Source organism: Somniosus microcephalus, chromosome 24 (genome assembly GCF_052327205.1).
Source record: "Somniosus microcephalus isolate GS21.2 chromosome 24, FLI_Smic_1.0, whole genome shotgun sequence".
NCBI lineage: Eukaryota > Metazoa > Chordata > Chondrichthyes > Squaliformes > Somniosidae > Somniosus > Somniosus microcephalus.
In genome coordinates, this window is record NC_141010.1 from 26,016,216 (window position 1) to 26,160,394 (window position 144,179).

The 144,179-nt window shown below is 44.3% G+C and overlaps 3 protein-coding genes across 7 annotated transcripts; 1 reads left to right on the top strand and 2 right to left on the bottom strand.

The window, feature by feature from the left end:
- Positions 1–6,122: 6,122 nt before the first annotated feature.
- On the top strand, positions 6,123–38,276 carry tmem101 (transmembrane protein 101). Its single transcript, XM_085966344.1, has 4 exons — positions 6,123–6,525; positions 27,670–27,850; positions 29,773–29,919; positions 31,221–38,276. Exons 1-4 carry the CDS (start codon positions 6,395–6,397, stop codon positions 31,527–31,529), a joined length of 768 nt encoding a protein of 255 aa, XP_085822470.1. The 5' UTR covers positions 6,123–6,394; the 3' UTR covers positions 31,530–38,276.
- Positions 16,997–19,061, bottom strand: LOC147101141 (syncytin-2-like). The gene has a single exon (XM_085966343.1). It carries the CDS (start codon positions 19,044–19,046, stop codon positions 17,649–17,651), a length of 1,398 nt encoding a protein of 465 aa, XP_085822469.1. The 5' UTR covers positions 19,047–19,061; the 3' UTR covers positions 16,997–17,648.
- Positions 38,277–58,380: 20,104 nt separating the features above from the next.
- nags (N-acetylglutamate synthase) lies at positions 58,381–107,469 on the bottom strand. Of its 5 annotated transcripts, XR_015073451.1 has the most exons (10): positions 106,965–107,469; positions 99,514–99,788; positions 97,715–97,928; positions 93,372–93,464; positions 88,553–88,609; positions 85,390–85,570; positions 66,039–66,210; positions 64,527–64,709; positions 61,981–62,064; positions 58,381–58,554 (listed from the first exon to the last, which is right to left on the bottom strand). XR_015073451.1 is itself a non-coding variant. In XM_085966345.1 (9 exons), exons 1-9 carry the CDS (start codon positions 107,316–107,318, stop codon positions 58,395–58,397), a joined length of 1,689 nt encoding a protein of 562 aa, XP_085822471.1. In that variant the 5' UTR covers positions 107,319–107,467; the 3' UTR covers positions 58,381–58,394. The 5 variants fall into 5 exon arrangements, 4 of the variants coding, with proteins under 4 accessions (XP_085822471.1, XP_085822472.1, XP_085822473.1 ...); XM_085966345.1 differs by lacking the exon at positions 61,981–62,064 and having other exon boundaries at positions 106,965–107,467; XM_085966346.1 differs by lacking the exons at positions 61,981–62,064; positions 88,553–88,609 and having other exon boundaries at positions 106,965–107,466.
- Between the last annotated feature and the right edge of the window lie 36,710 nt (positions 107,470–144,179).

Below are 144,179 nucleotides of genomic sequence, written 5' to 3' on the forward strand. Positions count from 1 at the left end.
CAGCTGGATGTTCCAGATGTGTTTGCTGCTGAAGAGGAAAGTCTTATATTTACATTTGGTTTCATCATGTTTCTCAGCACTTCGCACACAATGAATTAACTGGAAGTGTAATCGCTATTGTTATGAAGGTAATTTCTGCAGCCCTTTTGTGCATAGCATGATCCCACAAACAGCAATGCGATGAATGACCAGTTAATCTGTTTTTGGTGGTGTTGGTGAGGAAGCAATATTGGCCAGGACACTGGAAGAACTCTCTGCTCTTCATATGGAATCTTTTACTTCTGTCAGTACTGCAGTGATATATCAACCTAGATTATGTACTGAATTTATGGAATAGAGCCACAGTCTTCCTACTCAGAGTGCTATCAACTGAACCAACAAAGAAAGCCCGCAATATGGCAATAATTCCCCATTTAGTGCAGGATTTGGGATTTGGTTTCTTCTGCTTTATTCACCCTCCCCAATTGTCCTGATCTGAAATACATTCTTCTGCTGCATAATGGGTACAGTTGTAGCATGATAACTAATTTCATTATTTAACTTCTATGTATGGGTTTATGTACGGCTACTGCAAAGATATCATGTGCTGTATTTGAACACCTCAAAATGTAGTTTAAATCTGAACTGACTGAACCACTGACTGTGCGTATTGCAACTTGCCTGATCAGATCCTTGTGAAATCTGCAAAGTATTTCCTTCCAACTCTGTTATATTGTTATCCCCAGGCTCCGCCACTGCACATAAAATGTTATCTGTGCAATAGTGGCTTATCTGAAATTCAAAATGAATTCACAATTGCCTTTGTTCACAAATGAATGCCATGGTGTCGCTGAACTTTCACTAGATGACAGCTTGAGTTACGTAATCTGATTCCCACTGACTCGCACAGTAAAAGGGCTCCAAATATTTATGAATCTTATTGAGAATTGATTCTCTTTGCACATCCTTGACAGGTTATGATAAGCGCCCAAGGACATAGTCTCTAACACAACTGAATATGAACTAGAATTTAAACCACATTAACTCTTCGAAGACTGCATTAGCAACACAAATTAAAATATTGGGCTGCGTGAAGAAGTGCTGAACGGGGGCATGGCACCACATAGGAATTGGTAAGGAAAATCAGAGGGCAAGTCAGTTAAGACCACCCAGAAGAACTTTCCAATGATTAGTTACAGAGTGACATCCGCAGAGATTTAGGAATGAACTCTGGGCAAAAGAATAGTGGGTGCATGGGGAAAGGGGATCCAAAAGGAAGGGAAAAAAGTAATTTAACAAAGGGAGAGCCGAATGCATAAGTTCTATGAATAATTCTAAAATACATTAATATAGATTTGCTGTGGCCTTGATTAGGAGTAGTGCGGGGCTACACTGTAGCCTAAACCTGACTGGAGTTCACCCATTGCTGCAATACAATTCATTTACTGAGGCAATATATCACATGGCTGACTCAAGATAAAAACAGTGTACCTTATTGATACTGAAAGAGAATGGCATCACATATATTTGTAATACTAATAATCTACAACTTTCGATATATTTTAATACTAATAACCTACCACTTTACAAAACTTGCTCAAGATCTGTATATCTTTGTTTATTCTTTTCTTCTCAAAGTCTATTCCCAGATATTTATATTCTAAGATATATATTTTTTGCTCTGCCTCCCATGGCGGATTTGTACTATTTACTTAGGATGCAAATACATTATTCATTTTGTCCTCCTCCCTCATCAAAACCTTACTGTTTTTTCTTAGTTGATTATACAAGATTTTTTTTAAATTCTCTTAACTTCGTGAAAATGGCACCTCGCTAGCTGGCTCACCATTGAAATGCATTGAATGGCGTGAAGTTCCTGTACTTGCACGGTAGATACGGAGTAAATTCATCACAGAAAGTTAAGTCTTATCAAAGATTCTTTGAATGACGTGGTAAGTGTTAAATACTGCAGTGAACCTCTCTGGCACCTAACATTAACTATTACAAGTGTGGAGTCGAATTCTTTCAGAATTTAACTGTTGTTGGAGATTTATAAAATGTAAAATTTAAAATTAAAAAAATAAAATTTAAGTTTTTCTTTCTGTCTCTTTTTTTTCTATCTCTTAATCCAATCTTTCTTTCCCTCTCAATTTCTCTGTGTGCCTGATTTGACATTGAATTCATCCATTCCAACTTACACTTACTTCTCAGTCCTTGTGCTGTTAATTTCACAATCTGAGTGGTTAAGGAGATACCCTGTTGGTTGCTGGATTCACTCAGGTCCCTGGTCTCCCTCGCTGTGACGTTATCAGCTCGCACTTTCAGCAACATGCCACGCAAAATTTTTAAAAAGCTAAATGTGTAAGGGCAAGTTTAATTAATGGCAGTCGCCGTTAGATGCCCTGCCACAGCAAATTATGGCCCACAATATTAATATTTACAATGTAATTTCAAGACCTAAGCATATAACATTTTCCTTGTCAAGCCACCATGGAAGTAATATACTTGAAAAACTCCAGCAAGTTAGTTAAGCATAATCTCCTGTTTCTAAATTCCTTCTGGTTATCTTTTATCAAGCTGTGCTTTTCCAATTTTCCCTCCTCGTACATTGGATTCAGCCCAGATTCCTCCAGTACCCCATCTAAGTGAATACACTTTATGTATGAGCCTGGACATTATGAGTAGGCTATTTGACCATGTGGACCATCAAAACCAAGTCTACCCAATGTCATCACTTGTACATTTCCAGCAGAGGTCATTGGAAAGTGAGCAGGAGAAAATTCCAAGTAATTTACCCCTTTCTAGGCTAGGGGCACTGGAATCCATTTTAACACCTCTAGCATTTCCGGGCTAACATAATTAAAAAGATATCAGGCATCAAAACTGGAATCCTCTTGGTCAATATGGTTCAATACCTCACCACCGGGTATATTTACCCCTTGAAGCATCAGAGAGCTCCTTCCCAGTGTTTCAAGTTGAAAGAGATTTTAGGATCAATTTCTAGAAGTAGTAGAGGACTGCAGATGTGCTTTTAATGGAAGACAGTTGTGAGGTGGAGAATGTTTACTTGAATAGAGAGATGAATGGGTGTAAATCACAAGAACATTTTTTCTTTACTTAATAAATTAATAAAATTGGATAGATGAATTTACATCAAGCTGTTCCCAAAGAAATCTGTTAAGTAACAACAGAAAATGCTGGAAAAACTCAGCAGGCCAAGCAACAGCCGTGGAGAGAGAAATAGAGTCAACGTTTCGGGTCAAAACCCTTCTACGGAACTGAGAGAAAAGGCAGGAAATGAAACAAAAGGCAGTTTGGGGGGCTGGGAAATGGGGGAGGGGATGAGCACCACATCTTCCGATTAGGCACTTTACAGCCTTCCAGACTCAATATCGAGTTCAACAATTTCAGATCATAACCTCGGCCTCTATTATATTTTTATATTTTTTATCCACACTTTAGGTTTGTGGCTTTTCCTTTTTTCCTCTCTCTCTCCCACATGGCAGCTGTCTCTCACTCTGCCAGCGCATTTCACACTTCATCTCGAGCCATTGTCTGTGTCTTTACCTGTCCTATTACCATCTCGTCTCCCCTTGAATATCTCGTAATGTCTCTTCTTTCATCCCCTCCCCCATTTCCCAGCCCCCCAAACTGCCTTTTGTTTCATTTCCTGCCTTTTCTCTCAGTTCTGTAGAAGGGTTTCGACCCGAAACGTTGACTCTATTTCTCTCTCCACAGATGCTGCCTGGCCTGCTGAGTTTTTCCAGCATTTTCTGTTGTTATTTCGGATTTCCAGCATCCGCAGTATTTTGCTATCAAATCTGTTAAGTAGTTGGCTTAAGCTAGCGTTTTCTTAATTTGCAAATGATGCCCTCTTGTCCTACAATTCTAATTCATTTTAAATATTCCAGCTTCTAGTTGCATGGAATTTTGTTTTTTTTAAAAAAACAATCTGATTTCACTTATTATAAATATATATTTTTAAATCAGTATCATAAACTCACTAGCCTCCATTTTATTCATACACAATCTTTTCTTCAAAACTCCTCCCCACCCCATTTTAAATGTTATTTTTCTCTCTGTTATCCCCACATGGTTCACACGTCATTTTCTCAGCCACTGGGCTCTAAGCAGCATGCTTTTTTTTTACCAATGTCGATTTGTAACTACTCTCTACACAGGGAGGGAGACAAAGACAGTTTGCGGTAACTGCTTTACAATCTTTGCTCCCTCTTGTTGGGGAAGCACTGAACCTCTGCACAGTCCCTACCTGATGATATGGTTGAGACTGCAGAATTGCAAATGGTGGAGCACTGGAAGAAGTGAGATTTTATTTTGCGGAAAACAGATACACGAATCCCAAACTTCACAGAAATCACAGAATCACAGAAACCCCACAGTGCTGATAGAGGCCATTTCGGCCCATCGAGCCTGCACCGACACATATCCCACCCGATCCCTGTAACCCCTACACCAACACATATCCCACCCTATCCCCGTAACCCCACATATTTAATCCTTGTTGAAAGTGATTCAGTGTGGTGATTCTTGTCAAGGCATGAGTGAATTAGATTAATTGTTTCCATGTATTAATGAAGCAACTGTATATATTAATGTGGTAGTTAAATATTGGTGAGGCCGAGGTGAATTAAAGTGAGTATCCATAGATTATGGAATTTATATACTGTCATGGCATGGTTTATTTAGAGTGAGTATTCATGAAATAAGGTTAAATAATTTGTTTATATCTTTCTTGCTACATATCTACAATTCTGTCTGAGGTTTACACTGAGCAATTCACACCACCCTTGAAGATAGTCACATTACGATGATTATGAATAGAAATAATTGATTCTCTACAAATATAATCCTGGAAAATCATAATGTCATAAACTGCAGATGTCACCCTGCATCTGTTTTATTTATTTGACACAATGTGTTAAACCACACTTGTGATTCACTTTAATTGTACTATGATGTCAAACTTGTATATTTCAATTACAGATGTAAAAGTTAATCAAATTTATTGAATGGTTGAATAAGTATTATAGCTCTTGAAGTATTTGTTGAATTTCTAGGAGTCGCTTCTGTTCTTACAAATGCATAAAACAATTTTTGGGCTGCTCCTGGATTTGGATGTGCCATCGACAGACTAGTGGAAATTGAAGTGGTAACGTGAGGAATGTCCTTTCCTGTCTCATTTCAATGCAAATGCTTGGTCTGCGCTTCATTGATTCATAAGGGGAAGCTAGTTAAGTACATGAGGGAGAAAGGAATAGGAGGATATGTTGATAGGGTGAGAAGGTAAGGTGGGAGAAGGCTCATATGAAGCATAAACACTGGCATAGACCTGTTGGGACAAATGGCCTGTTTCTGTGCTGTAAAATTCTATGTAATTTGTTCATACCCATCTCATGTCTTTTTGTTAGCTTCATTGTGTCTACAGGATACTACCTTCATTAAAAAATAACATATTGCCATTTTGCTAACAAGAATGGCATTGGCTCTTGAGTCATCAGCCTTGGCTCAGTGGTAGTACTCTCAACTCTGAGTTATAAATGGTTGTGGGTTCAAGTCCCACTCCAGAGACTTGAGCCCATTACCTTGGCTGACACTCCTGTACAGTACCGAGGGAGTGCTGCACTGTTGGTGGTACCATTTTTGGATGAGGCATTAAACTGAGGCTCCGTCTTCCCTGTAACGTGGATTTAAAACATTTGGGGGGTTCTCCTGGTGTCCTGGCCAACATTTATCCCTCAATCAACATCACTAAAACAGATTATCTGGTCATTTATGTCATTGCTATTTGTGGGCTCTTGCTCTCTGCTAATTGCCTGCTGTGTTTCCCTATATTACAACAGGTTCTATACTTCAAAAGTGCTTCATTGCCTGCGAAGCACTTTGGGATGTCCTAAGTTTGTGAAAGATGCTATATAAAAGCAAGTCTGTCTGTACTTTCTTAGTGCTCAGTATGCAGCTCTTTTCAAAATAATCCTATTATTTTTTGTCCCTTTTTAATTAGCTACTGACTTGTAGTATATAAATTATATGTTGTTATTTCAAATTATAATTTCATTATTTTGTAAGTTGATTAAATTGAAACCTTCACCAGGTCCTAACAGAAAATCAGGGAACTGTTCGGAGCAAGATTCACAGACTGACCATAAACCCATTTAAACACGTCCGGGTCCCGTTTATTTATGTTTTTTTTAAGGTGACAGACAACAGAATAGATTATATTTAAAAATAAATGGAGGAAGATTTAGTTAGTGAGCCAACAAATATTTCAAAGCTGAGAACGGTGCCGCAGAACCAATGATTGTGCTGCTGGCGAGGGGTGGGTGGGACTCGGACCCGCCGCTCGGAGCTGGGTTTCCGGCCGGAGTTGTGTTGTCGACGGGCGGCTCGCTCAGCAATGGCGCCGGAGCCTCGCAGGCGGCTCTTCAAAGTCCTCATGCGCTTCGGCGCCATCATCCTGACCCGCTTCCCCTTCTGGAACTGCTTCAGCATGTTGATGCTGTTCGCCGAGCGGGCCGACCAGCGCAGGTGAGTGTGGCACAGGGGCGGCTGCGGGGCCAGAGCTCGGGAGAGAGGAGGAGCCCGGAGCCTGAGGCCCAGGGGGGGAATCCGGCTTCCCCATCAACAAACAACAGAGAATGCTGGAAAAACTCAGCAGGCCAGGCAGCATCCGTGGAGAGAGCAATAGAGTCAACGTTTCGGGTCGAAACCCTTCTACAGAACTGAGAGAAAAGGCAGGAAATGAAACAAAAGGCAGTTTGGGGGGCTGGGAAATGGGGGAGGGGATGAAAGAAGAGCCATTAAGAGATATTCAAGGTGAGACGAGATGGTAATAGGATAGCTAAAGAAACAGACAATGGCTCTAAATGAAGTGTGAAATGCGGTGGCAGAGTGAAAGACAGCTGCCATGTGGGAGAGAGAAAAAAGGAAAAGTCACAAAGCAAAAGTGTGGATAAAAAATATAATAGGGGCCGAGGTTATGATCTGAAGTTGTTGAACTCGATATTGAGTCCGGAAGGCTGTAAAGTGCCTAATCGGAAGATGAGGTGCTGTTCCTCGAGTTTACGCTGAGCTTCTGTGGAACAATGCAAGAGGCTGCGGACGGTGAGGTCTGAGTGGGAATGGAACGGTGAATTGAAATGACAGGCGACCGGAAGCTCGGGGTCACCCTTACAGACTGAACAGAGGATGTTCCGCAAAACAAGCGCTTTATTCCGGTTTTCCTTCACGTGTCTCTTTGTCACGAGGACTAAATATATATATTTTTTTTAAAAACTCGCAGAATTGTTAATGCTTCGAGTTGTAGAAACAAATAAAATTACTCGGGAGCTTGACATTCTCCATTTCGAACAGGGAATTTTTGTGAAAGGCAATGGCTTGTTTTCCTCCCGCCCCAAAGATTGTTTAATGAATTTAAAATGAGATTGCACCAAAATGTCCAGCTGCCACATGGAGTTGCCATGGGAACAGTTGGCCGTGCAGCTCCTCATCTGGCATGATCCATTGCCAACTCTTGATTCACCACCAATTAAAAAAAATCCAATTTATTCTTACATTTTACATGTGACATTTCCTGCTCTGCTGATCCCTCAGTGGGTTTGCACAGCAGCAAGTTCACTGTTCATGGGAACGTAGATGTCTTGAACATTAGAAAGACAAAACAGGATGGCACTTAAGGAAGTGGCCCTAGAAATAGTAGATGCATTGCTGATCATCTTCCAACATTCGATGGAATCTGGAACAGTACCCATGGATTGGAGAGTAGCTAATGTTACCCCACTATTCAAAAAAGGTGGTAGAGAGAAAACGGGTAATTACAGACCGGTAAGCCTGACATCGGTAGTGGGGAAAATGCTAGAGTCCATTATAAAAGATGTAATAGCAGATCACTTGGAAAACAGTGATAGGATTGGACAAAGTCAACATGGATTTACGAAAGGTAAATCGTGCTTGACCAATCTACTGGAATTTTTTGAGGATGTAACTAGTAAAATAGATAAGGGAGAACCAGTGGATGTGGTGTATTTGGACTTTCAGAAGGTTTTCGATAATAAGGTCCCATATAAGAGATTAGTGTGTAAAATTAAGGCACTTGGGATTGGGGGCAAGGTATTGACTTGGATAGAGAACTGGTTGGCAGAAAGAAAGCAAATAGTTGGAATAAATGGGTCTTTTTCCGAGTGGCAGGCAGTGACTAGTGGGGTACTGCAGGGGATCGGTCCTTGGACCCCAGCTATACACAATATATATTAATGATCTAGACAAGGGAACTAGATGTAATATCTCCAAATTTGCAGATGACACAAAGCTGGGTGGACGTGTGTGCTGTGAGGAGGATGCCAAAAAACTACAGGATGATTTGGACAGGTTGGGTGATTGGGCAGAAGCATGGCAGATGCAATATAACGTGGATAAATGTGAGGTTATCCACTTTGGTGTCAAAAACAGGAAGGCAGATTATTATCTGAATGGCAATAGATTGGGAGAAGGGGAAGTGCAACGAGACCTGGGTGTCCTTGTGCACCAGTCGCTGAAGGTAAGCATGCAGGTGCAGCAGGCGGTTAAGAAGGCAAATGGTATGTTGGCCTTCATAGCGAGAGGGTTTGAGTACAGGAGCAAGGATGTCTTGCTACAGTTGTACAGGGCCTTGGTGAGACCACATCTTGAGTATTATGTGCAGTTTTGGTCGCCTTATCTGAGGAAGGATATTCTTGCCATGGAAGGAGTTCAGCGAAGATTCACCAGGCTGATACCTGGGATGGCAGGAATGACGTATGAGGAGAGATTGGGTCGATTGGGCTTGTACTTGCTGGAGTTTAGAAAAATGAGGGGGGATCTCATTGAAACTTATAAAATTCTGGCAGGACTGGACAGACTAGATGCAGGGAGGATGTTCCCGATGGTCGGGGAATCCAGAACCAGGGGTCACAGTCTAAGGATAAGAGGTAGGCCTTTTAGTACAGAAATGAGGAGGAATTTCTTCACCCAGAGAGTGGTGAACCTGTGGAATTCTCTACCACAGAAGTCAGTAGAGGCCAATTCATTAAATATATTCAAGAAGGAGTTGGATATATTTCTTAAAGCTAAAGGGATCAAGGGGTATGGGGAGAAAGCAGGTACTGAACTTGGATGATCAGCCATGATCGCATTGAATGGCGGAGCAGGCTAGAGGGGCCGAATGGCCTACTCCTATCTTCTATGTTTCTATGCAAGGAGAAGGGAAATGGGTTTTGGTGCACTGAAGCATGGTTGAAGAGAAGGGATATAAATGCAGGTTATTGCTGACATTGGGTTGAGATTTACAAATCTCTCTTTTTCCCCCCCCCCGCCCCCCCCCATGGTCTCGCCCCTCCCCATCTCTGTAACCTCCTCTAGCCTTGCAACCAATGTTCTGTCTAATTTATTCTTGGGTGTGCAGTCCCTTTAACTGGCTCATTAAAATCTTCACACAGGCGCGGTTTCTTGCATTGAAAAGCCGGTGAGCGGCCTGCGCAGGACCTCCATATCGCTGTGCAGCTGATTACAATCCTCTGAGATCTCTGTGCTCCTCCAATTCTGGCCTCTTGTGCATTCCCGATTTTAGTCATTCCACCATTGGTGGCCGTCCCTTCAACTGCCGAGGACCCAAGCTCTGGAATTCCCTCCCTAAACCTCCCAGCCTCGCTACCTCTCTCTCCTTTAAGACGCTCCTTAAAATCTACCTCTTTGACCAAGCTTGTGATCATCTGCCCTAATATCTCCTTCTGTGGCTCCCTTGTTTGATAACGCACCAGTGAAATGGCTTGGGACGTTTTACTACGTTAAAGGCACTATATAAATAGAAGTTGTTGTTGAAGAAGGAAATTGTCAATCATTCAGATGAGTGTGTGGTTGGATTAGCATCTCGGAGCTCTGTTTCCCGCCCGCAGCCAGCCTGATGGAGAGGCTGCTATGGGAATCCGCATGGGCCCTAGTTATGCCTGCCTGTTCATGGGATATGTGGAACATACTTTGTTTCAGTCCTACTCGGGTCCCCTCCCTCACCTCTTTTTCCAGTACATCGATAACTGTATTGGTGCCGTTTCCTGCTCTCGCCCTGAACTAGATAAGTTCATTCACTTTACTTCCAATTTCCACCCTTCCCTCACCTTCACATGGTCCATCTCCGACTCTTCCCTTCCCTTCCTTGACTTCTCCGTCTCCATTTCTGGCGATCGGCTTTCGACAAACATCCACTACAAGCCCACCGACTCCCACAGCTACCTGGACTACACTTCCTCCCACCCCGCTTCCTGTAAGGACTCTATTCCATTCTCCCAGTTTCTCCATCTCCGCCGCGTCTGTTCTGACGATGCCACCTTCCATACCAGTGCTTCCGACATGTCTTCCTTTTTCCTCAGCCGAGGATTCCCCTCTACTGTGGTTGACACGGCCCTCGACCGTGTCCGTTCTATTTCCCGCACTTCTGCTCTCGCCCCTTCCCCTCCCTCCCAGAACCACGATAGGGTTCCCCTTGTCCTTACCTTTCACCCCACCAGCCTCCACATTCAACGGATCATCTTCCGCCACCTCCAAAGTGAACCCACCACCAAACACATCTTCCCCTCACCTCCCCTTTCAGCATTCCGAAGGGACTGCTCCCTCCGCGACACCCTGGTCCACTCCTCAATCACCCCCAACAGCCCTTCTCCTTCACCTGGCACCTTCCAATGCAAGCGCAGGAGATGCAACACATGCCCTTTTACCTCCTCCCTTCCCACTGTCCAGGGCCCCAAACACCCCTTCCAGGTGAAACAGCGATTTACGTGTACTTCTTGCAATTTAATATACTGTATTCGCTGCTCACGATGCGGTCTCCTCTACATTGGGGAGACCAAACGCAGATTGGGCGACCGCTTTGCGGAACACCTCCGTTCAGTCCGTACGGGTGATCCTGAGCTTCCGGTCGCCTGTCACTTTAATTCACTGCTTCACTCCCACTCTGATCTCTCTGTCCTCGGCCTATTACATTCTTCCAATGAAGCTCAACGTAAGCTCGAGGAACAGCACCTCATCTTTCGATTGGGCACTTTACAGCCTGCTGGACTCAACATCGAGTTCAACAATTTCAGATAATTATCCCTGCCCCCATTTTTCATGCAGTATGATTTTTGCCACTCCCATTTGCAACATTTTATCTTTCCTGCCTCTTACAAAAGTACAGGATGTTCTTTCAATTCCTTCCTCCCCTCCTAACCCCCGCCCCCTGTCTCTGCACCTGCTTAATATCTGTTACATCTCCAGTTCTGATGAAGGGTCCCAGACCTGAAACGTTAACTCTGTTTCTCTCTCCACAGATGCTGCCTGGCCTGCTGAGTATTTCCAGCATTTTCTGTTGTTATTTCAGATGGAGAGGCTGCTTGGCTGTCGGGCGGGAAGGCCTGCAGCACAAGGCCACAGAGAGGAGGGGTGGTTGGGGGCCGGTGGAGGATCGGGCTGGGAAGGCAATTGGGGGCTGTTGTGGGTGGGGGAGGGGCAGCATGTCGTGGGCCGTGGATCGAAGGCCGGAGGGGGGCAGGTGGGGGGGAGGCGGTTGGAGGGTTCAGGGGGGAGGTCGGGGGAGATTGGAGGTCGGGGGAGATCGGAAGGGTCGACGAGGTGTCCCGATTACGGGGGGGTGGATGAGGCAGGGACGCTCGATCCAGCAAGTAAGTGGAAAGGCACTTGCCTCCTGGATCCAGCAGTCCTTGCCTCCCTTTAGCTGGCGGGTTGCCTGAGGCCAGGGATACCCTACCAGCTAAAGTTAAACTTGAAATGGTGGATCACCATGAGGCATGCCAGTCTCATTATAATATTTAAATAGGCGACCCGCCTCCTGTGAATGACTTGGCTGCCCGCCCTCCATCCTGCCTCCCTTAAAACCAGAAGTGGATGGGTTGGAGGCAGGTTGGTATCAGGATTCAGTTTTTAACTCTTTAACCTCCCACCCGACCCCCAACTCACCCATAGTTTTGGGTTAAACTTCCCCCTGTATGTGAGCCAAACTGGCCAGGAAGGCCCTAGTTACTATTGCCAGTCTGTGCTGAGTTAGCTGATTTAAGATGGGGAGGTAGCAGGGGACTCAATGACTCCTTTGTTAGTGGAAGGGAAAATTAACTGGGGTTCCTGCTCCTGATTGTTATTTAGTGACTTTTGCTGGAAAGTTTGTGCATGTTGATGTTGCCTGATGATAGAGGCCGTGCAGCCCCCACTAACAGCCTGTCATACCTTCTGTGCTGTATCATGCTATGATTCTAACTAGGCTCATGTGTGAAGAATTGCTACTCGTGTGATTAGGACTGTCTGCCTATGGAATTGCATCTCGGCATGAGTCACCACAGTCAAGAAAGGATATGAAATTGGAAAATTAAATAAAGCTGCAAAATATTTATAAAATATTATTTTGTCAGTTACTAATATTTGGTAGTTGAGATAGGAATAATAAGAACATAAGAAGTAGGAGCAGGAGTAGGCCATACGGCCCCTCGGGCCTGCTCCGCCATTCAATAGGATCATGGCTGATCCGAATCTAGACTCACGTCCACTTCCCTGCCCGCTCCCCGTAACCCATAATTCCCTTATCTGCTAGGAAACTGTCTATCTCCATTTTAAATTTATTTAATGTTGCAGCTTCCACAGCTCTCTGGGGTAGCAAATTCCATAGATTTACTACCCTCTGAGTGAAGAAGTTTCTCCTCATCTCAGTTTTGAAAGGGCAGCCCCTTATTCTTGGATTATGCCCCCTAGTTCTAGTCTCACCCATCAGTGGAAACATCCTCCCCACATCCACCCGATCAAGCCCCCTCACAATCTTATATATTTCGATAAGATCGCCTCTCATTCTTCTGAACTCCAATGAGTAGAGTCCCAACCTACTCAACCTTTCCTCATACGTCAACCCCCTCATCTCTGGAATCAACCGAGTGAACCTTCTCTGAACCGCCTCGAGAGCAAGTATATCTTTTCTTAAATATGGAAACCAAAACTGCACGCAGTATTCCAGGTGTGGCCTCACCAATACCCTGTATAACTGCAGCAAGACTTCCCTGTTTTTATATTCCATCCCCCTTGCAATAAAAGCCAAGATTCCATTGGCCTTCCTGATCACCTGCTGCACCTGCATGCTAACTTTTTGTATTTCATGCACCAGGACCCCCAGATCCCTTTGTACTGTAGCACTTTGCAGTTTCTCTCCATTTAGATAATAACTTGCTCTTTGATTTTTTCTGCCAAAGTGCATAACCTCACACTTTCCAACATTATATTGCATCTGCCAAATCTCTGCCCACTCACTTAGCCTGTCTATGTCCTTTTGCAGGTTTTTTATGTCCTCCTCACTCATTGCTTTCCCTCCCATCTTTGTATCCTCGGCAAACTTGGATATGTTGCACTCGGTCCCTTCCTCCAAATCGTTAATATAGATTGTAAAGAGTTGGGGTCCCAGCACTGACCCCTGCGGAACACCACTAGTTACTGATTGCCAGCCCGAGAATGAACCATTTATCCCAACTCTTTGTTTTCTGTTAGATAGCCAATCTTCCACCCATGCCAGTATATTACCCCCAATCCTGTGATTTCTTATCTTGATCAGTAATCTTTTGTGTGGCACCTTGTCAAATGCCTTTTGGAAGTCCAAATACACCACATCCACTGGTTCCCCTTTATCCACCCTGTATGTTACATCCTCAAAGAATTCGAGCAAATTTGTCAAACATGACTTTCCCCTTCATAAAACCATGCTGACTCTGTCCTATTAAATTATGTTTATCCAAATGCTCTGTTACTGTTTCCTTAATAATGGACTCCAACATTTTGCCAACCACAGATGTTAGGCTAACTGGTCTATAGCTTCCAGCTTTTTGTCTACTTCCCTTCTTAAATAAGGGTGTTACATTAGCAGTTTTCCAATCTGCCGGGACCTTTCCTGAGTCCAGGGAGTTCTGGAAAATAATCACCAATGCATCCACAATCCCTACCGCCACTTCTCTCAAGACCCTAGGATGTAGGCCATCAGGTCCGGGGGATTTATCCGCCTTAAGTCCCATTATTTTACTGAGTACCATCTTAGTGATTTTAATTGTCTTTAGCTCCCTCCCCCCCCCCCATTGCCCCCTGTTTGTCCAGTGTTGGGATATTTTGAGTGTCCTCTACTGTAAAGACTGATACAAAATATTTGTTCAGCGTCTTTGTCATCTCCATGTTCCCCACCACTAGTTTCCCGGTCCCATCCTCTAAGGGACCAACGTTCACTTTAGCCACCCTTTTTCTTTTTATATAGCTGTAGAAACTCTTGCTATCTGTTTTTATATATTTTGCTAGTTTACTTTCATAATCTATCTTCCCTTTCTTAATTAATCTTTTAGTTATTGTTTGCTGGCTTTTAAATGCTTCCCAATCTTCTATCCTCCCACTAGATTTGGCTACTTTATATGCCCTTGTTTTCAGTCGGATACTATCCTTTATTACTTTACTAAGCCACGGATGGCTGTCTTTTCTTTTACTCCCCTTTTTCCTCAGTGGAATATATTTATCTTGAAAGATGTGAAATATCTCCTTGAATGTAGCCCACTGCTCTTGTACCGTCTTACACTTTAATCTGTTTTCCCAGTCCACTTTAGTCAATTCTACTCTCATACCTTCATAGTCTCCTTTATTTAAGCTCAGTATGCTGGTTTGAGATCCAACTCTCTCGCCCTCAAACTGAATTTGGAATTCAACCATATTATGGTCACTCATTCCAAGGGGATCCTTTACTAGGCCATTTTTTATTAATCCTGTTTCATTACACAGGACCAGATCTAAGATTGCCTGTCCCCTGGTTGGTTCAGTTACATACTGCCCAAGGAACCCGTCCCTAATACACTCTATGAACTCTTCCTCAAGGCTGCCATGCCCAATTTGATTAGTCCAGTCAATATGAAAGTTAAAATCCCCCATGATTATAGCTGTTCCCTTATTACAAGCCCCAACTATTTCCTGATTTATACTCCGACCAACAGAGTTGCAACTGTTAGGAGGCCTATAGACTACGCCCACTAGTGACTTTTTCCCCTTCTTATTCCTTATCTCCACCCAAACTATTTCACTATCCTGATCCTTTGACCCAATATCATTTCTGACACTTGCAGTGATTCCATCTTGATTAACATAGCAACCCCACCTCCCTTTCCTTCCTGTCTGTCCTTCCTAATTGTCAAATACCCTTGTATGTTTAGTTCCCAGTCATGATTATCTTGCAGCCATGTTTCCGTAATGGCCACCAGATCATACCCATGTGTAGTTATTTGTACCGTCAACTCGTCAATTTTGTTACGAATGCTGCGTGCATTCAGATAAAGAACATTCAAATATGTTTTCTGACAATTTATTCCTGCTTTTACCCCTTTTACTACTTTACCTTTATCATTATACATTCTGTCCCTTCCTGACACACTCTGGTTTTTAATTCCCCCACTGCTACCTTGCTCTATTGCCTTCTCCGCTGTCATTTTTATTTTTCGCTCTCTTAAAACCTCCCCCCCACTAATTAGTTTAAAGCCCTCTTTACAGCCCTAGTTATTCGATTCGCCAGGACTCTAGTCCCAGCACTGGCCAAGTGAAGTCCGTCCCAACGGAACAGCTCTCTCCTGTCCCAGTACTGATGCCAGTGTCCCAGGAAGCAAAACCCATTTCTCCCACACCAGGCTTTGAGCCACGCATTTAACTCTAATTTTATTTACCCTAGCCAAATTTGCACGTGGCTCAGGTAGTAATCCAGAGAGTATTACCCTTGTGGTTCTGCTTTTTAATTTGGGCCCTAGCTGCTCAAACTCCCTCAGCAGAACCTCCTTCCTTGTCCTATCTATGTCGTTGGTACCAACATGGACCACGACAACTGGATCCTCCCCCTCCAAGTTTCTCTCCAGCCCAGAGGAGATGTCCTTAACCCTGGCACCGGGCAGGCAACACAGCCTTCGGGACTCTCGCTCTCAGCTGCAAAGAACTCTATCTATACCCCTAACGATACTATCCCCTACCACTACAACATTTCTTTTATCTCCCCCCACTTGAATGGTCCCCCGCTCCACGGTGCTGTGGCCGGGTTGCTCATCCTCCCCGCAGTCCCCATTCCCATCCTCACAGGGAGTAAGAGCCTCAAACCTGTTGGACAAGAGCAAGGGCTGCGGCTCCTCCAACACTACCTCCTGGATCCCCGTACCTGCCTCACTTCTAGTCACACCATCCTGACCCTGGCCACGGACTACATCTGAATTAATTAATCTAATTGGTGTGACTACCTCCTGATACACAGAGTCCAGGTAACTCTCCCCCTCCCTGATGTGTCTCAGTGTTTGAAGCTCGGACTCCAGCTCTTCAACACGGAGCCGGAATTCCTCGAGCAGCCAACACTTACTGCAAATGTGATCACCGTGAGCATCAATGGTGTCCACCAGCTCCCACATATTGCAGCAGCAACACATCACCTGATCTCCCATTCTATGTCATTAATTAAATTTATTAATATTATTCTTAAATACCCTCTGCCCCGATTCTAGATGATGAATATCGCACCTTAGAAACTATAAACCACAGAGTTTAAGCTTCAAAAGAGAGAAATACTCACCAACCAATCACTTACCCGCTTTCTGGTGACGTCACACTTGGATTACTTTTTACCTCTCTCCTTCCCTCTGAGATTGGTAGGCCTTACCTGGGACTCTGAAGCCTTTTTAAGCTTCCCGCTCACGCCTCCGCCGATACCCGCGGTCTGAGGCCTTACCTGGGTCTCTGAAGCTTTTTCAAGCTTCCCGCTCGCGCCTCCGGCCGACACCCGCGGTCTGAGGCCTTACCTGGGTCTCTGAAGCTTTTTCAAGCTTCCCGCTCGCACCTCCCGCTGACACCCGCGGTCTGAGGCCTTACCTGGGTCTCTGAAGCTTTTTCAAGCTTCCCGCTCGCTCCTCCCGCCGAAACCCGCTGTTGGGTGAAAATAAATTCACATCTAATCTGTGGTAAAGTAAAAGGTGCAGTTTATTGAAAACAGAGCTCTGGGAGAAGCGTCTCAGACCCCGCGGTCTGTGCGAGCGCCTGCTCCCCGATCAACAAAATTCACAAGCTTATATACAGTACAAGACTGGAGCACATCGATCGCCTTGATTACATTACTTATTCCTTGGCCAGTCTGGCTTCGTGGCAACAGCCGCCCCCCACCCCAATTATATTCCTTCAAAAACAACTTAATTATAACTTTACATCGTTAGCTAAGCCCCTTCTTTTAGTTCTGTCTTTTATCTAAGTTTGTCCAGTTATCTGGACAGCAGGGTCCTTTCTTCATTGTGGCTTCGGCCGATCAGTGACTCGTGATTGGACATGGCTCAAAGGTTAATCAGCTTCTCATATCTCCACATGCTTAATCACTTTTGTAGTTCAGTCCATTGTGTTTTTAAACTAGTCTCGACTGAAACTAGGTTGTCATGCTGTGTCGCTCGACTGCAACATTCAACCGGTTCAAATCCCAATCCTTCAATCCCTCCTATTGGTCCCGGTACAAATTTAGATTTTGCCCCGGGATACCAACTTCCAATGCCGTTTCTTGCCATCCACCGGGTAGTCATCCTGTATTGAGGGTTGGGCTCAATTGTCCTGAGCTTGTCCTTCGTTGCTCATCATGTGACTCTTTACATGTGAGACTCGTTGTCCTCGTCGTCTTCTCCTGTTGCTTGCAGTTCGTCTGTCGTTGATAGCCAGGGTTTTATCGCATCTCCAGATGCTACTGGAATGCCAGCGAGGGCCAATTTACAACATACTTTCAAAATCGTTGTCATAACACAACATATTGTCATCACTACAACAACAATTATAAATCCATGTATCAAATACGATCCCCATGATCCTCCGAAGAGCCAGTCCAACCAACCTTCCCCTGAGGTTTGGTGTAATTTCTTTACCTCCTTTTGTATATGCTCGGCCAAATTGGTTATATTATCTGAGCTATCTGGTATGTAGGTGCAGCACTCAGCGCCTATCATTGCGCATGTGCCACCTTTAGCTAGGAGATAATCAAGGGCCATCCTATTCTGGAGAGCTATTGTTCTCATAGCCACCATTTCTGCACTTATTTCAGACAGGGCTTCAGCTGTGTCATTAGCTACTTTCTCGAATACCGATGCTACGAGTCGAATTTCCTTTATTGCCCTAGCTGCCCCATACCCGGGGAATAAAATAGCGAAGAACCGCTCTGTTTCTGTAATTGCCCTTTTGGAGCGATAATGGTGATGATCTGCTAGGGAGGGCAAGTGATGGATGTATGGCACCACATATCCCAAATAGCAGGACCCAGTCCAATTTCGTGGAAGCCATGGGTATGCCTTATGTCCGCAAATAAAATAGGTCCCGTTATAGGCAGTTAGGTTCATATTCGTTGTGAATGTGGAAAAGCCAGACTCGCCGTTACTCCCTGTGATTCCGTTCCATTTCCCCCCACTAGTGAGGTTTGTTAAACCAGTTGTGTTAAACCACCAAACTTCTAAGGGTGAACCTTGTTCGAGGGTTGTCCAATTATGTTTACAACGACTGTTTCCTGCTTCCAGATTCCCCTCTTCCCCTCTGCTTACATTCCTTATCCAACACATCGCCCCAACGGGTCTTCCTACCCCAGTTGTGTTTGTGAGGATAAGGTACGGTGGCTTTTCGCTTATATTATACATGGGTTTGTACCATCCTTCAAACATGTTTAAGGGATATCCTGCACTCCTGAACTGTACTCTTTGTTCCTCCTGTTTTCTGCTCTGGGCGTCCTTACCATTAGTACTACTGCTCGTATTGTTTCTACTAACTAACCACTCAGCCATTTGAATTACATTCAATGGTATTGGTCTAAGAGGGATTCCCCCTCTGGAGTGGATTGGGATATGGCTACATACCCAACATGCACTTTCTCCCTTGTCCCTTGCATACACATAACTCATATACAAAAAGGTATTAACATGTAATTCTCGCTTTTCCCATGCCGGGTGGCATGTCACTTTGGTCAATGCCACACATATTCCACAAAACAATACTATAGTCAAATACATTTTAAAGACGCATTAACAATTTTCCAAAGGGTTATTGAGATTGATTGCAGGTATCACCTGTTAGATATACAAATATATATTTTAGTCCTTGTAGACCTTCAGTTGAGTCCAGTGTTTCCACCGCCCCATCCCCTTTATATCTATACATGCGCACGTATCCCCACTAATAAGGACTTGATGCGGTCCTGACCATTTTGGGGCAAAGCCTGGTTTTTCTGGTAAAATTTTAACCATTACTTTAGTTCCCGCTGGAGGGATATGTGGAAGTGCAGTCAATTCCAAATCTTTATCTCTTTCCTCCTGTCTATCCCTAGTTTGCTGTCTCATTTCCTTTAACTGGTTACTTAGTTCCAAGACTTACCTACGGACTCTATCTCTGAGGGCCTATATCCTCTCCTGTTATTATTCCATGGGGGAGTTGCATCGCTCTCCCCGTCATTAATTCGTAAGGGGACAAACCCGTCGTTCGGTTTGGGCTCGCCCTTAACTTCATTAACACGGTTGGTAATACATTTACCCATTGCTGTTGCTTTTCCCCTAACGCCTTGGCTAAGGCTGTTTTCAAAGTCCGGTTCATTCGTTCCACCATTCCCGAACTCTGGGGATGGTAGGGAATATGGAATTTTTGCTTTATTCCCATCCATTCGCATATCTTTTTCATTACTATCCCTGTAAAATGTGTCCCCTGATCTGAATCGATTTGGATTGGTACTCCCCATCGGGGAATTATTTCTTCTGCCATTATTCTTGCCACTGTGGTGGCTGTGCAGTCCCTAGTAGGGAAGGCCTCGACCCATCGAGTAAACTGGTCTATAATTACCAAGCAATATCTCTTCCCCCTGGAACTTGGTAATGGTCCGGTGAAATCTATTTGTATCTTTTCCCAAGGGCCTCTAGGTCTCAGCTGGTGGGCCATTCGTATTTTTACTGGCCGTCCTGGGTTATGCTGGGCGCATGTCAGACACTTTTGACAATACTTTGCTACATCCCTTCCTACACCTGGCCACCACCATTCTTGTCCTACCAGATGGGTCATCGCCCCTCTGCCCGCATGATTTATGCCATGGTGTAACTCCAAGAGTGTTTGTCGAATACAAGCGGGGGCTATTACCTTCCCGTTCTTTTGCCAAACCCCCTGATCATCTGCTCTACCTCCTACCCGATACCATTCCTGCCTTCCTCCCGGCGTGGTATCCTGGTGCAACCTTCCGATGTCTATCTGGTCTACCTGTGTACTTGCTACCGGTAGTTCCTGTTCTAATGCCTGCTGCGCTGCCAAATCCGCGGCCCGATTGCCCTCTTGTTGGCGGGTTTCTACCTTCTGATGGGCTTTAATTTTTACTACTGCTGCCTGCTTTGGTGCCTTTGCAGCTTCCAAGAGGGCCCCTATTCGCTGTTGATGTCTGATAAGATCTCCTCCTGCAGTGACAAATCCCCTTCTTCCCCAAGCTATCATATAATCGTGCACCACTCCAAACGCATATCTACTATCTGTAAATATTTACTGTTTTTCCTTCTGCCAGGGTCAGGGTCTCAGTGAGTGCTACTAATTCTGCCACTTGGGCTGATAATGCCCCGGACAATACTGTTTCTAATTTTTCATTTACGACTGCCCACCCAGTTCGGGGAGACCCGTCAACATATTTTCTGGAGCCGTCCACGTACAGGGTAAGCTGTGGGTCTTCCAGAGGATCTTCCTCCAAAGGGTCTCCGTCTACTTCCTCATCTACTTCTGCACATACGTGGGGTTCCCCTGATCCCAGGATCCCTTCCGCGGGATTCTCCCCCATATCCCTAACAATTACCACTGATTCGTCCTTAGGTATTAGGACCGTCTCCCAACATGCCCTTCGCATGTTAGATACTGACCGTAGCTTATTATTATTTAACATTTCTACTATCGTGTGTCTGGTATGGAGGATAATGTCCCCGGTCATTACTGTGGGCTCGCTAACCTTTACCGCCCACGCTGCGCAATCCAGTGCTGCTACACATCGTGATAATCCAGTGGCTACGGATGACTGTTTAGTGGAGTAATATGCTACCGGCCGTCGCCTGTCCCCCATGTTGTTGGGTTATCACGGCGGCGTAGAACCCCCCTTTGTTTTCACAATGAATGTGGAATGGTTTCCTCATGTCGGGTAGACCGAGGCCAGGGGCCACTATCAGCGCTTGTTTTAAACTCCCATATGCCTGCTCCTGTTCTGGTCCCCACTCTACCGGGGTATTACCGGGACTCCCCCCTTTCACCAATTTCTGGATGGGTTCCGCTATAGCTGCAAAGTTCGCTATAAAATTCCTACTATAATTAAAGAGACCTAAAACCTTCCTGACTCCTCGTACTGAGACCGGTCGGGGCATCTCTTGTATGGCCTTCCGTCGGTCACCTGGCATGGCTCTGGTCCCCTGTGACAATTGTTGTCCCAGGTAAATAACTGTGCTCTGCCCGATTTGAGCTTTCTTAGGGTTTATCTTGAACCCTCCTATTTCCAGGGCTTGTAGGACTTCAGTTAACGCAGCTGCATGTCCATGCTCATCTTCCGAGGCGATTAACAGGTCATCCACGTATTGCAATACAGTGCTGCGGTACGGGTTGAGGTTCACTGTTTCTAACAGTGAACTCATTACCTGGTGGAATACCGCCGGGCTGTTATGGAACCCCTGAGGTAGCCTAGTCCATGTATACTGTCTTTCCCCGACCGTAAAGGCAAACTTATTCTGGGATTCCTGGTCTAAAGGTAAAGACCAGAATCCATTAGCTATGTCCAAAACTGTAAAAATCTTGTGCTCCAAGTTCAAGGCATTTAAGATTGTGGATGGGCTGGCCACTATTGGGTGCAATTCGGGCGTTACCTTGTTTAATTCCGTATAATCAATAGTCAGTCGGAATGATTTATCCGGTTTGGTGACTGGCCATACGGGCGAGTTGGTCGTGCTTTCGGTAATTCTAATTATGCCCCTTTCTTCCAGATCACGCACTATTTCTTGTACCGCTTCCCGGGCTTCTGGTTTAATAGGGTATTGCTTATGGGGCTTGTGTTCCAGACCTGGAACCGTGATTGGCTCCATTTTTACCTGTCCGGTGTCCTGTTTTGTCTTAGCCCAAATCCCTTTCATAATTTTGCATATGGTCCCGTATGGTTTCCGTTCTAGTTCCCAATCCCTGCTCAAAGATGCTGCACTCCCTACCCTAGCCAAATTGGTGCATGGTTTATCTATACTGACCTTGGACCCATCTCCTTTGGACCAAACAATTTTATTTTGCGCGGAGTCCACCAATATGTTAAATTCTTTTAGCAAGTCTATTCCTAATATGGTACCTTTGTTATTTGGACACACAAAATTGGGCGGGGAGGAGTTTTCCTGTTAACTCTAAAGCTTGTACCTCACTTTTATAAGCCTTAATTTTTATACCCCCTAATCCTACTATATATATATATTCCTTGGTTGTTGGAAGGGGCAAATCAGTCAAGGATACTGATGCTCCTGTGTCAACTAACATTTCACATGGTCGGCCCCCTAATAATGCTGCTACATAGACTCGGTTATCCGAGCCTCCTTTTACGGGGGCCGCCTCCCGTCATTGACTCTTCCCTTTCGACTTGAGGTACTCAAGAAAGTCCCTTCTATCCTCCGGACTGAGATAAGCGCCCTGTGTCTGGTCCACGTTTCCTTTCTTCTGCCAACAGCTGTAACTCTGGTGTCCTGGCTTACCGCAATAGTCACATCCCCCTTTCTTTCCACTCCTGCAATCCTTTGCCATATGTCCCATCTTCCCACAATTATAACAGTTCCCCTGAATCCTCTTGTTTGATTGTGATGCCTCCCCTGCTGCTACCCTTTCCTGTTTAACTTTTACACCTCCCTTTTCGGTGTGTTCAGATTCCTTTGCATCTATCTGACATGCCCATTGAACTGCGAAATCATACGTAGGGGCGGCTACTACCCCCATTTTTAGGATGGCTTGGTGTGCCGATGAGAGTCCATCCTTAAACATCTGGATGAAGGGCTGGTCTGTTCGTTGTGGGTTTGCTTGCCCTGACGATTCGCAATAGGCGTCAAACAATCGTTCTCCATAATCACTACTAGATTCTCCCTTTCTTTGCTTTATTGATTGGATTTTCCCCCAGTTTATAGTAGGGGCCCCAAGTGCCGTTTCTACTGCGATCTTAAAGGGCCCGTATGCTGCCCGCTGTGCTGCCAGTGCGGCACCCGCAGGTACTGCATCCGCCCACGCTTCGTCTTGCATGCCTGCAGCGGGGTTTACATTTCTCCATTTGTCGGCTGGGCATTTCGCCCTAACTAACTGGTGGATGTCTCGAGGATGTAAATCATGGATTTCCCATATTTCCTCTAAATTCCTCCAGAACTCTGAGTTCTGACTACGGGGTTTAAGGGTTCCTAAATCTTTAAGAATGGCTTGTTTTTCAAGAGGGGAGAAAGCCCAATATCGACTTTGAGCTGGCACTGGGTGTTGTATTACGGGTGCCATCGGCACTACTGGAATATCATTTTCGTCTCTAGGTGGAGCCGAGGCATACGGCGGGGGGTTTTCTTTATCCCGTTCGTCTCCTTTTCCCTTGCCTGTCAATTCCATCCTTTCTACTAAAGTTTCTAATTCTGCTATTCTTATTTCTTGTTCTTCCATCTTACTGGTTTGTGTCTTAACCCTTTTTGTTAACATTACTACCTGATGTATTAAAATTACTCCTGCTTTCTTAGTTTTCTTTTGTTTCTGCTTTTCCCACCACTCCTGCTGTGTTATTGGTTTTTCTAGTGGATCCCACCCATCTTTCTTCATTTTATCGATCAAACCCTTTTGGTCGTCAGCATAGAGCCGACTCATCGATCCTGGCGGACCCCAGTCTGGGCCTCCGCCTTCCGCCATAATGTATTAATTTTTTTTTTCACTAGTTTACCACGTTCCGGTCCACCCTAGTAACTCGTTCTCAGAGGTCATACCTATCGTCCACCACTAGATGGTGGCGGTCCTGACTTGTAACTATCCCTGTCAGAGGTGCTCGTCTGGCACTTGCAGGCTCTAATACATTAGCACAATACGTCACTTAATGCAATCCAACAGATCCCGCAACTCAACACAGCAGAGAGACTTTTAGTCTGTCTCGGATTCCCAACTAATTCTGGCCTTCACGTGGGGCCCAGTCGCCCTCTTAATTCCAGCTCAGTATGGGTCCTCGAGACATTTACATTCCGAAATAACACATCAGGTTTCAATCAACTTAACTACTATTTAAACTGCATCTCTCACCTGTCACGGATACCAGATTCTTTCGATACTGTGTTGCTGTCACACCGCCCTTCCGAGTGATCCAATTTCTGGACGGTCAAAGATCTGACTACTCGCCCCGCTCACTGGTGCAGGCGGTCTTCCAGCTCTGCAGTACCCTGCTCGCAGCACCAATTTGTTGGGTGAAAATAAATTCACATCTAATCTGTGGTAAAGTAAAAGGTGCAGTTTATTGAAAACAGAGCTCTGGGAGAAGCGTCTCAGACCCCGCGGTCTGTGCGAGCACCTGCTCCCCGATCAACAAAATTCACAAGCTTATATACAGTACAAGACTGGAGCACATCGATAGCCTTGATTACATTACTTATTCCTTGGCCAGTCTGGCTTCGTGGCAACAGCCGCCCCCCCTCCCCAATTATATTCCTTCAAAAACAACCTAATTATAACTTTACATCGTTAGCTAAGCCCCTTCTTTTAGTTCTGTCTTTTATCTAAGTTTGTCCAGTTATCTGGACAGCAGGGTCCTTTCTTACTTCATTGTGGCTTTGGCCGATCAGTGACTCGTGATTGGACATGGCTCAAAGGTTAATCAGCTTATATCTCCACATGCTTAATCACTTTTGTAGTTCAGTCCATTGTGTTTTTAAACTAGTCTCGACTGAAACTAGGTTGTCATGCTGTGTCGCTCGACTGCAACATTCAACTGGTTCAAATCCCAATCCTTCACCCGCGGTCTGAGGCCTTACCTGGGTCTCTGAAGCTTTTTCAAGCTTCCCGCTCGCGCCTCCCGCCGACACCCGCGGTGAAGCCTCCACCTTCTTAATAGGAGGTGGGGTGAGGCCAGCATTATGAAAAATGCTTACTGGATATTGCTATTCTCAGGAGCATTTTGCAATGTAAGTTTTCAAAAATGGAGTCCCCCAGCTTAAAAGTATTGAACGTAAAATGCTGCCTCTCTATTCTGTCAGCTATTTGTGGTTGTGTGCAACAGCTGCACAAGAGCAGCAGTATTCCGGATCAAAACACTTGTTCCTTCACTGTGTAATGTTTACACATTTCTAGATTAGTTTGAGGTGGTTCTTGACTTTTTTCCCAAGGAGTATAAATTGCTCTTTGCATTTTGTAACACTTCTAACTGGCGATGCTGTATGCTATAAATCTGCTCTGGAACTGTCTTCAGTTCCGCTACCTCTGTTGTTTTTAATTTAGTGCCTATAACCTTTAATCTCGGGAGGATGACAAATAACAGGCTCCAGATGGTTAGGTGAATTTTTGGAAAAAGAAATAGGGCCGTATTTTGCGACCCCTACAGGTGCGCACGCGCCCGCGCAAGTTCCAGGTTTAGGATTGCGAAGCACATACGCTAAAACCCGGCACTTGCGATCTGTCAAGAATCTTCTCGACAGATCCCCGGGAGAAGGGCCTCTGCGGGTGGAGAGTTGCACTATTTGCCCAACTTCCACCCGCTGTGCCTGTGAAATTCTTACGCCTGGTAGCGTAAGGCCTGCTTTTATACATAAGAGTTTTAAAAAGATAGAAAAATAACATTTTATCACGCATTTATGCATTAAAAACCCTGTCCAATGAGGTAAGTTTATTTTTAGCCCTGTTAAAACATAATTTATTTTTTTGAAAATTTTTATATTTGGTCTAAAATATTTAATTAAATACATATTTAAAATTAATTAAAATGCCAATTTTCTTTTATTTTATGTGTTCGTGCATTTTTTAAGTGATCCCCATTCATACTTATGGGGATTCCGTACGGACGGAACTCCCATAAGTATGAATGGTGATTCCCTTTTATTGGTTGGGCTGGCCCACGTGATCCCAGGGGGCGCTAGCGAACCACATGCGCCCCGGGATACGTGGGCCTCTGCCTGCGTGTACCCGGAGAGGCCCAGGATCGCAAGCCTCCGTACCTCCCGGGTCACCAGGTAAATGCGTAGATATTTTACAGGTCGGAGGCATCCATCTGCGGGAAGCCCCTGATCGCAAATGTTGGGCCAGAGACTTGGATCTTTCTTGGCAAGCACAGATCAGGGGGTTGAAATTGCATCTTCCAGATTTCTATGGCTTAGTACCAAGGCATGCAGTGCATTTAACCACACAGCCGTAGTTACTATATTGGGCACTTATTAGTTATTTCAAATATATTTAGTTATAGATGCAAAAAGTATGCTACCTAATGTGTATTAAAAAGAGTGGACTTTATTCAGGGTTCAAGTATGTTGGCTGAATACAGCATGGGAGTAATGTGACCACTGTAAGCTAAAGTCTGTTGGTACATTACCCACAGGATGTGCAGTGTTAATCAGTGTGAAATTGGACAACTTGTGGACTATTGGGGAGTGGAGTGAATGGCTAAAATTTACACTGAGGGATAAATTCTTCATACAAGTTGTATCTTATTCCCTCCACCCTCAAACTTTCTCCCCATCCCTCCTGAAAGCACCGACTATTGCTCCTGCCAGCCTTCTAGTACTTTCCCCAAAGAATGTCTTCTTTGTATGTGAGCTTCAACGATGAGTGTGTTGGAGGGCTATTTGGCAGTGGAGGAATCTGAGCAGAGCCAAATCGTGGCCTCACCTGATGGGCACATTATGCCCATTTTAACCAGGGTCTCTGGTCCACACTCGAGCAGGAACTTCGATGATTTTTACATTTTTCTTTTTTTTTACATTTGCCTTGCCCAAGGATGCTGTTGTGATTTCTCATTGCTGCTTTGGCAGAGATCAGTTAACTCACAGGAATTTGACCTGTATAGGTCAGTACTATACCATACATTGCACTGATCTGCTAAGCCAATGGGGGAAGGCACCGACTTGTACAAACCTTCGGGGAAGCATGACTGAGATGCACTTTCTCTTCGCAGTGAGTTCGTTAGAAGTAAACTCAAATTTTCCAAGTCCCAGGCTGCTGCGACTGATGGGATGTCTCCCTGGAGCACCAGAAATTTAACCTCATTCATTTAATATGGACAGGCAGGCTACCAAGTTCTGGTAACAAGACTGCCATTATTGAGGCAAAGGCAGCCATCTGAGATTGGGTTGCAATGCACTCTTAGTACTGATGTAGGTGGCGTTGGTACTCCTATGCTGCCGATGGAACCTGAGAGTTTTAGTCTTAAACTCATTCTCAGTATTCTGGTTAGTGATTTGCTTGAATGGATTACAATTTTGTGAAATTCAGTCTATAAATAATACCTTTAAGGATGTTCAAGTAATTTTTTTTTTACTACCGTGGATGTCAGGAATTGCGTTTGAAAATTGACTGGTTTACACAGAAAGGGCTTAACAGCCACTTCAAATGCACGTCTAGATTTTTGTTTGCTTGTTTTCCGGTGAAAGTGACGTCCTTATGCCTTCTCTTTAGGAAACCGGATATTCCAGTGCCGTACCTCTATTTTGATATGGGTGCTGCAGTTATCTGTGCCAGCTTCATGTCCTTTGGAGTGAAGAGGAGATGGTTTGCTTTGGGGGCTGCCCTTCAATTGGCTGTTAGCACGTATGCATCATACATTGGAGAACAAGTGCATTATGGCGATTGGCTCAAGGTAAGAAAAACAAAATTGTTGGTGTTCTGTACGAATAAACTGTGTGTAAAGGTAGGATCCTACTGCAAGTGCAGCTTCCAGTCTGCACAAATGCAGATGGCAAAAGGTAATTACATTTTGGTGTAATTCTGTTGCATATACTAATGTCTGTGGTTTATTACTGTAACGTCTAATCTAACTCTTTACTCACAGGAGAGTAAATTCAAGGGTGCAACCTCTTGGATTGTTCAGACTAGGGCTTAATTACAGAGTAGAAGTGACACAACCCTGGGATTGAGTTGTATTTTCATTGCACACCCTTGGCTGGAGATGGTCTTTGGTGTCAGGAAAGCTGATGAGGAAAAGGGGAATATATTAAATCCCAAAATATATAATCACCTAGTAAGGTACGTTTGGCTGCTAGATCGCTAACTTAAAACCACATGGCAAATTCGAGCTCTGTTATAACCTGTTAACTCGCATATAGACCTCACCGTTGCAAAATAAAATCAGTTTGAGTCAGGGTGTAGCCTACATGCAAGTTATTTTAATTCTAGATTTTATGGGTATAGGGGAGAGGAGGAGGTTCGAGTTTGGGGTATGGCCTATATTTGCGTCAGTATTGTAATAGATTTTGAACTTGAATTTTTGTTCTCTTAAACAGGGCTATGACTTCATGCTCCTTCAATATATTTTTTCTTTATTTCCTTCCCTTTCATAACCACCTGAATCACACATCCTAAGCTATAGCAGAGAGGACAGGTAGGTAGGTAACTGTGGCCATCTCTACCAATTTCTATGGCCAGCTGAGCTAGTGAGGGAGGGAGGAGGCTTATGGGGTGACTAAAGTGTGATTTGAGGTAGACTTTACTCTTGCTCATTTAATGTGTACATTGCATTCATTTTGTGCATCTGCTGTTGAAGCAGATAAAACCAAATCTGGATTGGAGAATGCCTCGATAATGTTAAACCACCCCCCTCCCCAACACACGCAAAACTGAAGGGTTTCAGAGGCTGCTTACCCATGAAGAAGATTTTCAGAAAAAAATGCACTTCTTAAAAAAAAAAACTTCAAATATTATTTGATAACATTAACGTGCAAAGTATTTGAGAGCTTTACTTCACTTGCCCCACCTGAACCCCCTCTTTTATATAAAAAAAAATAGCAGTGTTTCCTTCGGTCCCCCTATTCCACCAAAACGGGCACATTTCAGTACAAAATAACATTTTGTTGGAAGGGTGAATTTCAACTGGATTGAACATGGAGTTTATACCTGGTTCACATTTTTAATTTTATTAGGGTAGAATGTGTTTGAGATTCATTGGATTTCAAAGATGTGCCACAACCCGATTCATAAGAACATAAGAAATAGGAGCAGGAGCAGGCCATTCGGCCCCTCGAGCCTGCTCCGCCATTCAATAAGATCACGGCTGATCTGATCTTGGTCTCAGCTCCACTTTCCTGCCCACTCCCCATAACCCTGGACTCCCCTGTAGCTCAAATATCTCGATCGCCTCCTTGAATATATTCACTGATTCAGCCTCCACAGCTCGACCCTCTGAGAGAAGAAATTCCTCCTCATCTCCGTCTTAAATGGGTGACCCCTTATTCTGAAACTATGACCCATTTATCCCGACTCTCTGTTTTCTGTTAGTTAGCCAATCCTCTATCCATGCTAATATATTACCTCCAACACTGTGAGCTCTTCTCTTGTGCAGTGACCTTTTATGTGGCACCTAATCAAATGCCTTTTGGAAATCCAAATACACTACATCATCTGGGCAGCGATTGAGTTCTGATTTTCGATACATTTTTGAGCTAGTGTGGCATTTTACTATTTGATGAGGTTGACTATTCAAATATTTTTGATACTAGATTGATGAAGGAACAAAAAAGTCAGTACGTAGATGAAGTATATAAATAAGCATTTTGAATCCCACAGGTAAGAATGTATTCCAGAACTATAGCCGTTATTGGAGGATTTCTGATTTTAGCGAGTGGTGCTGGCGAGGTGTATCGGCAGAAGCCGCGCACGAGGTCATTACAGTCAACTGGACAAGTGTTTCTTGGCATCAACCTTATTTGTGTGGTGAGTAATTGACCTTCCTGACTTTAAAAAAAAAAGGAGAAAAAAAGGAAGATTTGCATTTATATAGCGCCTTTCATGACCTCCGGATGTCCCAAAGCGCTTTACAGCCAATTAAGTACTTTTTGAAATAACAGAAAATGCTGGAAATACTCAGCAGGCCAGGCAGCATCCGTGGAGAGAGAAACAGAGTTAACGTTTCAGGTCTGGGACCCTTCATCAGAACTGGAAAAAGCTGGAGATGTAACAGATATTAAGCAGGTGCAGAGACAGCGGGGGGGGGTTTAGGAGGGGAGGAAGGAATTGAAAGAACATCCTGTACTTTTGTAAGAGGCAGGAAAGATAAAATGTTGCAAATGGGAATTGCAAAAATCATACTGCATGAAAAATGGGGGCAGGGATAATTATCTGAAATTGTTGAACTCGATGTTGAACAATTTCGGATAATTATCCCTGCCCCCATTTTTCATGCAGCATGATTTTTGCCACTCCCCCCTGTCTCTGCACTTGCTTAATATCTGTTACATCTCCAGCTTTTTCCAGTTCTGATGAAGGGTCCCAGACCTGAAACGTTAACTCTGTTTCTCGCTCCACAGATGCTGCCTGGCCTGCTGAGTATTTCCAGCGTTTTCTGTTGTTGTTTCAGATTTCCAGCATCTGCAGTATTTTGCTATTGTAAAAGTACTTTTTGAAGTGTAGTCACTGCTGTAGTGTAGAAAATGCTGCAGACAATTTGTGCACAGCAAGCTCCCACAAACAGCAATGTGATAATGACCAGATAATCTGTTTTAGTGAACTCCAGCTAACTGTGGTCATAAAGTAGGCATGCTTATCTCTACAGTCACAAACTATAATAAAAAAAATTTGCACGAGTAACTATTTTCTATGCATAGCAATGTTGTATTGGTATGCTATTGATGAGGATCAGGAGGCCATCAGTGCTATTCGGATGTGAGAGGTTACAAATTTCAGCTTTGCACTGTAGCTTCAGAGTGGCAACATCTGCATTTTTTTGGGAGTACAAATTTGGAACCAGTGCTAGTCTATTTCTTTACATCTCCGTTCTCTGCACTTTTCACCCATCCCCGAAAACCTTTTTCCCCATCCCATCCCCGAAAGCCTATCAACAGTGCAAAATGGCATTTGAGGTGGTTTTTGGGCTGAGGTAGCATACTTTAGCTGTGCTTTGCTATTCACAAGAACATGCACCAGTTATAAAAGATGGCATTTTAAGTTTTGTACCATTTACACTGTGCTTTATTTTCAAGTCGTGGAATCCTAACTGTACGGTATTTAATCTACAGGCCTACTCCCTGCAGCACAGTAAAGAGGACCGCCTGGCCTATCTGAACCACGTTCTAGGAGGTGAACTTGCACTGCAGTTGTTGTTTGTACTGTATGCCGTGCTGGCTTTGTCTTTCCTCTCTGGGTATTGTGTACGGACTGCAGCCCAGATACTCTCCATTCTTATGCCCATAGTAGTTCTCTTTATTGATGGAAATGTGGGCTATTGGCACCATTCCCGCCGGATCGAGTTCTGGAATCAAATGAAACTGCTCGGGCAGAATGTGGACATTTTTGGTGCTGCTATAATTTTGGCTACAGATGGCTAATATTTTTTAAATGCAGCGTTCTTCAATGCATGGCACAAATGAAACCACTGCCTTGTACTGCTATTTATTTGACATTTTTTTTTAATGTATAGGTTCTTAAATATATTTTCAATATACTGTAGATCATATTCTCGGACGATTCTAAAGATAAACCGAACTGTGTATGAACAATTGCTTGGATACTAGTGAATATGCTAAATATCTGCGGGCCGACTTTCTGACTGTACGCTCCTGGCACAGAGCCTCACCCTCTAGGACCGCACCTCAAGAAATCACGGCATGCTCTCGGCAGAGGAGCTTTCACGCCAGGAGTATATATTTGGAAAATCGGCCCACTTTTGTGTTCATTGATCTGCTCTTTTTACCAAAGTCCAATTTAGGTAAATTTATATCAATCCTGTGTGCTGCATCATGAATGATAAGCAAGGCCCATGATTTGTTACAGCGTGATGTCCTGTGATTTATGTAACCTCTTGTGATGTGTTCCTTTATTCCCTCAGCAACATCATTTGAAAAATTTCCATTAACTCCTGCAAATTGACTTCCTCCCACTTTTAAAACCCCCAATATGTTTTTCCATTTTCTATTTCCTTATCTGCTTGCCTCGGTTACTCATGCCATTAAGCTGAGCTGGAGCTGCACCGCTGAGATATCAGCTGATCCACCTGGTGGCTTCAAGCACCTGCTGTGTGTTGAGCCAGTGGATTTGTTACAGTCCGCAGGTGGGATATTTCAGAACACCGTTCCTATTGTAGGGTGTGGTTTCGTTTTGACGCTAATGCCACGGACACGCCCAGCTGCACAGGTCAGCACTAAAGGCAATACATCAGCAAGCTCTACAGTGATGTAGTAGTTTAATTCAAGTAAAATCAAAAACAAAGCATCTGATCCAAAAGGATTAATCTTCTAAAATGTCCCACTTGGTTCTGTAGCAGGGTGGGCAGGTGCATGGTGAAGCTAAGCCAGAAGATCAGCTGATGAATCAGCTCTAATGCAGGTGGATACTGTTGGCCGGAGCAATGTGGGTGTTGCTGTTAAGACGTAGCACCTATCTATCCTTTGAATGTAGTGATCATAATGTTTTAAACGTGATTATTTTTTCTTTTGTAAAGTGAGTGAGTTACCTAATCTTTTAACCAATTCTTGTGATTTTTCACCCCCACCCCCAAATTTCTCTCTACCCTGAGTTTCTCTTCACATCACTAGCTTTAATAAGTCGTTACCCCTGGATGTATGTCAGGTTATATTTTTTTTTTTTTTAAAAGGTAAAGCTGCCTTTTTTAATCTGAAAGTTGTCTTTCCGGATGCATTCATGAAGCCCTTTGTCTCCAATTTTTTAGTGAAACTGTGACGGTGAGAGCTTTGATGTGCTCCAAGGGGAGTCTGCCAACTCATTGGTGACATTCATTGAGTTTTTAGATCAACTCTGAGCTTTCTTTCCTCTTCTCTTCGCCCCCTTCCCCCACCACCACTGAACAAAATCTGTACTAAGACTTTACAGCTCCTCAAAAACTGTTTTGTGATCAATCTGAAAACAGACCAAACAAATTGAAACCAGGAATAAAAAGTGAACTTTCTTAGTGAGGAAGTAGAGGACATTTTGTGACCAGCCATATTATAAATAGTTTGTGTGTGCCCGATCAGAACGATGAAGGCATGAGTTGCGGTGGAGGTATGGATTATATGTCGTGGCTAAAGGCGCACTCCATTGGGTTTAATCCTAGTCTCGCCTCTATTATAATTAATCTGTTTGAGGGGGCTTAAATTGAGTTTATTATCTTTTTGCTTTTGTACTTGTTAGCGAACACTTATACAGGAATAGAAAGATCTTAAATGAGGAATTTTTGGGTGGCAAAAAAACATGAAAGAATTCACAGCACAAACACTCTATGTTGAGGTAATTTTGCTTGTCAATCAAAGTGCTTGTGCAATGTTGGGGCACCTGTTATGTGAATGGTGGCATCTGGATAATTTGCCTGAAAAATAGGCTCTCTATTGTATATGATAACACTACTGCAGCCTTGTAGCTCATGTTTCTAAAATTTATATATATCTGAAGTCTTAACCATATTTCAGTGGGATTTAAAATCTCTCTAGTTTGTGAATTTTGCTGAAATTTGCTAAAACAAATCTAATCTATCCTTGTCCAGATTATCGTTGTTACTTATTTCCCATGAATAGCATGTTTATATTAGGTAGGTGGTGTGAATGTGGATCAACTGGATCCAGTTCACTCGCTGCTATTTGTTTCTTGTTGGTTAATCTGTATTGTATAAGGTTAGATTTGTGTTTATATAGCAGGGACCTGTACTGTGTTTCCAATGCAATGATGATGATGCTGTATATACAAAGGGTTTAGATTGAGTGATTACACTTGATCTGAATTCAATCTGGGACCCATTAATAATGACGTACGTACTGGGGTGCACTATTCCTGTTTGTAATTTTTTCCCCATATCTACATTTTACACTGTGAGTGCGTCTAGCAAACGGTGGAAGGAGGGAAAGAGACTTCATCCACCGTTGCTGCATGGGACTGGTGTCAAAATAGATTGAGCTCTGGCTTGTCGCCTTTTCTCTGCTACTATAAAAGTCAGCAGACGAAATGAAATTGGGCAATCTCAAACCAATTCCTAGTTAAAGTCAGACCACAAAACTGGCCATAATAACATGGCACTATGTTGGGCATCTGACCTGGGTCTTGATAGCTGGTGTGGGAAATGGGATACTTTCTTACTGGTACAGTCGTGATGCTCGGCAGAGGTTTGGGATTAAGACATATTTAAGGCTTTATTTCTTGAGTAACCATTGTGCATTTGATCTGGGAGTGCCTTATGTTGACATTGGATGCAAAAAGTGGAAAGTGTTCAGTCGTCCCAGCACTAATCTTTACATTCACATTAAAAAAGGAGCACTGTATGAATGATTAAATGATCATCTTTGGGTAACTGTTCAAATTAAACTATCTGAAGCAAACTCTTCTGTTCAAAGCTCTTTAAATACTTGTGGACTAATCTCAGGTGTCTTTCATGGATAGTTTTTCAGAAACCATTGTATTTTCAATTTGATATATATTTAGAAAGACAAGTAGATTACCAGTCAACCAAAGAGTGTCCCATGGGCTAATTAGAACAAGTCTCCATTAATAAACTTGTAATTTTAAATTGTTTCAGTGCAACTTGTCTTCAATTAGAATGAAGTGGCGGTTACTTTATATAGTGATTGAATTTCAATCTAAATACATGGTTTGCAGTGTAATAGCAATATTCACACAGATTCACAGAAACCCCACAGTGCAGATAGAGGCCATTTCGGCCCATCGAGCCTGCACCGACACATATCCCACCCGATCCCCGTAACCCCTACACCAACACATATCCCACCCTATCCCCGTAACCCCACGTATTTAATCCCCCTAACACTAAGGGTCAATTTATCATAGCCAATCAACCTAACCCGCACATCTTTGGACTGTGGGAGGAAACCGGAGCACCCGGAGGAAACCCACGCAAACACGGGGAGAATGTGCAAACTTGTAATTCAAGCATATTTAGGAGTTTTTACCATTTAATTCTGTGCTGCCTGACATGTATTCTCTTTATTCTACATGTATAATTTGGATTTATCTACAGTTACCTTTTTAAAACAAAGTTGATTTGAAGTTGAAAGTGAAAATGGATGTCACTAATGTCTTCACTTAAACAAAAGCCTATTAGAATACCCTTCAGTAAAAATCTTTTTGCTGACTTAAAAAAGATACATGTTAGTGAGGTATATTTTTGTCATTCACTTTTCCTCCACGGAGAACTGCCATTTTGCATCTTCTTGAGCCAAGTTTCTTCAATGACATGCAATCTCTTATCATTTACAATGCCTCCTGATGTGAGAGCAAATGGAAGCAAAGTTACAGCATTGAATACATCTCCAACCAGGTAGAAATGTTTTCTTTAAATCAAACACAATTCTACAGGTAGAGAATACTTCATACTAAAAGTACTTCCTTAGGATTTTCTTTAATGAAATTAATACTGTAATTCTGGTACAGTAATGTAGCATCCAATTTTCCAATCCCATTGACTTTTGTGGCAGTCAATTGAATAAGGATACAGGAAACTTTGTGCTATCCGGGACCGAGCTGTTGCCGTCCTATCAAAACTGCCGGACAAACCAGCGCTAATGTTGAAACATACGGAGATTTTGAGCTCCGTATCTGGCAACAAATCCTGTTGCCAACAGCTTCTAAACAGTCGGCCGTACCTTGCAAGCGTCTCTGTAGCTTAGCAATAGCTTCAGTGAGACCTTGCAGAGCCTGACTGGTGAAAAGAAAAAAAACCTAACGAAACGGCTCCTGATTTTTGCCGGTGGCTCGAGCATTCCGGACAGTTAACCTCCGGATAAACCAAAGTTTCCTGTAATTGTAAGACAAAAATAGTTTAAAGCTTTAACAGCAAATTAGATCGCAACAAAGTCCTCTATTCTCACCAAGCTAGTCAAATTCCATAATATGTACTCCACTGCTGGTAAATGTTCCAGTACATACATGTACTGTGTGCTAAAATAGGGAATGTGAAGCCAATTTCAAACATTCAATGATTACCTTGTGCTCTTAATTGTCCTGTTGCAACTTGGAATCTTAGAATTTAGGTACTATGTCTTCCATTTGCAGGCGTTCTTCTGTAAGATTGTCTTTATTATCTGGTACTTTACTTCACCTTCCATTATCTGGACATGTATGTGTGTACACGTACAGCAGGTGGGCACTTACAAGTATGTTCCAGTCTACACACTCCTCAGAAAATATGGGAATAGTTTAACCATACCTTATCTTCTCCTTTCATTCTTTCCTCCTTCTTGACATATGCCATGCACTGCTTGGGAGGGAAGGAATGTGCCCTGCTTCCGGCCTTCTGCCAGTGGTCCTCTGAAAAATGTGTGGTGGTCCATGTTGATGTATTTTCCAACTTCCGCCCTGTGCCCTCCCCAACAGCCAATACTGCAAACTCACCAGCGTGGTGGTTGGGGGGTGGGGGCTCACAGATGCAAATATAGCATTCATTACTATCTTGTTGATTTTCATTGACCAGCTATCATTAAAGGTAAATTCACAACTTTCAATTTAAAAATATAAATCAATCTAAATTGGATTTCTATATCTACGGTGTCCCATTGTCATGTTCTTTCAAATATGTGGTTTGATTGAATTCCACAAACTGGGTGGTTCTAAGTAAACTATGTTGGGGTGTAAGGAAAATCCAATAGCTTGAATCTGATCTAAAGTTCATCATTAATAGATGTGAAAACTCAATGTTTTATGTCAAAAATAATGTGACTTAAGAACAGTAAGGCTTGTCTTATTTAGTGATCATTGATTAAATGGGTGCTTTTTTTTTGGATAAACATAACCCTTTATTACTGTATTTGCCAATTGGAACTTGAGCCAGTAACATGAAGTCTTTTCTGTGCACACTTGCATACTGTTTACATGACCTTGATGGGCATCAATGCTAACGTCATAGTATTTCATAATTAGATGTCAGGAATATTTCTTCCCTCTGATGCTTCCCCAACCCCCAATTAATTGTCGAGGACTTTCTCCAAATATGTTGGCATTTTTGTGACTCTGCAAACACAGTGAAGGGATTTTAGTCATGGAACATTTTCTGTTTATAAAGATGCTTACAAAAATCTGTTGCAATATATAAGAAAAAAAAATTCATGCTGACACCACAAAATCTAATGCTTCTAATGTAAAACCAATCAACACTCCCCTCCTTGTTAAGCTATCCTCCGAAGCCTAAGGATTTGAAGATATAATTGAATATATTGGTGTAATTTAGCTGTGCTGTGGTATACACACTGCCAAGTGCAGTGATTTCATTTCAGCCATTTATAGGCGTGCAAGATCACGAAACACAACATCTTACACAAGCTTTAAAGTTCCAATGTTGCACGGTCATGAAAGTTGCATATGCAGACTTAAAACTAAAGCAACTGTATTTGAAGAACTGTACACTCTCTCATGGTAAGAGCTTTATCAGCTAATGCTGTTCATGAAAATAGAAAATTAAGACCAAATTAGTTTAGAGTTCAGGGTAAACTAAGCACATTGACCAGATAAGGTCAGATGGACAACCTAAGGAAATACATTGAAATGTTCTTATGGTTGTTAAATTTTATGTTCGTCAAAGCAATTTTAGAAATGTGACCAGAGGGGCAATAGAAAGCATCTTTCAGAACTGCTGAGGAACAGTGCATCTGAGAGTTTTGGACACATGTTTCTAATGAAACTCTGCATGGTGATCTGATTTGTCATGGGCTTGTATTTGAGTGATTGTAATACATGGCAGCCATTCTATTGTATCAGTGTGGCTTAACTTAAAGCTAACAGGCTTGCTGAAGTAGATCTGATCCTCGGTGAGACTGGATTTTCCACCCATTGTTGAGAAAATCTAGTCCCAACATGCTTGTTGTGCAGAAAACCCCACCACTAAAACTTGCATGTATGGAAAGTGTAAATGTATGGACACTGCCTGTTGTATACTTGAAATATTTTACTATTTAATATCTGCCAGGATTATCTTTGTTTGTGTAGCCAGCTCAGAATTTTTTCAATATATGAACTGCACTATTGACAATATATGACTGAAAAATGTTTACAATTTGAAAAAGCATAATGTATACATTTTATGTAACTAAATTGATACTTTTATTAAAAGGCTCAAAACACCTTTCATTCAGTACCAATAATGGGTGTGTGCTCCCAATTTATTTTGTTGAGTTCATGTTAAAACCTTTTAATAATGAAGTCCAGAACCATAAGAAATGGTCCCCATACCCTAGATGAAGCTTTGATAGAGTTGAAAGTGGAACTAATCTTCAAGATTTTAACTGTAATAAAGCTTCAAAAGTACTTTTCATAATTTCTCAATCTTTCAGAAAGGTTTTCCTCAAACTTCTACTTATTGCCAGGTTTGTCTTGATGTTTGCTAGTATGTCACATAAAAAACGACTTCACTTTGGTTCTGTAACTGTTGCTGTAATGGTGCTGTTAGGGTTCTGATACATAAACAGTGCTTCAATCCCTAGTAATTCCAACTGTTGTCATAGGCTAACAAGTTATGTACAGGAAACTTTTTTTTTTATCCGGCACGGACGGGACCGACGTGGTGCCGGTTCATCAAAAATTCCGGATAACCGAAAGCTATAGTAAAAGATACGGAGCTGACAGCTCCATATAAAGCAACAAACCCTGTCAGCTTCAGAACAATGGGCACAAGTTGCAAGTGTGTCTGTAGCTTAGCAACAGCTGCAGCCACACCCTTGCACAGCAACAAATGGAGTAAAAAAAGTAATAAAAGCTACCTGAACCTACTCCCTGAATTTTGCTGGTTAACCGACATTTCCGGTTATTTAGGTGCCGGTTAATCGAAGTTTCCTGTAAGAACAGCAGTATCATTCATTGTCCAATTGAGTAAATGTCTGTCAGCAAACCTTTTGCATTTCCTCTGCTTTATAATGTATTCATTGAGATTTTTTTCCAATCCGACCCAGTTTACATTTTGATGTTAGGGATTTTTTTTCCACCATAAATATGTTACAAATAACATATTGTGTAAAAACAACCTTGTGCTTTTTCTATTTTGTAACACTTCTGTACTTGTTAAATCATTTTCAACCTGGTAACTCCCCACACTCCCTAATTTAAACCTCAAATTAAAAATGTTATAATCCCCCCCCCCCCCCCCCCCCACGTATCTTACGACTTTAAAATCCTTAAAGTTCCAGCTACCTTGACCTGTGAACTACTCAACTAAACAACTCTTTGAAAAATTGATATCCATAAAACATCAAATGTGGAAGCAATGTTTGTACAATGCTTTTTACTTATAGAAGGCAAAACTAAATGCAGTAAAATTCAATGTATGTTTTGGCTGGACCAGCTTCAATTTGTCCAGACAGCTACTGTCCCAAATCTTTGTCTAAGCCCCTTAAATTATGGACATTTGAAAGTGGTTTCCTTTACATTTTAGAATCAGTTTGATTTTTTTTAATGATAGCCAGGATTTCACTGGAATTGCTGATGGACTGGTCTGGTGTGGAAGAAAAGAATCCGGGAGATGGAGAGAGCACTTGGTCTGGTTGCTTTTCCTTTGCAAAAGTTCATTATGGTGTAAGCACTATGATCATTTGCGACATCTGTCCAATGTGGTATGAGAAAGATATTACCAGATAATCTAATAGCAGACACATTTCATCTCGCTAGCACCGCATCCAAACTCTGCTCTAGGAGCTGGCTACATTGCAAAAGCTCCTCTATATGCTGATAGCCCTAGATACCCTTTGCTCCACATTCGCTTTGAGCGCAGAAGACAACACCGTCTGAAGGGCACCCGAGAACAAGACCTAGGTGGACAGAGAGCAGAGGAGGAAAGGAGACTGGTGTGGAAATAGACCCTCACAACTACCACCTGCAGCAGAATGTGAGAACACCAGCTACGGTAAACATTTGATTGTACTACACCCAAATTCCATCCTTCTGTGGGCAATGACTGGAGGGGCTGTGGTCAGAAAGGCACATTGCTACATAAGATCCGGCAATGCTTCTGTATTTAGCAATTCTGGATAACAATCTGGAGGTTTTCATCTAAGCACTATTGAAGCAGTCATTGTTGCCATTACAGAAGCAGCAATTGCTCAGAGCCTCTTCCTGATGTCACATCTTAAACACTGGTCCTGGATAGTGTGGAAGTGAGTTATGCTTCCGACAAACGAGATGCATAACCTGTTTTTGTGGTGGTTGAGGGAGGAATGTTAACCTGAATTGTTTTGGATATCAAAGCATCCTATTAGCTATAATAATTGCTATCCCATATTAATGAACAATAAATCCATAAACTATGCAAGAAATATTAATCAAAAAGATATTCGATAGGTAGGAATACATCTTATTGGGGAATGAGGGAAGAGCTGTCTCGCCCCAGCGGGGGCAAAAATGGTTGCCCTTGGCTGAGGAGCCCTAGATCAGGGACCTAGGGCTAAAAATTGAGTAGCGCCCCAATTGAGGCGCTAACTTTAGCGCCCCGGAAAAATTAGCGCCCCCGTGCTGGAATTTGAGTGGTTGCGTCCCAAGAGGGAAGCGGGGCGCTACTGGAAGCGCCCCGCTTCCCTCTTGGGGCGCTGCGAGTGAATATCGTGGCGCTACGGCACGCCGTGCTGCGGTATTGCAGGCCTTCCTCTCCTTAAAGGGGAGGGGCCTTGTGCAGCGAGACCTGGGGCCCAGCTGGGCCCCCGGGGATTGGGAGAGCAGGCAAAAGAGCCCAGCACCCAAGACAAGTGCCGGGCTCTTGGAGCGCAGCCGGCACTGTGGGGTGGGGAGGGGGGTTCAGGAGGCTGGGGACGGGAGCGCTGGCAGGCGGCCAGCAACAAAAATGGCCGCCCCGCACCTCGCCTTTAAATTGCGCCTCCCTAGCCGCAGGTACGCCACCCTGACCCTGTTGGACATAGCGTCCGGCGGTAAATTGGGGCGCTCCCGAAGATCATGAGCGGGGCGCTGCGCACACCAATGACGTCATCGCCAGCGGCGCAGCGCTACCGGTTAGCGCCACCACTAACCTCCCGCTGAATTTGGCGTGGGCAGTGCCATGCCCGGGCGCTAGTTGGTTTGCGTCGCACTTAGCGCCCTCTTAAGGCGCTAATGGGTGGCGCAACCAACTGAATTGTTCCCCCCTAGTCTTTAAAAGATCTATCATTCTGGAACATAGATCTTATATGCAGGTCTCTTCTGGGGGAGGTGGGACTAGTACACAAACTGGACAGTTTGCACCTGGGCAGGACCAAGACCGATGTCCTAGGGGGAGTGTTTGCTAGTGCTGTTGGGGAGGGTTTAAACTAAAATGGCAGGTGGTTGGGAACCTGTGCAGGGAGAGAGGAAAGGGAAGCAAGGATAGAAACAAAAGACAGGAAGGAGAAAAGCAAAAGTGGAAGGCAGAGAAATCAAGGGTGTAAATCAAACGGCTACAGTAAATAATAATTCTAAAAGGACAGTGTTAAAAAAACAAGCCTGAAGGCTTTGTGTCTTAATGCGAGAAGCATTCGTAATAAGGTGGATGAATTAGCTGCGCAAATAAATGTAAACAGATATGATGTAATTGGAATTACAGAGACATGGCTCCAGGGTGACCAAGGCTGGGAATTCAACATCCAGGGGTATTCAATATTCAGGAAGGACAGGCAAAAAGGAAAAGGAGGTGGGGTAGCATTGCTGGTTAAAGAGGAGACTAACACAATAGTAAGGAAGTATATTAGCTCTGATGATGTGGAATCTGTATGGGGTAGAGCTGAGAAATACCAAGGGGCAGAAAACGTTAGTGGGAGTTGTATACAGACCCCCAAACAGTAATGCTGAGGTTGGGGATGGCATTAAATGGGAAATTAGAGACGCATGCAATAAGGGCACAGTAGTTATCATGGGTGACTTCAATTTACATATAGATTGGGCTAACCAAATTAGTAACAATACTGTGGAGGAGGAATTCCTAGAGTGTATATGGGATGGTTTCCTGGACCAATATGTTAAGGAACCAACTAGAGATCAGGCCATCTTAGACTGGGTATTATGTAATGAGAGAGGATTAATTAGCAATGTTGTGTGAGGCCCCTTGGGGAGGAGCGATCATAATTTGATAGAATTCTTCATTAAGATGGAGAGTGAAGTAGTTGACTCAGACTAGGGTCCTGAATTTAAATAAAAGAAACTACGATGGTATGAGGCGCGAGTTGGCTAGGATGGATTGGGGAACGCTACTTAAAGGGTTGATGGTGAATAGACAATGGCAAACATTTAAAGATCGCATGGATGAACTACAGAATTTGTTCATCCCTGTTTGGCATAAAAATAAAACAAAAAAGGTGACTCAACCGTGGCTAACAAGGGAAATTAGGGATAGCATAAGATTCAAGGAGAAGACATATAAATTGGCCAGAAAAAGCAGTAAACCTGAGGATTGGGAGCAGTTTAGGATTCAGCAAAGGAGGACAAAGGGATTAATTAAGAGGGGGAAAATAGAGTATGAGAGTAAGCTTTCAGGGAACATAAAAACTGACTGTAAAAGCTTTTATAGATATGTGAAGAGAAAAAGATTGGTGAAGTCAAGCGTAGGTCCCTTGCAGTCAGAATCAGGGGAATTTATAATGGGGAACAAAGAAATGGCAGACCAATTAAATACATACTTTGGTTCTGTCTTCACAAAGGAGGACAGAAATAACCTTCCAGAGATGTCGGGGAACATAGGGGGGAAAATTTAGCTGTTTGCGCCTCCCTTTAGCACCTTAAGAGGGCGTTAATGGGGCGCAAAGCAACTAGTGCCCGGGCGCGGCGATGTTTGTGCCGCTCGCGAAATTAACTAGGCACTTTGCAATGGTACTAAACAATACCGCCACGATCTCCTGTGCCAGCAGATCGTGACATCAGTCGAGTGTGCAATGCCCCGGTAGCACCCCGGACCGAATATTGAGTGGCGCCCCCTGCCTTACCGCCTGTCGCTAGCAACGACAGGTTGAGGGGAGCGTTTTGCAGTCAGAAAGGGACTGGGGGAGCGTTATTTAAAGGCGCCCGCTTCCTGCCTTTTTTTGTTGGTGACATTTTTGCACCACACATTCTGAGAGAGAGACTTCTGGAGAGATTCAACGCTGTGTGAAGGAGTTTTGGGTACTGAGCAGCACTTTGCAGGTTCATTCTGATTTGCCCTGCCTTGTTTCGTCAGCCCTCTGAGGTAGCTCCTCGGCTTTTGCGCCTTAAGACAGGTGTGAAGCGCCTGATTTAGCGCTCCAATCACCTCCAGGAGCGATAAAAGCCAAGTTTGCCGTCGGAGGTGATAATTAGCACCAGGCACTAAACTTTGCGCACGGCCAATAATGGCGCCACAAATGGGGTGATACTGAATTTTTCCCCCATAGGGTCTAATGAGAGGGAGGAATTGAATGAAATCAATATTTGTAGGGAAATGGTGTTAGGGAAATTGACGGCATTGATGGCCGATAAATCCCATGGGCCTGATAGTCTACATCCTAGGGTACTTAAGGAAGTCCCTAGAAATAGTAGATGCATTGCTGGTCATCTTCCAAAATTCTATAGACTCTGGAATAGTTCCCATGGATTGGCGGGTAGCTAATGTTACCCCACTACTTAAAAAAGGCGGTAGAGAGAAAACGGGGAATTATAGACTGGTAAGCCTGACATCAGTAGTGGGGAAAATGCTAGAGTCCATTATAAAAGATGTAATAGCAGAGCACTTGGAAAACAGTGACAGGATCAGACAAAGTCAACATGGATTTACAAAAGGTAAATCATGCTTGACTAATCTACTGGAATTTTTTGAGGATGTAACTGGTAGAATAGATAAGGGAGAACCAGTGGATGTGGTGTATTTGGACTTTCAGAAGGCTTTCGATAAGGTCCCGCATAAGAGATTGGCGTGCAAAGATAAAGCACATGGGATTGGGCGTAAGGTACTAACTTGGATAGAGAACTGGTTGGCAGACAGGAAGCAAAGAGTTGGAATAAACAGGTCTTTTTCCGAGTGGCAGGCAGTGACTAGTGGGGTACCGCAGGGATCGGTGCTAGGACCCCAGCTATTCACAATATATATTAATGATCTAGACAAGGGAACTAGATGTAATATCTCCAAGTTTGCAGACGACACAAAGCTGGGTGGGCATGTGTGCTGTGAGGAGGATGCAGAGAAACTCCAGTATGATTTGGACAGGTTGGGTGATTGGGCAGATGCATGGCAGGATGCAGTAAAATGTGGATAAATGCAAGGTTATCCAGTTTGGTGGCAAAAACAGGAAGACAGATTATTATCTGAACGGCAATCGATTGGGAAAAGGGGAAGTGCAACGAGACCTGAGTGTCCTTGTGCACCAGTCGCTGAAGGTAAGCATGCAGGTGCAGCAGGCAGTTAAGAAGGCAAATGGTATGTTGGACTTCATAGCGAGAGGATTCGAGTAGAGGAGCAAGGATGACTTGCTGCAGTTGTACAGTGCCTTGGTGAGACCACACCTTGAGTATTGTGTGCAGTTTTGGTCGCCTTATCTGAGGAAGGATGTTCTTGCCATGGAGGGAGTGCAGCGAAAATTCACCAGACTGATACCTGGGATGGCAGGAATGACGTTTGAAGAGAGATTGTTCGATTAGGCTTATATTCGCTAGAATTTAGATGAGAGGGGATCTCATTGAAACTTATAAAATTCTAACAGGACTAGACAGACTAGATGCAGGGAGGATGTTCCCGATGGTGGGGGAGTCCAGATCCAGGGGTCACAGTCTAAGGATAAGGGGTAAGCCATTTAGGACAGAGATGAGGAATTTCTTCACCCAGAGAGTGGTGAACCTGTGGAATTCTCTACCACAGAAGGCAGTTGAGGCCAACTTATTAAATATATTCAAGAAGGAGTTAGATATATTTCTTAAGGCTAAAGGGATCAAGGGATATGGGGAGAAAGCAGGGGCAGAGTACTGAATTTGGATGATCAACCATGATCTCATTAAATGGCGGAACAGGTCCGAGGGGCCGAATGGCCTACTCCTGCTCCTATCTTCTATGTTTCTATGTTTCATATGATACAGATCTCATATGCTGGTCTCTTCTATGATACCGATGGTGGAAAAGTTGGAGGACTCCATAACATGCATCTATAATACGATTCAAGAGGTATGGCATAATGCAGTGAACACACTGGTGCCAGTCCAGGGGATCAATGCAGCCGTAAGATGTCAGGAAGAGGCTCTGAGCAATTGTTGCTTCTGCAACAGCAACAATGACTGCTTCCAGAGATATCCTGAGGAGCACCCTAGATCAGGGCTTTCAAGACTTAATTGGAACTATTCTACCTTCCCATGTAGACCATTAGTCCAACTGAGTCAATTTCAAACACTAGCAGGGTACAAGGAGTGTGTAGATGTTGATACTTCTCATGGTAGTGTATCTGCATCAATGCAGCCCTATCTGAAATCCAGCAGAGGAGGGTGCTTCTGGCATAGGCTGAGTAGGCATTAGATGCGCAAACAACTTGAAACCTGAAATAGATCCTTCGAAGACATCAACTTCACTGAGACGATTGCCACCTCAGTCCTTGAGGGCTCCATTAGTACAGTCTTGGTCACAAATCTCACAACTTCCTGACATTGAGGTAACCTGACGTAAGTGTAAGAGGTTAGGGTCACCAGTGAAAAGAGTTTTAGGCCCAAGGGTAGTCACAATGATAAGAAGTAGCGGTAAGGCACAATGGAAGGCCAAAATGGTCAAAACGTGCTTGTGTCAGCCATGGCGCAGTTAGTAGCATTCTTGCCTCTGAGTCAAAAGTTTGTGGGTCCAAGTCCTACTCCAGAGACTTGAACACAAAAATCTAGGCTGACAATTCACTGCAGTACTGAGGGAGTGCTGCACTGTCGGATGTGGCATCTTTCGGATGAGATGTTAAACCGAGGCCTTGTCTACTCTCTCAGGTGGACGTAAAAGCTCCCGTGGCACTATTTCGAAGAAGTGCAGGAGAGTTATCCCCGGTGTACTGGTCAATATTTATCCCTCAACATCATAAAAACATTATCTGGTCATTATCACGTTGCTGTTTGTGGGAGCTTGCTGTGCACAAATTGGTAGCCGCATTTTCTACATTATAACAGTGACTACAAAAGTATTTCATTGGTTGTAAAGAGCTTTGGGATGTCCTGAGGTCATGAAAGTTACTATATTTTGGTAAATGTACATTTCTAGCAATTTGATGTATTTTTTCAAGGGTGGCCTCCATATAATTCATCTTATATGATGATTAATATTTGTAACTGTCCTCTCCCAGAAAGAATATTAGAGATACTACAGATTAGCTGAATGGTTATCTGAGAGCAAGGTAAGGAATAGAGAAGGGCTTTATTTTGTCATGCTGATGGAGGGAAATCTCTATATTTGAAGAAGTTGGTGATGCTCTCCTGATTGATGACAGGTGCTGCTGGCAGCAGGGTGCAAAGGCCCATATTCCACTCCTAAGATTCTTCATCGTAAGCAATGGGTTGATTTCCAAAACCTTCTCCCACTTCACCGCCTGTGCTTGAAAGGCCTTATCCCAATCTCAATCCCAGTGACCAAATTATGGAAGATGCAGCAAGCCATCACAATTCTGGAAACCCTTGCTGGACTATATTGCAGGGCTCCCCGATCTGTCTAGGCATTGGAAACAGGACTTGAGAATTCCGATGGTCTGTTCCATCATGATCGTGGTAGCGTCCAAGATCTCACTGAATCTCATTTTGGCCTCTGTCCTTGGATTCCGAAAAGGCATCATCAGCTAAGGGTGAAGGGTACCCTTTGTCTATCAGCCACCTTGTCACCTTGCTCTGGCTGAGCAGTGCAGGTACCTGCATTGCTTGAGAATAAATGCGTCATTGCTACTCCATAGGTAGCATACACTGACATGTGTATTGAGGTGGCTAACATCACTCATTATCTGGACATTCAGGGAGTAAAATCTCTTCCTATTCATGAAGTTGATGGGGCTTTCTGACAGGGCCTTTATAGCCACATGAGTTGCATCAGTAGTATACTTGTGGGAATCCAGCCATTCGGTAGGAACTGATGGGTCTCTCTGCTTTGCTGGGTCCATATAGAATTGAATGAACTCTGAGATATGCTTAATCCAGCAATGCACTGCCGACTGACTGATGTGACTAATGTCAGGAGCGACCACCTGGTAGCATCGGCTGCAGAAAATGTAATTGCTGTTGTCGCTTTCACAGTCGCTTTCACAGCCACAGACAAGGCAGTTCTCCTGGTGGAAAGAGGTTGCCAACTGCTGCCATATATTTGTAACAGTATCAAGGGGTAAGTGTAGCTTTCTTAGACACTGCCTATATGAAAACTCGAGATTGATCCTCCATTTTCTTCCTCCAAAGCAAAGGAACTTTGGAATTCCCAGAGGGAGTTCCATTTAAATTTGCAGTAAGTGTCACAAAGTACCTTTAAATGCTTAGAAACTGTAGCTTCAAAGTAGTGGAAATGACTCCCAGCTAGAATGGCGTTGCAGAATTGCATACTGTGTGACCTTTCACCTTCCCAATCTCTTCCCACCTGTGGGCCACCACACATGCTCAGCACTGCCGCCTTTACAGTGGCAGTGATTTTCATGGACAGTAAGTGGGTGTAAACAAAGAGTAATATCAGGGCCACTTGGCAATTTTACCCACTTCATTAGTTCTGGATGGAAATTACGGCAGCCATTTTTAGAGGCAACAAGCCTGTCTGCTCCATTTTACTTGCCAGTCGGCCTCTACACCATCTGAAAATGGGTGATTTTCTTAAGGAAAATGAAGGCCAAGGTATTTTTTTATTATAACAGAGGTTAAGAGGTGATCTGATAGAGGTGTTCAAAATTAGGAAGATTGGTGAGTCAGTAACTAGAGGAAATATATTTAAGATCATCATCAAAAGAATGAAGAGTTTAGGAGAATTTTTCTTTTACAAAGAGGTTGATAGGCATGGAATGCCCTACCAGCAACAATGCTGGAAGCAGAATCCATAATAGCTTTTAAAAGGGAACTGGATAAATATATTTTTTAATACTGGGAATGGGACTAAGAGGATAGCTCGTTCAGAGAGCTGGCACTGGTGCAATGGGCAGAATAGCTTCCCTTTTTCTGTGCAGTACTTTTACTGACCATTTAACCTATTAATTCTTCTCTGTGACAGACTTCAGCATTCCTACATGTTATTCTCTTCCTACTCCTTTTTTTGGTTCAGTCCTATTAATGGGCTCAGTGATAATCCAATTTCCAGTTCTGACAAAGGGTGTTTACCAAAAATGTTAACTTTTTTTCTCTCTCTACAGTTATTGATGGACCTGCGTTTTCAGTATTTGCAATTTTTTTCTTTTTTCTTGGTTGTCATGGATTGTCTTGGTGTATTCTGGGTATTGTAGTTCCACAGCAGCGGAGTGAAAACAACAACTTCCATGATACATTTCTCACACAACAACACAGGATCTGTCCATTGGAGCTGCAAATCAAGGGCCAGGTGAAAATTTCAACTCCAGCCACCAGCTACAGCCAGAAGGACAGGCCTATTTGGGAGAAACATCTTGCAGACATTTCTAACATTAAATATCAATCACATGGGTATGTTTACTGTTTTCTCTTTATGTTAATGCCTATTACATTATAAATGTTATTTCTAGCTCAGGATATGCACCTGAAGGAAGAAAGGAAATAAAGAAGCTGCATTTGTTTTGTACCTCATCACATCATTCAGAAATTAGTTGATTTTAAGTATTGTTATGTAAGTGAACATTTTTTTGAATAGCAATGGAGGAATGTTGGCTAAGACTCTAGGATAACTTCCTCCTCTTCAAATAGTGGCATAGCATCTTTAATGTTGACTTGAACCAGATTAAGATCTCATTCGAAGCACAGCATCTCCAACAATGCAACACTCCCTTGGACTGCACTCAAGTGTCATCCTAGATTAGTGGACCCACAACCTTCTGATGCAGAGGTTGGTGTGTTTTCAATTGAGTTAAGCTATCACTGAAGAGGGAAAAGGTGGCTGTACAAATGTGAAGAAATTGTTTGAGATTTAACAGCTGGGTTTGATGTATTTGCTGGCCTGTGATTGGTAGCTCTGGAAAAAAAGATATGGCGAGATTTGATTGATTAATTTTCTGCTGGTTACTCATTCCTCATTGGTACTTTTTGCTTAGTTCACATTTGGTCAATTGGATATTTGATTGGTAATTTAATAAATAAGTACTCATTTCACAGATGTCCAATGGTTTGATGGCCTGACGTATAACCCGTAACTTTCAAATGTAACACTGTTGAAAGATGCAATGCAATGGATGAACTCTAGACCAAGGGTTTTAATTATATAGATATACCAGGAAGCACTTCTTTAATCAGCATGATAAATGCTTGGTTTCTGCAGGGAAGGATAGTAGAGGCAAAAACATTGGTGATGTTCAACATACACTTGCATGCTAAGAGAGCATTAGAGGTCAAAATGGCCTTTCCTCATCCTTGAATTTTTCTTCTGTTTTTATGACATTTTTCCAGTTGCTAAATGAACAATTCTGAGGCCTCTCTGAGTGAGACTGTGATTTTAGTGACAAACTGTGGCAGTTTTTCAACTGTGGATCCATGCTTACTCGGAACTCCATTGAAAATGCCCAAACCTTTTACAACCAGCAGATAGAGGAAACTTTCAACTGACCAGTCTAGTCCCTGATGTGAAAGTCCATTTTTTAAGCTAATGCACAATGCAATAGCCTATATCGATTCAAATTATATAATACTTGTCTTCCGGCTTGTCTTCACACTTTAAGTGCTATATTAATAAATATGTTAATTTAATGGGTGGAACATCAAAAGCTGTTCACATGCAGTTTCAGTGACACTCCCTGCGGATGATGCTCCCCACTATCAAAAGTGTAGTTGCAAAAAGGCCCGATTTATAAGACGACAAAAATCAGGAAACCTTGAAAATGCTGAAAATCAGACCTTGTCCTTGGACATTAAATAGCCTAAATTTGCTTTGTGTGCAGTCTGGCAACACTGTAGACTCTTCGATCTTATGGCAGTAGCAAATCAAATGTCAATATCCAAGTTGGATATCCAGGCCAAAGCTTCCCGTGCAACAGTGTGGAATTCTTGTAGACTGCCTGCGAATTTCCTCTGAGGGCAGTGCTCAATGATGTGCTCCTGGGTCTGATTAGGAGCTCCACAGTCGCATGATGGGGATGCTTTAATCTTCCATCTATGGAGAAGGTGGCAGCATCGACCATGACCAGAGGCGGTTGATGGTTGTCCACTGTTTGCGAGGAAGGTTTGATCCTTCATTTTGTACTGTGGGGTCCTCTATAAGGAATCCATTCCGTATGTTGCAGTTCTTCCAAGCATTTCGCCATCGGTCAAGGGGAGATCGCTGAAGGGCTTCGGCGACAGTCCACAATGGCCTTCTAGATTTGAGACAGGTTGGTGGTAGGGTGTTCAAGTCGGCCTGGATTGGCATGTCTTTGCTGGTGTAGCTATTGCATTCTCTGGAGACTGCATATTCGCGGCGTAGGTGTGGTGGTGGTGCAATATTTGCAAGCATGGGCAGCCAAGGTGTTGCTGTCAATAAAAGCGTACCGGTGATGATTCTCATAGTCATAGATTAACTTGTCCCATTACCATCTCCTTTTGCCTTGCACCATCTCTTAATCTCTCCTGCTTTTCATCCTATCACAGACCTTCCCTTTTGTTCTTTCCTCTCCTCCCCCCCCCCCCCCCCCCCCTTTCCCTGCCCCTGCACCTGCTTAAAAACCTGATCTCCAGCTTTTTCCAGTTCTGACGAAGGGTCATTGACCTGAAACGTTGGGCCAGAACTTCGGGTCCCCATGGGTGAGTACGCACTGGGTACTCACGCGTAGGCCCAACGAAAGTGCTGGTTTCGTGCATGCATTGCGCATGTGCGGGAAACCAGAACTTCCATTCCCTTAAAGGAAGGGGTTCACAGGTCGAACGCGTGCGCCGGAGAGGCAGCGCGTATGCCTAGAACCTCCGTTTTTTTTAATTTTTTTTTTTTACAGGTTTTTCCGGGAGGGTAAGTCTCCAGCAGCTACGCTTATAAAAAGCAGTCGCAAGGCCTGCTTTTAACAAGGTAAGTGGTGAATTAAGTAAAATTAAAACATTTTTTCCACAGGTTTATTTTTAAATACTTTAAAGGTAAGTTTATTTTTAACCCCAGTAGAAACTGTAATTAATTTTTTCAAAAATTTAAATTGTTTAAAAGTTATTTTATGTAATTTATAGTTATTTTAAAAATGTGATGTTTTAAAAAAAATTATTTGAAGTTTTAGTTATGTTTTGGGGCTGAATTGTATTCATAGATTTGACAGGTCTTCCTGTCAAATCTATGAATAGAGATTCCCTGCTACCATTGGCTCTCCATGGCCCACGTGATCCCAGGGGACGCTTCGAACTAACTGCGCCCCTGGGATACGCAAGCACTGCGTGCCGGCAGTTGGAGCAGGCCCAGGATCGGAATCCCACGCGGGCCCACAGCTCAACGGCCGGCGCGCTAGGTAAGTGCAGGTCAGAGGCTTGCACCTGCGGGAAGCCTCCGACCCGAATTTCTGGGCCATTAACTCGGTTTCCCTTTCCACAGATGCTGCCTGACCTGCTGAGTATTTCCAACATTTTCTGTTTTTAGTTCAGATTTCCAGCATCCGCAGTATTTTACTTTTGCTCTGTACCATGTCCACTTGTTTGTGTGTGCTTTCCAGGAAAAATGAAAGGATTGCTGTTGATCAGCTGTTCCCTACACTCTACAAACTGCTCGTCAGTCTCAAATGAGTGTGAACTGCTTATGCTGAGCTGTTTATAGCAGGTTCTATGAGGCCTAAATCTGTAGGCTCAGGAGTTGGCACAGACATACCCAAAGAGCAGTGGTTCTGGTTCCTCCATGCTAGGACCAGAGTGTCAAACAAGACTGGTCTGTTTTACAGGGTGCATGGGAACAGGAGTGGGCCATTCAGCCCCTCGAACCTGTTCTGCCATTCAATTAGATCCTGTCTGATCTGTATCTCAGCTCCATCTATCTGCCTTGGTTCCATAACTCTTAATACCCTTGCCTAACAAAAACCTATCAATCTCAGTTTTGAAATTTTCAATTGACCTAGCCACAATAGCTTTTTGGGACAGTTCCAGATTTACACTACCCTTTGGGTGAAGAACTTCTTCCTGGCATCACCTTTGAATGTCCTAGCTCTGATTTTGAGGTTACGCCCCCTTGTTCTGGACTCCCCTACCAGAGGAAGTAGTTTCTCTCTATCTACCCGATCAACTCTTAAACACCTCAACTGGATTACCTCTTAATCTTCTATATTCAAGGGAATACATAATGATCAGAAGAGCCCAGAGGTGAGGCAACAATGTAACATTTAGAATTGAAGCCGAGAGAAAAGTCTAGTTCAGCTAAACTACTGGGCCAATCAGGGATACAGGTAGGCTGATTTACAAATGATCTTAAACAACTTGTCATAGAAAATAATCTATTAATTCCAGTCTCATCAGTGGAAGATGAGAAACTGAACCGTTGGAGATGGTGAACAGCAAAATCTTAAGAAAGGTGATTTAAGCACAAGGGAAGCTAAAAGATTTGATTTTGTTTGAAAGTTCAAAAAAGTTATCAAGGTTAGAATATTAGAGACAGCAGATGAATTAAGTAAGGTGAAGAAGTTAAAGTCAGGTGATTCAAGGAACCTAAAGTGAGCAGCAGGAATGACCAAGCAAATAAATGCATATACCTCCTTCGGATCAGAAGTTAGAGTAGAAAGAGTTGAGGAAATTTGGAGGACGAAGAGTCATGAAAATTGAAATTTGGATTTCAATCAGACAGATGAGGGTGGCGAGATAGAAATGGGCAGAATTGAGATGTGAGGAGATGAAATGAATATTACCGAAGAGGAAGCAGTAATTGTTCTGGGCAATGCTTTGTATATCTCAGAAACTGCGATTGTGGTGATTTTTATAACTTGCATATGGCTCATAATGTTGATGAGGAGAAAAAAGCAAAGACCAAGCACTGCCAATGTAATAAAATAAGAGGTAGATGGAGCCCATATGTTGTGCTATGTGGTTGATTGGGGAACATTATTATGGTCACCAGACAAAACTGCAAGACACCTATCTGGTCTTGAACTAACAATGCAGTTATATTGAGATTTTCTCATGCTGATGGGGAAACTTGCCAATGTCTTCAGCCTCCTAACTATCAAGTACCCACATTGTAGAGCTGCATTTGACCACAGTACCTCCCACTAGGACATGTCTTCCTAACACCTTGAACAGTGATGGGGCAAAGAGGTGAGTTGAGGAAGATTTTTAAAAAGAGCAGTGAGGAAAACTAATGAATGAAGAGAGGAGAAACTGAAATGGTGGTGGTGGTGGTGAATGGAAGGAAGGCAAGTAGGGTAACTGGATAAAAAGGGCTTGGTATCCACCCTTTGGAGAATGGAACAACCTTGTTGAGATTAAGCAGGAATTGGGTGAAGTATTACTATCCCAAGTGTCCAAAAACAAATCTACCACCTATCGGGCTGGAGGTGAACTGGATGGGAGTGTATGCATTAATTCTTGGTTTATATATGTAAGCATATTCAAAACTACCCAACAGCTACAAATACGGCACATGAAATAAATCACTCACACAACAAATTTCGCACACATTTTTTGTAGTTTAAGGCACAGTTTTTTTCCCCCATGGCAGGCAAATGTTAAAGTTGGCCCAATTAACATAAGACAGGATTATACCAGACACTTTCAATAAACTGTTCAAAGCAAGATATGTACACTTTTATAACAATACCTGGTATTCACTACAAATTATGAGGCACTTGCTGAATTAAATGAGATTTTTATAATTCTCATAGAAAAGGAACAGTGGGTATTTTTTATCAGAAAGAAAACTAGCACCCTTAGGTAGCTTGAATAACAATGCAATATCAAACCCTTATAATACAGATTAGTAGAATAACAAACTGTACATGGTGAGAAACATAGTAATAGCTATTCAGTCAGGTGTATCTGTGTTGCCGTTATTCATGTGTGAGACCCTGAAAGCAAGTGACAGGAGGCAGTTCAACCACAGGGAGCATCACAATCAAAGGCTGTTGTCTACATCCAAGCACTAGCAGCAGGAGTTGCTGGATGGTGATCAGCAGCAGGAACCTCTGCCTATTTCTCCCTTCCCTAACTCGAAGCACTGAGGCCAATTGTAGTTCTGCCCCTATCTGGCTAAGATCAACTAATTCAGCACAGTTCAGGGTAGGTTATGTGGCTAAATTCGCGGAACTATCAGGCGATGACTTGGGTCATTCTTGAATACCTCCAAACCGCTAATTACAGAGTAGCTAGCTGTTAGCTGAAGTTCTGGGAGCAAGTTGCCCCTGGCAGATCTCTATATAACTTTAAAAAAAAATGTTTTTGTCCAACTGTACTATAAATTTTAATGTGTTGACTTTTATTGTAGGGCGATAAGTACTTTAAAGGAAGTTTTAATTTAGACTGAAAAACAATAATTCATCAGGGCTTATCATTACACAATATATTTAAACATTGCTTAGCAAAATAAATTTGCTACTGAGCTAGGGATAGAAACGGCCATCTTAGTGAATGCTAATCCAGTTATAAGTACAGATTTTGAATAGGATAACAGACAGAATTATTCCACAAGATATGCATTTTATGGATGATGCTAACTGATGTGGGCAAGTCACATTGCTCTGGAGGGTCAGATATTTGCACTATTAGAAACATTTGCTAATTTAATTTTTTTCAGGTGATCTGACATTTGGCACGAGATTCTAATGCCTGTCAATATTTCAGTGACATTATCTTTTACCTCTGTAAATGTTTTTTTTTTAAGGCAGGTTCATTCCACGACTTATGACCTTTTTCTGTTGACTTTAGTATCAGATGATACAGGGCAAAGCTGGTTGTGTGTCCCAGATTACCAGAGGCTTATTTCTCAGCAATTTTACCAGTCACAAATCTCAAATAGTTGCAGCGATTACAAGTGACGTAGATTGACACGATAACATTATGTATAATAAAATCATTACATTGTGACTCTTGCAAAAAAAAACCAGCACAATGGCTGATTCATCCAAATGCAAAGAAGTGGGGGTGGAAACTAGTCTAGAGAAACTGGCCAGCAGTTTCATTGCATCCGGTTCTTCACCATCCAATAACCAGAGAAAACACTCAGCACTTAGACAGGAAATACTTCTAAGTTTCTAAAAAACGGCATCTGATGCCGTGACTCAAGGTTTCATGTTATTGAAGTGGCATCTCATTTATTTGTTCTGTTTTTTTTAAAAATAACCAAACAGTTGGAACGACACGGTTTGTGCCATATTAGTGGCCTGAATCACCATAAAATTAAATGGGCCATCCAATGGGCACACTGCCTCAGTAGAACTAGACTCCGCACCAGAAGCGAAGCCTCGCAAAATGACCCTTCTCTTATCAGTGCAGGGATAAAAGAATTGAGTCACTCCCATCACTACACCAGTATTATGTTAATAGTCTAACATTTTCATCAATAAATAGATCATTAAAATGTTGTCCTCCCGCCCCCCACTTCCACAGTAAAGATTTCCACTAACGTGGTCTTTGTAGTGAATAAAAGTCTCCTAAAAGCGAAGAGAACTGAAGCAAAACCGAAATTTCCTTTTTGTGTGCATCATCCTTGTCTACAACTAATGAGGGTTGGATAGAGAGTAGGATTTGAAAGCTCAAATAGCACAGAGTTTAAAAGTAATTTGTTAATTCTTTGAAATGCTATCACCAGAAGATAGCAATGACACCCAGATTGAAGTGTTTGGCATTTTCATTCCTGTGATTAAAACAACTTGTTTCACAATTACCCAACCATCAATTTAAGACCTCAAGGAGGGGAGAAGGAATTTGATACTTAAAATACTAATGGAGAAAAGTAAAAACAATGCACGCTGGACCTAAAGATTGAGTTATTAATTCTAGCCCTATTTTATTTTTCCTAACATTCTACATGTTCAGACAGGTATTGGCTTATCTGTGGCAATGGCTTGTCTGTTTGAAGGCAGACATGTTCCTCAGTACCTTGAAATTCATTTACTTATTGATTATAAAATACAGTGTATACAAACTGGTATCACCGTGGTTCCATGGTGAGATCATGAAACCCTGCTATCACCACCAAAAAATAAATTGCCAAAATGGAATAAAAATCTTCCACCTGTACTTCTTGTATAGAATAGCACAAACTGTTTAAGGATATAATGCATCTTGGATTGAAGACATTTCTCTCAGATTAAGTGATTTATTAATGCTTTGTGCCTCTCTATATATAAATATCTCAAATGATTATCAACACATAATGTTATCAGTTTAAAAAAACCTGAGATGATAAGCTGTTCTGTTGGGAGGAGGATACTTCTGATCATGCCAGAGATCCCTCACAGGCTGCCATCTTTTTGGTGAATTACATCTGTTCCCCTTCCCCGGAGCAGGCAGGATCACATCAGTGTCTACCACAACCCACTTGCCAATTAGAAGGAGCAGCAAAACCAGATGCTGCTGACCTCTCGGGCAAAGTCAATTGTGCCTTTCAAAAAAAAAAATGGGATCATCTGGGATCTGCCAGTCAACTACCCTATGTCTCAGAGGTTCCCCCCTCCCCCACCACCTTTGCTAAGGCCAGATGAGAAACACATTGAGGTAGGATGCCTTTCATAACTTCACACCAGTAATAATCTGACTCTAGTTGTCTTGCCAGTTTAATTTGTACAGATTTCCAATCAAACAGTATAGTATTCAACCAATTTACAATTGCACCAGTCTCAGCCTGGGATCTCTACAGTATGCCCTCCTGGGGAGATCTCATTCCGAGATCATTTTCGAAATTGGGGTCTCATGCTTAGATGCCAGTCTGTTCTGCCATCCCCTGGCCTCCAGGAACTGCAAACAGGGTCTTTAAACTCAACAGTCCTACAATAACTCCATCAGGCCAAATAGCACAGTTGCAGATTATACTGACTCCCTCAAACAACAGTGTATACAGGAAACTTTCGATTAACCGGCCACTAAATAACCGGAACGCTCTATCCACTGGCAAAATTCAGGAGTCGGTTCAGAGAACTTTTTTTTTTTACTTTTAGTTACTTTTTTTACTCCATTTGTGGCTGTGCAAGCGTGTAGCTGAAGTTGTTGCTAAGCTACAGAGACGCTTGCAAGTTGTGCCAATTGTTTTGAAGCTGCAGGGTTTGTTGCTTTATACGGAGCTCTGAGCTCCGTATGTTTTACTATAGCGTTCGGTTATCTGGCATTGTTGATGGACCGGCACCAGGTCGGTCCCGTCCGTGCCGGATACCAGAAAGTTTCATGTAGCTCTAACCAGCAGCTAAGCTTTTAGCTATTTCTTTATGATCTACATTTAGAAGCGATATAATCCTGTCACTCCCACATTGCTCCCTACTTTCTTTACCGATGAGGGTAATACAAAGTCAAGGTTGTCGATCCACCATTCTTCCTTGTGCAAGGAATTCAGAATTGCAGGAACAACTGGTCAGAGAGAGCTTTATAGAGCTCCGTTAAAAGTCAATTTCCTCCAAACAGAATGTCTAGGTATAGCCTTTTGTATCTCTTTCAATGAAATTGTCCTCCCAGCACTGCTTCAATTTTCCTCAGTTCAGCTCAGTGTGGCAACATTTTGACCTCCAATAGACTGCACTTGGGAGGACTCGTAAAAATCAACATTTCATTGTGCAGTACACATGTCTGCTGCATATATGACATAAAAATTGAATTGAACTTTGTGTTCAATCTTCCTCGGAATCAACTGAACTCCTCATCACTCAGAGGTCCTCAGTTGTCCTCCTGGACAATCTGAATGAGCGCTGATTACTCAACTTTTTTGCTGAGCCTGGTAGCAAGCTTGCCTGTGCCCTTTCTCATTACAATTGACCTCTTTTAATTAAAACTTACTAATCCTTTAGCTATCATTTACCACAAACGATCAATATCCTGTAAAAGACAGAAATGTCGTTGACTTTAATCACATTTTTGGAGCTCTCATTCACTCTGGTTTTATTCACTACAGCTAATGTAAATAGAAATGTTCCCTCTTCCACCATAATGGAATTTGAAGGTAACAAATCCCATTAGGCTTTTTGAAAAGAAGTTCACAGCAACTGGCTATGCCAAAGACCGGAAACTGAGGCATGTCTAACCTTAGGGTAGCATTTTTTTTTTTAACACATGGATGAAAAAGGAAAAACTAGCACAGCAAGTGATGAGATTTATTTTTCTGCAGCAGAAGAAGTCTGCTGATTTACAAAAGAATCAGGTAAACTTTCTGCGTGGTCCACTAGTTCATAAGAGTCACGCATATTAGTCAGGCCGTACCAAAATACTATCCACTGTCCAGTTGTAAAGCTTCCATCGCACTGCTTGAAATACCTGCACAAGAAAAAGGCATGTCCATTGGTTGTGAACTGAAGTAGCTACAAAATGCACATCAACTCTTCAGAAAAAACTAATCAAAATGAGAAACAAGTGAATGAAAACAAGATAAAGTCAGGAATATGAAAAAGGATGAGTTAAAACAATGAGAAAGAAGCACAGTTATTCACAACACTTCTTTCTGAAGTGCAGCATTTAATCACTGTTGCAGCAGTCAGGGCGTCGTTCTACAATGACAGGCACATTGTAATACTAATTGGAAAATAAAATCCAAGATTGTGTTTTGGAAAGTGTGACATGTTTTAATTACTCTATATAATGGCAGTCCTGATCGAGAGAAACGACTTAAAAATCTGGTACTGAGACATGCAGACAAGGAAAGTCCCCGGTTGAATACACAGCCTCTCCTGAGCCTACTCAGCCATGGTACCAGTAGGCGTCATTAGAATTGGCCACAAATTGTCTCGATTACACAGTGTTTGGTGGGGGAGGGGGGTGAATTTTTTTTTTTTTTTTTTTTTTTAATTGTTCGTGGGATGTGGGTGTCGCTGGCAAGGCCAGCATTTATTGCCCGTCCCTAATTGCCCTTGAGAAGGTGGTGGTGAGCCACCTTCTTGAACCGCTGCAATCCGTGTGGTGCAGGTACTCCCACAGCACTGTTAGGGAGGGAGTTCCAGGATTTTGACCCAGCGACGATGAAGGATCAGCGATATATTTCCAAGTCAGGATGTTGTGTGATTGGAGGGGAACTTGGAGGTGGTCCTTGGAAGTGGTCATGTTCCCATGCGCCTGCTGCTCTTGTCCTTCTAGGTGGAAGAGGTCGCGGGTTTGGGAGGTGCTGCCAAAGAAGACTTGGCGAGTTGTTGCAGTGCACCTTGTAGATGGTACACACTGCAGTCACAGTGGTGGAGGGAGTGAATATTTAGGGTGGTGGATGGGGTGCCAATCAAATGGGCTGCTTTGTCCTGGATGGTGTCAAGCTCCTTGAGTGTTGTTGGAGCTGCACTCATCCAGGCAAGTGGAGAGTATTCCATCACACTCCTTACTTGTACCTTGTAGATGGTGGAAAGGCTTTGGGGAGTCAGGAGGTGAGACACTCACCGCAATTACCGAGCCTCTGACCTGCTCTTGTTGCCACAGTATTTATGTGGCTGGTCCAGTTAAGTTTCTGGTCAATGGTGACCCCCAGGATGTTGATGGTGGGGCTTTCGGCGATGGTAATGCCGTTGAATGTCAACGGTGGTTAGACTCTCGCTTGTTGGAGATAGTCATTGCCTGGCACTTGTGTGGCGTGAATGTTACCTGCCACTTATCATCCCAAACCTGAACGTCATCCAGGTCTTGTTGCATGCGGGCATGGACTGCTTCATTATCTGAGGGGTTGTGAATGGCACTGAACACTGTGCAGTCATCAGCGAACATCCCCGTTTCTGACCTTATGATGGAGGGAAGGTCATTGATGAAGCAGCTGAAGATGGTTGGGCCTAGGACACTGCCCTGAGGAACTCCTGCAGCAATATCCTGGGGCTGTGATGATTAACCTCCAACCACACAACCATCTTCCTTTGTGCTAGGTATGACTCTAGCCAGTGGAGAGTTTCCCCACCCCAATTCCCATTGACTTCAGTTTTACTAGGGCTCCTTGATGCCACACTCAGTCAAAGGCTGCCTTGATGTCAAGAGCAGTCACTCTCATCTCACCTCTGGAATTCAGCTCCTTTGTCCATGTTTGGACCAAGGCTGTAATAAGGTCAGGAGCAGAGTGGTCTTGGCAGAACCCAAACTGGGCATCAGTGAGCAGGTTATTGGTGAGTAAGTGCCGCTTGATAGCACTGTCGATGACACCTTCCATCACTTTGTTGATGATTGAGTAGACTGATGGGGCAGTAATTGGCCAGATTGGATTTGTCCTGCTTTTTGTGGACAGGACATACCTGGGCAGTTTTCCACATTGTCGGATAGATGCCAGTGTTGTAGCTGTACTGGAACAGCTTGGCTAGAGGCGCAGCTAGTTCTGGAGAACAAGTCTTCAGCACGACAGCCGGGATGTTGTCGGGGCCCATAGCCTTTGCTGTATCCAGTGCGCTCAGCTGTTTCTTGATATCTCGTGAAGTGAATCAATTGGCTGAAGACTGGCTTCTGTGATGGTGGGGACCTCAGGAGGAGGCCGATATGGATCATTCACTTGGCACTTCTGGCTGAAGATGGTTGCAAACGCTTCAGCCTTGTCTTTTGCACTCACGTGCTGGGCTCCACCATCATTGAGGATGGGGATATTCATGGAGCCTCCTCCTCCCGTTAGTTTAATGGTCCACCACCATTCACGACTGGATGTGGCAGGACTGCAGAGCTTTGATCTGATCTGTTGATTGTGGGATTGCTTAGCCCCATCTATAGCATGTTGCTTTCGCTGTTTAGCATGCATGTAGTCCTGTGTGGCAGCTTCCCCAGGTTGGCACCTCATTTTTAGGTATGCCTGGTGCTGCTCCTGGCATGCTCTTCTGCACTCCTCATTGAACCAGGGTTGGTCCCCTGGCTTGATGGTAATGGTAGAGTGAGGGCTATGCCGGGCCATGAGGTTACAGGTTGTGGTGGAATACAATTCTGCTGCTGCTGATGGCCCACAGCGCCTCATGGATGCCCAGTTTTGAGCTGCTAGATCTGTTCTGAATCTATCCCATTTAGAACAGTGGTAGTGTCACACAACACTTTGAAAGGGTGTCCTCAGTGTGAAGACGGGACTTCATCCACAAGGACTGTGCGGTGGTCACTGCTACCAATGCCGTCATGGACAGAGGCATCTGCGACAGGTAGACTGGCGAGGACGAGGTCAAGTAGGTTTTGCCCTCGTGTTGGTTCTCTCACCACCTGTCGCAGGCCCAGACTGACAGCTATGTCCTTCAGGACTCGGCCAGCTCGGTCAGTAGTGGTGCTACCGAGCCACTCTTGGTGATGGACAATCCAACCAGACATCCTGCTCCTAGCCACTAACAGTGACTGCTGCTGGAAAGTTGACATGCGAATGTCAGCTGAGGACAGCACTGTGAAGCTGCTCATGATCAAATAGTTCATTGACACCCACTGTCTAGAGTCACGTGTAAAGAATGGGCAGTTGGACACAATACCAGAGGGCTGTTAGCAGTAAGGGACTGTACCTCAGCATAAATAAAATGAGAAAATTGGGAGGAAAAAAAAATCTACTCGTCCAGATTTAATTGAACAAACACTGGTTCTAGATCAAGATCCCAAAAGAGAACATAGGCCCTGAATCTGTCGTGCCCTTTCTGTAACTAGCTGGAGTTACAAGAATTTTGTTTTGCATATTTTGTTACAATTTGGTTGATTAACAGTCAAGCCCGCTTGTACGCGGCATCGACTAGCCAAAATCGCATTCAGGTGGCTGTTGCATACAAGCAGGCTTACCTCTATAAATTAGTTTCTATGCCATTCTGGCTATCCAGTTCTGTCTGTGCCACTCAGTCTCTGCTTCGGTTTGCTGATGTGTGTCTGTACGTTACGCAAGTAAACATAACAGAAGATTAAGAAAAGCCAGACAGAGGCAGGAGGAACAAGAGTGGCAGAAGAAAAGGAAGAAAGACATTAGCAGAAGCAGGGGGAAATGAGGAAGGTAGCAGCAAAGGCAGGAAGAGTGAGGGGTGCAAAAAAGACACAACGGCAGTGGCAGAGGAATGGGTGAACTGGCAACAGAATTGTATGAATAGTGCCTGCCATAGCTCAATGGCAAAGTGCACTGCGCTATTTTTAGCTTGGTTCCTTTAGTTCTATGTAGCATTTGCTATTTAATCTAAATTTGAAACCCAGTTTCTAATTTAATAACTTTCATTTGTTTTTAGCACAAGCTGATGGGCTGTAGTATTGCTCAGGGGTAGTCTGTGATGGGAGCGTGGTTAAGCATTCTTAATAACACAGAATAGCAGGCGGTCAGAAAGCAGTGCATAGCGTGGAGGGTGGGAGGGGGCAGGGAGTGCAGCACAGCAGCAGGGGGTACTGAATTTTAAAATCAAAATGTTTGGGCCTCGAGGATAAATAGAGACCTACCTGTTTTAATAGTACTGGAATGCAAAGAACCATGACAGCAAGTGTTCTGAGAATTTTTGTTCCTGGATCTGATTTCCACTCAGAAGACTGTATTTGGGATGTGTCTTTAAAAGTTCCAGAGCTGTATTATGATCAGCTGCAAGACTGGCTTTTCATACAGCAAGCCAAGTCTTCCTGTGTGCAAGCTGCGTTCTGGTAGCTATCATTTGTCAGAGTGACACATACACTCTGACACGGATGCAGTGTGTGAATTGTAGCCCAGTGTGACACGCATGACGTGACACGGGTGCACTCTGGACATCTGTTAGTTGGTTGAGTCGCTTCACTTCCAAACCTGGAAATGTTAACAGACTTCAAGCCCCAGACATCTGAAGTGAGACAGGCCTCTGACTAGAAACCATCAAGAGAGACATTTCAAAGACCTCCAAAGAGAAACCTATAGATTTGTTTAAGGATACCAATTATTTACTGTAATTGATTTTTTTTAATGTTGGGAAATCTATTTTTGCTCTGAGGTGAATGATGAAACAAGATGCCAAACTTTCAAAAAATGTCACATTTTATTTGATAATCGCTCCTGTGAAGCACCTTAGGATGTTTTTCTACTTTAAGGAACTGCTGTTGAGTGATTTCATTGATTACCGTTCTTGTTTGTTAGTTGTTTTACAGGTTGCTGATCTTTGATTTTGTAATGTTTATACTTCTTTGGTGTTTCTTCATTGGTCATTTTCATTCTGGCTTTTCCCACTTTTGATGGGTATGCTCCTATCTGTTCAGCTGTGATTTAGTGCAGTTTTACAAACAATGACGGTTGAGGTGCAAATCCGACAAAAGGAATTGGTATGTGAGCCAAAATAATGACATCTGGAGTCGCAGACGTGTGCTAGATACGAGATTTCTAAACATATAGATTTATTGTTCCATTTAGGCTTCAAACAATAGTCCACACAATGAATTTTAATTCATTGTTAGACATGGGCAAGGCCACAGGTGTGATAATTCGTGTGAAGAAATATTTTGTTAAATCAGTTATTAATTGCTTCCAGAATGTGGACTTGCATTTATGTAGCGCATTTAACATAAAACATCCCAGGGTGCATCACGGGTATAATTAAAAAAAAGACGCCGAGCCACGGAAGGAGAAGTTGGAAGTGGTGACCAAAGGTTTGGTACAAGAGGTGGGTTTAATGAAGTTCTTAATTAAGGTGAAGAGTGAGGTGGAAAGGAGGGGTTTAGCGAGGGAATTCCAGAACATGGTGCCTGGGCGGCTGAAGGCATGGCCATCAATGGCGGGGCAAAGAGACATCTTTTGCATTTTGTGAAATTTTAACTTAATGATTGAAAAGTTCCACATTGCCTCAAGGCCGGTTAGGTTTGTTAGAGAAACAGCATCCAGGAGTTAGTGTCTCCCCAAGGGAGACAAATGTCGCAGTAAAGTCAGACTGGAAACTTTGATCTGGGGCAGTGGTCCAGGTTTAGACTGGTCTCACCATTCCTATTTCAAACAAACTTTTAAGGGCGAGTAAAATTAATTGCGTTTACTCTGGTGAAGATGGATATTTTATTTTTTTCTCCGCTGTGTAAATGTATAGTGCAATAAATTCAAACATAGTCATAAGTTGGTGAAATCTAGACCATATGTCTATGCTTGGTTATCTTGTAGAACATGACTATCAATGCTCAAATCCTGATGTACTGTTCAATACGAATGCAGTTGTGTTCCATAAACGGACACAATCCTGCTCTATGCACAATGTTATGCAACTGTCTCATGGTTCTTTGAATGTCCCTGTGAATACCCTGCAACCTCATCCTGACATGTAAAGTTTGTAGGCAGCAATGAATTATTATTATTTTTTTTAAAAGGAGTACAGTTGATAGATAAATGGTAAATTTAGAAAGTAATGTACCAGGGATTGATCCGGTTTGTTGCCCTCGACCTCCAGAAGAGCGAGTCAAAGTCCTGCCGAATACATTCCCATAACATCAGGCTGGTACCTTGGCCGCGTTTGTTTGTACTGACGACAAATTTGTCAAGGTACGGCATCCCATTCAGGACAGATTCTGTGGTGATAATTGCAGCAGCACTGTACCTGCGGCAACACAGACAGAAAACAGTTGCTGTGAGCTATTCAATTCCCATTCCTAGGTTATTAATTATTGAAGCAAATCATGTTGCATGCTGCAAGAATGCAGTCACTATTTTGACTGTATAATCAAAAACACCTTGCACAGAAAATGTGGCTAATTATGTTTAAACATACTGAGCAATTGTTTTCCAGCTAGAGAGAGGACCATAGTCCTGCTTCACTGATCAGATTCATGAGGTTAACCTGGTCTGCTTTACAATAAATTCAGACTTAGCCACAGCTGTATCGTTTTGCTTTGCACGGGACAATTAATTTAATTTTTCTACCCCATCTAAGTTTCTCACTACCACATTGCCGCCAGTCATGAGGGTCTGGAGAGAAGAGATATCCACTGACTGTGTCACAGCTGCAAGTGAAATCATTCCTCCTAGCTGTCAAGTAGGAAGACCAAATGTATTGCATCCCCCAAGGCCAGTTTCTGCTCTGTGCTGAGTTACTCTGTCTCAGTTGGGAATGACAAAAGAACCATCACAAGTTGGCCTGAGTGCCGGGGGGGGGGGGCGGGGGGGCGCGAGCGATTAGGGTTCCCATTCCTGATCACCTGCTGGAAAGTATACATACACAAACATCAGGTGAGGATGGGATTGGGCTCGGTTGCAACATTGCCCGTAGTTGGATAGCTTGCTGTCTGAGCTTATGACCTAGCCCAGTAAGATTAACGGTCTTCAGGAGAGGTGGAAGAAAAACTGCCAACAGCCATCAAGTAAGACGACCATAGGATGTTTCCCCTAGTGGGGGAATCTAGAACTAGGGGGCATAGTTTCAGAATAAGGGGTCGCCTATTTAAGATGGAGAGGAGGAGGAATTTCTTCCCTTAGAGGGTCGTGAATCTTTGGAATTCTCTACCCCAGAGAGCTGTGGAGGCGGAGTCATTGAATATATTCAAGGTGGAGATAGACAGATTTTTGAACTACAGGGGAGTCAAGGGTTATGGGGAGAGGGCGGGAAAGTGGTGTTGAGGCCAAGATTGGATCAGCCATGATCTTATTCAATGGCGGAGCAGGCTCGAGGAGCTGACTGGCTTACCCCTGCTCCTGTTTCTTATGTTCTTATTCCTCCTGTTTGGGATGGATTGTAACCTGAATGCCATTGACATTTCTTAGTGCACCTCTATTCTGCCTACGCTATGAGCTTGTGTCACTTTCCAGGTATCTTGAAGTCAACTGAAGCCAAGTGCAACCCTTGGCAGTTATTGAACTATTGAAATTAGAGAAAGCACTGCAAAGTGACAACAATCAGATACAGTAACAAAACTGAAAGGAAAGCTCTTACCCTTCAGACAAATAAATAGAATGTAGCTTGGGTTTCATTGCTGAAATGTAGTCCTCGTGTAGATCTTTCCCAAAAGATTTATTTATTAGTGATATTAGACGGGCCGTGTCTATTTCATCAAGGTTTGTGTATCTGCGAATGGGTTCGGCATTTTTGAATAGTGTCCCAGCTCCTGTAATAAATTGAAAAATATTTGCAATCATCATCTCTGGGCTGTCAGAGAGGTGATAGCTCCATCTTTTTCTCACCTCCTGAAAACATTGACCCGTAATTTCCGATAGGAGGCTTCCTGCGTGCGGGTGCCTCCTATCGGAAAAAAATCTACGCCCTTACCGGAGGGCTCCCGAGGTCCAGACACTTCCGCTCCTGGGCCTCTCCACAGTCGAAGTGCGCAGGGCCCACGTATCCCAGAGGTGCAGGTGGTTCGCAAGCGTCCCTGGGATCACGTGGGCCAGGCCAGCCAATAGAAGGGAATCTCCCTTCATACTTATATGAACGTAGATCACCCCAAAAAGACACTAAAACATTAAATAAATCATGTTTTTAAAATGAGTTAAAATTACATTAAATTAAATATTTTAAACAAATTTAATTTTTTGAAAAAAATTAAAGTTTTTTACGGGGCTAAAAATAAACTTACCTTTTTAAAAAGTATTTTTACATTATAAATGAGTTGAAAAAAAATTACTTTTTTTACTTTCTTCAACTCTTATGCTGGTAAAATGTGGGAAGTCACACAACACCAGGTTATAGTCCAACAGCTTTATTTGAAATCACAAGCTTTCGGAGCGCTGCTCCTTCGTCAGGTGAAGCCAGTATGCTGGTAAAAGCAGACCTTGCGCCTGCTTTTACCAGGCGTAAGATTTCTAAGGGTTTTCAGCGGGCGGAGGTTCTGCAGAAAGCAGAGGCCCTTCTCCAGGGCAGGTGTCCGATCTGTCAAGAGGATTGTTGACAGATCAGAAGTGCCAGTTTTCAGCGCATGCCTGAAACCGGCATTTCCGATGTCCCTACGGGTGTGTACACAGCCCATACACACCCGTAGGCATCGGAAAATACAGGCCATCATGTTTCTTGCTAGGTTACACTGCCACAGGTACCAGGCACACTCTGTAGCTCACCTAAGTGGCCACTATTCATAAGCCAGGCCCAATTCTGTCCCCGTACAGTATCGACTCATGCACATTTCCAGAGGAGGTCGCTGGACATTAAACACAAACCCCAGCCAATTTTTCCCTCGCTAACTCGGGGAACTAGCACCCCATCCCAGCTAAAATTAGCTATTTTAGCACAGACTGTGGATTGAACCTGGGATTTTCTTAATCTACTTACTGAATAAACTTACTGAGCCATTAGAAAAAGTCAAGAAAGAATCTCGATAAACTTTAAAAAAATTTTGCCTATTGATTTTCAGCACGTTTCTGTTTATACAGTGAACACTGAAGAACTTATGGAAGAGTTTCTGAATATTACCATATGGGAGCTGAATTAACATGAATAGATAATATAACTAATAATGGTAACTTTGAGGACATAGACATACATGGAATGTTCATAACACCAGTAGGATCAATGGGGTTGGGGGCAATTGTAGGAGGGAAGGGAGAATCCATGGGAACCCCATCTGCACTAATGCAGCGGGGTTGATGAAGGCTTTCTAGAATCACCAATGGGGGGAATTTTGCCGGCGCTCAGGGTGGTTTTGTAGGCGAGATATCTGGCAAAATCGCAAAGAATGACAGCCGGTCGGAAATCTGCTGTAAACCCGCTGTCAACCCGCCCCCAAACAATCTTCCCAGGTGTTGGGTCCCCGATTTGCGCATGGACCAGACACCTAGCGGCGGGAAGAGGATTATAGCCACTTAACTGCTTGTTAACAGGTTGTTAACAGGCAGTTAAGAGGCTTTTTACAATTTTGACAGGTCTACTGCGGGCTTCCCGACATCCGGACACCATGCCAGGTAACTGTGGCGTGCTGTGGGTCTACTGTTATGTTTCTGCATTGATGACAGCTGCAGAAGCGGTGTGAAGGATCCAATGGTGCACTGGTGAGTTTCAGAGGTAGAAAATGTTGGGAAAATCGTTTTTAATGTATTTATACTTTTCTGTAGGTGACAAGTTTTGGATTGTGTGTGTAGTCCCACCTCAATGGGAGAACCTCTCTCACCAGTGACATATCGCTTCTGTAACCTCACCTGTAGCTGCCATCTGTTCTAGCCTAAGGAGGGAGTCACTGGAGAGCCTGGGTGCAAGAGCTCACCTTTGTACAGTGATTGTCAGTGTTTGCAGCACCCCAATGCTGTCAAACACTGAGAAATGAGCTGTCAAAAAAATTGTGCGTGGCCCCTTTAAGAAAACCGGCAGATGGCGCATCATCAACTGACGTTATCTGACACCGGCTTCCTCTTAACGGGCCGGCAAGCCCGCAGGGCGGGCTTAACAAGGCCAATTGATGCAAAACTGCGTCCGATGTCATTGGGGGTGGGACTGGAACCCGGAAGGCAGCTGTCCCGTTCCCAAGTCGCCTCGGACTGAAAAATCGCGGCCAATGTGTCGGTCAAGACATTTAGTCCTAGGTAACATCTACAGTTAAGGTTATATTACCAATGTCATCCCAGTATTTTAGGAAGGGAGAAAGTTAATCTGGCACAACTGGAGCACACACACACACACATACATATATATATTTCTGATCAGACTGCAACAGCATATAGGCCGAGAAATTAGCCATCGCTAAAAATCTGCTGGTGCCACAGTGGGCTGGAGTTAACGGCTGCCGAATGTAATGGTGCTGGCAGGACTGGGATTTTGGCGCTGGTTGCTAATTAACATTAGCCCTGTGCTAAACTTGCCATACAAGGCCGTTTTCGTGGTGGTAGTGCAAACAGGAGGCCTAACATAGCGTCACTGCAGCAAGAACAGCCTTCTCTTAAAGCAAGGCTGTCATTTTACAAAGCAAGTGTGGTCCCTTAAAGGCGAACTGCCTTCTAAAATGAAAAAAATAAAAATCATGTACAAATTGGCAGTTTTTAGCCCTTACAGCTTAACTGCCTTCTGAAAAAAAATTAACATTAAAAGTTATTCCCAAGTGGGAGTCTTCAGCTTTTAAAGCTGAATTGCCATCTGCACCTAAAAAAAGGGAAAAGTGCTTCAGCACTAACACATATGACTCAGCAAGCCAGGGAAGGGGCACCCAGGGTCTTGCACACAGCACTCTAGCTTTGTGCAAGGGTTCAACACTGCAAGAGAGGTCCTCTACCCACAGGGGCCAGGAGGCCCTCCAGAAAGAAGGATGTGGGACCAGATCACCGAGGCCATCACTGCGTCACCCCCACGATCTGGCTCCAGTGCCCAAAGCAGCTTCATGACCTCCGACCAGTGGTCAAGGTCAGTGAATGCATCTTCAAATGCCGTCTCCTAACAACTGTACCACTAGCCGCGACCACTCCTCAATGCATGACTCCCCACCCATCACTCACCTACCAACAATCTGTACCAAACATGAGGCACACCTCCCCTTCCTAGTTTCACTTCACGCCCTTGGAGGAGATGGTGCTGGCCATTCTTGGCAGGGGCATGGCTGAGCCCTTGGCCAGCAGTGGGGCTGAAAGGATACAAGATGCTGGTATCCTCAAATGTTATCCTCCTTCTCACATGAGCCTCTTGCTTTCCTGCCCTCCCCTCACCACAACTCCACCCTTGTGCCTTTCTCATTTCACACACCCAAGAAAAGCAGCCTGCCCAGCTAGTGGTTGGCCAAGGAGAGAGAAGAAACACCGCCACTCGATTTCACACTCCCAGCCATCAGCTCCTCAAGGTCAATCAACAAGGCCATTTAGTGTCCCCCACTGAAAATCTGTGAGCTGATGCTGGAAATCTGAAATAAAAGCAGAAAATGCTGGAAATACTCAGGTCAGGCAGCACTTCTACCCGAGATGTAAACTCTGTTTTTCTCTCCACGGATGCTGCCTAACCTGCTGAGTATTTCCAGCATTTACTGTCTTCGCAGAGGCCTTCCTTTATCATCTGAGGCCCTGCAAGCGTCCAGCAGCACTCCCTGCACACTTTAAAAACTTTTAACATGTATTGCCCCAAGCCACTACTTCAATAAAATATTAAAAATCCAGTCCAAATGCTTAAATCCAAACTTACTTGAAAGATGTGTGTGTCCCTTTAAGAAGTGCTGACAGCATCTGTGTCAGTCTGCTGCACGCTCGCTTTTCAGAGCGATCTTAGGACCCAGCGATAAACTCAGCACAAAAGGTCCAAGTTCACAGAGTGTGATGTTAAGGGGTCACGCTCTCCATATTTGCATATCCAGGGCCAGCGTTGCTATCGGCAGCGCTAAAGCCTTCGCCAAAACAACTGCCGCCAAATCCCGCGCCAGAGAAAGGCGTTAGAGTGGCGGCAGCCATCTTTTTCTGGAAACCATTGGTAACTCGTGGCGGTAAGGTAGGGAATTTCTAGGCCATAGTCTTTGGATCCGGCAAGACAATGTTTGTAAAATTGCCTGGCACCACATGACTGGGATGAATCACTGTCCACCATATAGAAGGCAACCAAGAAGTAAACCCCATATTCATATTTTAAAGCAATCTTTTTGGAGTAGATAAGGGTCGATAGCTATCTTTTCATGGATCTAACCTCACTCAGAAATATAGTCCAAAACATCTGAATTTGTGACCCAGTATAGAATATATGGAAGAGGCCAGCGGCTTACCCACAATCTTCTAACATATTTCATGAGGATCCAGCAGTGGATTCATACTGTAGTATAGTAAGCACAGTGCAAGATTTTTAACTGGCTCTCTCTCACCTATTACAGATAAAGACCAATACAAGCTCTTTCCAGAAAGTATAAGGGGAATTAATAAATCCTCTCAAATAAACATACATGGTATTGTTACTGGCTCTATACAAGTTCCAGATTTTGAGTGGTTTTCACTGCTAAACACCTGGTCCATTTTAAGAGAAAATGGTTTTGATACAAAAAACACTGGTTACCACATTATGTGATATCATTTATAACACAGGAAAGGAAACCAAAAGAACAGAGATCTACAGTGTACGCATCTTAGTTATCAAGATAGACTAAAAGAGCTGGGACTCTACACTTTAGGGAAGTGTAGATTTGGGGGTGATCTAATTGAGATTTATAAGATGATGAAGGGAATAGATTGTGTTTAAGTTGACAGTTTGGGGGCGATTTTCTCAGCCCCGAGGAGGCGGGGATGGAGGTGGGACTGCCAGAAAAATGGCAGAATTTGGGGGCGGGTGGCAAATCTGCCCCCAACCCGCCTCCATGCCATCTTCCCAGGAGGTGGGTTGCCATCCCGCGCCGGGTCCTGTCTCCTTGGAGACGGGAAGCTATTAAAGCCTATTAACTGCCTGTTAACAGGTAGCAAATAGGATTATCTCGTTTTTGCTCTCAAGTGCGGGCTTCCCGACAGCTCCAAAACCCGCCAGCGAGGCGAGTACTGGATCTGCGGGGGGGGGGGGGGGGGGGGGGGTGCAAAAGTGTGGTGTGAAGGTAAGTGATGGGTGCAAGAGTGTAGGTGAGTATCTGAGGTAAGTCCCAAGTGTTTTAAAAAGTGTACTTACCTTTGTTTCTTCCTGCAGGCTTCAGTCGGTTTCTATATGGAGAGTCTCGCACCTCCGTGTTGCAGATGAGAGATGGCCGTTGCATTCTCACATGCAACAACCATCTAATTTCTGTAAAAGAAGGAAGGTTGATGAGGTCTTGTATGCAAGACCTCATCAAACTACACAGAATGTCAGTGTTTGACAGCTTCACCGAGCTGTCAAACGATGACATTTCTTCTTTCAAAAATTCTTGACAGATGACACGTCGACGTGCTCTGCAACCAGCTTCCCCCTAATTGGCCTGCTGAGCCCACCGGGCGGGCTTAACAAGGTCAATCAGGGGAAAATCCTGCTGGTTGGCCAGAAGCTGATGGAGGCGGGACTGAAACCTGACAAGTGGGAGTCCCGCCTCCAAAAGCTCCCATTGAGAAAATCGCCCCCGTTGTTCCAATTAAATAGGTTAGGGAGAACCAAGAGTCACAATTTGAAGTTGTACAAGGCCAGATATAGGTTAGATGTCTGGAGGCAGTTCTTTGAGAATAGTGGGCCTCTGGAACAGGCTGCCAGCTCATGATGTGGACGCCGATTCGCTGAACTCCTTCAAGCGAGGGCTGGACCAGTTTCTGGCTGGGGCAGAGATGACCTCATACAAAAGATAGGTACTGCATAGCATTATTAGTGTCAGTGATTTCCTGGACTAGTTTTGATCATGTGGGGTGGGGGGGGGTGCGTTGGAGAGGAATTTCCCAGATTTTTTTCTTCCAAAGTGGCCTGGGTTGTTCCAGTAGATCGCATGGTTTGGGTGGGGTGGGCATTATATATATTGTGATGCACAAGATATCACAATTGATCTGTGTATGGTGCAATCTTCTGCTCTTGACTAGCAGCTTGGAGGCCATTAATGCTCTGGCTGGCCCATGTACACCGACGGCTAACTTATGATTACGACAATAAATAAGACGTCAGACTTGCACGCCTCAAAGCGCTATACTTTTTTGAAGTGTAGTCGCTGTTGTAATGTGGGAAATGCGGCAGCCAATTAGTGCACAGCAAGCTCCCACAAACAGCAATGTGATAATGATCAAATAATCCATTGATTGAGGGATAAATATTGGCCAGGACACTGGGGATAACTCCTGTGCTCTTCTAAATAGTGCTGTGGGATCTTTTACGTCCACCTGAGAGAGCAGACGAGGCTCATTTTAACTGAAAGACGGCACCTTCGACAGTGCGGCACTCTCTCAGTACTGCACTGGAGTGTCAGCCTATATTTTTGTGCTCAAGTCTGTGGAGTGGGGTTTGAACCCACAACCTTCTGACTCAGAGGTGAGAGTGCGACCAACTGAGCCACGGCTGACACCCACTGATGATAATGGGAACCCTTGGCATGTTCCTCTAGATCAAGGGTGTTCAGAGTGCAGTCCATGGGCCACATAGGCCAGGTCCTGGCACTAGGCCCTCAAAGCTCATGTAACTCAATTTTATTTGTACTTCTATTTCTAATTCAGTGGCTTATCCTGTTCGAGTCTTGCGAGCTTGCAAATTTGGAAAGGGCTATTCTTAGTGCTGTTGCCTGACTGGTGGATAAATCAGAACATTAAGATCTATTACCATGAGAAACTGAGATACATGTAATTTAAATAGGAACTTGAGCTTAAGTTTTATATGTTCTCCCTGAAACTCCACGATACAAGCCTGTACAGCCCAGAGACCAAAAGCTTGGATACTCCTGCTCTAGCTAGGCTCAGAATCCAACCTGTTAGTGGATACCCATGAACTGGTTTAGGTTATAGGCAAAAGATCTATTTATATACACTGAACTCTATCTTCAGTTAGCTCCTCGAGAATCTGCTTTCATCGTAAATGTTTTTCCTGCATCAAGAAGGGCGCCCCTAAACATAGCCATATTTGTGAATTATATTAAATATTGTGCATTATTCAGGGACTACACTGCACTCTCCAATAAAGATGAATCAGCTTGGTAATCAAATTGATCAGGAAAAGAGAATTTTAACTGGAACTGTTATCTCAATTTTAAAATGATTTGGGTTTGAATAAGGCACATCAGGATAGATATATTTGTCCTTCTTAAAGATAAAGATTGCCAAATGTCTTGCTAAATGGTGATGGTGAGTGTCTCGTGCTATTTTACATACTTGGTAATATCTGGAACATGCATCTCAGCCCAATGGCGATCTCTGCCTGCATAGAACCTATAGCTTGTTGTATCTCCTAGACAGGAATGGGGGAATCTAATTGATTCCTATCCATATTGTCATGCTACGGAGAAGAAACCTGCCAATTAACTATCACTGTTAAATAATATTCATAGTTTGGAATCATACAGTGCCTTTTACAATGAATTAAATACTTCCTTAATTACCTAGATTCCCTTGAAACCTGGTCACTCTGCAGTCAACATAGGTGGAATAGTTACCTCTAGACTTGACTATTCCAAAGCTCTCCTGACTGGGCTCCCATCTTCCAACTGACACAAACTTGAGCTGATCCAAAACTCTGCTGCCCATATCCTAACTCGCACCAAGTACCATTCACACATCACCCCTGTGCTCACTGGCCTACATTGGCTCCCGGGCCAGCAACAACTCAATTTTTAAAATTCTCATCCTTGTTTTCAAGTTCCTCCATGGCCTCACCCCTCCCCATCTCTGTAACCTACTCCAGCCCCACAACCGTCTGACATCTCTGTGCCTCTCCAATTATGGCCTCTTGTGCATCCCCGATTTTAATCGCTGCACCATTGGCGGCCGTGCCTTCAGCTGCCTAGGCCCTAAGCGCTGGAATTCCCTCCCTAAACCGCTCTTCCTCCCTCTCTTCCATTCCCCTGAAAGCAGAGGTTGAACGCGTGCGCGGGGGAGGCAGCGCGTGCGCATTGAACTTGTGTGTTTTTAAAAAAATATGTTTTTTTACAGGTTTTCCGTGAGGGTAAGCCTACAGAATTTAGAAATGTAAAAAGCAGGCGTAAGGCCTGCTTTTTATGAGGTAAGTGGTGAATTAATTAAAATTAAAACATTTTTTCCCCACAGGTTTATTATTTTTAAATACTTTAAAGCAAGGTAAGTTTACTTTTAGCCCTGTTAGAATATAAAATTATTTTTTTTCAAAAATTTAAATTGTTTAAAATAGTTATTTCATGTAATTTATAGTTTATTTAAAAAGTGATTTAAATTTTTTTTTTGAAGGTTTAGTGCTATTTTGGGGCCGTAGTATTTAAGTCTTGACAGCACTTCCTGTCAAGACTTATGAATGGAGCATTCCCTGCTCCGATTGGCTGCCCATGGCCCACGTGATCCCAGGGGACGCTTCGAACTAACTGCGCCCTGGGATACGCAAGCACTGCGCGCCAGCAGCTGGACCAGGCCCCGGATCGGAATTCCACGGGGCCCTACAGCTCAACTGCCGGCACGCAAGGTAAGCCCCCGACCCGAATTTCTGGGCCAATATCTCCTTATGTGGCTCGGTGTCAAATTTTGTTTGATAACGCTCCTGTGAAGCAACTTGGGTTGTTTTACTACGTTAAAGGTGGCATATAAATGCAAGTTGTTGTTGTAGTGTGATCTTATTTGTTGTTCACAAAGCAAAGAAGTCATGTGAGCATTTGTAAATCTTATACCCATTCTGTCTACAGTTGGAAGAAGCTATCTCTCTCCATAACTGTACAAGAAACAAATGAGTGATTTAAATGGGGTTTTTTTTTGTATGTGGATTGTTAACCTTTTCCATTTGGAGTCACCAACTCCAAAAAATCATCCTCGCACCTCACCACCACAACCACTGTCAAAATCACCAGCCTAACATTCTCCCAGGGAAGAAGCAGTATAATCCTGAGGTTTCAGGTCTGATTATTCACTGGCAATTACTCAAGAAACACAGGACTAAAAAAAAAACTGATCATACAAGAGGGAGATACTTGGACACCATAGACTTGATCTTTTGGGCAAATCCGACAGTGAACGAGCACAAGAGTGTGACCAAATCACATAAATCAAGCCTCGCCTATTAGGTCATACACTGGCCTACGTGTGTGCAAGCAATAGGATTGTAGTGCTATTACAGCTGTACATCTTTCCACTGTATAGACTTAAACAGACCAAGCCTTTTGTAAATATTACTCAACATTGTGCAAGTCTTAATTATGACCATCGCTTGAAATATCAATTCGCCAGCTACGCAGACCGAGATTGGCATTTAACTTTTTGGATCATTTGCTTCACACTTCAATTAAAAGTGGGGAATGCTTGTTGACCAACACCACTATCCCTTGGTGTATTAAGGAAGAATGGAAAGCAAAACGCCAATTACCCCAGACAGTGTGCAAAGATTGCTCCATGTTGTTTGGAGGACTGTCCTGCATTAAAATTATATTAGCCCACACCTTCCAAAGGTAGGCTTTTTCTCTTAAATAAATAAGGAAGCTAGTACATTTATGCTGGGGGACTATTTTAATTCATGCCCACCCAGGTGTTGGGCCAAATCATTAAAAAAAAACAGCAATGGGCCAAAGGAGCACACACAGGCCAGAGAACACCAATACCTTCACTACAACGTGCAGCTCCAAATGTCTGAGTTACATAGAAAAACATTGTGGGCTACCAATTGCAAGAGAAGCTGCGTTAACCTTGAAATTTGTATTTGAGCTCAATACTAAATAAAGATATACAGGTACTTGGATTAAGCCTACCATAGCCCCTAACCTCAACCAGTACATTGAAGAAAATGAGTTGAAAATAACTTTGAAAATAAGTCTAAATGGACCATGATTTGATTTTTGATTACATAGGACATTGAAAAATAAAATAGTTGGCACCTAACAAGCCACCCTCAATGTGCAATAAAAATCTAGGCAGAAGAGGATAGAATATTGCTCGACGTACTCGAACTTTCCAGAAGCTACAAACACAGGATATAATTGGGGACAATCCATCCTAGGTAGAGCATTTTTTTTTTTTAATATTCAGAAATGGTAACTGGCTTCCTTCAAGGAGGACAAAAGGGAGACATGACAAGAAACATTTTATTTAACAAATTTTGAAAGAAAGCACATAGCTATATTATTTAACGTACAATAGATTTTACATAATATAAACAGGCCATTCGGCCCTACAGGTCAATGTTGGTGTTTATGCTCCACATGAACCTCCTCCCAGCTTACTTCATTTCACCCCATCATCATATCCTTCGATTCCATTCTCTCTCATGTACTTATCTAGTTCCCCTTGCATGCACCTATGCTATTTGCCTCAACTATTCCATGTAGCAAGTTCCACATTCTAACTACCGAGTAAAGACGTTTCTCCTCAATTCCTTATTGGATTTATTCGTGATGATCTTATATCTTTGGCCTTGTTTTGGACTTCCCCACAAGTGGAAACATTTTCTTTACATCTACCCTATCCAACCCCTTCATAATTTTAAAGACCGCTGTCAGGTCACCTCTTGTTCTCTTTTCTTGTGAAAAGATTCCCATCCTGTTGATCTTTCCTGATAGTTGTAACCTCTCAGTTCTGGTATCATCCTTGTAAATCTTTTTTGCACCTTCTCCAGTGCCTCCATATCCTTCTTGTAATATGGAGAGCAGAACTGAGCACAGTAGAGGTGTCCTACTATGTAAGTTTAATATAACTTCTCTGCTTTTGAATTCTATTCCTCTAGCAATGAACCCCAGTGGTTGGTTTGCATGTTTTATGGCTTTGCTAACCTACGTCGCTACTTTTAATGATCTGTGAATCTGTACCCTAGATCCCTTTGCTCCGCTACCCCATTTAGACTATTTTCCGAGTACAGGAAACTTTGGTTTATCCGGAGGTTATATGTCCGGAATACTCGATCCAATGGCAAAAATCAGGAGCCGTTTTTTATAAGTTTTTTTTAGTTCTCGTTGCTTTTTTTTTCCCCAGTCAGGCACTGCAAGGTCTGTAGCTATAGCAACAGCTTCAGCTAGAGACGCTTGCAGCTGCAGCCGACTGTTTTGAAGCTGTTGCAACAGGGTTTGTTGATTCACACGGAGCTTTTCAGTTCCGTATGTTTCAACATTAACGCTGGTATGTCCGGCACTTTTGATGGTACGGCACCAGCTCGGTCCCGTCAGTGCCAGATATCAGAAAGTTTCCTGTAGATGGTCTCCTTATTCATCCTAATAAAAATGCATCACCTCCCATTTATCTATATTGAAATTAATGTGTCAGTTACACGCTCATTCAGCAAGTTTGTTAACGTATTGTATTTTGTCAGTCTTCCTCAGTATTAACTATACCCCCAATTTGAAGTCGTCCACAAATTTTGATATTGTACTTCTGATTCCCGAGTCCACTAAGTATATTAAGTAATAGTACAAAAACGAAATGCTAAACTTACTGTAAGAGTAACAAAATCTGGTTTTATGTGCGGAACAGAAGACTACATGGTGACATTCTAATTAAACGAATGGAGAAGGGTGGCTGCTTGCAGACAAATGTAGAGAACAGACCTCCTATAGAGAAACCTGTTCAGTTACACAGGCCTAGCCTTGTTACGGAATGCAACATAACCTGATAATGTCATCATTGTTATAAAAGAGCCTAGACGCTGACTACGTAACGTTCAGGCCTTGTGTTCTTGGTGAATTACCTTTCCCAAGTTGTTCTTGGGTGCGAGGTGGGCTAGTTGACGGTCCAATTACTTTCCACCGTGGCCCTCTCGAAGATCTGTACTTCACAGGTGGTCCTGTGGAGGTTCTTGCCTGGAGGCAACTTCTCCAATTGCCTTCTGGATAATTGGCTATTGGGTTCCCAGAAGGATTGGATTTCATGCCTTCCTACTCCACAGAAGCCACCAGTAAGATTAATCTGAGAATATATAAATATAGGAATAATGATTTAAACACTGTTGAAAGACCAACAACAGTAAACCAATATAAATTTACAGACATACAATACAAGAACACAACATGCATTAGGAATATGTATGAAATACCAAATGAAATAACTGCTAACAAGTGAACTTGCATTACTTGTGTTTGATATCTGTATAGAGCGAATAATAGATATGCACTGTAAACACACTTACCAGAATTAGAGACATCAATTGTTTAGATCTCATCTGTTCTCATTATGTGTAAGATTCATTCTTCATTCAGCAGCTGTCAGGGTATCCTTTGGGGATACAACTCCATCGTTAGTGTGTTTCCTTTTTCCTTTTCTGATGGCACATCACCATCAGTCCAGCTACCCTTTTAAGCTTTTTAAAATAAATATTTTCTGTCACTGTGGTGCCGTGACAGACTATCTGACTTATTTGGCCATTTGAGACCAGGGGTCATGAGGAATGAAGCCAAACTCATTAACAAAGGGATCATATATTTAATTTCTGGTTATTAATTTGGTAAATCAGCATAATTTAATCTATCATTGGACGACGCAAGTTACCACCTGTGGGAAATTGTAATGTGGTAATGCAGAGTTTTTGATCAGTGGTAAATTGTTATTTTTAAATATTACATCACTAAAAGTATGCCAACGATCCACATAGGAGGATTCCCTTTGTCCTCGTGCTGTTTAAATGCACACCACATCAACATGACATAGAACCAGCTGCAGATACACAATGAGTAGTGCAACGAATCTATTTTGGGAGCCAGAAAACAGGACAGCAGCAGCAACAAAGGAATAAACACCCAAAATGCCAAGGCAGGTTGAAGATGCCTTGAAGTATCTCAAGATCTGGAGCAAACGGAAACATCGCTACATCAACCGAGATGTCCATGTTTAAGGCTCAAGTCATTCTAGTCTTGCTTTATAGAGGAGAGACATGGATGATAGAAAAAGAAACAAATGCTTGGATGCATTCCACAGGAATTGCCACTGGCAAACCCGAAACATCAGATAGTAGGACAAGCTTTAAAAATAAAGTTGCTTTTTTTTCCCCATAAGCTCTAAGATTCTCAACTCCCTGATTAGTTGAAAGTGCCCATTAGGGTTTGGGCAAGTGTCCATTTTGGTTAATATTACAATTTCTAAACAGATTATGAAGAGTATTTTTTTATTTTTTTTAAAATGAGGGACAACGAGTACAGTCTGGAATGAGTTGCAGGAAACCTGCCTGGAGAGCTGCCACTACTCTCCAAGCAGGAAAGAAGCTACTCAGTTGACATTAGCAAAGAGCCAGTTAGTGCATGGCACGTATTTCAGACTTGGACATAGGAGATGGTGGGAAAGAGTAGTACTATATATTACTTTAAGCAATAGTCAATTTGCCACGAAAGCACTTCAGGGCAAAGAGCTTTGCATCAGTATTTTCCAGGGAGAAGATCAACATTTGTGGATTGGAGCACTAAGGAACAAACAGTAAAATACAGAAAAGAGTGCACAACAAGAAAGACCACACAGGAGTTCCAACTGCAAGTCATAAACACACATCTTTCCAGTCGTCAATTATTACTCATATGTGTGTATATGACCTTTCTGGAAATGTATTGCACAACCAGTTTCCTTAGTGAAGCAGAGTTAAAACTAGAAATTTTAAATACAATTCAACACTTTTTTCCTTTGCCAAAACAATTTGAGCATTTATCTTCCAGGCTGCGATAAAAAGGACTTGTGGTGGATTTTCTACCGTTTTTGAGCTAAAATTCCACTTGACTTTCTCTACCAAGTTATTCAACATGAAGATGCAGACATTTTTCACAACATAAAATGATACTAATTGTCAGTGTGCAATTAAATGATTAGTATCAACATACCAAAGATTAACCCATTACTCCTTTATAGACAAATGTGGAGGTTCTCCATCTTCAATCTGATTAGAAAATGGTGCAGAAAATATCCTCAAGAATCTCGAAAGCCAAGTTTTCAAAAAAGGGGAGTTGGATGTGCTGGAGGAGGTGTTGGATCCAAATTTGTGATGCAAAATGAGCTTAGCAGGATACCCAAAATAGTTTAGTAATTAAATGAGCAGCCAACAAAAATGGCCTTCAACAAACAAACGTGATGTGGAACTGGTGAAAGATCCCAGAACTAAACAAAGGTAGCACAGTAAGTGCAACAACTAGTCCCTCCTAAAACCCTGCAAGGTGTGGGATACGTGGAGATGAGAATTGTTTTGTACCATTAACAATGGGCTGGATATTCCGATCCCTACGGGTGCGTACGCGCTGTGTACACACCTGTAGGGACATCAGAAATGCCGGTTTCAGGCATGCCAAGCGCATGCGCTGAAAACCGACATTTCCATTCTGTCAAGGATGCTCTTGACAGATCGGACGCCTGCCCTGGAGAAGGGCCTCTGTGGGCGGATAGTTCCGCTTTCTGGAGACCCTCCGCCCGCAGAAAACCCTTAGAATTCTTACGCCTTTTACCAGTAAGAGTGGAAAAAAAGTTCCCACTCATTTATCATTTAAAAATACTTTAAAAAAGGTAAGTTTATTTTTAGCCTCGTAAAAAACGTTAATTATTTTCAAAAAATTAAATTTGTTTAAAATATTTAATTTATTGTAATTTCAACTAATTTTAAAAATGTGATTTAAAAAAATGTATTTAATGTTTTAAAGTGTTTTTGGGGTGATCTCCATTCATATATTTGACAGGTCTATCTGTCAAGTGTATGAAGGGAGATTCCCTTCTTTGATTGGCTCCCCATGGCCCATGTGATCCCAGGGACGCTTGCGAACCGCATGTGCTCCTGGGATACGTGGGCCCTGCGCACTTGGAGTTTGGAGAGGCCCAGCATCAGAACTACATGCCTTCGAGTTAAGTGTGTAGATTTTTTCCAGATCGGAGGCCTCCGCACGCAGGAAGTCTCCGATCGGAAAATACAGCCCATAATTTGTATTATTTAAGGAATAATTTTATGAATTCATGTTCCCAGTGTGGAGCTTCACATTGGGAGCGGGGATTTGTGAAATTCCCCTTTAGTATCAATTATTTACTATTGAGCAACATACAATGATGATTAACTGTGTGAACTGTGATGATGTTGTGATATCCTAACATCATGTCTAGTGCACATGGCACCTTAATCTGCCTGAAACACCTTGAATCCATCGTTGTCTCTGCTCATAACTTCTATGAGTCGACTATTGGAGTTGATCATTTATTGTATATAGTTTTATTGAAGTATCAATTGCGGTCTTCCTGCTCCTCCAAAGTCTCTCCTTTTGGCCCTTTGCCAAAGCGGTCTCCTTCAAATTCTGTAAATTATTTTTACCACCTTTCATCAGTTCTGATAGTTCAGTTGCAAGCACCCTAAAGGAAAAATTATCTTTGTCTCACATTTCTCTTCAAGCCCATTCCTGAGGATCTTCGCAAAGAACCTCACTCTGTTGCTCAATGCCGGTCATGTCCGTTGGATCTTCCAAACTCTGTAATCAAACAAAGCTTCTGGACTTAATGGTATCCCTCATATCTTCAAGTTGTGCCTCTGCTCTGGAACTCTGTTCATGCACATTTTTGTTGTCATCTTAGAAATCTCCAAAGCTTTTGCTGGGATCTTCACTGTACACTTCTGAGGAAGTTACCATCATAAATATTCTATCCAAAAAGTTATATACATAGCTATGTGGTTTCCTCTGTTTGATCTGTCTATGCAAAATATGCTTATGTCATCGCTGATAGCTCATAGGAACAGGAGTAGGCTATTCAGCCACTCAAGTCAGTTGAACCATTCAATAAGATCATGGCTGATCTGTACCTTAACTCGGTATACTCACCTTTGCTCCATATCCCTTGATACCCGTACCCAACATAAATCTATGGATCTCAGTCTTGAAAATTTCAATTGACCCAGCATCCACAGGCTTCTGGGGTAGAGAGATCCAGATTTCTACTACCCTTTGGGAAGTGAAAGCAGGAAGCATTTTTTCACACAATGGGCTAGCTCTATTTTTCAGATTAAGCACCCTGTTTTGGATTCCTCCACAAGATGAAATAATTTTTCTGTATCTACCCCATTGAATCCTTTTATCATTTTAAGGACCTTGATTAGATTAATGGAATACAAACCAAGGGCTGGATTTTGCCAATGGGGAGCTTTTGGAGGCGGGACTCCCACTTGTTGGGTTTTAGTCCCGCCTCCATCGACTTCTGGCCAACCCACACTATTTTCCCTTGAATGACCTTGTTAAGCCCGCCCAGCGGGCTTAGTAGGCCAATTAAGGGGAAGCCGGTTACAGAGAACGTCAGTGTATGACGTTTCAGCTGTCAAAAATTTTTGACAGATGAATTGTCATTGTTTGACAGCTCTGTGAAGCTGTCAAATACTGACATTCTCTGTAGTTTGATGAGTCTTTAAATTCAAGACTCATCAAACCTCTTTCTTTAGCAGAAATTAGATGGTTGTTGCATTGGAGAATGCAGCAGCCATCTGTCATCCCTGCCTGCAGGAAGAAACAAAGGGTAAGTACACTTTTTCTAACACTTTCCACTTACCTCATACTCACCTCTCCACACTTGCACCCATCACTTACCTTCACAGCGCACTTTTGCACCCCTCCGACCCCCGCAGACCCACTGCTCATCTCGGTGACCCTGGCGGGGTTCGCAGCCTTCTGGAAGCCCGCACGTGTGTGGGTAAAATGGGGATAATCCTCTTAGCTGCCTGTTAACTACCAGTTAACAGGCAGTTAAGTGGCTGTAATCCCCTTCCCGCCTCCAAGGAGGCGGGTCCCGGCGCGGGTCGGCTACCCGCCTCCTGGCAAGATGGCACGGAGGTGGGTTGGGGCAGGATGGGCACCCGCCCCCAGATTCTGCCATTTTCCCAGCAGTCCCGCCTCCATACCCGCCTCCCCAGGGCTGGCAAGATCACACCCCAAGTTTATGTAATCTGACCTCATCATTTAACCCTTTAAACCCTGGTATCACTCTGGTGAACTGCACTGTAGTACTTCCTGAGGTGTGGTGTCCAAAACTGAACGCAGTACTCCAGATGGGGGCTGACCAAGGCTCTATACAACTGAAGCATCACTCCCTCACTTTTGTATTCCACCCCCTGGAGATAAAGGCCAATATTCCGTTAGTCTGTACATTTACACACTCTGATTCATGGAAAATGTAAAAGGGATTTCTCTCACCCACTCTTTTCTCTTTCCATAACAATGGCTTCATCCACTCTCCCACTGTTCCTTTTCCATATCAATGATCTTCTCCACTTATCATCTACTCCTATCCACTTTTTAAAAAAAACTGTTAATTCCATCTCTATTCATCAACATTCTTCATATTGAACACCCTCAGTGAACACAACCTTGTGTCTTTTCGCAATGCAGTGGTTGATCTCATTATGCTTTTCGATAGAGCAATGAAAATCTGGTTTCTTTCAATTCATCAAAAGTCACTTTCTTTGTGTTTCTCAGAAGTTCAACCAACAATTTCCACTCGTTTCCTTTGCGGATGCCACTCTTATTTCTTCATCTACGTTTGGCCACACTATCTTAAAACTGATCTTGCAGATCTTTTCTATTGTTAAAACTGCCTTCAAAAACTCTTGGTTGCTCTATTGTGCTAAACACTTCTTTTCCCAACAACAACTTGCATTTATATAGCGCCTTTAATGTAGTAAACGGTCCCAAGGTGCATTATCAGACAAAATTTGACACGGAGCCACTTGAGATATTAGGACAGGTGACTAAAAGCTTGGTCAAAGAGGTAGGTTTTAAGGAGCATCTTAAAAGGAGGAGAGGTGGAGAGTTTTAGGGAGGGAATTCCAGAGCTTAGGGCCCAGAAAGCTGAAGGCAAGGCCGCCAATGGTGGGGCATCGGAAATCTGGAATGTACAAGAGGTCATAAATGGACGAACGCAGAGTTCTCGGAGGGTTGTGGGAGGTTACAGAAATAGGGAGGGGCGAGGCCATAGAGGGATTTGAACATAAGGATGAGGATTTTAAATTCGAGACATTGCTGGACCAGGAGTCAATGTAGGCCAGTGAGCACAGGGGTGATCAATCCTCTATAGTGACTAAGACCATACAAGACTTGACAACTGCTTCCCAATGGAGGCTCTTAAAGCACCTCTGTCATGCACCAGGATAGGATACAGAAAAAAATTTATGGCATCATAGAATATCCTTCTAAACTTGTATCTTCCAATCATACTCTACCTCTACTGCAACCCAACGTATCTCTATTTATCAACAACACCCTGGTCATTGCTCCTTTGAACTTTTCTCTCACGTTTCTCCTGAGCTTCAAATATGCTGTCCTTCTCCCGGTGTTGAAATCATGACGCATCGAACATTAATTTACTTTCATAGGACGTGAAGACTGAATCTACTTACTCCCCTCAACCTTTGCTTCCTTCTACAACATACAAGCTTTTAACCACTACTTATTGATTTGTCTCATGTTTTCTCCTATTTTTTAAATTGGTAGTTTCCTGCACAGTGAGTGTTGGTGTATTACAGTTACACTGGACCCACCATTCAGATGGTTCCTTGCCCTGATGCAGTCATCAGCTACTGCTGTTATTATGTCTGCTATCCAAATAAGCACTTTGATCATACATCATTTGAGTAGAGGTAATTAGAGCAGGCTCGTGTGGAGTATAAACCTGTTGGACTGAATGGCCTATTTCTGTGTTGTCGATTCTATGTAATTATAGGTAATTCCACAATATGCAATAGATACTGGAGTCTATACAAGGGTAGAATCTAATAATTGCATGCAATTCTTAAAAAAAAAACTCAGTGCATTTGTCATTCCAATGACTAACTAACTTTGAATATTAATATTTATAATATATAAATGTTGAGAATGCAGCAAGAATCTTAAATGATAGAATGATACCTCTGTGACTGAAGAGCTCTGTGAGAATGGTGTCGGCAGAAGTGATGACAGCAGATGATTCTGATGGCATGTGGTTGAGGAGATCCATTATCACCTTTGCTTTCTGTTCCTCTTTTTGATTAATCCAGTTTGCATTTGACAGAAGATCTAGATCAGACGGAAGATTGACCTGTCCCACAACCTGCACCATGCAAAAGAACATGTTTATCAACCACCTAGGAAGTTACAGTCGTGGAGAACCATAAACATGAATATTGCACAGTAACAACATGGGTCTTAATTCACTCAGAACTTGGCTTGAGAGCTGTAACTGAATTCTTCATTATGCTTTGGATAGATCAGGGAATGTTATTCTGCAGTGTGTGCCATATTTTATCTGTGAACTGTCTGTACTATACAATGTGATTATTTGAGCCTTTGGAACCTGGTATTTCCCCATTTTAAAAAAAGCCACAGGTACAAAATCGCTTTGGTAAATGTTAAAACGCTGGGAGCACCAGATGTTAGAATTATCCCTCTTAATGTTTTTTTCAGGAATAACTATATACAGTACTGCCATAAAGAGACTAGGCAGTAGTTTATATATTAGGTGAAGAATTTCAGGAGAGAAATAAAATATCTATTTTAGAGGCAGCAGTTTCTGTATCTCATCCATTTAGACTGGAAGTTTAGTGTGGTATGTCCTCACCGCCTACACAGTTACTCCCTGTCTTCATTGTAGGTATTCTGTACAGCAAGTTTCAAAGCCACAAAGAAAAGGGACGGACCATTAAGGTTAAAATATGAAAATAATTGTTTCCTGGGATCTAAAGGCACTTTTGAAACTTATGCTTTCTAAACATATCCAACAATTAGCAAGAATGTCCAAGACAGATCATTTGGTTGGGCAGGAGCCATTTTGAAATATTTAGTGTATGCAAAGACTGAAAACCCAATATTAAAGCCCAAATTTGCAATAGGTTTCCTTTATGCAGCTTTTACCTGACAAGAGGTTATGGGCCACATTGAAGGTACCCCGTCCTGTATTTGTTTCAGAGTCATGCATAGAAGAGGAGCTTGGCAGGCAAAGCTATAAAATAAACATCAGTTTTGGGTACACTGTAAGAAGCTTAAGGGGTGTTCTGGTGGGGGCCCTTGGAAACCTCAGAACTTTAAAATGATACACAGTGGACTTCACAAACAGTCTGTCAGTTTGAAGTTTACAGGATATGCTTCCTCAGCAGATACAAGACTCCGATAGATCAACCTATACTCATTGGCGTTTAGAAGAATGAGAGGTGATCTTATTGAAACATACAAGATACTGAGGGGGCACAACAAGGTAGATGCAGAGAAGATGTTTCCCCTAATGGGGGAATCTAGAACTCGGGGGCATAATTTCAGAATAAGGGGTCACCCATTTAAAACTGAGCTAAGGAGGAATTTCTTCTGAGGGTCGTAAATCTGTGGAATTCTCTGCCCCAGAGAGCTGTGAAGGCTGGGTCATTGAATATATTTAAGGTGGAGATAGACAGATTTTTGAACAATAAGGGAGTGAAGGGTTATGGGGAGCAGGCAGGGAAATGGAGCTGAGCCCAAGATCAGATCAGCCATGATCTCATTCAATGGCGGAGCAGGCTCGAGGGGCCAAATGGCCTACTCCTGCTCCTACTTCTTATGTTCTTATAACCAAGGCAGGCACTGTTGATCGAGTAGAATGACCGTTGAAAAAGTTGACGCAGAACATTCCTGTTTGAGACGTGTCCTATGCCCCTTTTTATTGGACAGATTGTGCTCTTCATAATGAACCTCTCCATAGTAAAGCTCAAAGCTGCACGGAAAAATCCACAATTTTGAAAGTAACATACTGAATGGTCCGATGACCCCTTTCAATGCCTCTGTTCACTGGACAAATTCAATTCCACAGACTATAGAATTTTGGAGCTCCTCACATATTCTGCATTCCACTACAAATTTTTGTAAATGTATTTCGATGAGAAGTTTAACTATTTCTGTCCAGTTGTCATGATACTTAATATGTGTAAGGAATGTCATTTTAATGCATCAGGTACAGGTTTTCCATAATCAGGTGCTCACTTTAACTTGTGGGAATACATGGGAATAATGGCATTGTAAACTTACACCAGTGATTTGCTTTTCTTTATGTAATGTAGTTTAAGAAAACTTTGTTAATGATTATCAACAGTAGGCTGACCAATGTGCACATGGTAGGATGTATGTGAAGCAGTAATAAAGCTGACTGACGTGTGACTACAAAATCAAGGATATCACATTATTGGTATCTTGCAGAACAAGCCAACACATTATTGAGAAATATACTATATACCACTCAATTCAGTCAGCTCAAAAATCCAATATGTCCACAAAGATGCACATTACATGCACAATGCTCCCTCAGCCAAGTGCACAGCCATTACATCCACTTCATTTGCTTGCGATACGAGCTTGAATCCTATAAAAACAATTGTCACATTCTACAAGTCCTACCTGACTACCACCATAAGCAGTAACCAACTCGCACTTCACACAGTGCAGATCATACATCCATTAACTTAAACCACACAAAAGAATGCCAAAATGAAGTCATACAAATAAACACACAAAAAAAAATAACAGGCTTGAAAAGACTATTTAAAAAGGTACATGCAAAAAGCACTTGTTGGTAATAGTGATGGGCTGAGTGTCGGACCACTATTTTCAATCTATATTAATGATTTAGATGAAGGGACAGAGTGCTTTGTATCCAGGTTTGCTGACGATACAAAGCTAGGTGGGAAGGCAAGCTGTGAGGAGGATACAAAGAGGATATAGACAGATTAAGTGAATAGGCAAGAAAGTGGCAGATGGAGTATAATGTGGGTAGGGAAATGTGGGTTTATTCACTTTGGTAGGAAGAATAGAAAAGCAGAATATTTATTAAATGGTGAGAAACTATTAAATTTTGGTGTTCAGATTTAGGTGTCCTTCCACACAAAACACAGAAAGTTAACATGCAGGTACAGCAAGCAATTAGGAAGGCAAATGGTATGTTGGCCTTTATTGCAAAGGGGTTGGAGTATAAGAGTAAGGAAGTCTTGCTGCAATTGTACAGGGCTTTGAGGAGACCACACCTGGAGTTCTGTGTGCAGTTCTGGTCTCCGTACTCAAGGAAGGATATACTTGCCTTAGAGGGGGTCCAACGAAGGTTCACCAGATTGATTCCTGGGATGAGAGGGCTGTCCTATGATGAGAGATTGAGTAGAATGGGCCTATATGCTGGAGTTTAGAAGAATGAGAGGTGATCTCATTGAAACATACAAGATTCTGAGAGGGCTTGACAGGGTAGACGCTGAGAGGCTGTTTCCCCAGGCTGGAGAGTCTAGAACTAGGGGGCACAGTCTCAGGATAAGGGGTCGGCCATTTAGGACTGAGATGTGGAGAAATTTCTTCACTCAGAGGGTTGTGAAACTTTGGAATTCTCTACCCCAGAGGACTGTGGATGTTCAGTCGTTGAGTATATTCAAGGAATCAAAGGATATTGGGAGAGGGTGGAAAAGTGGAGTTGAGTTCGAAAATTGAATGGCGGAGCAGACTCGAGGGGCCGTATGGCCGACTCCTGCTCCTAATTCTTATGTTCTTTCCTGTCCATTAAAATGCATGGAGGAAATCGCTGACTGGCAAGAGCGATTGGGGAAGAATGCAATTTGCAGAGACCACCTTTTTAAAAAAAAGGAAGCTGATAGACTGAAATAGACATTGAGTAACTTTATAAACTTATTAGCAGACACCAACACACTATTTTCTCCATTTATTTTCGATCCCCACACATCACTCCCCTGCTGAAGAGTCAGACAGGTGACCCGTTGCCAGGCTGCTGCAGCCAGATAGGAGATGGTGTGTAAGAATTGGGCAAGGTGACTTGCCGTGTGACTTTCTCTCCTTCCCTCATGCAGGAATTGTTCAGCTCCATTCATCAACTTTCCTTCAACGGCGTGGCTGATTGAGCTCAACATAGGGAATTACAGCCCCAAACCCACCCTTTAGTGCAGGACATTGGAGCACCAATGCAATGACACCATACTGCCCACCACCACTGTACAGAATCTGAACCAGTCTGTGGGGGCACCTGTACCTGGTCCATCTTTTAAACCCTGATCTCTGTGATTCAGATACACTGCCTTGGATTTTACAGATAGCTGTTTAGTTCAAATATTGGGATCTTGATCTTGGATCCTTCTGGAGTAATTGAAACGTTAGCTTGAGAATTACAACCCAAGTGTGACGACTGCAGATGCGCCGTACAGTAAGTACTGAACACAATCAGACTCTGCAGCGCAGCTTCTGCCTTAGCGCAGCGGGAAACAAACAAAAAGAAAATCCTTTCACTCATTAGAATCTCGTGTCAATCGTGCCCAACTCATCTTCTCTACCAATCTGACAACTAAAATATCTTGCTGTGCTTTTTTAATGACAACACTACAAATTTATATTATGGGATAGCCGGCCTCTTCATTAGCTCACAAAGTAATTTCCCTGTATTCATAAGTACAGTACATTCTATTCTCTGGAGGGAAGGCTAATAATTCAATGAAGCCACTGCAAACTGCTCCTACATACAGGAAACTGACTGAGTAAATTAACGCAGAATTTATAGTCACTGTTAGTTGCACTCAAGTATTAAGAAGTGGAGTTTTGAGGAACAAGACAGTAACTTTGTTCTTTAAGATGTCACCTGGATCCTGGATTAAACCACAGTCTTTGTGAGATGCAATAAAGACACTTTGCTCACCTCAAACTCTCTCGCTCTTTCATCATAATCATTCTGGTCTGCGAAAGTCATTACTCCTCTCTCGTTCCCCAAGCTCCACATTTAGAGTGCTACAATGCTTTACCTTCTCCTTAGGCCCTCACTGTGATGAAAGCAAGACTCCTTTCACAGTCTCCTTTTTCTATATCCCATCTAGAACAGCAAGTGAAGTGCTAGAAACAAGTGTGTGTTCCTGATCTCAAATTGCTCAGGCATGTCCCCATAGGGAGAAAGGGAAAACCAGAAAAGCTTTCCCGGGGCTGCTCGCATGCACCATCGAGAAACTGCTTATAATCCTGTGAGAGGTCTCTTCCCAGAAGGGAAGAGTGCAGGGTTAAGGCAGATTATAAAAGGGTAAAAAGGAATAATAAATTAAAATCAGTAAAGAAGTAAATAAATAGCTGCTTTGTTACTTGCTCTCAATCATCTTCCATTCTATATTTCTGTTCCAATATGCATTTGTCAGCCTGACCCTTCTACCTCTATTATCCATCTTATGGTAGAGTTTGATATTTTCAGTATCCTGGAGATTGTTGTAATAACTTACACAGACACCAGTCAGTATTTTAAAAGCATTGAATTGAATTGATTTTTGTCCGTGGATTTAATTTATTTAGTATGAGGGTAAATTTTCTTTCTGCCCAGGCCATGCAAATGTGGGCACAACAGCAGGCAATCTAGTCAGACATCTCCCAATCCTAGAAAAAAAATAGGAGCAGGAGTAGGCCATTCGGCCCTTCAAGCCTGCTCCGCCATTCAATATGATCATGGCTGATCCTCTATCTCAATACAGGTACCATATTCCTGCTCTCCCCCCAAACCTCTTGATGCCTTTTGTGACTAGAAATCTATCTATCTATCTCCTTCTTAAATATATTCAGTAACTTGGCCTCCACAGCCTTCTGTGGTAGAGAATTCCACACATTCACCACCCTCTTGAGTAAAGAAATTTCTCCTCATCTCAGTCCTACCCCGTATCCTGAGACTGTGACCCCTCGTTCTAGACCCCCCCAGCCAGGGGAAACATCCTCCCTGCATCCAGTCTGTCTAGCCCTGTCAGAATTTTATACGTTTCAATGAGATCCCCTCTCATTCTTCTAAACTCTAGTGAATACAGGCCTAGTCAACCCAATCTCTCCTCATACGACAGTCCTGCCATCCCAGGAATTAGTCTGGTGAACCTTCGCTGCACTCCCTCTATGGCAAGTATATCCTTTCTTAGGTAAGGAGACCAAAACTGCACACAGTACTCCAGGTGTGGTCTCGCCAAGGCCCTGTATAACTGTAGTAAGACATCCTTGCTCCTGTACTCAAATCCTCTTGCAATGAAGGCCAACATACCATTTGCCTTCCTAACTGCCTGCTGCACCTGCATATTTGCTTTCAGTGACTGGTGTACAATGACACCCAGGTCCCTCTGTACATCAACATTTCCCAATCTATCACCATTTAAATAATACTCTGCCTTTCTGTTTTTCCTACCAAAGTGGATAACTTCACATTTATCCATGTTATACTGCATCTGCCATGTATTTGCCCACTCACTCAACTTGTCTAAATCGCCTTGAAGCCTCTTTGCTTCCTCCTCACAACTCACAATCCCACCTAGTTTCGTGTCATCAGCAAACTTGGAAATACATGTACACTATCACTTATCCGAAAGCCTTGGGACCAGCTGAGTTTCGGTTTTCGGATTTCAGAAGGTATTATTATAAGACTGGGAAATTTGTATTTAATATAAATTTTAAAAGTTCAGGCTATCTCTTGCGACTGTTCCGTGTCTCATTCCCCTTCCTGCTTCTCTGGAAAGCCGGATATCGGCTGACTCCTACTAAGCTGGCCCGCAAATCAGGTCGGGGGGGGCAGAAAAGAATATCGGATGGGCCGCGTCAGGGGGGAGAAAAGAATATCGGACGGGCTGCTGCAGCTATTGGACCAGCCGCTGTATTGTTGGGTTCACTCTCCCGGTACCTCCTTCACACTGCCCCGCTCGGCCTGCAATCTCCTACCCAGGAGGGAACTCTGTGACCCTCTGCCCTGCTCAGCATAAGTCGTGCGCCACTCTGGTCATGTCGTGCGCACGACTTACGCTGAACGAAAAAACTTTCGGTTTTTCGAGGTTTTCGGAAGTTCGGATAAAGGATAGTCTACCTGTATTACATTTGGTTCCCTCGTCCAAATCATTGATATATATTGTGAATAGCTGGGGCCCAAGCACTGATCTCTGCGGTACCCCACTAGTCACCGCCAGCCACCCCGAAAAAGACCCATTTATTCCTACTCTGTTTCCTGCCTGTTAACCAATTTTCAATCCATGCCAGTATATTACCCCCAATCCCATGTGCTTTAATTTTGCACACTAACCTCTTATGTGGGACTTTATCAAAGGCCTTCTGAAAATCCAAATACACCACATCCACTGGTTCTCCCTTATCTATTCTGCCAGTTACAACCTCAAAAAAACTCCAGTACGTTTGTCAAACACGATTTCCCTTTCATAAATGCAGTACTGTTCTGTATGGACTGCATTCATTCTAATTTTCCCTACATCTTGGCAGGGAGAACATTGTGACTTTGACTTGGTGCTTGAGTTTAATGGTACAACTGAGATTTGGTGCTCCAACGTACTGCCTCTACGGATCTCATGGATTTGGAAAAAAATACAAAAATAAGTAATAACATAAAAGACTTGAGGGATCTGTGCTATGAAAGCATTGGCCAGAATAACACCAAATTGATCAAAAAAATACCTGAAGGGCTGACTGCCGAGTAAGGCTCAAAACCAGAGCACATCTAAAAATAATTGTAAATAACAACAGAAAACGCTGGAAAAACCCAGCAGGCCAGGGCAGCATCCGTGGAGAGAAACAGAGTTAACGTTTCAGGTCGATGACCTTTCGTCAGAACTGGGTTTTGATGAAGGGTCATCGACCTGAAACGTTAACTCCGTTTCTCGCTCCACGGGTGTTGCCTGGCCCGCTGAGCTTTTCCAGCGTTTTCTGTTGCTATTTCGGATTTCCAGCATCCGCAGTATTTTGCTATTGTAAAAATAATTGTACTTGGTCTTCCATAAAGTCCACTTCTGCCAATCTCTGTAATTGTTGGCAGTAGAGGCACATTCACCAGGGAAGAAGTGGAGTACATGTCCAATCATCTTCTTAATGGGCCGGTGCCAAAGTCAACTCCACCAACGTACCTGAAGGTTCTCCACACAGCTGGTACCAAGAGTGAGTATCCGACGCTGAAAACGCCCATTGGCACTTGGAGCAGCGCTTTGACAACGACGAAACTGAAAAACAATTACAATGATGTCTTCTTGTCGAATGCAGGCCAGCTGCAGAAGAGTCTCTGAAACTGGCAACGCCAGGGGAGGCACCTTTTATACATGATGCCGGAAGGGAAGGCCGATGCCATTCTCCCGGTTCGTGACACAGGCTTGCTCCTAGTGGCACATGTGCTGGATGTGGAATGAAACAAGATACCTGTTCACACTAAAGCCAGGAAAAAAGGAATGATTAAATTTATGCTTTTTGGTGAATCTTTGTGCTGGTCAAAAGTGAGGGATATTGGCGCTGGTGAACTTGGAAAATGCAACAGCTTTCCTACTTGTTGCACCTGATGTCAGCATTAAGCACTCCCAGGTCAGGAATAGTATAGCCAGATGCAGAGTAAAGCTCCCTCTACTCTTCCTGAACAATGTGCTACAATTCCAACTTCATTTCCCACACCAGCCATTTTTAGGGTCTCTGAGTTTGCAAATTTGGTGCCAAATTGTGCCAAAGGATGGGTACTGTGTGGTCTGGGCACATCTCAATCAGAAATTGGGATGAGGCTGTCCCAAACTCATTGCACATGGGACCTTTACAGCCATCAGAGAGAGAAGACTTGCATCTGGGCTGATTGAAACCCAGGTCCCTGAAGTGAGCTACCAAAATCCTTAAACAAAAGCAATACATGCATCACTGTTAATTAATGTAGAAAGAAAGTGTTAGGGAGTACTTTCAAGACCCTCATCTAAGCAGTGTTTCCACAAATGCCTATTCCAGTAGTGTTCATCTAACTGCACTATCACAACTCCAGGCAGCTTCGTGCTGCCGATGGCTGAAAATCATATCTCAGTTTGATCTGGTTGCTTCACTGATATGGATATGGAATTAGAGGGAGGATAGAAAACTGGATTAAAGATTGATTGGATGGCAGAAAACAGGGAGTAGGAGTTAAAGGCAGTATTTCAGAGTAATTGGGATTGGGTACTGGTGCCCCAAGGGGTCCATTTCTATTTACTGTGTGCATCAATGATTTAGATACAGACCTATAGGGAGTGGGGTTGAAATTTGCAGATGATACCAAAATAGGAGGTATAGGGGGCAAAATTGGGCTGTGCGCCCTTTGGGGCGCTAACTTCACTGGGGCGCTACTTTTAGCGCCCCGAAAAAATTAACACCCCATGCCCGAAATTCACTGGTAGCTCCCCAAGAGGGAGGCAGGACGCTACTGGAAGCACCCCTCTTCCCTCTTGGGGTGCTGCGAGTGAATATCGTGGCACTACGTGCCGCAGTACTGCAGGCCTTCCTCCCCTTATTAAAGGGGAGGGGTCTAGCGCAGCGCGGCCCAGCTGGGCCACCAGGGATCGGAATGCCGGCATGGAGCGCAGCTGGCGGTCCGCGGGGGGGGGGGGGGGGCGGTGGCTGCACAGGAGGCCGGAGACAGTAACGGGGGCAGGTGCTGGCAGGCGGCCAGCAACAAAAATGGCCACCCAGCACCTCCCCTTTCATTTGCGCCACCCCGGCCGCAGGTAAGCCCCCCTGACCCTGTCGGGCATGGTAAGTCGGGGGGTGCTATCGAAGATCGCGGCCGAGGCGCTTTGCATGGCGACGATGTCTTCGCCGGAGGCGCAGCGCTGTGGGGCGCTAACGGTTACCGCCGCCACTAACCTCCCGCTGAATTTCGCGGGAGGCGTTTGCGCCGCGACCCCCGGGCACTAGTTGCTTTGCGCCCCATTAGCGCCCTCTTAGGGTGCTAACGGGAGGTGCAAATCAACCGGATTTTCCCCCCATAGTTCTCCAGAAGACCAAAGGAAGCTGCAAAGGGATATTGATAAGATGCTGAAATGGGATAAAAAGTGGCAGATGGACTTAATGGTCAGTAAGTACGAGGTGATACACGAATACCGAATGGAAGTAGGCTCAGTGTTGTGGAAGAGCCGAGGGATTTGGGGGGGGGACAGGTTCACAAGAAAGTAACGGTAACACCTCAGGTTGTTATGGCGATAAAAAAGAATTAATGCAATTTTAGGTTCTATCTCAAGAGGTATAGAACACAAAAACCACGCAATAATGATGAGCCTATATAAAACCTGATTAAGGCCTCAGTTAGTGTACAGTGTGCAGTGTTGGACTCCACACTATAGGAAGGATATTAAGACTTCAGAGAGGGTAGAGCTCAGATTCACTATGATGCTGCCCGGTATGTGGAAATACAAATATGTAGAAAGACTTGAAAAATGGGGTCTTTTTTGTTAGAACAACACAAGATTATGAGCCAATAAGATAGAAGTGTTCAAAATTATGAAATGATGGCACAGGGTAGAGAGAAGTAGATTGTTTCCTGTAGTTGAGGGGTCACGAATGAGGAGCCACAGATACAAAATTAAATGCAAGAGATTTAGAACAGAGGACAGGAGAAACTTCTTTACACAGAAAGTTGTGAGGATGTGGAATTCATTTCCAGGGTTAGTGGTTGAGCCAGAAACTATGCCAATATACAAGATTAGATTGGATAGGTGAATGCAGGAAAAAGGGTTGAAGGGGTTTGGGAACAAGATTAGAACTAATTGCACATGTGGACGGTAAACACAGACATTGCCTGGTTGGCCTGTTTCCGTGTTGTAACTTCTATGTATTTCTATATATGAGCCTGTTTGCCAACCTTTAAATTCTGTATGGAGAAACTCTGATCAAAGCTATGGAAAGGTTTTCTTTATTCCATGCTTTGTTATGTTTGTTCTCTAGCTATTGTTAAACTCTGTTGTGTCTGTTGTGTAGATCCATTGCAGAAAGACCCCAATAGGTGGCTGCAAAATACAACAAAAAATGAGATACATCTCCCAAGAAGTAACAGTTTTTAATATTACTTAGAAATATATATATATATATATATATATATTTCTATCAGTGGATGCTAGCATGTGAAAGTTTAATGCATTAGTCGATAGTTCCATTCATGTTTTAATTTAAAATAGGCTAACTCTTCTACTAAAATAATGGAGAAAGGAAATTCAGATTAAGATTCATATTTTAACATCTCATAGTATAATTTCAGTGCCTTAAATGTTCATTTGAAGGAGTACTCTATACTGAAAGTACCCCACCCACACTTTCCTTCTGCATTAATGAAAACAGGGCCACATCAGAGATAGAAATCCACAGGTCTGTTCTTTCACAATTCGGGGATGAATAATTGTTAGGAATTTCTGTTAACAGTAGAATGTAATGTTACAATGATTCCTATTACAGACAAATATCAAGTTATTATAGCCCCCGATTATTATCTGAAACTGCTTTGTGAGGTCAACCTAGTGAGAATCTGATTGAAAGCCAGGTCCTGGAGTTGAAAGGGTCACGTTCTGATCTGCTCTGCATTCAGTCCCCTCCGCTAAATACTTTAAATCAGCTCCATAAATCATGCTGAAACATTCATTTATTATCTTCTAACGCTCATGCGCAAGCTGGGAAGAGTTTAGTGAACAAAAGACCCAAGTATCTGTGATCAAATTATTCATATTATGTAATATTTGTCAGGGATGAATGCTGCCTCTGTTTAATTTTTGGTCCATGTATATACCAAAAATCATCAGCTACTTTGAGGGCAGTTTCTGGTATTTAATAAGCTAAATCCTGATCAGACAGATACTCACTATTTGGTATGAATCTCTTACCCACATGATGTGTGGCTGTATTCCATGCATCAGAAAATCCTCTCCAACACCCATTACCTTCACTTGAGCTTTATGTTCGTCCTTCCCTTCTTACCTGTAATGTTGGCTCCTGCTCCCCCTAGTAAGATTTCCCAATGTTCGGTTTTGGGGGGGGGGGGGGGTGGGAGAAACACAGTAGTATGCCATCTAAAGCTCTGGAAATATAACCTGTGCAGCACCCAATTGACCACTTGACTGTGGGAGGAACATTATCACAGCTAGGAAGGCAGTAAGGACTGAAAAGGATTTTTGCAGCAACTTAGGGGTGCCAGATGGATTACCAATTTAGAGAACTGGTTGAGAGAGGGTGTAGAGGGTTCAAGCTGACATCAGGTGGACTCGGAGGTACAGGGAAAAAGGGTAGAAGAGATACTGCGTCTAATCACGCCCATGCATTTTCTAAATTGTTTAACATAGAGAGAAAAATCAACAGCACTCCTTAGGACCAATTGATAAGTTTTTGCACTCTACTGTGTGAAACATCAACCTAATTAACTGTCCTTTATAGGATATCCTGACATAACAAGTTTATGGATTGAGCAAAGAAAAGTTACTTTACTCACCTTTGTGCTACTGTCCTGAATACCTCCTGAATTGTTCAGGAACATCACTTTCAGGGGTTGCATTAATTTGGCAATAGTCGCTGTGACACCCAAGGAATCTAAAAGCACTAATCGTCCATCGGAGGTCTCTCCCACAGAGCAGACGATAGGAATGTGACCCGACTCCAGGCTCCAATTTAACAGATCCTCCTCGATTGAAACTACACTCCCAAAACTACATAATAGAAATCACAGTCAATCCAATTGCCACGGCTCTCTTTCGTGTATAATTTGGCAGTCAAAACATCAAGAATATTCACTCCTAAAAAGACCACTATAGCGATGACGTTGAGGGTCACATCTATTCCAACAGGAAAAATATAACCCAGGTACTTGTGAACTAAGAGTTTTCTTGCTTAGAGGCCAAATAGATTTTTAAATGATCTGCCAGTCACAAACTTACAGGGTAGATTTTCCCACTCCTCTCGCGTGACGTGATACCTCACTGCCTGCAAGATCTCAGAAAATTCACCCTTATGTTTGTCTCGCCTTTCTTAAAAAGCAAGCACATCATTGTAATGTGCTTGTAAATTATTTAAATTATAAATGAAGATGATTAATGGATTTGATAGATGTAAACTATTTCCTCTGGTGGCAGAGTTCAGAACAAGGGGACATAACCTTAATATTTGAGCTAGGCCGTTGAGGGGTGAAGTCCAGAAGCACTTCTTCACATAAAGGGTAGTGAAAATATGGAACTCTCTCCCCCAAAAAGTTGTTGGAGCTAGGTCAGTTGAAAATTTCAAAACTGAGATTGATAAGATTTTTGTTAGGCAAGGACATTAGGGGTTATAGAACCAAGGCGGGTAAATGGAGTTAAGATACAGATCAGCTATAATCTGATTGAAAGGTGGAACAGGCTCGAGGGTCTGAACGACCTACTCCTGTTCCTAAATCTTAAGTTAGAATATTAAAGAAATACACCACGAGGTCCTACAATGGCCTTTTTAGGTTAGAAGTTCCATCTATTGAATATGAATGAAAATCTTTACAAACGGCCCCCTATTTTTCCAAATTCATTCTAGAACTTAATATTAGGTTGAAAATTGAATAAATGAATTTCTGGACACCTACACTCCCGAATACAGGAGCCATTACTATTCCATTCCCGAGGTTGAGGCATTCTCTAACAGTGGGGACTAAATTCCCTTTTTAATGAAAAATGGACAATGCCTATTTTTCCTCCATAATGAATGACCTGCTAGCAAAAATCAGATGAACTGCATGATTCAATGCTGAAATTTCTGAGCGTACGATTCTGTTGCCGAATCGTTACTCAAGAGAAAAACTGGGATTCCCCTGCTTAAGAGGAATTGCACCCCCAACATTTTGGTGCTTAGTTGTAACAGCTCAGTACCTGTCGCTGGTTACCGCTACTAATGGAGCATCACTCAATCATTGAGAGGCACTCAGCAACACACGTGGATATGTGCGACAGCAGTTCTGTGAAAAGGCCAATGATTCCTTCCCCATGGGGGTAGTGAGGGAGATGGGGGGGGGGGGGGGAACGGCTAATACTAGAGCAGGGGAAATCTCTGTCTCGAAGTTTATCGTTTTTCAAGTTAGTGTTATATGCCAAACACTTTACAGTGAACCAAGAACATGTGCGAATTGCCAACAATTAAAAAATGATTTGACAACAGAATTATTTCTTCTTTACTGTATTACATTGAAGTTCAACTTGTTTCTTTGTCCTACAAATCATTGATATTTTAGTATTTAACAAGCTTGCCTGTCATACTTAAAAATAGTAAAAGTACCTATTGGGAGATGAAGACTCCTCTGCTCGGAGCAAGGATCCTCCATTAAAAAATGGCATAGTGACAGCTGAATTCCTGTGCAGTGCATCAGTTAGGATCCTGCAATTCCTGAGTAACAAGGATTTGGTTTCAGTGAGTGAATCTGATGTCTCTTCAGCATGTGGACATGATAATCCCATCACAACCACAGGTTTCATGTCCATACGTTGCAGGAAAGCCAGGCCGAATGCTAAGCTTGATACCATCTCTTTCGAGTCAAAGATCTCTTCATCCACCTGACAGACATAAAGATAGGTTAGCTAATACCACAAATCAGTTCATGGGTACTGACTGCAATGGTTCGATTTTCAGACAGACAATCAACATATTACATATTTCGCTTCCTCTTCCTACTGGCTGTTGGTAATTTGTTTTTTTTAAATCATATGAATCTGAGGTCAGGTTCAGAGCGTCCTTCTGTAGCCTGCCCATGGCCTCAAAAATCCATCTCGGTCATTTAAAAAAAAATGTCCCTGCTATTTTGCTTCAACTCAATTTTAAAACAGAATGAGACACGGGAGCAAGATTTTCATTGGGCCGTGGAGGCGGGATTGGAGGCGTGTGGGGGGTTAAAATCCTGAAATCGGGGGGCACGAACCCATCCCGCCTCCATGCCAATTTCAAAGGAGGCGGATACCCGCCCCGCACTGGGACCTGCCTCCCCGAGGCGGGAAGGGGATTAGTGCCAATTAACTGCCTGTTAACAGGCAGTTTTTAGCCTAATCCCTATTTTTATTGCTGAAGTGTGGGATTCCCGACGGCTCCAAACCACGCCAAGTTAGCGAGGTGGACCGTCGGGTTCGAGATGTCCAGTGTTCAGGTGAGTGATGGGTGCATGAGTGCAGAGGTAAGTGTGTTTGGTGTGTGTAAAGTGTTTAAAGAAGTTTTACTTACATTTACTTACCTTTACAGCCTTCCTTCAGGTCTCGGGAGTCCCTCATCTCACCGGCACAGAAAGCAGAATGGCCACGAGCTGTTAAAAGTTGCAGCATTCAGCTTTCTGTTCTGGAGAGATCTCTAAATCAGCCTGAGGGGAAGGAATTAACTTGGAGTACAGATTGTCAGTGTTTGACAGCTTCAAACAGCTGTCAGCTTTTGACAGATGAAATGTCAATCTATGACGTCACCTGTTGCTGGGTGGCCCTTAATTGGCCTGCTGAGCCCGCTGGGTGGGCTCAATAAGGTCAATCAAGTGAAAATCGAGTGGGTTGGCCACAACTCGATGGAGACGGGACTACAACCCTGAAAGTTGTAATCCCGCCTCCTACATCAAAATCCAGCCCAGTATCTCTGCACAAATGGTTCTATCATATTGACACTTTACCCACTCACTGAAAACAGTGGAAGAGTCACAATGAAATGTCATAATTTTAAGGGATGCACTTTTTCTGCTCTCTCGTGCTTCTTTTAATTAATAGAAGCACAAGAAGGGATGCATTACAAAAAACATTCCACAATGTTTTATGCTCGAGTAAGAGTCACAGAGACCTGACTAAAACTGGAGGTTAAACTTCAAGTCAGTATTATAAAACACAAGAAAATAAGAAAAAAAGCTGGGCTAGAAAAAGGCCATTTGGTCCAGCAAAATGAATCTTTCTAATACCTTAACTCGCCAATTGTAGCATCCAGCCGTATTTTGACAGCCCCAATGTTCTGTCAGCATTTAGGTTAAAACATAAATTTATCAAAATACAACAATTTTCAAACTTATTCCAGGAATAATATTTCCAGCATGGTACCATTTTGATTAGTTGTGTGTATTTTAGGAATCTATATATGAAGATATAATAGACAGCTGGCAGTTGTTTCTTCTTGTTCATGTCCTTGTTGGACATAAACTCCATACTGGCAAATCTTCTCTCCAACTCTTTTGAATTTGCGCATCTTCTGATGTTTAGTCAACTGCCAAACCAGTGCCCTGAACAGCTCGCTGTTGCTTCTGCACCAACGGGCTAGCCATTGTGGACCCACAACTGTACTTTTTAAACATATGCTTGGGTAGCTGTTCTCCATCTATATGGAACAATGTGGTCTGGCCATTGCTTCTGTTGTCATTGCCCAGCTTTCTCTGTAGATTAAGCTTACGGCTACAGTAGCATTGCACACAAAGGGCTCGATTTTGTCAATGGGGAGCTTTTGGAGGCGGGGCTCCCACTTTTTGGGTTGTAGTCCCGCCTCCATCGACTTGTGGCCAACCCACGCTACTTTCCCTTGATTGACCTTGTTGAGCCCGCCCAGCGGGCTCAGCAGGCCACTTAAGGGACACCTGGTTACTGGTGACCTCAGCGATTGACATTTGATCTGTCAAGAGCTTTTGACAGATGAAAAATCAGCATTTGACAGCTCTGTGAAGCTGTCAAACGCTGACAATCTGTCTTCTAACTTGAGTCCTTCTACTCAGACTCAGTTAGAGAGCTCTCCAGACCAGAAAGCAGAGGCTGCAGCTTTTGACAGTTCAGCGGCCATTCTGCTTTCTGTGCCGGTGAACTGAGGGACTCCCGAGAACTGAAGGAAGGAAGCCTGCAGGAGAAAGTAAAGGTAAGTAAAACTTATTAAAACACTTTACACTTACCTCACACACTTACCTCTGCACACATGCACCCATCACTCACCTGCACAATGGACATCTCGACCCCCTCCAACCCCTGCAGACCGATGGTCCGCCTCGCTAACTTGGCGTGGTTCGGAGGCGTCGGACAGCCCACACTTCAGGGCCAAAAATAGGGATTAGACAACAAACTGCCCATTAACTACCTGTTAACAGGCAGTTAATTGGTACTAATCCCCTTCCCGCCTCAGGGAGGCGGCTCCCAGCACAGGTCAGTATTTGTAGGGAAATGGTGTTAGGGAAATTGATGGGATTGAAGGCCGATAAATCCCCAGGGCCTGATAATCTACATCCTAGGGTACTTAAGGAAGTGGCCCTCGAAATAGTAGATGCATTGCTGATCATCTTCCAACATTCGATGGAATCTGGAACAGTACCCATGGATTGGAGGGTAGCTAATTCAAAAAAGGTGGTAGAGAGAAAACGGGGAATTACAGACCGATAAGCCTGACATCGGTAGTGGGGAAAATACTAGAGTCCATTATAAAAGATGTAATAGCAGAGCACTTGGAAAACAGTGATAGGATCGGACAAAGTCAACATGGATTTACAAAAGGTAAATCGTGCTTGACTAATCTACTGGAATTTTGAGAGGCTGTAACGAGTAAAATAGATAAGGGAGAACCAGTGGATGTGGTGTATTTGGACTTTCAGAAGGCTTTCGATAAGGTCCCACATAAGAGATTAGCGTGTAAAATTAAGGCACATGGGATTGGGTGCAAGGTATTGACTTGGATAGAGAACTGGTTGGCAGATAGAAAGCAAAGAGTTGGAATAAACGGGTCTTTTTCCGAGTGGCAGGCAGTGACTAGTGGGGTACCGCAGTGATCGGTCCTTGGACCCCAGCTATTCACAATATATATTAATGATCTAGACAAGGGAACTAGATGTAATATCTCCAAATTTGCAGACGACACAAAGTTGGGTGGGCGTGTGTGCTGTGAGGAGGATGCCGAGAAACTACAGGATGATTTGGACAGGTTGGGTGTTTGGGCAGAAGCATGGCAGATGCAATATAACGTGGATAAATGTGAGGTTATCCACTTTGGTGTCAAAAACAGGAAGTAAGATTATCTGAATGGCAATAGATTGGGAGAAGGGGAAGTGCAACGAGACCCAGGTGTCCTTGTGCACCAGTCGCTGAAGGCAAGCATGCAGGTGCAGCAGGCGGTTAAGGCGGCAAATGGTATGTTGGCCTTCGTAGCGAGAGGTTTTGAGTACAAGAACAAGGATGTCTTGCTGCAGTTGTACAGGGCCTTGGTGAGACCACATCTTGAGTATTGTGTGCAGTTTTGATCGCCTTATCTGAGGAAGGATATTCTTGCCATGGAAGGAGTTCAGCGAAGATTCACCAGGCTGATACCTGGGATGGCAGGAATGACGTATGAGGAGAGATTGGGTCGATTGGGCTTGTACTCGCTGGAGTTTAGAAGAATGAGAGGGGATCTCATTGAAACTTAGAAAATTCTGGCAGGACTGGACAGACTAGATGCAGGGAGGATGTTCCTGATGGTCAGGGAATCCAGAACCAGGGGTCACAGTCTAAGGATAAGGGGTAAGCCTTTTAGGACAGAAATGAGGAGGAATTTCTTCACCCAGAGAGTGGTGAACCTGCAGAATTCTCTACCCCAGAAGGCAGTAGAGGCCAATACATTAAATATATTCAAGAAGGAGTTGGATATATTTCTTAAGGCTAAAGGGATCAAGGGGTATGGGGAGAAAGCAGGGACCGGGTACTGAACTTTGATGATCAGCCATGATCGCATTGAATGGCGGAGCAGGCTAGAGGGGCCGAATGGCCCACTCCTGCTCCTATCTTCTATGTTTCTAGGTCGGGTAGCCGCCTCCTGGGACATTGGCACGGAGGCGGGTTGGGGGGCGGGATGGGTTCCCGCCCCCCGATTCTGCAATTTTTCCACCACTCCCGCCTCCAAAGGGCTTGGAAATTCGAGCCCATAGTCTTCCCAGATGTTTGGCAGTTTTCTCTGCACGTTGAACTCAAAAGTTCTGCACTACCTCCAATCAGCATCAAAAATAAGCAATTGTTGCAAGCATCGATAACAAGGAGGAACATACGCTGCTAGTTTATCAACATGTAGTCTACCTTTGCTGAACTCATGCACACAATTCAGGTTCTATCAGCATTCAAGGCCTGCAAAGTTCTATTCTGTATATCCTGTTGTCTGTTGTGATCAATTAGCTAGGCTCCTTTGAACACTATTTACTCCAAAGTAATGTTTTCCAATTTGATCTTGCTAAGCTGTTGCAGAATGGAGTCACGCATATATTTAGTCAGTGCAATACTCATTTCCACACTCTGACTGCTTCCTGACTAGGTGGGCTTTTGTCAACAGGTTTTGACACTCTTCCTCCGATTCAACTGTAAGCACTGCATCACCATCATATTTTAAGCTTATCAGCAGCCGATCATTGAAGCTGATCTCACTTAAGGACTCTGCTGTTACTTCACATATAAAGCAGTCTGGAATAAACTGAAAGGATCAGGTGACAAGAGAACCCTAGCACACCAATTGGTTAGTTCACCATTGATCATTAGTCTTGATCACTTATTTTTATGATTGGTGTTAACATAGTAATGCTCTAAAATTTAAAAAAAAATTTAAACTAGTTTGATGAAACATTTTCTTGTAGTTGAAGAAAACAGTTTGGAATTTTTTGTCTATTCTCAATACAGAATCGATTAGTTACTGCAGTACAAGATTATGAACCGATTTAAAATCAGCATGCCCTTCTGCAAGATGCGATTCAATGCATGGCTTCTAAGGACATCTTGTCTGTGCAACTGAAGAGTTTATTGTCCTCAACCAAATATGGCAATGTTTAGCAAAACTGTAATTTAATGCCGAGAAGTTTGGACGGTATCTGCTTTATGCATCCCTTGGAGAATCCCGAAATTCAATGTGTTGAGGTCAACGTAGATCCTTCTTGTCAGATCACATGGTGCAGTGCCAGTGTTGCAAAATCACATGATTGGATCACAGGAGCTGTCATCTGTCACTGACCCCCACCAGCAAAAAAATCAAAGTGGCAAGAGACCATTAACTTGAAAGGATTAAAAAAAGCAGAAAGTCGCTAGTTATGCAGAACACCACATTCTAGGGGGAGCTCTGAGTGAGAGAAAATCATCTTGTTCTTGAGATGTTAATATTTAGTCAAACTTCAATCTCACTGTTGGGATGTCATCTTAACCCTTCCTCATCTCTCAATTGCCTTGTAACATGCTGCAGAATTTGTATTATCCTATGCAGAACCTTAAACTTACTATCAGTCACATTATTGTATACCAGTTGATTTAAAGAGTGTTTTTCTTCTATTCCTGTCATTAAATGGGTGTGGTGCATCAACTGACAGGTAATGTTTTACACTATAGGAGGAATTTTATGGGTTTATGCTCCCAGCAGGGCCTCCCCTCACCCAGTGAGAACGTATATTGGGAATTCGGGTGCCCCCCACACAATTTTCCATTTTGCCAACTAGGTACACATATTGGGAACTAGATACACTTATTGGGAATTTGAGCACATGATGGAACATATTGGTTATTCCCGTGCTAACAAAGGTGAATTACTTCCTTCACTTTATGAACGTGAAAGGCCATTTGTGTGCATTATTTAAGTGGGTCTAAAGTCCATCAAGCAGAGGATGAGGGGAATCAATGACCACTTAATAAATCAATTCCTTAGTGGTTCTTTGGGCTTCGAGCAGTCTTACATACAAACACCTTTTCTGTAGACTTCTGTGTCTACTGGTGAATTTTGTTCTGCTCAAAATGAGGGATGTTGTTGCTGTGAATTGAACCCAGCTTCCTACTTTTTGCAGCCACCGTCAGTATAATTCCCAGATCTTTCCACTCTGCTCCAACAATGCGCCTTAATTCCAAACTCAGAAGCAGATCCCTCACTGCACAAATCTAACAATGTTCATGTTGCAAATCAGCCATCCTATGGCTTCTTCGGATGTTACTGCAATTTGACTGTTAGAGACAATATTGTACTGTGGCCCTTGCCCAGGTTAATTCACATTGGTCTTTTAATAGCCAGCAGAATGGGGGCACCTTCATTCCTGAAAATTGTGGTTGATTACCAGAGGTTGAAACAGTTCCCAGAGATAAAAGGTCAGCACCCTTAACCACTCAATCCTCCAAAAGCTGCCATGATAGAGCTGGATCTGTGATTCTACCAACAATCTGTCAAATGTGTTGACAAATAAATTTATTTTTTGTGCCCATTTTCTCCCCTCGATAGTACAGAGGCACCACCAGAGCTGCCATTTTAATCCGGGCTGGCTGAAGGGGCTCCATCTGCGTGTACTTCCAGCCTGGCAGTGTTAGAGAAGTGATGCAATGGGCCCACTATTAGAATCACCATCGACATATGGCACTACACTTCCCTTTCCCTCCCTCCTGTCCTCTGGCCAAAGCTGACGAGGTCGAGTGTTACTCAAGAATTAAAAAATAAAACACAAGCCGTACAATCAAATAATACCTGCCTAGTTTCAAAATCATTTGAAAGGTGACAACACGGTAATTATTGTGGCCGGGTGAGTACGATTAAAAATAATTTGTGCTGGATCCACGCGAACTATATATAGGTCCATAACTTCTACAAGAGGCCACATCAGAAGTGGGGCGAGAGTTTCACAACTTTCTGATTGCATTTTGTAAACTGAGCACCCAAATCTGAAAGTCAAGATAAATAAAGTCCCGATACAGACTGAGCCACAGAGATTATTTACAAGGTTCAGTCAGAGGATTGTTGTTGTGTATTGTCGAAGCCGCTCTTACCTCCACCACTGCGAAGAGTTTGTTGCTGCCGCTGGTGCTGGCGTTTTGAAACTGGGCCAGCCAGTACCGGGCTTCCCTGGGATCGGCGCCGATCTCGTTCAGGAACATCTTCACGTCCCTGTAGACCAGGGAGCGGGTGGCACGGTGATGATTGACCAGCGGCACCGACCGATCCGCCTCCTGCATCGGCGCGTTCCGCAGTTTGCTGTGCCGGCTGGCTTCGACCGCGCTGAGCTGGCGGCGCCCCGGCACCGGAGCGCAGGACGGGGCGATCAGGACATGTTTGGAGGAGAGGAACTGGCCGGCTCTGGCCACGGCCCTGGTGCCGGCCGATGCCGAACTGGCTGTAGCCATTGATTGATTGATTGATTGATTGGCTGCCTGGCCCTGATCGATGCTGCGCTCCGATTCCCTGCGGCTCCAACCCAGCGCTGAAACTGACGAGAACCCGCGGTGGAAACTGACGAGCCCGCACCCGCGCTGTCAATCACCCACACCTCAGCAGCTGCACGCCCCGTCACCGCCTCAGCGGCTCCCAGACACAGGGCGTTAGGGGGCAGGACACCCCAAGCCACCTATCCCAGCCCCCAAAGGCTGGTACGTTCGCAAAATACTGCAGAGGCTGGAAATCCGAAATAACAACAGAAAATGCTGGAAAAACTCAGCAGGCCAGGCACCCGAAACGTCGACTCTATTTTCTCTCCACGGATGTTGCCTGGCCCCCAAAGGCTGGTTTCCTTACTCGCCAAGGTCACAGCCTTCTAAAATTTCAAAAATATACTTTATTCATAAAATTTGTAAAAGGTACAATTACAGTACAACCTAAATGTCACAATTCACAATGCAATGCAGATTGATGCAATACAGACTAAATACAGTACATGGCATTCTAGGGTGTCCCATTTCCAGTTACAGTGCAGGTTACATCTACATTTACATTGCATTACAGCCCAAGGGGGTTTTATACCATGTGTCAGCTGTGGCTCACTTGCCTCTGAGTCATACATCTAGGCTGACACTCCAGTGCAATGCAGAACTTGTTCATCCCTGTTTGGCATAAAAATAAAACAAAAAAGGTGACTCAACCGTGGCTAACAAGGGAAATTAGGGATAGCATAAGATCCAAGGAGAGGACATATAAATTGGCCAGAAAAAGCAGCAAACCTGAGGATTGGGAGCAGTTTAGGATTCAGCAAAGGAGGACAAAGGGATTAATTAAGAGGGGGGAAATAGAATATGAGAGTAAGCTTGCAGGGATCATAAAAACTGACTGTAAAAGCTTCTATAGATATGTGAAGAGAAAAAGATTGGTGAAGTCAAGCGTAGGTCCCTTGCAGTCAGAATCAGGGGAATTTATAATGGGGAACAAAGAAATGGCAGACCAATTCATACTTTGGTTCTGTCTTCACAAAGGAGGACACAAATAATCTTCCAGAGATGTTGGGGAACATAGGGTCTAATGAGAGGGAGGAATTGAATGAAATCAGTATTTGTAGGGAAATGGTGTTAGGGAAATTGACGGGATTGAAGGCTGATAAATCCCCAGGGCCTGATAATCTACATCCTAGGGTACTTAAGGAAGTGGCCCTAGAAATAGTAGATGCATTGCTGGTCATCTTCCAAAATTCTATAGACTCTGGAATAGTTCCCATAGATTGGAGGGTAGCTAATGTAACCCCACTATTTAAAAAAGGTGGTAGAGAGAAAACGGGGCATTATAGACCGGTAAGCCTGACATCAGTAGTGGAGAAAATGCTAGAGTCCATTATAAAAGATGTAATAGCAGAGCACTTGGAAAACAGTGACCGGATCGGACAATCTGGATTTTTTTGAGGATGTAACTGGTAGAATAGATGAGGGAGAACCAGTGGATGTGGTGTATTTGGACTTTCAGAAGGCTTTCGATAAGGTCTCACATAAGAGATTGGCGTGCAAAGTTAAAGCACATGGGATTGGGGGGTCAGGTACTGACTTGGATAGAGAACTGGTTGGCAGACAGGAAGCAAAGAGTTGGAATAAATGGGACTTTTTCTGAGTGGCAGGCAGTGACTAGTGGGGTACTGCAGGGATCGGTGCTAGGACCCCAGCTATTCACAATATATATTAATGATCTAGACGAGGGAACTAGATGTAATATCTCCAAGTTTGCAGACGACACAAAGCTGGGTGTGTGTGTGTGCTGTGAGGAGGATGCAGAGAAACTCCAGTATGATTTGGACAGGTTGGGTGATTGGGCAGCTGCATGGCAGATGCAGTATAATGTGGATAAATGCGAGGTTATCCACTTGGTGGCAAAAACAGGAAGGCAGATTATTATCTGAACGGCAATAGATTGGGGGAAGGGGAAGTGCAACGAAACCTGGGTGTCCTTGTGCACCAGTCGCTGAAGGTAAGCATGCAGGTGCAGCAGGCGGTTAAGGCGGCAAATGGTATGTTGGCCTTCATAGCGAGAGGATTCGAGTACAGGAGCAAGGATGTCTTGCTGCAGTTGTACAGGGCCTTGGTGAGACCACACCTTGAGTATTGTGTGCAGTTTTGGTCACCTTATCTGAGGAAGGATGTTCTTGCCATGGAGGGAGTGCAGCGAAGATTCAAAAGACTGATACCTGGGATGGCAGGAATGACATATGAAGAGAGATTGGGTCGATTAGGCTTATATTCGCTAGAGTTTAGAAGAATGAGAGGGGATCTCATTGAAACTTATAAAATTCTAACAGGACTAGACAGACTAGATGCAAGAAGGATGTTCCCGATGGCGGGGGAGTCCAGAACCAGGGGTCACAGTCTAAGGATAAGGGGTAAGCCATTTAGGACTGAGATGACGAGGAATTTCTTCACCCAGAGAGTGGTGAACCTGTGGAATTCTCTACCATAGAAGGCAGTTGAGGCCAACTTAGTAAATATATTCAAGAAGGGGTTAGATATATTTTTTAAGGCTAAAGGGATCAAGGGATATGGGGAGAAGGCAGGGACAGGGTACTGAATTTGGATGATCAGCCATGATCTCATTAAATGGCGGAACAGGCCCGAGGGGCCGAATGGGGTACTCCTGCTCCTATCTTCTATGTTTCTATAATGGGGTAAACAGAATAGCTTAGGAACCGCAGTCGTTCAAGTGTCACATTTATGAAATTTACGAGATATTTTCTTCACATTTATATCATTAATCAAAAGCGTACATGGAATTGGTATTTAATTATCTCGTGATTTTTTTTTAACCCAGGGTTATACGCTGTCTGTGGCCAAAAGGATGGGAGTCTGAGACATCCCCTACCATCAGCCGCGGCTCAGTGGTGGCACTCTCGTATCTGAGTCAGAAGGTTGTGGGTTCAAGTCCCAAGACTTGAGCACAAAATATAGGCTGATGCTGTAGTGCAGCGCTGCCTAAGTTGGAGGTACCATCTTTCGGATGAGACGTTAAACCAGGGCCCCATCTAGACACTCAGGTGGATGCAAAAGATTGTTTGGGTGTATACATTGGATGTCTACAGGGAGTTTCCCCTGGTGTTGCCAATATTTGTCCCTCAGCCAACATCACTAAAAAAACAGATTATCTGGTACGTACCTCACTGCTGTTTGTGGGGCCTTGCTGTGCACGTTTCCTACATTACAACAGTGACTGCACTTCAAAAATGCTTAATTAGTTGGAAAGCACTTTGGGATACCCTGAGTTCATGAAAGGTGCTATATAAATGCAAGTTTCTTTCTGTATGAAAATATTCCATTGATGATTCTCACTCTGATTTCTCTCCCCTGTAAAGAGGAATCTAGACTCTGCTAAGTGCTTATCCCCAGCACCACTGGCATCAGGAACTCCGTGGTAGTGAGGAATTGTACCTTGTCCTATTGCACAAACTCCATGCTTACTTTCCATAAGTTGGGTCGTACACACCTGGTCACTGTGAAGTAAACATTTAGTTGCTGTCTATTGTAGCTGCACATACACCAATGCAGTATCTTTCATTCAGAGGTATGCTCCTTGTTTTAATGTACTCTTTCTGTGTGTTTCTTTTTCCCTACTTTATGATCTCATAATAAAATATAACTCCAATTTTAGTTTTAAATGGCTCCTCAACAACAATTTACATCTACACAGAGCTCTTTATGTAGGTGCCTTTAGGGGTAGACTGATTGAGGTGTATAAAATTATGAGGAGCCTAGATAGAATGGTTAGGAAGGACCTATTTCCCTTATTAGAGAGGTCAATAACCAGGGGGCATAGATTTAAAGTAATTGGTAGAAGGATTAGAGGGGAGTGGAGGAGAACCTTTTTCACCCAGAGGGTGGTGGGGGGTTGGGAACTCACTGCCTGAAAGGGTGGTAGAGGCAGAAACCTCATCACAGCTAAAAAGTACTTGGCTATGCACTTGAAGTGCTGTAACCTACAGGGCTTTGGATCAAGAGCTGGAAAGTGGGATTAGGCTGGATAGCTCTTTTTTGGCTGGCACAGATACAATGGGCTGAATGACTTCCTTCTGTGCTGTAACTTTCTGTGATTCTATGATTCCATGATTGCATGATTGAAAATGTTGTTTTATTAGGACATTTCTGAAAGTAAGAAAAGTGCCAAAGAAAAATGGTTCTGGAAGAGAATTCCAGAGGGAAGGAGCATAGTGATTAAAGATCAGCCTCTGGTGCAACTAAAGGAGCGGGAAATAAGCAAGAATTCAGAGTTCGAGGAATGATGGGTGTGGGCTGGGATGTTGGGCTAGTGAAGAATTCCCGGATAGAGTGGAGCAAGGCCAGGGAGGACTTTGAGGACAGAGATCTTAAAATTGATTTGCTGGGCTCAGGGACTCCATGGAGCTTTAGGAGGACAAGGTGATGGGTGTGTGGGAGAGGACATGAAATATCGAGTTCTGAATTGGTAAGAATTTAAAGGGTGGAGGTGAAGTGACTGATGAGTTGAGCTTTTGAGAAATTGATCTTCAAAGTGATGAAGCCATGATGGAGCCATGTTAGGGAAAATATTCAAGAGGTAGAAGGTGATGGGGTGATTGTGTTGTTTAAAATTCAGTTCAGAGTCAAACAGAATGCCAAGGTTATGTACCACCAGGTTCAGTTTGAAGATGCAGCCAGGGAGATTGATGGAATTGGTGCCAGAGTTACAGAGGTGTTGGCAAGAGCGGAACGGTCTTGTCAACATTGGCCAGTAGGAAATTTTATCTTATCCAGGACTTGATGTAGGATGGGCCAGTCAGATAGTACAGCAACAGCTCTTCATTTGGCGATGATAGTGTAGAGGGACTGGATATTATCAATATACATGTGGAAGCTGATTCAATGGAGGTCCTTTTAACCTAACCTACACACCATTTTACACCATGGCTGATTTTATTCTCCATTGAAGTCATGTAGTTGGTGTAGGTTGTACTTGGTAAATAGAGGGAGATCAAAATTGGTGCCCTAGGATACATTGGAGGTAACCTAGTGCACACATAGAAGATGCCATTGGAAGAAACGTATGTATTTATGACCATCTTGAAGCCGGTACGCCTTATCTCACTGGGTGAACCCGCCTCCAGTACTATCCAGGTCCTGAATGAGCTGGGGAAGTAGGAATTCTCAGTGTTGGGAGTCCCCACGGTGGATATGCCTCTCCGACAACATTTACCCTGTGAAGGGAAGATGGAGGTTCTGCCCCTTACAGAGCAAACCTTCCGTTTTCCAGTGGTTTCTGCTAGTATCCAACGACAGTTATGGTGGGAGACTGGCGGAACTCTCTGGATTTTCAGAGCCTTAAGTGTTTTAGTACTGTAAGAGTTATAATTTCCTCCGTTCATTAATTCCAGCAAAGATATAGACACAATCCCAACTGATGTGTTGCTTGAGGGCCAGTTTTCGGAATGCAACAATGTTTTGCAGCATAAAGCGCTGGAACATGGATCTGCTGCTGCAATTCACCCACCACACAATACGTTCCTGATTTCAACTATTCCAGTGCTGAAGCCCAGGATCCTCCCTGCAGGAAGAGGCAATGAAACAGTAGTTTTATACTTTTGGGTTTTTTGACTTGTTGCAAGGAAGCTAGAATAGTATTGTATCCTTATAATCTTCCCTTGGTTTCTTTTGGTGGAGAGTAAGAAAAGGAAAATGAACAGCATCAAATCACAGCTCAGTTAACATTCCATAGCCAGCTGTCAATCGAGGGCTAGAAATATTTGGACACCAGGTTTACTGACAACCACAAATGAAGGAGATCTGGGTCACAAATGGCTCCCAGGCTATATTATTAATGTAATAAAAACAGAAAATGCTGGAAATACTCAGCAGGTCAGGCAGCATCTGTGGAGAGAGAAACAGAGTTAACGTTTCAGGTCGATGACCCTTCGTCATTATTATTAGTGTCGCTGGTTTGTGTGTACAGCTCAGACTGGGATTCTGCTTTGTAGTCAAGGTTGTTAGTGTTTTTTTATGCCCTATTTTCATAAAGGAAGTTCTCTTCCCTTTGTTTCATGTCCTCCACTGCACACCCCATTTCCTGGTCAGGCAAACTGCTTTGCCAATACTTCTAAAATGGATGCTTGCAAGAGTGTGAGAATAGATTAAAGTTATTCCTCCATCTATCTCTTTCTCAACCTCCCTGAAGCAAAATGCTTGACCTTTATTTGCTATTACTTCCGACCACCAATTCCAGCTTGGTATGTTGGGAATCTTTGCAAAGTCTGCATCCTACCATTTCATGACATGTTCACACTTGCAACATTAAAGCAAACTGATAGTTTTTGTTGTGGTAAAACAACCTGACATTAAAATATTTGCTCATGGAATTATTGCACTGAATTTAGAATTAATCAAAATGTGTAGACAGATATTTTCCAAGATAGATTATTATTAAATTCATATTTAATTACTCTGTAAAACATGTTCAAACACGTACAATGTTGTGTTGAATTTCTTGAATAAAACTTTTAAAAATCAAATTAAGGGTTCACAAAATCTGAAAAATGGCAGTAACACACACAAAAATGATGACATTTATACATGATATAAACAAAGACTTTTTCAAATCATTTTGCAAGTGAGAATGAATGTAAATAGCGCCTGACGTAATAAAACTCACTACGCACTTGGTTCGAGTATAAAGCAAGGCTTTAATCAACTTGTTTCAGAACATGGAGGTCTAGTTGTCCTTCACTAGTTCCTGTCTTACAAAATGTCCCTGGTAGGCTGGGCCCACGCCCGAGTATTTATACTCCTTGGACAGCGCCACCAGCTGGCCGTCCAGTGTTATTTCATGAGTCGTTTCTTCATGATGATGAGATTTATAACAGCACCCACTGAGACGGACCTCACTTTGGATAAGCCCTGATCTGCCTTATTATAAAATGGTAACTGTTGCATTTGGTTCATGGTGTGAAACAGATTTTGGTAGTTGTTGGCTGTGGACAAGTAAGCAGGCGGTCTCAAGAATGGCAGTGAAGTAGTAATAATTACAAATTAAGGAGTGACTGCCAAGGAATGGGTGAAAGTGGCATGGCATCGCTAATTGAATCCCAACCTCAGTCAAAATTTACATGAACATGCATCCTTAAATAATTGCACAGGTTTAAGAAGATGACTGACAAAGTGGGAAGTCAGGTCAAACTAAAAAAAATAGAATTGAGCAGGGATGTTCGGTGAACATTTTTACCCAAAAGGATTATGGAAAATGTTAACAGGCAAGGCCATTAAAGTGACCAGGGAAAATAGATTCAAGTGGCTGTAAGATTTATTATTGGGTGTGGAAGATTTTGAGTAGGCGAGGCTGATCTATCAAAAAGGATAAACTTGTTGGGTTTAAAGGCTTTTTTTCTATTTCTAAGATGTCTTGCCTTAGTTTTAAACTAAAAAAAATCTTCATTGTTTCCAACCACATGTCGTATAAATCATCATCTTACATTAAATCTAAGTGGTGTTGCTTCTTCACGCAGTCTATTTTTATGTCACTTGATTAACTTCCAGCTTACCATATTTCATAACCATATGTCCTGTCACACCGTGCAATGACTAATCAAAACACCATTGCCTTCTTGCAACATGGGCTTGATTCAGTGCAAAATCTGCCCGATTATAAATAAGGAATTAATGAAACGCTTGCACAGATACTCATAAAACATAATTAACGCGATGAATTATTTGCCAAGACAGATGGGAACCTCTGATGTTGCTGGCCAAGCTGGAGAGACTGAGACCAACAAAGCTCTCTGTTGACTCCCGAGAGATCATAGGGTGGCAGAAGATTTTAGATGTTTTGTGAGAATTTGATCTTTTCAGAGTTGAACCAATGAAATCTTGTAGGCACTAAATCTGATCTATCTATGAGTGCAAGAATCTGTTTGGACCATAGCAAAAGATTATGATGGTGTTAAATCTGTGTATCAAGTTTAACTGAAAATCTGTTAATGGTTTCTTAAGAAGACTTTATTGTCTTCATAGCAGGTCGGGAAGACAGCAGAAAAGCTGCATTTCAGTATCGTTGCAAGGATGGTTTTCTGACACACAGACAAATTTCAGCAACATTTAATGGCATGGCCCATTAAACTACTGGAAGATGGTTGTGGTGGTTGCAGGTCAATCATCACAGCCCCAGGACATTGCTGCTGGAGTTCCTCAGGGCAGTGTCCTCGGCCCAACCATCTTCAGCTGCTTCATCAATGAACTTCCCTCCAACATAAGGTCAGAAATGGGGATGTTCGCTGATGATTGCACAGTGTTCAATACCATTCACAACTGGACAACGTTCAGGCTTGGGCTGATAAGTGGCAGGTAACACTCACGCCACACAAGTGCCAGGCAATGACTATCTCCAACAAGCGAGAGTCTAACCACCACCCCTTGACATTCAACGGCATTACCATCGCCGAATCCACCATTGACCAGAAACTTAACTGGACCAGCCACATAAATACTGTGGCAACAAAAGCAGGTCAGAGGCTAGGTATTCTGCAGCGAATGTCTCACCTCCTTTCCACCATCTACAAGGCACAAGTAAGGAGTGCAATGGAATACTGTCCACTTGTCTGGGTGAGTGCAGCTCCAACAACACTCAAGAAGCTCAACACCATCCAGGACAAAGAAGCCCACTTAATTGGCACCCCATCCACCACTTTAAACATCCACTCCCTCCACCACTGGCGTACCCTGGCTGCAGTGTGTACCATCTACAAGATGCACTGCAGCAACTTGCCAAGGCTTCTTCGGCAGCACCTCCCAAACCCGCGACCTCTTCCACCTAGAAGGACAAGGGCAGCAGGCACATGGGAACACCACCACCTCCAAGTTCCCCTCCAAGTCACACACCATCCTGACTTAGAAGCATATCGCCGATCCTTCATCGTCGCTGGCTCAAAATCCTGGAACTCCCTCCCTAACAGCACTGTGGGAGTACCTTCACCACACGGACTGCAGCGGTTCATGAAGGTGGCTCACCACCACCTTCTCAAGGGCAATTAGGGATGGGCAATAAATGCTGGCCTTGCCAGCGATGCCCACATCCCATAAACAAATTGTTAAAAAGTATCGGAGCCACAGGCTGGACTTTTCAGCTTCTGTGGGGTTATGAAATGGGCAATATTGGATTTGCCTGCCAGTTATACACCCCGCCACTCCTGATTTTACTTTCCATTGAAGTCAATGAAAAGGCAAATTGGATGGGGTATATAGCGGGCGCCCAGTCCTATATCGGCCGTTTTACGCGCCTTCCAAAGTTGAACGTAGGACTGTGGTTAGGAGGAAGGTCATTCATGCACCAAGCTAGCTCCATCAATCAGTTCTTTCTTCTTGGACAAGACAGCAGCCATCATTTATTTTGAATCAAATCTTATCCACTGAGATTCGATTATTAAAAAAAGCATTTTGTTTCCACCAATCGATAATCTTTTGGTAATTTTTTAGAAGGTTTTCTGTGACAGTACTTGTTAGTTAAGGAGCACTCAGTTATTGGGAAGGTTTATATAACGGGAACTTTTGTTCAAGCACCAATTCAGTTCTTGCACATTCAACATTGTTTGCTGAACAGGAATGTTCCAATAAAACAGAGATTTCTCTCACTGTGCAGGTATTTCCTTTTAAAATGTTCATGCTGTGTGATATGAAATTATATCGCATTTATGTCAATTATATATTTTAATATGCTTACTATTTTGACTCCGCTTTAAATCAACTGCAGTAGGATGGACTTCATAAGAAAACCACCATTTTTTTTAAAGATGAATAAAAAAATCGTAATCAAGAAATACTAAATCTTTGAAATTTATTAAAGCAAAATACTGCGGATTCTGCAAATCTGAAATAAAAACAGAAAATGCTGGAAATACTCAGCAGGTCAGGCAGCATCTGTGGAGAGAGAAACCGAGTTAATGGGGGGAATTTTAACCCCAAAAAACTGGTGGGTTTGGGTCGGGTGGTAAGTTAAAGTGTTAAAAGTCTGAATTCTGACCAGAACCCGCCTCCAACCCGTCCACTTCCGATTTTAACGCAGGTGGGACGGGGGTGTGGGGGTCGGGGGGCAGCCAACCCCGATCGTTCCCGGCCCTCCAGCGCTCCGACCAGTTCCGAACCCCTCCACTCCTCTGGCCCTCCCCATGCACCTCCAGCTCCACCTGATCCCTCCCTCCTTTCTGTGGCCTAGTACCGCAAGCCTATCCACCCGCAGCCAGCCAGCCTCTCAATCTGGCTGGCTGTGGGTGGGAAGCAGAGGTTTCCCATGGAAATCAGGCCTGGCCATTAAATTTGGGAGGGCCTGCAGGAAACCTATCCTCCCGGGTTTCCTGACCGCTTCCGAGCCCTGCCCCCAACCCGCCTCCCGCTTAACATCAAACCTCTGCAGTCCTGCCACATCCAGTCGTGAATGGTGGTGGACCATTAAACAACTAACGGGAGGAGGAGGCTCCAAGAATATCCCCATCCTCAATGATGGTGGAGCCCAGCATGTGACTGCAAAAGACAAGGCTGAAGCTTTTGCAACCAACTTCAGCCAGAAGGGCCGAATGGATGATCCATATCGGCCTACTCCTGAGGTCCCCACCATCACAGAAGCCATTCTTCAGCCAATTCGATTCACTCCACTATCAAGAAACGGCTGAGCACACTGGATACAGCAAAGGCTATGGGCCCCGACAACATCCCGGCTATCATGCTGAAGACTTGTGCTCCAGAACTAGCCATGCCTCTAGCCAAGCTGTTCCAGTACAGCTACAACACTGGCATCCGACAATGTGGAAAACTGTCCAGGTATGTCCTGCCCACAAACAGCAGGATAATCCAACCCGGCCAATTACCGCCCCATCAGTCTACTCTCAATCATCAGCAAAGTGATGGAAGGTGTAATCGACAGTGCTATCAAGCGGCACTTACACACCAATAACCAGCTCACTGATGCCCAGTTTGGGTTCCGCCAAGACCACTCGGCTCCCAACCTCATTACAGCCTTGGTCCAAACATGGACAAAGGAGCTGAATTCCAGACGTGAGGTGAGAGTGACTGCCCTTGACATCAAGGCAGCATTTGACCGAGTCTGGCATCAAGGAGCCCTAGTAAAACTGAAGTCAATGGGAATCAGGGGGAAAACGCTCCACTGGCTGGAGTCATACCTAGCACAAAGGAAGATGGTTGTGGTGGTTGAAGGTTAATCATCACAGCCCCAGGACATCGCTGCAGGAGTTCCTCAGGGCAGTGTCCTAGGTCCAACCATCTTCAGCTGCTTCATCAATGACCTTCCCTCCAACATAAAGTCAGAAATGGGGATGTTCTCTGATGACTGCACAGTGTTCAGCACCATTCGCAACTCCACAGATAATGAAGCAGTCCATGCCCGCTTGCTACAAGACCTGGATGACGTTCAGGCTTGGGCTGATAAGTGGCAGTTAACATTCGCACCACAGAAGTGCCAGGCAATGACTATCTCCAACAAGTGAGAGTCTAACCACCTCCCATTGACATTCAATGGCATTACCATCGCGAATCCCTCACCATCAACATCCTGGGGGTCACCATTAACCAGAAACTTAACTAGACCAGCCACATAAATACTGTCTCAACAAGAGCAGGTCAGAGGCTAGGTATTCTGCGGTGAGTGCCTCACCTCCTGACTCCCCAAAGCTTTTCCACCATCTACAAGGCACAAGTAAGGAGTGTGATGGAATACTCTCCACTTGCCTGGATGAGTGCAGCTCCAACAACACTCAAGAAGCTCGACCGCATCCAGGACAAAGCAGCCTACTTGATTGGCACCCCATCCACCACCTTAAACGTTCACTCCCTCCACCACCGGCGTACCGTGGCTGCAGTGTGTACCATCTACAAGATGCACTGCAGCAACTCGCCAAGGCTTCTTTGGTAGCACCTCCCAAACCCGCGACCTCTTCCACCTTGAAGGACAAGGGCAGCAGGCGCATGGGAACACCACCACCTCCAAGTTCCCCTCCAAGTCACACACCATCCTGACTTAGAAGTATATCGCCGAACCTTCATCGTCGCTGGGTTAAAATCCTGGAACTCCCTACCTAACAGCACTGTGGGAGTACCATCATCACACGGACTGCAGTGGTTCAAGAACATGGCTCACCCCCACCTTCTCAAGGGCAACTAGGGATGGGCAATAAATGCTGGCATTGCCAGCGATGCCCTAATCGCATAAATGAATAAAAAAAAAATTATGCTAATATTTCAAGCGTATTTAGCACCCCAAAAATGGGCATCCAATTTCAAGCCCCATCTCCTTAATGCTTACAATTGGGGTTACCAACTCAGTTTGGACAAATTCCTTGAGGTTTGATCAGTAAGTTCGCAGATGACACAAAAATTGATGGAGTGGTAAATAGCGAGGAGGGCAGCCTCAGGCTACAGGATGATATAGATGGGTTGGTCAGATGAGCAGAACAGTGGCAAGTTCAGAACAGTGGCAAGTGGAACTTAACCCTGAAAAGTGTGAGGTGATGCATTTTGGGAGGACTAATAAGGCAAGGGAATACACAATGAATGGTAGTGTGGCGTACCGATCACAGAACGGACACAATCCGCTTTCCGGTCCGCAGACTTTAAATCAGGCGTCATGCCTTTAAGAAGGATCACACCTTTAAGAAACTCGATCTGCAACATAGTTAAGCCCAGAGCTGGGGAGGAGCAGTCGAAGCTGTGCACTGATGAAAGAGAGTTGTACTTGGTTTAGTCTCTGACTCCATTTTGTGTTCAGCATGCAGCCTCAACAATTAAACCTTTTCTGTTGAACCTCTCCGAGTTCAGTATTTTTTGCTAGGAGTACGTAGACTCCTACATTGGTGACCCCGACGCTCAGGATGACTCCTAAGCGTAACCATGGCTGACACAAACGCAGTTTCTGTGAAGCTGCCGGAGTTCTGGGAGAACCTGGCCACCGCCTGGTTCCTTCAAGCCGAATCGCAATTCCGACTCTGCGGCATCACCACCGACGCAATGATGTATGACTACCTCCTCGCCTCCCTGGGCAGCTCCACAATCATGAAAGTCTGGACAACACTACAAAACCCTCCGGAGGAAGGCAAGTACGCACATCTCAAGGCCGCGCTCATTAAAAAATTCACAGCCTCCCAATTCGTGCGCAACTGCCACCTCCTCGACCTCCCGGGCCTCGGTGACTCCACACCATCAGACTTGCTCTCACACATGCTTGCTCTGACCGACGAGAAACCGCCCGGCTCCCTCTTCCGCACGCTCTTTATCCACCAACTACCTCCCAGCATCCGCCCGGCGATCGTGGCGTCCAGCCTCACGGACCTCGAGGCCCCGGCCGACGAAGCCGATAAGCTCCTGTCCACCAGCTCCAACCACGCCGTCACCCCCGACCTGGCCTCCGCCGCGTCGGCGCGCGCTCCACCCTCTATCGCGCGGCCACACAGCTCGGCCACGAGGCCCCCCAGGCCCCCACGTCCCCCAAGCCCTCCGACCCAGGGCTACTGCTACTTCCATACCTGGTTCGGCGCACGGGCACGCCGCTGCAGCCATCCCTGCACGTTTCCAACCGCCCCCACACCGGCCTACACGATGGCCGTGGGGCAAGCAGGCGCGCTGCTGTACGTTACGGACAGCGCCTCCGGACGCCGTTTCCTATGCGACACGGGCGCGCAGCGCAGCATCATCCCCGCGTCCACCCTCGAGATCCAGCGAGGCGGCCGCGGCCCTGCGCTGGCTGCCGCCAACGGCACCGACATCCGGACATACGGCACCCGCATCGTCACCATCGACCTCGCAGGCCGCCGCTACCACTGGGAGTTTATCACCGCCAAGGTGCTCTCCCCGCTCCTCGGTACGGATTTCCTGTGCGCCCACGGCCTGTTGGTCGACATGCCTCGGCGCTGCCTCGTGGACATGAACACCATGTCACCTGTCTCGGGCGCCATGGCCCCCCCCCAACCCGCCGAAATGGCGTGGCAGTGCCGCGCCCGCTCAATGGACGACTACTCAGCACTCCTGGCTGAGTTCCCAGCCCTCACCAACCCGACCTTCTCCGCGAAGGTTGCTAAGCACGGGGTAGAACACTTCATCCCCACCACAGGCCCACCGGTGTATGCCCACGCCCGCAGGCTGGACCCGGCCAAGCTGGAGGTCGCGCGGGCCGAGTTTGCCACAATGGAACAGCTCGGCATCATCCGCCGCTCCAACAGCCCCTGGGCCTCCCCACTCCACATCGTCACCAAACCTGATGGGGGATGGTGCCCCTGCGGGGACTACCGGTGCCTAAACAACGCCACCATGCCGGATCGGTACCCCATACTGCACATTCAAGACTTCTCGGCTAGACTGGCCGGCCGCTCAGTCTTCTCCAAAGTCGACCTGGTGCGCGGTTACCATCAGGTGCCAGTCCACCCCACGGACGTTCCCAAGACGGCCATAATCACCCCTTTTGGGCTATTCGAGTTCCTCCGAATGCCCTTCGGCCTCAAAAACGCGGCCCAGGCCTTCTAGCGGCTCATGGACTCGGTCCTCCGGGACCTGAAGTTCCTCTTTGTCTACCTGGATGACATCCTGGTAGCTAGTTCCTCCAAGCAGGAACACATCGAGCACCTCCGCACCCTGCTCCAGCGGCTCAGTGAGCACGGGCTCACCATCAGCCCAGCCAAGTGCCAATTCGGCCTCAGCAGGATCGAATTCCTCGGCCACCACATCACGCAGGACGGAGCCATTCCCCTGCCCGCCAAGGTGCAAGCCGTCCAGCAGTTCCCCCGGCCTACCACCATCAAAGGCCTCCAGGAGTTCTTGGGGATGATCAACTTTTACAACCGCTTCATTCCCGGAGCGGCCTCCCCCATGCGGCCCCTATACGAAGCCCTCCGGGGTAAGAAAGACAGAATGGCGATCGAGTGGTCGGCGGACATGTTGACCGCTTTTGACTCGGCCAAAAAGGCGCTCGCCGACTCCACCATGCTCGCTCACCCACAGCCCAATGCCAGGGTGGCCCTCACCACGGACGCCTCCGACCACGCGGTCGGCGCCATGTACGAACAGTGGGTCGATGGGGCCTGGCAACCACTGGACTTTTTCAGCCGCCAACTGCGCCCCCCGGAGGCCAAATACAGCGCCTTTGACCGCGAGCTCCTCGCACTGTACCTGGCAGTCCGCCATTTTAGATTTCTTCTGGAGGGTCACCCCTTCACCGCGTTTGTCGACCACAAACCCCTGACATTCGCGATGGCAAAATCTGCGGACCCGTGGTCAGCCAGGCAACAACGCTAGCTCGCCGCGGTGTCCGGATTCACCACGGACATCCGGCACGTCTCCGGTCGAGACAACGTGGTGGCCGACTGCCTATCCCGCCCCGCCGTCCACGGCGCCCACCCTGGCAGTGGACTATGCTCAACTGGCAGCGGAGCAACGCACCGACCCCGATCTGCTCTCCGTGCCCACAGCCCTCCCAGGGCTGCGACTGACCGACGTCGCCTGCGGCCCGTCCGCCGTCACAGTCAAATGCGACACCTCCTTGGCGCAACCCCGCCCCGTAGTCCCGGCGTCCTGGCGAAAACGGGTGTTCGACATCGTCCACAGCCTCTCACACCCCGGCACCCGCGCGTCCATTAGACTGGTGGCCAACCGATTTGTCTGGCGCGGCCTGCGCAAAGATGTGCGTGTCTGGTCCAGATCCTGCATAGCTTGCCAGCGTGCCAAAATCCACCAACACGTCAAAGCCCCACTCGAGGAGTTCACCATGCCAGAAAGAAGGTTCGACCACGTCCACATCGACCTCGTCGGCCCCCTGCCGCCATCACAAGGTCACACGCACCTGCTGACAATCATGGACCGTACCACCCGCTGGCCCGAGGCCATTCCACTGACATCCACCACCACCGCCGACATCGCGAGGGCGTTCATCGGTACCTGGGTCGCTCGGTTCGGCGTCCCCTCCGACATGACGTCGGATAGAGACCCGCAGTTCACCTCTGATCTGTGGGCTGCCATCACCCAAAACCTCGGGGTGGCCGTTCACTGCACCACGGCTTACCACCCCCAAGCCAACGGACTGTGCGCGCGATTCCACAGGTCCATGAAGGCGTCCCTCTGCGCCAGCCTCGAGGATGAGGCTTGGATCGACCGCCTCCCGTGGGTGCTACTCGGCCTACGCTCCGCGGTCAAGGAAGACCTGCAAGCCTCGGTGGCGGAACTCGTGTACGGCCAGCCGCTGCGCGTACCCGGAGAGTTCCTGCCCACCGCCACGACCCCCTGGTCGGCTGACCAGCAACGCCGCGCTTTCGCCAACCGAGCACAACAGTTCGCTCCGGTACCCACCGGCCGGCACGGCGAACCAGCAACCCGCGTACCACCTAGCCTGCACATGGCCAAATTTGTTTTTGTGCGCCATGACGCCCACCGAGGACCTCTACGGCCCCCATACGATGGACCCTACAAGGTACTCCAGACGGGGAACAAGTTCTTCCTCCTTGAAGTGGGCGGCAGAACTGACAAGGTGTCGGTCGACCGGCTCAAGCTGGCGCACCTAGAGCCCGACGAACCCGTTCAAGTGGGCCAACCCCCACCACGGGGCAGACCGCCTAAGAGCCCGATGCATCCGACCGCCCCGCTCCCGACACCAACCACCAAGAGCCGTTCCGGCCATGCCATCAAGCTGCCACGCCGGTTCGTACACTCCCTACTAGCGGATTCTGGGGGGAGCTGTGTGGCGTACCGATCACAGAACGGACACAATCCGCTTTCCGGTCCGTAGACTATAAATCAGGCGTCATGCCTTTAAGAAGGATCACACCTTTAAGAAACTCAGGCCTAGAAATTGGGTTGGGGCGCCAAAGTGGCGCAAAAGTCGCCTGAGCGCAGGATTTAGCGCAGCGTTCGAGGCTTTAGCGATCGTCAGATATTCAGTTTCATTGCTGTTTGAGGGACACGGGGCGCGGCTTGAGGCGCTCCGTGTCCCTCTTAGGGCGCTGAAACTGAATATCGCTGCGGCACGGCACGCTGCGGTACTGCAGGCCTTCCGCCCACTGTTAAGGGGGAGGTGCCTGCAACAGCACGATCCCCGCTCACGAGTGCCGGCAAATGAGCCCGGCACCAAGGAGAAGTGCTGGGCTCTCGGGAAACAGCCGGCAATGCCGCGGGGGGGCTGTTTAGGAGGTCGGGGACGGAGGTGCTGGCAGGCGGCCGCCCCGCACCTCCAGCTTAACTTGCGCCGCTGCCGGCACAGTAAGGCCCCGTGAACCGGGCGCGGGTAGCGAGCGGCGCAACTGCGGCGTTCGCTACCAAATATCGCGAACGGGGCATGAATGGGGCGCTGCGCACACCGATGATGTCATCGTTGGCGGCGCAGCGCAAATGCCTAATGCCACCATTAGCGCCCCTACTGAATATCATGGGAGACGCAGCCAGTGGCGCTGCAGCCACTGACTGCCTCTTTAGGCGCTAACAGGTGGCGCTACTCACCCAATTTCTCCCCCTCGATCTGCAACATAGTTAAGCCCAGAGCGGGGGAGGAGCAGTCGAAGCTGTGCACTGATGAAAGAGAGTTGTACTTGATGTAGTCTCTGACTCCATTTTGTGTTCAACATGCAGCCTCAACAATTAAACCTTTTCTGTTGAACCTCTCCGAGTTCAGTATTTTTTGCTAGGAGTACGTAGACTCCTACAGTAGGATCCTAGGAAGGACAGAGGATCAGAGGGACCTTGGTGTGCATGTACATTGATCCCTGAAGGCAGCAGGACACATAGATAAGGTGGTTAAAAAGGCATATGGGATACTTGCCTTCATTAGCTGAGGCATAGAATATAAGAGCAGGGAGGTTATGATGGAGCTGTACAAAATGCTAGTTAGGCCACAGCTGGAATACTGTGTGCAGTTCTGGTCGCCACAGTATAGGAAGGATGTGATTGCATTGGAGAAGGTGCAGAGGAGATTCACCAGGATGTTATCTGGGCTGGAGTGCTTCAGCTATGAAGAGAGGCTGGACAGGCTGGGGTTGTTTTCCTTAGAGCAGAGAAGGCTGAGGGGGGACCTGATTGAGGTGTACAAAATTATGAGGGGCATAGATAGGGTAGGTAGAAAGGAACTTTTCCCCTTAGTAGAGGGGTCAATAACCAGGGGGCATAGTTTCAAGGTAAGGGGCAGGAGGTTTAGAGGGGATTTGAGGAATAACTTTTTCACCCAGAGGGTGGTTGGAATCTGGAACTCACTGCCTGAAAGAGTGGTAGAGGCAGGAACCCTCACAACATTCAAGAAGCATTTAGATGAGCACTTGAAACGCCATAACATACAAGGCTACGGACCAAGTGCTGGAAAATGAGATTAGAATAGACAGGGCTTGATGGCCGGCGTGGACACGATGGGCCTCTTTCTGTGCTGTATAACTCTATGATCACATGACATCTAATCACACGACAGCTGAACATAAAGAAAGAAAGACTTACATTTATATAACACCTTTCACGATCCCCGGACATCCCAAAGTGCTTTACAGCCAATTAAGTACTTTTGGAGTGTAGTCGCTGTTGTAATGTGGCAGCCAATTTGTGCACAGCAATCTCCCACAAACAGCAATGTGATAATGAATCTGTATTTTAGTGATGTTGATTGAGGGATAAATATTGACTAGGCAATTGAGAATATCTCACCCGCTCTTCTTCAAAATAGTGCCATGGGATCTTTTACAACCTCCTGAGAAAGCAGACGGGGCCTCAGTTTAACATCTCATCTGAAAGACGGCACCACTGACAGTGCAGCACTCCCTCAGTACTGGCATGTCAGCCTCGATTTTTGTGCTCTGGAGTGGGACTTGAACCCACAACCTTCTGACTCAGAGGTGAGACTGTTACCAACTGAGCCATGGCTGACTCACATGACCTGTGACATTTGATCATTTGGTCACTTCCAAGGCCACCCTGTTGAAGGTAAAGGATTACTTAAATTCCTATGAACTCAAAATTGAGACAATCGGCATCAATATGCAAACAAACTGAGCCAGGGAGAGCAGAAAGGTCAAAGGGTTGATTCCTGCTGTGTGCTGAATAAGCTCCTCTCAGCCAGGGTGCTGGAAGGGGTGCTACACTTAGCCTCAGCTCCCCTGTGTTAGAGAGGGGAAAACAATCCACCAAGGTTCCCACTCCTGATTGTCAGCTAAGTCTATAAAAACTGAGGACTAAGATAAGCTGCTATGTTTGTCACATCGATTGATTAACCTTTGACAGGAGGAACACTACTTCTCCCTCCCTTTCCTCTTTCCTCTCTCTTCTCAGCTACAATCACCTCCCCCCCGCCATCATCATCAGAGTGAAGAGCAATATCCAGGCGGTCCATCTGAGGTTTGCACAATATCGAAATTGAATAATCACTCAACGTTAATCATCGACTTAATCTTCACTCCAGTATGAGCTATGGGCAGAAGTTAATGATTGCAAATAGATTAGTTTTTTTGGAACAATATTGAATTAGAAAATCAATACGACTGTATAATTTGTTTAAACATTGCATTGCCTCTTAAGTTTTGAATCACTTAAAAAATTTAGGTCATTCTAAGAAGAAAATAATCCGATGTGTAATCTATTTCACTGTGGAAATGCAATACTAACATCTGAAATGTAGCAAATCGCATTGCAACTTTTCCCCATTGCTTCCAGAATTAGCATAAACCGAATGCAGAACTACATGCAGATGTGTAACGCATCCCACTTTATCTAAAACTGTACAAGCGTACAAACTGTACACAGGATCCAAAATATAAAAATTTGGAAGAGATGTCCATTTTCAGTTTACTCAAAGCCCTAAGCCCATAATGAGCTCAAAATGTTTACGTAGAAATGGGATTGAGGACGGAATGGAATTTAAATTTTTTTTTTTTTTAATGGGATGTGGGCGTCGCTGGCAAGGCCAGCATTTATTGCCCACCCCTAATTGCCCTTGAGAAGGTGGTGGTGAGCCGCCTTCTTGAACCGCTGCAGTCCGTGTGGTGAAGGTACTCCCACAGTGCTGTTAGGGAGGGATTCCAGGATTTTGACCCAGTGACGATGAAGGAACGGCGATATACTTCCAAGTCCGGATGGTGTGTGACTTGGAGGGGAACTTGGAGGTGGTGGTGTTCCCACGCGCCTGCTGCCCTTGTCCTTCTAGGTGGAAGAGGTTGCGGGTTTGGGAGGTGCTGCCAAAGAAGCCTTGGCATTAAAAGCCTGCAGGGCTCTGGATAGCTGGATTTATTAATTTATATTTAAATATCTAAAGTGTCTCGGGAGTTTATAACTCAGCAGCTGTGGCTGGCTCTTGGTCAGGTCCCTCAGTGAGCCCTCACCAGTTGAACACCCCCCACCCCCAACTTTACTCAACGGGGCTTTGGAGACTGAAAATCCCCAGCCTAGCTCTTAACAATAAACTCGCTCACAGAAATATCGTTTCTGCCAATTAGTTTTGTATTTACCCCCCTTTGACAACATGAAAGATAAGGCACTCAATTATTTACTCAATAATAGTTGAAAGGTTTTCATTGATCAGTCTGCATTTGTTTTGTTATTTAATCAGACTCAATAATGTCAAAAGTTGTTGCAAGTTCTGGATTATTAAACGTTGCTTTACGAATGAGCCTGCTTACCAGTCACTGAAAAAAACTGAGGCTCAACAGGTATTACATTAAATAAAAACGGAGACTAACTGCAGTGTCACAGCATTTCTTGGGCATTTTTTTAAATTAAAGGAGTGCAAAATTTGTTGGGTGACTCAACCTGGCCATTTTTTGTCACTTAGTTGAATCTGTTTGGGGGCAGTAGTGCCTGTTGAATGGTGCAGAGGGATCAAATGGGAAGGGAGAAAATAAAACTGGATTAGAAACATAAAAATAAATGTCATAATAGTACAGGATCTCACTGTAAAAGATTGATTACAATTGAATTACTTTCATTCATATAATTAGGAGACTCGTTTATGAACATGTTTGCTTCGATTTTTTAATTTTTAATTTATTCATTCACGGGACGCAAGGCCAGCATTTTATTGCCCATTCCTAGTTGCCCTTGAGAAGGTGCTACAGTCCGTGTGGCGAAGGTACTCCCACAGTGCTGTTAAGTTGGCAGTGCCAGGATTTTGACCCAGCGACGACGAAGGAACGGCGACATATTTCCAAGACTGGATGGTGTGTGACTGGAGAGGAACTGGCAGGTGGCGGTGTTCCCAAGCGCCTTGTCCTTGTCCTTCTAGGTGGTCGAGGTCACCGGTTTGGGAGGTGGTGTCGAAGAAGCCATGGCGAGTTGCTGCAGTACACAATAATTTATTACGTTCTTTTATACCTTTAATAAATGTACAAATATATGCAATTCCTCACTTGTTTCACATTGTTTCTGTTTGGATTAAAGGGCAGTGCTCAGAGTTGAGTTTGCTATTACATGGTGGTCATGTTACACACTGTAGGTTTCTTCACCACTACTATAATCTGCTATAGATAAGAAAGAAACATGTTTATATATAGTAGCTTTTTACAAGATAGTGATTTGGAAAAAATGAAGCGGCAGAAAGCAAAATACAGGTGGTAAAGGCCTTCTTCAAAGGAAGGTATAAAAAGCCATATTTCTGCTCAGTCCAGCTTGTTTCCAGTCTCTTCTTTCCCTATCATGTACTGATTTCTCTCCCATCTCTTAAATTCTGCTGCACCATCCTCCATTTCTGAGCCAACATTGAAAGCAGGCAGCCTGCATCAGGCCTCTCTTACGTTGAACTGTATAACGTAACAGGAGAACCCTGGGATGACATGCACATCTTTCAGTCATGTTCTGCTTCTCATTCCACCCCCACCCACCCCCACCACCCCCTTACAGTGGGGTAGTCTTTAATCAACTTGCCACCCCCTGTATTTCACATCTCAATTCCATCCCATGTCAATGACCCAATTTCAGGCCTGTTGGCAAGGCTGAGATTGGGAAATTTGCAGTGATGTCACCCCATGCCACACCCCAACCTGCCACAATTGGCACGCCAGTGTGCAAGCTCACTGGGCTGCTGAAATACAACATGTAAGATTCTCTCAAACTCAGTTACGGTGTAAATAGTCTGAGCAGAAACTGCTGATTTTTTTGAGGGGAGGAGAGACTATGGGATTTTGATACTGGAGGCGTGTAGGAGGCGGGACTACAACTTTTGGGGTTGTAGTCCCGCCTCCATCGAGTTGAGGCCAACCCACTCGATTTTCACTTGATTGACCTTGTTGAGCCCACCCAGCGGGCTCAGCAGGCCAATTAAGGGCCACCTGGCAACAGGTGACGTCACAGATTGACATTTCACCTGTCAAGAGCTTTTGACAGATGAAATATCAGCGTTTCACAGCTCTTTGAAGCTGTCAAACACTGACAATCTGTACACGAAGTTAATTCCTTCCTCTCAGGGGCTGATTTATAGATCTCTCCAGAACAGAAAGCTGAATGCTACAACTTTTGACAGCTCGTGGCCATTCTGCTTTCTGTGCCGGTGAGATGAGGGACTCCCGAGACCTGAAGGAAGGAAGGCTGTAAAGTTAAGTAAAGGTAAGTAAAACTTCTTTAAACACTTTACACACACCAAACACACTTACCTCTGCACTCATGCACCCATTACTCACCTGAATACCGAACATCTCGAACCCTCCAAGCCCTTCAGCCCGACGGTCTGCCTCGGTAACTTGGTATGGTTTGGAGCTGTCGGGAATCCCACACTTCAGGAATAAAAATAGGGATTAGGCTAAAAACTGCCTGTAAACTACCTGTTAACAGGCAGTTAATTGGCACTAATCCCTTCCCGCCTCGGGGAGGCGGGTCCCAGCGCGGGTCGGGTATCCGCCTCCTTTAAAACTGGCATGGAGGCGGGTTGGGGGCGGGATGGGTTCGTGCCCCCCGATTTCGAGATTTTAACCCCCCACACACGCCTCCAATCGTGCCTCTACGGCCCAATGAAAATCCTGCCCATTTTCTTCCTATGAAAGAATCAACTTTACAAAAAAAATGAGTGGCGGATTTTATTTATAGGCAATTATTATTGAAACTTGGCAAGTGCAAAATATCACCCTTTGATTCTTTAATATTTATGCTTTTGTCGTCTAGTCAGACAGGAATGTTCCTCCAACAAAACGTTGCCACAAGATGGCACTCAGACTAAGGAGTTTGAATGATCAACAGGGCCACAGTTTTCTTTGTATGATCAGTCATTTGGAGAGTTTCTGCCCTGAGAAAAGCATTGTTGATTTATGAAGTGGAAAATAAATATTTCAAAGAAGCGAGGGATGTGAAAATACCACAAATAGCCCAGGCTATTTATGGCTGGTGTTTTAAAAGCAGGCTGTCTTTATTCTGTGGCTGGAGTCAACTGCTCACAGGGCAAATACTGCTGTGTGTGGCCTTAACAATTTTGCTGGTCACCAGCAGCATAGAATGTTCCAGAACCACTTAAACAAGGGCTTCATACCCAGTTTATGCTCCGAGCCACACTTGGGAGTGTGGCCCTGTTGATGAAACCAGCTGTAACACTATGGGGTTGTCTCACCAACAGGAAGGACAAAGCCATAAAGGCAGGAGTGTGACCATCACTAAACTGCCTGCCCCCTGCTCCTGCCCTGGTGCCTTTGAAATGATTTTTTCAAGACCCGCCTTGAATATGGCCTGACTGTCTATTGTTCCAAAATCGAATAAAACAACTATATGTGTGTGTATATGCGGGGAGGGGCATAAAATGAGGTATGCGCCACACACGTGACATTTCAAACACCAAGCTGCACATACTTTGATTTCACTCCCCTGCTCAAATTTTACCCTTCTCAAAATACAAACTTAAATCTGAGTTTAAGCAATAATGGTTAAGTATTTGCTGAAATTTGCTTCGTACTTTGATGAGCCTTTGATCCTGCATTTTCAGACGGACCTTAATAAGTTGAAGATGTTTTAAACAAAGGCTCAAAATGCAAAGCTATAAGGATTGGTTGATTTGAACAAAAGAATCTTGCAAAGGGAGGTGACCTAGATCTTTAAAATGTAAAAAAAAAGGTAAATATATACAAATTATTTAATCGAAACTGTGATCTCACAGCAACAGATATGGGGGTGAAATTGGCCTATGCCAGTAATGTCAAACGGGCTCATGAAGTTGGATTGAAAAAAAAATCAGCCATGGTGTAAAATGGGCTGCCAATTCGCTATGAGCCCATTTTGCTCTACTGGCATACACTAATTTCACCCCCATCAATAGATTCCGAGAAAGGAGCCAACTAATATATGATTATGAAAGGCATTACAAGGATCACTACACACAAAATGATCAAATACTTTCTGGAATACCAAGGTTCCAAACAGGAATCTCGGGGCAAAGTTTCCACGTTGGGCTCAATTGGCAATTTCGGTGCAAATTTCGCCCAAAATTGTGCCTGTTTTGAAAAGTGATTTTCTTCCCCAAGTTCCCACTCAAACTTATTTGCATATCACCGAACGCAAAATCTGCCATGAACCAGCGCAATCAGGCAGCGTTTTAAAACGTAATTTAGAAAAAAAAATAACTTAAAAAGTATTCCTGGATACATTTAAGAGTGGTAACTTGGTCAAGTTTGATTAAAACGGCTGAAATGGGTTTATCACAAAAAAAATAAGCATTTTAAATCAGTGTCAATCCACCACCTGTGAGTAACCCCATTTTAAATTATTGAAAATAACTTTTGAAAAAACCTATTTTCAATTAGATTGGGGTACAGTAGTCAGTTCCTTAGCGCTTAAAACTCCGCGCTCTTTTGCGGTGGTTACTCCGATAGCGGGGGAATTACACCAAACAAACCAGCGCATTCGAGCGGGAACTCCAGGCCCTCATTTGTAAAGTGCAACATGTCAGGACTGAACAGTATTTAATATGCTGAAGTTTTTCATTCGATGCCTTCAGGAGCTAGGGAGAATCTTCAGAATGTTGTCTTCTTGAAACTCTTACCTGACTCTTTTTAAAAAATTTCTGAAGAGTTCAAATAAATTATGGAGATTCCATGATGGTACAATTTGAACATAGTTGGAAGGAGCAAGTTTGATGGAGTACAGACTTTTTCTCTTTCCAGATTTTAAGTAACATCAGACACAACATTTGCTGTGCTAACCACATGCAGTTTCTGGTTACTCAGCTGGATAATGGTTAACTGTACAAGCTCTGGAGTTTGAAGATTGGATTAGATGTTTATGTTCTACCCTATTGTCCCACCTAGTGCCAGGAGTCACTTACAGATTCACGGAGACCAGGAATATAGTTTTCCTTATCAGGAGGCCACCTTATTGAAGCTTGAACAACTTTATTGATTATAATAGAACTAACACCAAGGTCATCTGAAAAGGTGATGAGATTGATAATCAGGTTCCACAGCACATCATTTTAATTTGTAACTAACTGGAGAGAATGGAGGAAATTTATGGCCGGAATTTTCCCGCTGCCGGGTGTGCGGGTTTGGAGGCGGGCCGGCAGTAAAAGTTGTAGAAATTGCGAGCATGTCGGGAACCCGCTGTCATCCCGCCTTTAACTTGGGCGCGTTTGCCAGCGCGCCACGGACCCGAATGGCAGAGGCGGGCGATCTACTTAAGCTCATTACATCCTTGTTGTAAGACCCTTAACAGGGATTTTAACCAGGCCTTGTGATTTTGACTGGATGACCACGAGAATCATGTAGCTCGGGAACCACGTCTGTCAATGTGAGGTGGAAGGTCAGTGGCCATTGAACGAGGTCATTAATCCAGAGCATGGAAATCCAAATAAATACTCCCACATGACACCTCATTACTTGCCGAAGGGAAAGGTTCTTGCTGATTCCATTTTGAGCACAGATTTAGGTGTCAGCAGTTTGCAAGTCTTTTCTGCAACCTCGGAAGCCACTCTTGTAGTGTATGTACCCGTCTACCTTTAAAAGAACTATTGTATGTAACCGTTCACCTTTAAGAGAACTATTTTAGGTGTGGCACTACTTTGTTTGGCTTCTGTATACGGTAATACCGACGGTGACCACACCAGTATATAAGTGTTGTGCCAGGAGTTATTGGGCAGATTCGCCCTGACCTTTGAATAGTAAAGTCCTGTTTTAAGTTACTCTTGGAGTCTGTGTATTAATTAACTAAACAACCCACAGACTTTACAGTGGCGACGAGTCCGATTGTACCCTGCGGCAACAATAATTCCGAAGCAGTTAACGAGCGTCGAGAAGAGGCAACCGCCCTCGTCATTCTGCTGGGAGAAAACTCGAGTCTGCAGAGCTGGAAAGGAGGAAGAATTCAGAGACAAAGACTTCCATCAGCAACAGGCACTGACTGTCCCTTCTGCCACGGTGAGGAGTGAGCCGATCAGCACGAGAAGCAAGGCGGCCACGGTGACTGTGAGTAAGGGAAAAGTAAAAAGAATAACCGGAGGATAAGGGCGGTGCACTCGACCACGGTCGAGGGGGGAAAGGAGCCGGACAGAAGTTGGGCCCAGAGGCACTGAGACTGGGGCAGCGTGGAGCAAGGAAGCCGCGGTACAGACAGGCTGGGGACGCAACGGCGTCGTGAGACAGCGAGACCGCGACCGGCGAAAAAGGCCGGGCACCGACCGAAGCCACGAAGCGCTGCGACCGGGAGCGTAGGCGCGGGAAGATATAAAAACTCAGCCGCAGCCGGGGAGGGAAGCACTGGACTGCGAGAGGGCTGGGAGGCGCGATTGGGAGCCGAGCGAGCGGGAGAGGCAGAGCCGACCAAGGGAGACTGAGCGAGAGCCAGTCCAGCGGCTGAAACTATTCGCCGTCAACGGGGTGTACCCAGCGCCGGTAGAGCCGAGCGAGCGGGAGAGAGACAGAGCCCGAGCAAGGGGAACTGAGCGAGAGCCAGCCCAGCGGCTGAAACTGTTCGCCGTCAACGGGGTGTACCCAGTGCCGGTTGCCCTGCCGAGAAAAGGGAAAGCACTGAAGCCGACGCGCAGGCTGTGAACCTGAAAGCCAGCGGCCGTCGCCCGTGGGGAAAGTGTACCCCTCCCGCCAGGGGAAGAAACGCGGGAAGCCGCCATTAGGCGGAGAAGAAGACAGAAGCGGGGAACCGCCATTGAAGTGGGCAGGGAGAGAAGATAAGCGCGGGAAACCGCCATTTTCGCGGGAACCGCCATCTTGGAGAAAAAAAAAAAAATTTTTTTAAAGAAATAATTCGTGGTGTTATCAGGAAGAGAGGAAGATGCCTAAGCGGGGTAACATCAACGATTTTAATTCCGAGGTAGAAGACTGGGCCACGTATGTGGAACGCATTGAGATCTATTGTGAGGCCAATAAAATAGAAGAAGATGACAAAGCTATAACCTTGCTAAACTCGATGGGCGCGAAGACATACGAGCTCTTGAAGCATCTACTAGCACCAGCTAAACCGGCGGATCAGACTTTCGATGAGATTGTGACTGTTCTGAAGGATCACTTGAACCCCACACCGTTGATGTTGGCGGAACGATTCAAATTCTATGCGAGAACGCAAAGGAAAGACGAAAGCAACACAGAATACTTGGTCAAACTGCGTAGACTAGCGAAACACTGCCAGTTTGGAGGGAATCTGACAGAGGCGTTGCGAGACAAATTCGTGTGCGGAATGTCGAAGGAAGAAACACAAAAATGACTGCTCGAAGAGAACGATCTTACACTTGAGAAGGCTGTCCTTATTGCTGCATCGAACGAAGCCGCAGCGAAAGGAATGGCGGAAATGCAGCTAAAGGCAGTGGCACTCAGGGTGCAGCAAATTACTTCGGGTACAACGAAATGCTATCGTTGTGGGAAGACAACACACGACCAGAACCAATGCTGGTTTAAAAACCAGGAATGTAGGAAATGTGGCAAACTGGGTCACATAGCTAAGGTATGCCGGTCAGGGAAGAAGACCAACAACCAAAGGACCAACAACCAAAGGAAGCCATCACAGGAAAAGTACAACAAGGTACACAAGGTGGCTGAGAAGAGTTCAGACGAACAGAATTCGGACTCAGACCCAAACGGCCAGGAGCTGGGTAGTCTGAGAATTCACAATGTGAGTAAGGAAGCTGACCTACAAACTATCTGGGTCATGCTAAAAATAGCTGGAATCCAAGTGAAAATGGAGTTGGACACTGGATCAGCTCTATCAGTCATAAATCGAAGGGATTACCACCGGCTATTCTCACATATACCCTTAAGAGATATCAAGTTCGTATTGCAGACATACACGGGGCATAAAGTATACCCCATGGGAAAGATAAGAGTCAAAGTGAGAGATAGGGGTAAAGAACACCCAAGAATGAACTTATACGTACTACATGAGGGAGGACCACCACTTCTAGGACGGGAGTGGATCAAGAAAATAGACATGGAATGGCACTATCTAAAAGCCATAACGAGTGAGGACTCGGTGCAGACAATCAGCTCAGATTCTGAAACGGATGACGATAAGACCAACCCAAATATGAAAGACAAGGCTGAAATGGACTTGCCGACGAAGGTTGGAAAAACGAAGGCATGCATAAAGGCTTATGCTCCAGAGAAGAACAAAGTTTCAGAACAGAACTCCACCGAACAACGACAACCTAGTTTGACAGAAAATTCTGAGTCTGTTCAAGTTACGGACATATCCATGACGGAAGAACACCGAGCTCGGACTCAAACTTATTTCAAATTACGACAACAATTAGAACAATTGAGTTACCGTCTCGTACAAGAGATGAAAACAATGAAAAAGTTCTATGACCCCGAATGGGAGAATCTGGAAAGACAACAGAAGCAGCTAGCTCAAGCAGAGAGCGACCATAGAGCCATCGTGACCAATTACCGATCACATCTCCCTTATGCTGTTCAGGAGTTAGAATATTTGCAGGAAGAAGCAAATGAAGAGGAATCTTCAGGAAGCCAGGATTTTATTCCAGTTCTTCTCTACGACTCCTTACAAGCAGAGTGTGAGAAGTTGAAAGAACAGTATGAACAGGCCCAGGCTACAATTCTGGAAGGGGTTAACTCAGCAACCTCCGAAAAGCTAGTTTCAGTGGAAGCATATGAGCAACTGAAGGTTGAACATGAGCAAGAAGTCCAAAGGCTGCAGGAAATTCTTGATGAGCTCAAGGCCAAGACAGACTCATCGGTAGAAGTTCCATCCATAGATGAGAAATTAGAGGTGAAAGTCATGGCAGAACCTGAAAGACAAGATGTACAAGAACTCATAAAAATATTAAAGGAAACCCAAGACAAATATGGGGCGGCAATGACCGAGATTCAACAACTTGAAGAACAGATTCAACTGGGAATCCGTTCAGTGGAAGAAAAGGGAACTGTAAGAAACACAGAGACTGTAAGAATGGCCTCTGAACATGAGCTAGAGAGCATCAAGGCGCAACTTCTCCGAGCGCTGGAAGCCAAAGTACAAGAGGAAAAGAAGGTGAAAGCATTGGAGGAAAAGGTGGATGAAATGGAGAAGACTCTGACCCACAGTGTTCCCGTGGAAGAGTTAACGGTCAGCCAACTCCTTCATATGCTGAAGGACAAGACTCTACAATGGGAACAATCTGAACACGAGCTTCAATCTTCAAAGGGAAGGAGTTCGGAGCTCTCAAAAGTTATGGAAATAGCTGAGGTTGCAACACAGATTTTACAGGGATGCCAAAAGTACGCTGAATCACGTCAATGTGAACAGCAGAATGTTGAAACAGCAGAATGTTGAAACAGCTGCTCCAGTAGAAGGATTGAATAGCCTGATCAATCAATCCCCGAGGGAAGGGGAAGTATTGAAATCCCAAACGAGGTCATTAGTGAAGGATTTGCAGGAAACCCAGGAAGAGCGGGATGAATATGAACGCATGAAGAAGTCTCTTCAGGAAAGATGTCTAGGGAGGGAACAACAGTCGGCTAACGTCCAGTTGGGTACGGAAGAAGTAGCAGGCCCTCTCGCTAGACTAGCTCAGGACGACACCGAATATTACCATGACCTGTTGAGTGACACGGAATATTACGATGACTTGGTCTGCCCAGCTTGTGATGAAAACTCCCAAAGTGCAGAAATCAGGATGAAGCACTTAAAGTCTAAGGAACATAGGGAGATGGTGGCGCTACAGCTGGCAGCGGATAAGGGAGCCCCGAGAGTCCAAGAAGCAGAAAAGAAAAAGACGAAGCAGAAGACGATAACCATCTAAATCATTATCACTTCTATCAGATCATGCACGTGGGCCCCACGAAGGGGGCCAGATCAGTTGGAAAGTAGGAAAAATTACCAAGGCAGTCCAGCTGTTTGTAAAAGTCAGCACTGCTGGTTCAGCAGGATGGAAGTTCAAGCTGTTAAGCCAAGGGAAAGACTATTGGATGAATCACGCTAGAAATGTGAACCGGCTACACCACAGAGATGTTGTTCGGACCGAGTCAAGACCAGAGACTGAATCTGTGAACTGTTCCCGCAGAGACTATATCTGTGAATTGTTTTACATGAAGTTGATTATATGTTATGTTTAATGGGGAATAAGTATGTTGTAAGCTAAAAAGGGAGGATTGTAGTGTATGTACCCGTCTACCTTTAAGAGAACTATTGTATGTAACCGTTCACCTTTAAGAGAACTATTTTAGGTGTGGCACTACTTTGTTTGGCTTCTGTATACGGTAATACCGACGGTGACCACACCAGTATATAAGTGTTGTGCCAGGAGTTATTGGGCAGATTCCCCCTGACCTTCGAATAGTAAAGTCCTGTTTTAAGTTACTCTTGGAGTCTGTGTATTAATTAACTAAACAACCCACAGACTTTACAACTCTCACCACAATGCTGGTTATCACAACATTGACAGATTGCTCTTTTGATCTCTATTTGACCTGCCATCAGCATGGGTGCCGTTTATACTGTCTCACCTTGGTCCTCACAATCGGACCAGGATGAGCCCCAGCACCAGCAGCAGCAGCAATCACAACAGCAGCCTTCTCCTCAACGACCTGATGCTCCACAGGACAGAAGGCATCCGCGCAGGGCTGCACCGCACCGGAGGCGATACCCCCAACACGATATACAGGCAGAGGATGAGCTTCCTCATCATGACTGAACAGCAGTGCTTCAGGAGGCTCCGGCTATCGAGCCAGGTCGTCGCCGACATTTGCAGCTTGCTGGAGCAAGACCTGCAGCCCAGAACTAAGTTTTTTTTTAAATGATTTATAACTATATATAAATATACACACAAGTTTTGAGATGTTACCATCAGACTGAAGGTCTCACACAGATTTCTGTGTCACATGTAGAAAAAGAAGTGATGTGCATAGAAAGTTCCTCACCAACTGAAGTACCTTTAAAATATCTTTAGGAGTCACACTTTCAAAAAAGAAGTAAGCTAGTCTGACCTCTAATTGACCTTAGCATCTGACTAACAACAATTAGGGGGAAAAATTCAGCCTTAAGAGGGCACTATTGGGACGCAAAGCAACTAACGCCCGGGCGCGGCACTGCCCACGCCTCCCGCAAAATTCAGCGGGAGGTTAGTGGTGGCGCTAACCGGTAGTGCCCTGCGGTGCTGCGCCGCTGGCGATGAAGTCATTGGCGTGCGCAGCGCCCTGCTCACGATCTTTGGGAGCGCCCCCTGACTTACCGCCGGACACTATGTCCGACGGGGTCAGGGGGCGTATCTGTGGCCAGGGAGGCGCAATTTAAAGGCGAGGTGCGGGGTGGCCATTTTTGTTGCTCACCACCTGCCAGCACCTGCCTGCGCTCCCGTCCCAGACCTCCTGAAACGCTCCCCCACCCCGCGGAGTGCTGGCTGCGCTCCAAGAGCCCGGCACTTCTCTTGAGTGCTGGGCTCTTTTGCCTGCACTCCCAATCCCCGGGGGCCCAGCTGGGCCCCAGGTCGCGCTGCAAAAGGCCCCTCCCCTTTAAGAAGGGGAGGAAGGCCTGCAATACCGCGCCCCGCTTCCCTCTTGGGGCGCAACCACTCAATTTCCGGCGCGGGGACGCTAATTTTTCCGGGGCTACCAATTGGGGCGCTACTCAATTTTTAGCACTTAGACTTTAATTGACCCAAAAAGAAACAGCAATTATACCTTGTGGCCTTAAATAAGCAGAGTAATTTGTACATATCTGCACTTCAGCAGAATAACACATTGTACATTACATGGTATAATGCTCCTGTTTTTATAAAACAACATATTCTTCAACCTACCATGAGCAACATCACAGGAAATCTGCTAACACTTTATAAAAAAAAAAAAAAACCTTGAAACAAATAGCATAAACCTCTCCCAATATTATGCAACAAATTTCAGATCACAGAAATAAACATTATGAGTTTGGTGTGGACTATATGCCAATGAAAAATGGTGTTCCAACTTATTCTGAACTGCTGGGCCTGTCTCCTTTTCCCACAGAAAGTTTGGTACCTCCAGCACCACTCTTATTGCTCCACTGGCTGTCTTTGCCCAAGGAAATTGACATCAAGGTTTTGTCCTCATTTTCAAATCCCTCCACATCCTCAGTGTACTTTCTCTGAGCAATCTTCTCCAGCCACACATCCCCACAGCCATTCTGTGCTTGTCTGATATGAGGCTGCTGCTCATTCCCCATTTCTGGCCAAATTATTTTTTTTCCTTTTCTCCTTCTTGGCGTCCAAGCGACATCAAGTGCTCTGAGGCATTTTCTTTACCCGAGGATTGCTGAAACATAGAAACATAGAAGATAGGAGCAGGAGTAGGCCATTCGGCCCCTCGAGCCTGCTCCGCCATTCAATGAGATCATGGCTGATCATCCAAATTCAGTACCCTGTCCCTGCCTTCTCTCCATATCCCTTGATCACTTTAGCCTTAAGAAATATATCCAACTCCTTCTTGAATATATTTAATGAATTGGCCTCTACTGCCTTCTTTGGCAGAGAATTCCACAATCGACCCAATCTCTCCTCATACGTCATTCCTGCCATCCCAGGTATCAGCCTGGTGAATCTTCGCTGCACTCCTTCCATGGCAAGAACATCCTTCCTCAGATAAGGCGACCAAAACTGCACACAATACTCAAGGTGTGGCCTCACCAAGGCCCTGTACAACTGCAGCAAGACATCCTTGTTCCTGTACTCAAACCCTCTCGCTACGAAGGCCAACATACCATTTGCCTTCTTAACTGCCTGCTGCACCTGCATGCTTACTTTCAGCGACTGGTGCACAAGGATGCCCAGGTCTCGTTGCACTTCCCCTTCTCCCAATCTATTGCCATTTAGATAATCTGCCTTCCTGTTTTTGACACTAAAGTGGATAACCTCGCATTTATCCACGTTATATTGCATCTGCCTTACTTCTGCCCAATCACCCAACCTGTCCAAATCATATTGGAGTTTCTCGGCATCCTCCTCACAGCACACACGCCCACCCAGCTTTGTGTCATCTGCAAACTTGGAGATATTACATCTAGTTCCCTCGTCCAGATCATTAATATATATTGTGAATAGCTGGGGCCCAAGGACCGACCCCTGCGGTACCCCACTAGTCACTGCCTGCCACTCAGAAAAAGAGCCGTTTATTCCAATTCTTTGCTTTCTGCCTGCCAACCAGTTCTCTATCCAAGTCAATACCTTGCCCCCAATCCCATGTGCCTTAATTTTACACGCTAATCTCTTATGCAGGACCTTATCGAAAGCCTCCCTTATCTATTTTACCAGTTACATCCTCAAAAAAATTCCAGTAGATTAGTCAAGCACGATTTACCTTTTGTAAAGCCATGTTGACTTTGTCCGATCCGGTCACGTTTTTCCAAGTGCTCTGCTATTACATCCTTTATAATGGACTCTAGCATTTTCCCCACTACCGATGTCAGGCTTACCAGTCTGTAATTCCCCGTTTTCTCTCTACCACCCTTTTTGAACAGTGGGGTAACATTAGCTACCCGCCAATCCATGGGTACTGTTCCAGGGTCTATCGAATTTTGGAAGATGACCAGCAATGCATCTACTATTTCTAGGGCCACTTCCTTAAGTACCCTAGGATGTAGATTATCAGGCCCTGGGGATTTATCGGCCCTCAATCCCATCGATTTCCCTAACACCATTTCCCTACAAATACTGATTTCTATCAGTTCCTCCTTTTCATTAGACCCTATGTTCCCTGACATCTTTGGGAGGTTATTTGTGTCCTCCTTTGTGAAGACAGAACCAAAGTATGTATTTAATTGGTCTGCCATTTCTTTGTTCCCCATTATAAATTCCCCTGATTCTGACTGCAAGGGACCTACTCTTGACTTCACCAATCTTTTTCTCTTCACATATCTATAAAAGCTTTTACAGTCAGTTTTTATGTTCCCTGAAAGCTTACTCTCATACTCTATTTTCCCCCTCTTAATTAATCCCTTTGTCCTCCTTTGTTGGACCCTAAACTGCTCCCAATCCTCAGGTTTACTGCCTTTTCTGGCCAATTTATATGCCCTCTCCTTGGATCTTATGCTATCCCTAATTTCCCTTGTTAGCCACGGTTGAGTCACCTTTTTTGTTTTATTTTTATGCCAAACTGGGATGAACAAATTCTGTAGTTCATCCATGCGATTTTTGAATGTTTGCCATTGCCCATCCACCGTCAACCCTTTGAGTGACATTCTCCAATCAATCCTACCCAACTCGCACCTCATACCATCATAGTCTCCTTTATTTAAATTCAGGACCCTAGTCTCTGATTCAACTATTTCACTCTCCATCTTAATGAAAAATTCTATCATATTATGATCGCTCCGACCCAAGGGGCCTCACACAACAAGATTGCTAATTAATCCTTTCTCATTACATAATACCCAGTCTAAGATGGCCTGATCTCTATAGAAATATATGCTGCATTCAAAATTGGCCAATAATCTTTGAACTGAATGGTAATAAGTTTTATGTTATGCACTAGTTCTAGTGCTCACTGGTCTTTATGGCCGTCTGGTTGCTTTGACGGTAAGATATGGATTCGCAAAGTTCCAATCTTGGTTTTGCTGTCGGGAAAATCAGCAAGAAGAGAGAGGCATGGCGCTTCCCTGCAGAAAGAGGAAACAGGTGGGTGAACATTCCTGGGCTTCTTTACTGCTGTTCTTGGAGCCACCTTAAAAGTAGCGCTGACAGAGAATTGGGGAGTGGCTGCTCGACAACTCTCTTTGCTATGGTTTGTGTGGAAGCAAAGGGAAAGGGGGGGGGAGGGTCAAAAAATAAATTTAAATACGGCCAAAAAATATAAAATGGACGTTAAACTTAAACTTTTCGCATCCAAATAAAATAAATTCAGTTACCTCAGAATTGGTCTGAAAAATGTGTGGTCAATATAAATTCAATCTAAAGATTCCTCTTGGAATGTGATGAATTCAGTCAACCGCAATATTAAAACTCTGAACCATAAATAATTATAAGAATCAACCATCTCTGTAACTTAATGCAGGCTTGTGACTGCAATAAGTTTGCATCATTCAGTGAGTAATAGCTTAAACATCTTTGAAGTGACGGCAAACAGCGCTGGCGTGTGACGAAGGCTGCTCTTTCTGAGAAGTTGGGGTCCACATCATAACCAGATTGGACAGTACACCACTTCACTGTTACTATTAAATAGATAGCCTAAAGCGTTAGCAAAATAGTTACACAGTTAATTTTTCAGATGACATCAGAAGTGGCCAGAGTGAGATCTGAGCATTTCCTGAGTAAGTAGAATTCTAGTATTGCAGTATCTTTGGATGTCGTGTAATGTGACCGAGAATGCTATGGTGTAACTGGTTGTTCTTTATTGCTCTGAAACCTTAGTTGTGGCAGTGCACCAAAAAGTTATGTAAAATATGCAATTCAGATTAAAATGCTTAAGGGGAAATCACCAAGAACGAATGAGGAGTGACAATATTGTTGAACACGTGCTGTAGAGAGGGCTGATGTACACAAGTAAGAGGTCCAGACAGAGTCAATGGGCTGGATTTTGTCAATGGGGACGTGATGGAGGCGGGACTCCCACTTTTTGGGTTGTAGTCCTGCCTCCATCGATTTGTGGCCAACCCACGCGATTTTCCCTTGATTGACCTTGTTGAGCCCGCCCAGCGGGCTCAGCAGGCCAATTAAAGGACACCCGGTTACAGGTGATGCCAGGGATTGACATTTCATCTGTCAAGAGCTTTTGACAGATGAAATATCAGCGTTTGACAGCTCTGTGAAGCTGTCAAACACTGACAATCTGACTTCTAACTTGAGTCCTTCTCCACAGACTCAGTTAGAAATCTCTCCAGAATAGAAAGCAGAAGGCTGCAACTTTTGACAGCTCGCGGCCATTCTGCTTTCTGTGCTGGTGAGATGAGGGACTCCCGAGACCTGAAGGAAGGAAGCCTGCATTAGTAAGTAAAGGTAAGTAAAACTTATTTAAACACTTCACACACACCAAACACACTTACCTCTGCACTCATGCACCCATCACTCAGCTGAACACCGGACATCTCGAACCCTCCAACCCCTTCAGCCTGACGGTCCGCCTCGCTAACTCGGCGTGGTTTGGAGCCGTCGGGCAGCCCACACTTCAGGGCTAAAAATAGAGATTAGGCCAAAAACTGCCTGTTAACTACCTGTTAACAGGCAGTTAATTGGCACTAATCCCCTTCCTGCCTCGGGGAGGCGGTTCCCAGCACAGGTCGGGTACCCGCCTCCTGGGAAACTGGCATGGAGGTGGGCTGGGGGCGGGAAGGGTTCATGCCCACCGATTCTGCAATTTTCCCCCCACTCCCGCCTCCAAACCCGCCTCCACGGGGCTTGGAAATTAAAGCCCAATATGGTTAGAGATCAAAGATGGGATTTTTAAAAAGGGATGATTACTTAAGTGGGGTAGCTCTATGGACCTCCTAATTCTG

What these genes read in the sequence shown, in the direction of transcription:
- tmem101 (XM_085966344.1), top strand. Translation starts at nt 6,395, where the DNA reads ATGGCGCCGGAGCCTCGCAGGCGGCTCTTCAAAGTCCTCATGCGCTTC. An exon ending in GAGCGGGCCGACCAGCGCAG is followed by an intron (nt 6,526 to 27,669) that starts GTGAGTGTGGCA and finishes CCTTCTCTTTAG; the next exon opens with GAAACCGGATATTCCAGTGC. An exon ending in ATTATGGCGATTGGCTCAAG is followed by an intron (nt 27,851 to 29,772) that starts GTAAGAAAAACA and finishes TGAATCCCACAG; the next exon opens with GTAAGAATGTATTCCAGAAC.
- LOC147101141 (XM_085966343.1), bottom strand. Translation starts at nt 19,046, where the DNA reads ATGTATTTGACTATAGTATTGTTTTGTGGAATATGTGTGGCATTGACC.
- nags (XM_085966345.1), bottom strand. Translation starts at nt 107,318, where the DNA reads ATGGCTACAGCCAGTTCGGCATCGGCCGGCACCAGGGCCGTGGCCAGA. An exon ending in AACTCTTCGCAGTGGTGGAG is followed by an intron (nt 99,789 to 106,964) that starts GTAAGAGCGGCT and finishes TATGTCTGTCAG; the next exon opens with GTGGATGAAGAGATCTTTGA. An exon ending in ACAAACCGGATCAATCCCTG is followed by an intron (nt 58,555 to 64,526) that starts GTACATTACTTT and finishes TTTCTTGTGCAG; the next exon opens with GTATTTCAAGCAGTGCGATG.